The following is a 116,489-nucleotide window of genomic DNA, read 5'->3' on the forward strand; positions in this document are numbered from 1 at the left end:
TCGGTCGAGGATCGGACCGGACTGCGTCTGAACCGGGAACTGGATGGACCGGTTGAGAGTGGAAGAAGATGAAGCTGAAGCGAAGCCATGTCAGCTATCCGTTTCTCCTTCGCTGACACATGTAAAACAGAGATAGAGCCGTTTTGTGAGACTCAATGATCGGACCAGAGAGTCGCAATCTAGTACATGATGGGCCATCGTTTCTACTGTAAGCCCAATACAGTGAACAATCTGCGCTAGCCCAATAGTGATGCTTGGACTCAAATTTATGTTCGCAACTTGATGAAGTAACGTATTATATCAAGTTCCGGTCGGATTTTTTACCCAACTCTTATCAAAACTACTATGGTGTTCAAATTTGCCCTACTTTATGAAAAATAAATAATAAAGTGATATTCTGAAGGGAAGATCAAAACTCGGGTGCAAAAGGGTGGACACACTTTCTTGGCAACTGGTCTAACCCACGTATGCAATGCCCTACTCGTTAACTGGCCTATTTTAATTCATCCAATGAAAAAAATGAAATGATGTCACATCAGTTGGAATACAAGCTGGCCCGGCTAGAATGTACCAGCTCTGTTTGCGAGTATGAGTGATAGCAAAGACTATGTAAGCATTTCATTCATTACCAACAGTGGTAAAATTCCATAGTATAAATGGAAGCAAATTACAATAATTTTTACCCTCTATTGATCTTGGAGAGAATGGGGTAGAGTTAATCAACCAATGTCAATGTCAGTAAAGTTTGCATTTTTCCAGATCATGTACATGAAGGCAGAGCATGCGCAGCACAAAGCACAAAACAAATTTTGCAGGAGATGAAGCATTTGGGAGAATGTACATGCAATGCAAGAGCACCTCAGTCATCTGTGAAAAATGGACCAGAAATATTATCCATCACTGCAAATTGCATATTCTCAGATGGTCTCCAATGGCGCTTGCGCTGATTGATAAACCAGTTGTTGATTTGCCTCTGATCTAGCCCCGTCGATTCAGCCAGCGCAATCTTGTCAGCCTCCTGGATGAGAGATTCATGCAAAAGGGTTAGCATATATTTTGATTTGTCGAAAATGTATGTTGAGAAAAAAGAGAGATGTATAAATTTTTGCACCGTTGGGTATGGCCATTTATAATGAACACTCCACCAATCAAACAACGTTTGCCTTGCTTCTTTTGGTAGCTTTCCTTTCTTCTTCTTCTTGGAGAATTCAAGCTTCAAGGTGCCAATGTGACTGCCAAACCTACGCATAAGCCGGTCCTTGAGATCTCGATCTTCACCCCTTTGTTGAGCTTCCTGAACTTCTATTTCGCCTCCGCTGAAATCCTCATCCGATGACGCACCACCTTCATCTGATCAACAACATTCCATTGCAAATGTTCTTCAGAAAGATTGGATATAACATATATATATATACCATGATGGATGGGCAAAAATGCTGATTTGATTTTATGAAAATAATTGAAATTGTCCTAACTTCAACATTTTGCGTGATTTCTTGTTCTCATATCAAAATATTCCTGTCTAACTTGGCAAACTTTAGAAAAGCGCATATAAATTCAAGTTTACCCCGCAACACATGCATAAAACTTGGGAACAAGGATTCATACTTAATAGAAAAAAAATAAACTTAAATTAAAAAATTAAAATCCCCAAATTAAGTTAATTGGAAACGGAAAAAAGGGTTGGACCCACACCAAGAACAAAGCTTTCAAAGGCAACTAGGTCAAGACTCTAGACCATAGAGTAGTATAGGGCAGGTGGCTAGAGGAGGAGGGCAGCCATTGTTATCAGACACAGAATGTGTGGTAGTATTTCATTGTCAGCCGGATGGAGACTAGAAGAGAGAGAGAGAGAGGTGTGTGTCAGGAACTGAGAGTGGACAAGACGGGTGGGGACGTCAATCAAATCAAAACTGACATACACAGCATCCCAACCCACCATATTATAACCCTCCCTCCCTCCCTCTCCCTCCTGACGGAGAAACACCCTACCCTAATAAACAGTGGTGGGGGGTTTAACGATCCGTGGGGTCCCAATTACAAAGGACACGTACCCTACAAAATTAGGTTCCTGTACCATCTAGTGTAAAAATACATCCTAAATTCGCATAATGAGTTAAGAAACCGTGCATTGGATAGGATAGTAGGGGCCAATATGCATATACATGCATGACTCAGAGGCTCGGTTCTTTCTTGCTCAAATTAACACACAAATTATTAATAATGAAGAAGAAAAGAAGAGAACAGGATTGAATTGGGGGGACCCAGTGCAAGAGGCAAAGGTCCACAGAGTGAAGAGTGAAGAGTGAAGAGTGAAGAGTGAAGGGCGAAAGAGAGAGAGAGAGAGAGAGACACGTGTGAAGCAATAATGAAAGGCCATAAGACCCCACAGCCCATGGAAATTACACGCACTTAGCACAAGTAGCAGTGGCCACAATGCCCAGAAGAAGCTCATGAGAGAGAGAGAGAGAGAGAGAGAGGGAGTCCATAAAAGCTGCTAACAGCGTAAACTACGGGAGTCCATGTGAATGAATGAATGAATGTGTGGAGGGGAGAGAACTTCGACCACCCGCTTTACCCGGGCTTTTCTTTTCCATTATAGTTTTCTTCCTTCCATACCAGACCAGTAGTATTTAAAACCCTCTACCCATTATGCCCCCATCACCACTTTCACCAAATAAAATATAAAACCTTGGGAAAAGTCTCGGTTGTATGATAATCTCAGTTACCGTTCAACACAAGAATGCGCAGCGTCGCTGTGCACGGAAGATAAAAGCCTAGCTATATCTCAAGAAATGTCACGTCCATAATCGCACTGAAATAACAAGCCTATTCACTTCTCCATGAATTCTGCCTATATAACTTACTAAATTTTATGTTCTACTTGTAAACTCAACACTTGAAATCCATTACAACAGGGATTTTATTATATAAAGAGAAATTAAGAAAACAGATATGAAGAGAAAAAAAAAGAAAAATGAATTAATGCAGATAGTATTGAAAAAGGAGCAAACAAGACTTTACATAATGCAGGCAGGCCAACCAGATAGGCACCTAAACCATCCATCCAAGCACGTGAACATATGCTTAAAGAATGAAGTGATATGCAGCAGTGAGAGCACGAGGCCAAATAAGCACACTGGAAAGGCATTATGTACTTTGATACAATATAAAAAAACAACAAAAGCAAGTAACAGCAGGTTTTCTGTGATTAAGAGATGCCTAAATACACAAATCTTTGCTCAAATAAACAATTACATTATCAACAAATCCGATTTGAACTTCTACATCTTGTTTTTGGGTATCTATTAAAATAGATAGGTGCTTAGAAAGAGAAGAAAGTTCACAAGACACAGTGCATGATATGGACTCACGTGATTACTAAGATTCCTATGTACTAATTCACTTTTGTTCCTAATGATCATGGCCTAGGGAGGGCCAGACTTGAAGTACACATAGCTTTGATTCTATTCTACTTTCTTATTTCCAAGATAAGTTTGGCTGCGATGCCAAGAACCAGCCAGATAGCTACTAATAGGACAATTTCCGATGTGCACATATCACCACTCATGTTGTGTTGGAACTTGAGAATCAATAATTTATACAAGCAGCAAATATACCGTCTTCTTTAAATATAGAGAACCATTTCCTCCATTTAAGGCTAAAACTAGTTTGCAAAGGCCCCACTAGACCGTGTATTGGTTTGGAGCAATTACTCCTCAAGAAAAGTTCTGGGTTTCAAGTCCTAGCAGCATCCGTATAGTGTGTGTGAGCTTAGTTTGTTACCGCCACTCTCAATAGAAAAGTTCCTTAAAAAAGACTAAAACTAGTTCAAAAACAAACTCTAACCAGAAAGTGCATGGTGGCATTGCATTTCATTTTTCCAGTAAGAATCAATTCGAAAACTTTTTCCTTTGTCATCCTATTTGTCATGGAAACAAAGAAGCTACGACTCTTATCAGCTAGAAGACCAACAAATTTAAGGGAATGAATGCATATAATGATGCCAAGTTCCACACAACTTCTCATGAACAATACTTTGTTACATTCCCCAAAACAATTATGCTACGAGTCTCCCGACCCACACTGATACATGCATCTGAAAATGTTGGTCTAAATGCACTCATTTTAATGTCAAAATCAGAAATTGCAACATCCATTTATACATTGATGTCGGCACATCAAAAAAGACATATTTTACTCAAAAAAGAGGAACTTGAATGTCATCTATATCATAAATTCTTGTGACAGAAATAACCGCAAACGAAGGACGGTGTATAAAAATGTAAAGGAAGCCTTCAAACTTTATTAACATGCAGACACTAGGACAAATAAACTCCTAGTGTGAAGTTGATAATTAGCCTAGATCATTTTATACTTGGAAGTACATGAACATGTGTGGAGAAAGGAAAGGAAAGGAAAGGAAAAGGAAACTTTTTTCACTCGATGAATAGGGAGTGATACAGATAATGAGCATCCGAAGAGTACTAGCAAGCTAGCTCAGGAGAGCCAATTAATGGCCGCTGTATGAAACAATCAAACAACTATTTGAGATGTCATCACTGCAGATCTTTGAAACGTCAAAATCAGAATCTCTGAAACAAAAAAGCGAAGCTTTTACTTTGCAAGCCGGTTCTTCTATGGCGCATTTGGGGAGAAAATGAAAAAGATAAAAAGGAGAAAGAGGAAACAAACACAACAAACAAAGAGGTTGGACTTTGATAACACACAGACAAACACATAAAAAAACACATAGAGAGAGGGAGAGAGAGAGAGAGAGAAGGCAGGCATTTGATAAGAGATAACATATAAAGCATTTGCCGATTACAGTTCCGAGGAAGAGCTAGCACTAATAAAGTTTGGAAAATATATGTGGGTTTTTATAATTGAAGAAGGAAGAGTCTCTTTCAGTTGTGGATAGAGATACTAGGGTTTTTTTTTTCGGGTGGGTATTTGTTTGTGTCATTATTGGCATACGATCAGAAACTTTCGTTTGTTTCGTGCTTCTCAATTTGTGGGCCGTTCGAATGAGAGAGAGAGAGAGAGAGAGAGAGAGAGAGAGAGAGAGAGAGAGAGAGAGAAGTATCAAGTATTATCACCGAAGGTAGGTAAGTAAGGGTAAGACTAGGAAACCAGTGGCTGCAATATTTCGTGCGTTTTATGTTCATCATGCTAACACGAGCCAAATCAAGCTACAACTATCGTGAGAGAGAGAGAGAGACTAACCGGAGAGGGTTCTAATGGAGGAGGCGTGAGCAGATGAAGTGCAGAGATTGCTAAGTTGCAGTTCAATCTTGTTCAAGAAAGTGGTGGCTTCATCAAAAGGTCTTGAGAGATCTGATTTGTATTTCACCAACATCTCGCAGTAGGTTTCCTAAATATATATAAACAAACCCAAATTAATTAAAGGACAAAACTTAGCCAAACTTAGCCAGAAAAATAGATCAGTAGCAATCTAACACCAATTAAATTATAAAGTAAAAGAGAGAGAGAGAGAGAGAGAGAGAGAGAGAGAGAGAGAGTGAGGGGGGGACCAATAATACCATGAACTCGTCGAGCTCGGGATCGGCTCCTAAATACGTGGAGGGCATAGAAGAATTAGAATTACAAGAGCCTCGCTGCTGCTGCTGCTGCTGCTGCTTATAGTTACAAAAGTCGTTCTCTCGGCGGATTTCGTCTAAGAAACTCGCGATTTCCGGAGGCGCCCCTACCTACATAAAAAAACATTTACAAAAGTTAAATTCATTTGCACCTCCTGACTGTCATCGAAGAAGCTAAGAAGAACACTGTCCGAGGCTGACACTAAAATTTCTTTATTTTGAAACAAACAAAGAAAACTGAAACAGAAAACTCAGACTACATATTATTTGTAGAAATTTAATGATGTTATTTTTTGGTGGGCGTAGGTTTTGAAAAGTTCACCTTCTGGCACTCAATATAAGCGTGAATGAGCCTAGGGTAAGTGGGGTGCGAAGCAATTTTGGCTTTGATGGCGCCAAACACGTCTTCCTCGCGTTGAAATTCCGGCGTGATTGTTGGTGAAGCTGCCTCCGACATGGCCGAGTACAGTACCACGTCGTCCGATCCGAACATCGGGAGCCGATGATGATGATGCTCCCCACGGAAGGCTCCGGATGAGACGAGCAGGCTCTGGTAATCCAACGGTAGGATCAGATTTTCCGGCGTCATCAGCGCCCTGTCTTCGTACTCCGCCGTTGATTGAAAACCCTTGTCCGCGTACTCCGCCGTTGATTGCAATCCGTACATTTCCTCCATCCAATTCAAATGGCACACAACAAAAGTTTTTCTTCTTCTTCTTCTTTCTTTCTTTCTATATGTCTTCTTCTAGTTCTAGCTACAGCTATAGGGGAAAAATAAAATAAAATAAAATAAAAGGCAGTATATTTGTTTATTTCTATTCATCTTGAAATTTTAACCACAAATTTTTTAACTGAGAGAACATTTGCTGGAAGTGGAGTAGGAGAGGGTAACTGGGAGTGTTCTTGGGGAGTGTGCTTGTCGCCCAACTAACAAAGAGAAGAGGTGATATGTGATATATGATTTGATATGATAATAGCTCCTTCCTTTTTCATCTTTTTCCTTTTACACTGTGTTGTTATTTTAAAAATATATATTATTTAGCGTGTGTGTTACTTTCAAGGTGTAAATAATGTTTAGGGCTTGTTTACAATTACTTCCTTACGAGTCATTTCTGTTCATAAGCGCTTTTAATGATCATAAGTGCTTTTAGGCCATGTTTGGTTCACGGAACATATTTGAGGGGAAATCACTTTCTATGTCATTTCCCAATAGATGAGAAATGGAAGAATCATTTCCCACATTTGGTAATACTAGGAAAATAACTGGGAGATTTCACTTTATTTCCTTTACCTTGTTTGTTATGAGTATAAATGGAAAACAAAATTTGTATAATTTTCCAATTATACCCATATAAAATCAAATAAAAAAAGAATGCATTTAATGATATATTGTAATTCTAAATTGTTAATGGGGACAAAATGGTCATGAAAAATGTGCATTGAATGTTTGCTCATTTTCCCAAACTTTCCCATAATGAGGGAAAATAAAACTCAAGTTGAGATGGAGACTTCACTTTCCCCCTTACTTTCCTATGTGCCAGGCAACTATTTCTCATGCCTGGACTTACCAAATATGGGAAAGCAATTGATTTCCAATCCTCAAGCCTCCTTTCCCTTGAACCAAACGGGGCTTTATTATAAATTTTCATAAGAAAAAGCACTTAGGAGTACTTTTTGAAGAAGCACACTTCAGAAAGTGCTTTTATGACCTAGAAGCATTTCTAGATTTTAGAATTTAGAATTTACGATTGTCATAAATATTTGTTGTTATAAGAAAGTACTTTTAACCCTTTTATAAACACTCTCAAATAGACAGCTAAGATACACCAAAACAAAATTAGAAAGATGCAATGCCTAAATAGACCAAAAAAAGGAAAAAATAAAGAGGCAGCCTTCACGTACGACCAAAGCAGGTTTTAAAATTCCAGCAGAAAAAACATAAAATATAAAAAGCAGCCTTTGTATTTGTGAATGGCAAGGTGGGACTTTTGCTCTTCCATATATATATATATATTCTATAACTTGTGTATATAACTATCGATACCTATGCTTCTTCTTATGCTGACGACATTACTAATAAATGAAGCTTCGATTCTGCCCAATTATAGCAATTGATAATTCACGTTGTATAACCCTATTATTGAAGTTTACTGTTTACTTTTCTATATATACTGTTTTACCTTTTATATTTTTACTGGGAGTTAATAATAACTTGCCTTACAGTTGTAGGTAGATAATGTTGATAATTGATGCATTCGACAAAGGAAAAATTATTCGATAGAAAGTATGATCTATGTTAGTCAAGACGAATTCTAGTGGTGGGCCATGCATACCTACAGGCGGCCACTACACGTGGGACACACTAGCACGTGGAGGGCACGCATTCCTCCCCAATGAGCTCGAGATGCATATGGAACTGGAACCCACCATCATCTGCTTCTGCATTAATTAATTTATGAGCATGCATGAATATATATATATATATATATATATATATCTCGGTGTGTGTGTATGTGTGTAGTTGACATTTTGTGAGCAAATTCAATTGGTTGCTTTATTATGATGGAAATCGAACTTGAAAAGGAAACAAATATGATCAATAGAAAACATGGACGTCGGTGGTGGTAGAACAATTCATTATGCGGTGCGTTTAGGGTAAACGTCTTCACTACTTTTTGAAACCCTACCTTTATATTATGGGACGGTGGGGGGTTGGAAGAAGATAACAAGTACGGTATGGGAGATTTACATGGCAAGGGTTGTGCGTTGTAACGGTTGGTGGGGGGTCTGATAATATGGTTTTGATTATGCAGACAAGACAACCTTAAGCTAATACGCTTAACTGATATGCAAACTGTTTGATATACTCAAAAAAAGATTGGGACCCGACAGCTTTGACTAGTCAGACAGTAGGCCACACGATTTTTGGTAGCTTTTTGAGTTCATGTTATCGACTGATGTGATAAATTCGTGTTGTGAAAACCAATCCGCTAGTTTTAGATTAAAAATTTACTAGTCGGCAAATATAAATGTTATATGTGGGGGATGATGTAACACCACTTTCGGAATTAGTAGTAAAGCTGCCCAAGCAGACAGGGGAGAAAATTTTAATTATACACGGTAGTTGCGTTATTCCGAGCCAATCACATATTGTTATGTGTTTTAATTTTCTGACATGACAATACAACTCTCTAACATGGCAATGTGTGATAGGCTTGGGATACCGCCATAGTAACATCCCCATTACATATAATTTCTTCTTATCATTGGCGGAGCCGTGTTGGGACCATAGTTGTCCCAGGCCCCCTCAATCTTTATACCCCTTGTATTTATATATTATATTATTTTTGGGATATTTACTCTAAAATAAATAATATATTAAGTTCTTTTTGTCTACAAATTAATCATAAAACTTCTTAATCACTTTTCTACTTTCTCTTAAATTTATTATATTTGCACTAAAAACTCCTTCTTTTTTCTCTTTCTCCTCCTCTTTTGTTTAACTTAAGCTTTGTGAATTTTTTACCCTCCCTTTTTACATGTCATGTCTGAGTAGGATACCTTAATATTGAGATTTATGAAATTTTTTGTATTTCTTCTCTATGTTGGAATATAAATTATTAATTTTTGAGTTTTTAATAGTGTAAATGATGAGATTAAAATATGAAATTAAAAGTAATTATGATTATAATGAATGAATAAATTATTAATCAATATGAAATGATATTATGAAGTTGGCTAAACCGAGTAGTTAGTATCGTATTAAAAAATTTGTGAAGGTTAGTAATCGGTTAGTACTTAAGTGCTTCTATTCAAATTATTTTTCAAAGTTTTGTGAAAGATCCCTTCTAATGTGAAATCCTAACTCTGCCACTACTTTTCATGATAGGGAAAATATTGATGTCCCATAATAAGCAAGTTGGTCAGCTGCAGCTTTTGACAAAAGCATAAGTTGAAAACTGAGTGTTGTCTTGCGTTTTAACTTTCGATAAATAAAAATCCCATATCAACATTTGCAAATCTATTAAACGGAAATGTTTCTTTTTAACATTCAATTATTTATTGATGTTGCAGGATGCTCCATGCATTTTCTAGTCATCACCAACAACAAAAAATACAAATAAAAAAGAAATAAAAAGAAAATTAAAGCCTAATACGTACCATTAAGACCAAAATGGTGCAAATTTTGCAGATGAGGGTGAACCAGCAAACCAGCAGTTGGCTTTCTTTCTTTTATATATTTCTGATTTCTGATTTGATGGATTGATTGATCGTCTCGGGAAAAAGTTGACAAGATACCGTCCTCTCCCTGTAAAAAAGTTAAAACATGTTTCACAGAGAATCCAAATAGTTTGCAGTTGTCACCGTTGGATCGTTCTCGGATTAAACAAACACCGACTTCCAAGGCCAATCGGACGGTTGATATCTTAAGGTAAAACCTACAGTTTTGTGAGCAGGTAACGCATCTTTTCTTTACCTCTTTTTATTATTATTGGTAGGTCGAATTATTTACAAAAAAAATGGGAAATGCATAAAAACTGGGCGTACCTCTTCAGCATTTTAAAGGCATTTGGTGCAGCAGCAGCAACCACATGACCTAGTCGGGTCGGAGTTTTATCCATCCACCTTGTTATTCTTGTATTTTTGTAGCCTGGCAAGTGTGCACGTGTGTTTTCTTCTCTGAGCTATATAAATATAGATATATATAGCTTTCTCAACCTGAGTTTTCACAAAAGGTTTGGTCGCATAGGTAATGTGGAGGTGGTCCAAGAATTGCTTTCTTATATAGAATCAATCAGGTGCCTTGTATTGTGGCGGACGTAAATTAAAGCATTTGGAATATTAATTAATTATAATTCGTGATTAAGCAATTGAATCTTGAAAAAAAGTGATAATCTTGTTTGCTCAACTATCAACGTCAAAAGTAATTTTCTTGCTACGTATTCACATGAACGACACGTGTTACTAACAAAGCCGTATTTAGTGAATGGAGTTCAGCATTTATCATCTGATCACATGCTTAAACAAATATTAAGTTTGCCGTCTCCAAACTTAAAGGGTGCTGCATCTGCGGAAAGTTGACCAACCATCTTCAAGTCAAATAAAATTCGTGTCGCTTATTCATAGATTCACAAAGACTTTTACTCATTGACTTCTCTTTCGACACACCGCATGGCCAATTACCAAGTCCCACGTTCAAAAAGAGCTACATCTGAGGAAGCTGTAATTGGGGGACAATAATCGAAGATCAATGATGCTTAAATCCGACCAAATCTTCGTGCTTACTACGTTAAAAGTGCTTCTTATATTTGATCATTATCATGATCAATCTTCCTTTTACTTTTTTGTACATGTGATATATGTGATAGACTGAGAATATTTATAAAGATATTTAAACAATCAAAACTTAGCTCATCGGGAGGCTGTAAGAGCAGCCATGCAGTTGTTTTGTTTGTAGCCAGGCATGTGTCATTGTCAAAATTATATGATAATGAGGCTCATCATAATGAAATATCGAACTCATTATAAATATATATCATTAATCACGCATGTTCAGCTCTAATTTCGAAGTCCAAACACAACAATATGACTCAACTGGAAAAGACCATTGTTATTAATATTAAATGAAATCTCTTTAAGCTCTTTATTTTTTTTCCCACTTTGAGAATTGTTTAATCGTAATGGATTGAAACTTTTGCGTTGTTTTTTGTTTTGGCCAGTCAAAGAGGAATTAGTGGCTGTTGGTGGTTGAGGCGAAGGCTGACCTAGGTTGACAAGGATTTCGATTTCTGATTAGTCAAAGATACAGAGGGTTGTTATCAATAGTTGTTAGGTGTTATGCAGTTCAGGCATATCTAAAGCTTTGGTTCCTTGACATTTACTTTTGAGTGCTGTTATTGTCACTCTTTTATTCTATTTCTCCGGTGTTCTTCTTATTTTCTCTCCTACAATGTAAGTTTGAAAATACACAATCATATCTTTTCATTCACAATTATTTTTTAAATACGCTTTAATTTGTCTTCACAATTTTGAATAAAAGGTGGGTGAAATAACAAGAGATCAGTCAAATCTCAAAGGAAACAAATGCTAACAAGGTAGAGAAAAATTAAAGAAAATTCTACGAAACATAGGGATGAAGTTAAAAGTCCAAATAATGAACTGCATGCGATGCAGGAGAAACATTTGCATGCCAAGTTATTTAGCTTGCTTGTATAATTCTAAGACTTTTTAAACGTTAAAGGATTTCCTTGCATTAATATATATTAGATATTTAGGTGGGTGGCATCATGATACTTCTAATATACATATGCTCGCACCTGTATCATGTTTGATCATTGTTTTATGTTTTCTATTTTTGTTTTGTTGTTTACCAGACAAGACATTAAAATAAAAAGATGCATTGAATTTTGTGTTTACTTTTATCTTCTTTTTCGGTTTGCATAAACAAAAACATGAAAATCTAAACTGAAAAATTGACGAAATAGAAAAGCAACTACGTGAATTGAAGGATGACAGATATGAAAATGAGAGCGATTATTTCAGGTTGTCACAGTCAGTCGAGACTCTCAAACACACGTTTTATGGTATCAAAGAGTTAGGTAAGTAAGTTGAAGCTTCAAGTTGTTAGAAGTTATTTTACAAAAAGTTAAATTTATTTTTAAGTTTTTGAAAATAAAATGAGTAAGAAAATAAGACAAACAGAAGATGGACATATCAGTACTCATACTTTTTCATTCTGCATTATTATATCCAAAAAAATCCGCTTCGTTGAGACAGTTTGGACTTTGGGGTGTTAATTATATGCCAAAATTCTGGGTGCTGAAGCCAAAATGTATTAATTAGTATTACACTAATATAAGAAGCATGATTATTGAAAATAAAATTTAAAAAAATGGAGTTAAGTGGAGAGCATTTTTTTGACAGCTTATAAAGGTACTATTTCTGGTCAAAAAGAAGGCAAGATTCTCTTTAACTATTTTGGGCTAAAGTATTCTATCTCTAAAGGCAATTTGGGAGACAAAAATGGAAGTGCAACAACTTGGAAGATGTCTGATGGTTGATGCTATCCTAATCATATTAATGGGGAGCAAAAATTCCCATTATCTTTTCGATAACCCCAAGATATATTTAAATAATTTGTAGGGAGTATAATCGCTTATTATATGTATATACATGCTCCTTTGTGATCATCTGTAATGCATGATCATATGATTATATCATTGCTTACAAGAAAATAAAACTACATTATTATGGTTAAACAAATCAGATTTATTTATTTATTTTTAAAAAACAAGACTATGGAAGTGGCACTTATGCTCAATTATTCAACTGTGGCAACTCGAAAACGACATTTAACACCTTAAACGGCTCTCAACAACCCCATGATAATTTGGTCAACTATTTCACACCCAAAAATAAGGAAGAAAACTTTGTACCCAGAATACCTTTTAATTTCCTTCTAACTTTCATCTGTTTTCCCAAAAAAAAAAAAGAAGTTTCACAAAGTTGACAGATTTTAAAAGTTAGAACTTAAATAATCCGTAGCTTTTTTTAGAAAACCTAATCGTTGCTTTATGAGGAAATCCTAAACAAAAATGCCTAGCCGAGATCGGCCGCCACCCTTCTTACTTCATACCCTTTCTTCTCCTCTCATTCCCTTTCTTTTCCCTATGGATTCTTTGTTTCTTGTTTATTTTGTTTTGTGATGTAGAAGTTGTTGTTGTGAAATATTGTCGTCGCCATGATATAATTGCCGTCTTTTAAACCATGCATGCAAGGATTTGGCACAAGTTGTCAGCCTTCAATGTAGATTTGGAGCTACAAAGTGGGGATGATGTCAGGTTGCATCGGGTTCAAATTTAGCCGGTGGGGCACACAATGGGTTTAGCCGATATGGCTCTCTTCGGGTTGCCCGAGAGGATGTGGAACAATGGTCTTGTTTCTTAGTTTGTTTTAGTCTAATAATTCCCATGAATCTTTAGGAGTTTGATGTGGTTTGTTTTTTGTTTAGAATATTTTATTGAGTTTTTCTATTTAAACCTCACACTTTTCTTTGTTCACCCTAGTACTTAAATCATTAAGTTCTTAAGTTTTATTATTGAATAAAAAGATAATAAAAGTCATCCAACTTAATACTTAACCCTAGTACACACACCCCATCACTCTTTATATTAAGTTTGTTCTCCCATCATTGCTGTCAGTGTCATTATCGCTATCAGCATCAGCATCAGCTTTTGCCTTGGTAGCAGATTCTAGTTTATGCTCCCATTTCAAAGGGGCTTCTTTCTTCTCCAAGGCTCTTTTCTTCTTCTCCTCAAGCTTTATTTCCCATGATTTCTTCTCCAAAGCTCTTTTATTTCACACATTTGAGAACAGAGTTTTTATCTCTTTAAGTAATGTGAGGTTGAGGTGAATTTAGAGTGTGGAGGGGCAAGATACTGAGGTGTATGAGTTTTTTTAATTTTTTTTTTCCTATTGGGTGTGTATTTAGGGGTAGTTTGGGAAGATAGTGGGGTTTTCTTAGAAATTGTGAAAATTTGAATTGGAAGTTGGGGTGCACAAAGAGAAGTGCGAGGTTTAAATAGAAAAACTCTATGTTATTTCCACTTGGCTTTTGGCATTATTTTTGTATTAAATAATCATTTCTAAAGTTTAGTTCTCTTAAGCAAGACATTCCGTCAATTTGATACTGAATTAAAGTTGTAATTGTCTCTCTCTCTCTTGAGAGTAATTGGGCTTTCAAAAAGGGCTTGTTGCCCTCAGTTCAGTTTGGGCTCTTCATTTTAGCGAACAGAACTAAAAGGGGCTGAGCCGATACCTTCTCAGAAGGCCATAACTTCACTGGATAAGGCCTCCAAGAGCAGCAGATAACCCACCTACCAAACGATAAAAAACAAAACTCTCATGCTTTTTCATGGTTTAATGATCTGCTAACAACGACTCTTTTGAAGCTACTTTTTTTGGTAGTTTTTGGAATCAGAGAATATCTTGTACAGGAAGTTAATTGAAAATAGGCCCCCGAACTTGTTTTGCACAGTTGAAATTTAATGCGAAGACAAACTAAGCATCTACTAATCACAGTACTTCTGTCATTTCACGTGACTAATTAAGTTGAATTATCTTTTCATCTACCTTGTCAGCTACAAACAACTTGCCTAAGTTGACTTGTTCTTGCACAACATTGGTTGGCCATATGAAATCTGCAATCTGTTTCTGTATAAGAAATGAAAGTTGACATAAACAGATAAGTAAAGTGAGATTCTTTAAGTACTGATAGTTGTTTTATCTGTTTGCATAAAGAGAAAGGCAATAAGATAAAGCCTCATCAGTGGAGGATCTAAGTACTGTTGTAATTGAGTGCACTTCTGAGGAGGAGACCACTTCTTTTTGGGTAAAATTCATAAGAGTCATCAAGGAAGGGAAGACAAGTAATGCATAGAATCAAATAGAAAAGGCAAAAATGGCAGTCAATTGTTGAGTTGAAGCCTCCACACAGGTAATGACACGCTTCATTGCTTTGTCAATAATGGCCACAGTGTCCAATCCCTACAGACCAGTAGATTTTTCTATACTTCCAACAGATATCAAGTTCCAACAGTGACAAATTATCAATCAGATGATGTATTAGACTTTCGAAATTGTGTTATATAAGCTAAACGTATCACTCAATGGACCATGATGACTTAATGAGTGCGGTATTTTCAAGTGTTTGTAATGAGCATTAGATTGTAAATGATTCTTTGAGGGAGACAGTTAGTTGGCTAAGCAGCTAGGTTGAATCCATTTGGCTTCAACCAAGAATCAGCTTGAGCTGAAATTTCCCTTATGGGTTCATATCACATTAGTTCAATTATTGGTCTGGCTCACCAAGCCATCAATAGTATGCAAAAGGAAATTCGGCTTAGGGTTAGTGGGTAATTAGGGGGATTGGAGTTGGAAAAAGGAGTAGATGAGCATGAGTGATGAGTTAGTGGTACCACTGATGCAACATAATAAAGGTATAAAACTCCAGTTATTAAAAGTAATGCACACCAACACATATCATAGGAATCTTTTAAAGTTTTCATTACATTGACACTAATATCCTTCTATGATTTCACAATTTTAAAGGCCCCTTGTTATGAATTTTCCCAGATGCAGATGAGTAACCAGAAAAATGATAATTTTGCAGAAATTAATATATAGTTGATCAAGATTCAAGCTGAATGTTCTTGAGCATGGAAATGAATCCATGTCTGCAATTAACCAAGTTCCTAAACACAGTTGCAGAGTGATCATAAGATACTCAGAAGAATCAGAACTGTATGGGAATTAGGTGAAAGGGTAACATAGTCATCTGATGGGAGCTTTTTCTGTTTACTTTTGAAGGTGCAATTTTTAAAAGAAAAGCATGGGGCCATTATTTTTAGATAGTGGAGTAGATGGCTTGTCAAGGTTTAAATTCAAGTAAAGATCCTGATCAAACATCAGCTATTTAAAGCCAATAGCCAGAGAGTTATGTCTCCACTGTCTGTTTTAAGTGCCCATTGGATTGGAAATCATATCATTAGAGCAACCTATCAGTTTAGTTTCTCCAAATCTTGATGGGTGTGGAAACAGATTGGCAAGAAGAGCCAATCCATGGGACTTAAAAGCATGGACATGGAGTGAGGTTTGTCTCAAACCTCCTCCAAAACTCAACAGTTCGTCTGAGCTCAGTCAATGGCTGCTAACTACAGCAAGGCAATGATCAAGAGGTAGCAGAGGTTTGGCTAGTGCTTGGCGAACCGGCAAGTCACAAATCGGCAACCGGCTCAGTCATGAGTCTTTTTATTTAAGGATATCTTTCTATTCTGTAATGTTATTTTGAGTTCTTGCATGAGAATGTAATAATACAAGTGTTTGTGGTTTTAATCTCATGATTCTCTTCTCTTTATCAGTTCAGTTGCTGCAAAACGTGTTGAGTAAAAAAACTTTTGAGGTAGAATTTGAATCGTTTCCTTAAAGAGTTATTTGCCCCTAGTTAATTGAGTTTGCTAATGGGTTCTTGGCAAACCACTTCTAGGATACAACAAAGTCTGGAATCGGTGAGTAGCAAAAACACTAAGAATTCCCTTAGAAATTGCTATAAGGAAATTGTATGATTGTAGAAGTGAAGAGAGAATAGGAAACTATTTAGGATTGGTTTCTGATATCTTGCTCTGTTAACAATTAGAAGCATATATAGAAGGCATCCATTTAATTTATCTGGAAGTGTGCAACGCCACTTTCTCAAAGGACACTACCAAATATCATGTAAACGAAAAGACATATTAGTTGGTATGTACCATTTAGCCAAAACATATATTGATTTAACCAAAAGACATATTGATTAATCAAAACTCTTTGCCATAGAAATTGAATTTGACTAACTCTCTCTATATATTATTGAAATCTTCAACAATCCTTCCCAATTTCAATAATTTTCTAATAATATATAGTAATTCACACTTCTCTCAAATATAAGTAAACACAATCACACCAATATTATCATGCATACAAGAAGGTATCTTTCGAATTAAACCTTCAATTAATGCAAGTAAATCAAAGATTTAACAAAGCCTATGGTGGCCTTAGCTTGAACCTAATCTTCGTATGTAAAACCGGAATTACCACACACACGATTATATCATATTTCCTTAAAGAAATTTCTGTACTAATTAAGCACTATTATGGTCTTTTGCTTCATCCGGGTTTCATGAGCATTTACAACAGAAAACCCAACTCTTGGTAGAATTCTTATGTTCATATAGGTGAGGTTCCTTCCCATGTCCCTACTACTGTAGACATAATATTATTTAATCTCATTAAGAGATAAAGTCTCATCTTCCTAAACGTAGCAGTCTTGCACTGATCATCTTACATTTAATCTCATTAATAACAATAACTTGTTATCACCCATTAACTTTGAACTAATGATGTTTTAAACAAAGTTGGGTTACCATTATTGGTGATTTCCAGTACAAGGTTTTAGCCCCCATTCCACTAGATGTACTAACTACCAAATTTCTCGAGAGTGCTTTTGTAAACGGATCCGCTAAGTTATTGCTCGACTTAACGTAAATAATATTAATAACTCCATCTGTTATTAATTGTTTGACATATTCATATCTCAAGCTAATATGTCTAGATTTTCCGTTATACACCTTACTATAAGCTCTAGACAAAGTAGCCTCGCTATCACAGTATAAAGAAATGGATGACATTGGTTGTGGCCACAACTCTATTTCTAATAACAGATTTCTAAGCCATTCCGCTTCTTTACATGCTGCTGCCAATGCTATAAATTCATATTCCATAGTTGAATGTGCTATACATGTTTGTTTCTTTGAAGCCCAAGAAATTGCTCATTCAGCAATTGTAAAGATCCGCCTTGATGTAGAATTATTATCACTAGCACTCGTTATCCAACTTGCATCTAAATATCCCTCAAGTACTGCTGGAAATATAGAGTAAGATAAACTCAAATTAATGGTTCTTTAAAGATAACCAAATACTCTCCTAATTGCTTTCCAATGAGCAGTACCTGTGTCAAACAATATGGGGTAGAATATTTTCTCATATATTTTCATTCTCCAAAAGGAGGTATTTATAATACAAGTGTGTAAACCCTAGTAGGGTTATACAAGGAAACAAATAAACTCCTAATTACACAAGATTTGTACAAAAAAGAAAGAAATAAAATCCTAATAGAATTGGAAATAAATCTCCTAATCAAACTAGGATCTTGCCAACACTCCCCCTCAAGTTGGAGCAAAGATGTCACGCATGCCCAACTTGTCAAGCGAGTTGAGAAAAACAACAGTAGACACAGCTTTCATAAGAACATCTGCTAGCTAATACTCGGATGATATGAACGGAAAAGAAATAATTTTAGCATCCAACTTCTCTTTAATAAAATGTCGATCAACCTCCATGTGCTTTGTACGATCATGTTGCACAGGATTATGAGCAATCGCAATTGCAGCTTTATTATCACAATACACATCCATGGGTTTCTGGGGCTCAAACCCAAGATCTCCCAACAATCTCTTCAACCAGAATAACTCGCACACACCTTGAGCCATCCCTCGATACTCGGCCTCTGCACTAGACCGAGACACCACTTTTTGCTTTTTACTCTTCCAAGTAATAAGATTACCACCAACAAATGTGAAATACTCAGATGTAGAACGTCTATCAGTGACTAAACCAGACCAATTAGCATCCATATACCCTTCCACATCTGTATGACCATACTTGGAAAACATTAACCCCTTGCCAGGAGTTACTTTCAGATACCTCAAAATACGCATCACACACCCATATGATCTTCATTAGGAGAACGCATAAACTGACTCACTATACTCACTGCATATGCAAATGAGCTAAATAAATCAACTTCCCTACAAGTCATTGATAACGCTCTATATCAGTATGGACTTGATCAGGATACAATCCTAACTTATAATTCTGTTCACTATGGGTATCAATTGGTTTACAATCCAACATTCTAGTCTCTACAAGTATATCCAAAACATACTTCATTTGGGACAGAAAGATACCATGTTTAGATTTGGCAACTTCAATCCCAAGAAAATACTTCAAATCACCCAATGACTTCATCTCAAACTCGAAAGCCAGATACTTATGAAGATTTTGCAATTCTGCCTGATCATCTCCAGTCACAATCATATCATCAACATAAATAATTAAAGCTGTCAATTTACCTTTATGACGCTTTATAAACAAAGTATGGTCTGAGTTACTCTGTACATACCCAAACTTCTTCATAGATGCTGCAAACCTCCCAAACCATGCTCTTGAAAACTGATTTAATCCATATAGGGATTTTCGTAGCTTACACATAATACCCTCTTTTGAGGTCATAGGAATACCATGAGGAAGATCCATGTATATTTCTTCCTTGAGGTCACCATGTAGGAACGCATTTTTGACATCAAACTGCAACAAGGGCCAGTCACGATTAGCAGCCACAAGCAAAAGTACACGCACAGTATTGAGCTTTGCTACTGGAGCAAAGGTCGTCAAGTAATCTACTCTATAGGTCTGAGTATAACCTTTTGCTGCCAATCTAGCCTTGTAACTGTGAATGGAACCATCTGCCTTCTGCTTCAAAGTAAACACCCATCTACACCCAACAACTACTAAATCTCAGGTTTCATTCTTGTTCAAAGCTTCCATTTCAACATTCATGGCATCCACCCATTTAGGGTTAGAAAGAGCATCCTACAGCTTAGTTGGCACACATACATTAGATAATTGACACAAATATGATGCATATGACTTAGATAAATGATGAGTTGACAAATAATGGCTAATGGAATATATAGACTTGGCACGTATATTAGGAGAATATTGTACTTTAGGTTTCCCATGAGTAGTTCTTGGGGATAACTGATAAGTTGACACAGATAGATCATCAAAAATTACCTCACGTGATTCACTATCACGAGTAGATTGGGGCACTAGCAGGGTAGAGAGGGTTATTGCATCGAACTCATCCATACAAGAATCACTATCACTATTTTTCAAATATAGGCGACCGGTCACTTTTTGAATGTCGACCGGTCGTTTCGACACCGAGAACACCTGCTTCATATCCAGATATGGGTGATCGGTAGAGTTCCAAATGTCGATCGGTCGTTTCCTTCCCAATAGCAATATCTTCAAACACATCATTCTCCAATTCAAGTCCAAGATTCTCCAATCCAAGACTCTCTAATTCACTCCCCCTCTCCTCCTAAATGGGAGAAGATGGAGAAACATAATAGGGCACTTCTTCATAAAAAAGTTATGTCCAAAGTAACATGCACCTTCTAGGTAGGAGGATGATAACACCTATAACCTTTCTGAGTATAAGAGTAGCCAATAAAGACATAGCGCAAAGCACAAGGATCAAGTTTACTCGGTTAATGAGAGTAGACATGAACATAGGCAACACACCCAAAACATTCAGGGGGCAACTTGGAGACGGAGACAGGGAAACATGGTCACCAAACACATCATGCGGAGTCTTGAAATTAAGAACCTGGCTAGGAGTACGATTGATCACATAGGTAGCAGACAGAACAACATGCCCCCAAAGATGATGGGGAACATACATATCCAATATGAATGAGCGGACAACTTCATGCAATTATCGGTTCTTCCTTTCAGACACACCATTTTGTTGAGGGGTAAAATAGGTTGTCATTTGGTGAATAATACCTTGAGTTCGGAAGAAACATGCCAAAGTATTATTCATATATTCTCCTTCGTTATTAGTCCGAAATACTTTGACCTGAGCCTGAAAATGAGTAGACACTATAATACAAAACTTTGGAAGGATGGAAGCAACATCATGTTTATTTTTCAGCAATAAAACCCAAGTGAGTCGAGTACAATCATCAATAAAGGTGAAGAACCAATGAAATCCGTTCGAAGTAACGCGAGCCGGACCCCACACATCAGAATGCATTAAAGCAAAAGGCTTTGCAACTTTACTGTCACTTAAAGGAAACATAGTGCAATGGATCTTAGCCAAAATACATGTCTCACACTTAAAACTGGACTCATCGCAACAATGGAATAAATATGGAAACAGACCCTTAAGGTAGCCAAATAAGGGGAGTCCCAAGCGACGATGCTATGGCCAAATTTGTTGTTTGTCTTTGACATTGCAACTTTGAACAGTATTAATAACATGATCACGAACTAGTTTGACAGGCAATGTCAAATAATGTAACCCCCTAAACGTTTACCATGCCCAATCATCTCGTGAGTCTTGAGATCCTGAAAATAGTAATGTGTAGGATAGAAAGTAGCAGAAGCATTAAGTGCATCAAGTAGTTGACCAACAGATAACAAGTTACAATGGATATTGGGAACTAGTAACGCACGAGACAAGGACATAATAGGAGTGAGAGAGATTGTGCCGTCGCCAGTAATTGGAGAGGGCAACCTATTAGCACTAGTTACGTATGGGTCATGGCTGTTACTAGACAACTTATCAAAAAAATTAGCATCATAAGTCATATGATCAATAGCACCAGTGTCAATTATCCAAGTATTGGAGCCAATACCTTAAATAGAGTCAGAAACACCCAAATTTGCAGCAGCAGCAGCAACATCAGCAACAATGGAGTTATCACCCATGATTGCAACGGAAACTCAACAGATCACGACAGAGTACACAATGGAACACAACAGAGGCACAAACACGGCAGATGCACGAAGACAGGAACGACACACACTACAACACAACACACAAACCCGGGAGGTCATACACGGCATAGGTAGAAAAAATTATGGGGCTATAACACGGGTGGGCACAACACACATGTCACCAGAAAGTCACCAAACACCTCCTTCTCAATTGTAAAGGTCATAATCTTCTCCTGAGGCTTTAGTGTCGTTTCCACATAACGACAAAGAGATTGTAAAGAAGATGGCAACTCCAGCTTTGAATAATCTGGTACTTTAGTATTCTGTTTTAAGAAATAAAGCAACATAAAGTGACGTGGTAAATCAATAAACACGAAAGTTTAAATAAACAAACGTCGTCTGAAAATAATTTACACGACGGGAAAAAAATACCGTTGTAATGAAGAAGTTATTACGTCGTATAAAAAAACCAACGTCTAATTCAAATGCAAAATTCATAGATAATTAATTTACCTTTTCAATTTGCTCTTCTCCAACACTGAATTTCTGTTTTAATAAATAAAGAGATATATAAGAAAGCTTGTACAACAATTTAAACATTCAATTAAAACAAAAACTGCCCTGGAAATCCACGTCTGAAAATTGAAAAACAAATGAAAAAGGCAAAGTTATGAGAATTTACCTGTTCATCTCTCTTTTCTTCTATCTTTTCTACTATGTTTTCTACATCCCCGGATTTCTGTTTTAAGAAATAAAGAAATATATATATGACATTGTACAAAAGTAAAAAAAATTAAAAAGTAAAAAAATTAAAAAGTAAAAAAATTAAATAAACCGTCGTGGTAAAGCATAACAGAAGACGGTATGTAAGAATTATAGACGTCTAAATATCATTAAACGACGGTAAATAATTGTAATACCCCGAAAAATTTAAGGTGGATTTTCATATTTTAATGAAAAATAATATAATGGTGGAGAATGATTATGGGTATTTTATCAAGAGATTTTGGATTTAGATTATTAAATTAAGTGGGGTTTAATTTCAAGTTGGACAAACATGACCAAAACATCCCTATGTGTGATAGATTACCAAAATACCCTTGTAGAGAGAAAGTAGGAGGCAACGTGTAAGCCAAGCATTTCTTCCCTCCTTCATTCTTCCCCCCTTCCCACTTACTTTGTCATCAAAAAAATCTGATTTTGGGATGAGTTGTAAACCTATAGTGGTGAGTCACCTAGCCTAATTAAGATTCTTAAATCTTGAAATTATTCTCTTCCTCCCCATTCATTGAATCATCACTCTTTCTTAACTTGATGACTCACCTAGCCTAAGGCTTTTCAATCATAAATTCCCTCTTATCCTCATCATTCATTGTATCATCCTTTCTTCCTCATTCACTTATCTTCATCCTCATTTTTCTTTTGTTCCTCTTCAAAATCCAAAATTCGGCACTTTCTTGAAGCTGCTGAGAACTCATATTTCGGAAGCTCAAATGAGGAAACTTCATAAAAGTTGTTCATTTCCATGATTCCTATAACATACTCAAATTTCAGCTCAATCCGACTAGTATAGGCTCTAAAACATTGGTAGTATCACAATAAGTTTACCATTTCCTGATTTCACAGCAGTATGCTCGGTTTCAGTTTGTTTATGTGACTTCATGTACTCAAATGACTTTGGTTCCTTCATCCAAGTTGTTTGAAATGCTGTCTATTATAACATATCAAAATTTCAGATTGATCGGGCTTCTATAGCCACCTTGGGAATGTTTAGAGTGGAACTTGTTTATAGTCTTCAACCTTAGGTCCTTCCCTCGTTTTCAGTCCAAAACACTCATTTCAAAAGCTCAAAACACTATGGTTTCTTCATGATAGTTACTCCAAATTCTCCCCTTTATAACATATCCAAAGATCATCCAAACGTAACCAGTATAACTCTCAAAAAATTGGTATGAACAAAACTTGTTCAATTGATTATGTTGAATCTCTTGTTATGGATATGTGTACTTTCTCTCCAATGGCTTGTTTCTTATCATTCAATTGCTCAAATTAGTCACTATCATCTCAAGTAAATGGTTCTTTGAAGGCTTGAAGCTCATCTTTTTATTGTCTCTTTAAGTACTAGTTTTAAACCAAGTGTTGGTTAGAATGACTCAAGTATATATCTTTCAAAGTGTGTTTTTGTGAAGTTCTAGATTATTTCGTTGTGATTTTGTTCCAATTTCATTTTGGGATTTTGGTACATCAAAATGAATATCTCAAGGGTTATTTCAAAGTTGGTTTTGTGCTATTTGAATTTAAATTGATTTTTTGTGAAATTTCAAAGTAGAGACTATCCTGCTGGAATTGTTTTAATTCTGCTGCATACCCTGTTCTGAAGTAAGTGTTTGAAAACTTCCTAAACTTGGATTTTCATGAAATTTTAGTATGTTTTACTTTCTCGTATTTTCTTCAGATCTGGAAAGTTTTATCCAGTTTGCTTGTAAATTGTAATTTTGGTGATTTTTCAAAATAAAGTGTACAAACCTGAAAAAAAAAAAAAAAAAACGTTACGCAGCTCTGTTTTGGTTTCTATTTTGACATGCTTCCTTAACCCTAATTTTTATCAAATTTTGACATCTTTAATGTTTCTATGTCTAGTTGTGATCTGGAAAGTTTTACATTATTTTGATTTAAACTCAATATTTAGTGAATTTTCAAAGTTAACGTGTTCCAACCCAAATGTTTAGCAAAACTGAAATTTTAGTTTTAAATTGATGTTTTAAATTTTCTTTATGAGTCTTAAGCCGAACCATCTGATTTTAAACATCCAAAAGAGTAGAACTATTATAAGAGGGGAATAGATTAGTTTTTCCTTAAACGCTTAGTTCTATGCTTGCTTGGATGTGAGGTTAAGAGAGTAACAATCGGGTCAAACAACTTGTCAAGTGTTTTGTGGGGTTTTAGGTCTACGTGCGCTAGTAGGACACTCAAATTTGTTTCCTTATTTTCAATAAATTTTAATCAGTAAATTATCTTAACTAGGTGTTCTACTCTGCGTACTTTCGAGGACGAAACCGCACAAGGTTAAGCTAGCTGGACTTGAGGTAGGGTTTCCTGATTTCCCGATGATTAGGCTATGTCACTTTTAATCTTGGTGATTATATATAGTACTATAAATATTATTGTTGTGTTGCTCGGTGAATACTATTTGATGTTATGTGAATATTATTGTTGATGTTTCTCCGTGGATATTATTTGACGTTGAATGAATGTTATTATGCATGTGATTAAGCATGGAATATTATTGTTATTATCTATATTATTATTCTGCAGAGATAAATGATGTTTGTGCTGCATTACATATGCATCATAAAGACAGTGGTGTTTGGAGTGTGTGTGTGTGTCGTTTGAGATATATCTAAGGGGTGGGAGAAGGGTTTAGATATATCTGAATAAAATGTGGAGTATATTCAAGTGACGGGAGCAGAGGTTGAATATATTGGGGTGATGGGAGCAGGGCCTCTAATGATAAGTGAAAGTTGAGAAATTCGTAAACAAAAGAAAAATGGGTTAAGGGACGGATGGGCGCTAGTTCATATTTTAGGGTATTCGGAGCCACAGTGGTAAAACGCATGGTATGGGACATGCATGCTTGTTGCCCTAGGATATGAATTAGTGGGATTAGAAGGGAGTGAGTTCATGGCATCACCGCATATGCAAATTTATCTATCTGGTATGATTGCATAATTTGTATATCTTGTGTTGTTTGATGCATGACACTTTGATTAACTGTGATAACTGACTTTGAGGGGTTTGAAAGTACTCTACTGGGCATTAGAATACTCATACCCTAATAGATTGTGTAGGATTAAAGAAGAAGTTTGAGGAAGCGGGTTCAACTAAGCTGCTGGGCTTTTATTGTTGATTTGTGTAATTAATATTTGTAAGTAGTCAACCGTTTGTTAAAGATCTTAGTGTGTAGTTAACTACAAGCTACTGCGACTATGATTTTGTAATGTTAAGTAAATTTGTATTTTTTGTGTGGCTCTATTTCTCATCATATCATGGTTGTAGGATTTTATTCTTATGACTATGGTATGACTCACGCCAAGATTCGGGAATATTCTTTATTTTCGAATCGGGTTGTGACAATAATAAACCATCATCTAAATCACATAAAAATTTTCAAAAATTCAGATTCCAGAGAGTACCAGCCTTTTTTAACAGAAACACAGATAACAACAATTGCAGAGAAAAAGAGTGAGAGAGAGAGAGATACAGAGATACAGAGAGTGAGATTGTGTGAGTGAAGATAGCTTGTAAAACAAGTAAACTAAATACTACAACAACTCAATCCTTTCCACCATCGTGGTATGAAACACAAACGACGGTTTATTAAAAAAATGCGTCGTGGTATAACTTTTAAAACGGCGATAAATGTAAACCGTCGTTGTTTTTTAATTTGAACGACTGTGATTCACAATAACGACGTCTAATGGATTTTTGAAAAACACAGAATTCAAAGTTCAGAGACATTACCATTTCTTCCTGCTTTTCCCCATTCTTGGCAGTATCCTCCTCAAACTGTAGGGCTCTAACATCAAGAGCCCCAGAGCAGCTTGCTTTGTCCGACATTGAATTTTTGGGACTTTGCCCTTGACCTTGGATTTGACAGGGGTTAGTATTCAGTTTCAGCATGCTTGGATCAAAATTGGGGATGAGTTTGGAAAGCTGACCCAGAAAATTTTCCCTCTCAGCTTCTACCAATTGCTTGGTTCTAGCCTCCATCTTTAAAGTCTCTTCTCTTGATCTAGCCTCCATTTTCAAAGTCTCTTCTTGAAGGACAAGTCTTACACTTTCCTTCAATTGATCGGCAAACCTTACCTTCTGTTGTCTAGGTAAATGGAAGTATTGCTTAGGGGAAATCCCAGCCCCTGCCCCTCTAACTCTTCCTGGATGCTCGGGACCCAAAGCCAATGTCAACACATCATTACTTCCTAATACAGTAAGAGTGCCTTCAGAGACTTGTTTTTGCAATTCATCCTAACACAAAGACATAATAAAAAGTCAGCATAAGAAAACACACGACGGTTACTTATAAAAAAAACGACGTATTATAACATTTCACACGACTCAATAACATAACAATCGACGTAATATAATATTTCACACGACGGTACTTAACTACCGACGTGGTTAATTTATTAAAACGACGTCAATAATCAACCATCGACGTCTTATGATATAATTAAAAAAAAAACAGAGTAGTGATTCCAGATTCAGACCTTTAACGACGTTTTTTAAAACATTTCGACGTAGTAATATTTTTCACACGACTCAAAAATATAACAGAAGACGTAATAAGACTTATCACGGCAATACAGTTTAATAAAAATTTAAAACAGAGTGAGTAGGCTTACAATTAATTTTGCTTTCTCTGCAACCTTTGGATCCGAAATGTTACCATGTTTGTCTTCTCTAGCTTTCTTCCATAAGGTAGATCGATCAATATCTACCTCGGGCATGGTTTCCTCCAACTGATCCTCCAAACCAGCATATCCTTTTCGAGACAATCGATGATTGTACTCAAGTTTCTCCTTCCTCTGCGATTGTTCAAAATGCACAGACACAAATTTTTCAGATAACCTTGAAGCTACAAAGGCATCCCAGTCAGCTTTCTCTATGAATTTGTATATTTCAGGGGGTTGGCTTAATTTCTCCTTCTCCTTGATGAATGGAAGGATATGAAGCCTCGTTAGTGTAGACTTGAAATCCTTCCATTTCTTGGTAGCAGAAGATAACACCATTTTCTTGCCCCCTTGACCAACCACATAAGCCATGTCAACGGCTTCCCAAATCTGCTCTTTTATATCCTTGGATATTTCAGCCCATTTCTTGTCCACAAGTAGGACTCTCGAGCGTGCCAACACACCAATGTAGGATTGCATCTCAGTATGTGCAGGGCCACATGCTTTCCCCCTTTTATTGTACTCAACAACAGGCTTGATTTTCTGAAATTTTCTCTTCACAACATGGGGCATTGTGCTTATACCTCGACTTGACTTTGGCTCCTCAAAAAACATTGTTGTGCTGCCTGGTTCTGTCTCAGCAGATGAAACAAACTTCATCTTCTTCGAGGACTTGGCTTGAGGATTTACAACTCTAAGCTCCTTACATTCATTTTTTTTCAAGCCAGAGTCCTTACTTTGGGATTGAGAAACCATGGTTACAGACAGATCAAACCTGCAAGTGAAAATATTTTAGTGAAATTAAGAAAAAACACGACGGTTATTTATAAAAAATGACATATTATAAAATTTCAAATGACGTAAGAACAAAAGAATCGACGTAATAATAAATTTTCACGACGGTAATTAACCACCGACGTGATTAAATATTACAACGATGTTAATAATAAACAACTGACGTGTTATGATATAATTACAAAAAAAAACATAGGGTGATTCTAGATTCACACCGTCAGGGGAAAATTTTTTGGATTTTCATTTACTAAAATGACGTTTTTAAAAACATTCGATGTGGTATTGAAATTAAAACGACGTAAATAATAATATACCGTCGTCTCTACAACAGAAAAACAAATTTGGAAAAACGTAAAATATTTTCAACAGAAAAATAATTAAAAGATTTTCAAAACAAAAACCATAGTTCAGAGAAATCAAACATGCGATGAATATATCCTAAAAAATCAAATACAAAAAAAGATGATCATTTTAAAAAACAATGAAGAACAATTTCACACGAAGCTAGGATGACTGACGAACCATCGTGGTCTATAAATCTAACCACGTAAATAACAAGCCACCGTCGTCTTATTTAGTTGAAGTAAAAGAAACAGAGTAATGTTCAAACTTGGAAACTTTCCTTCTTTGTCTGCAAATTTTATCAAACTTGGAAAGAAAAAATGTAAAAAGATTTTAAAAAATGAAAATGATATGCGCATGCAAAACAGGAACAAAAATAGTGAGAAATGCTTACCCTTTGCGTGCAATGAAAGTTTTCTCCTGGAGTTTGGTGTTTCATTTCAGAGACGAAGACGAAGAGGAGAGGAAGACGAAAAGTTTTCTCTCGGAGATAAGCTTGAAAGTTTGAAACAACGCTTTGAGAATGAAAAATGAGAGAAGCTTGAAAATTTTTCTCGGGTTTGGAAACAGTACAAGTGTAGGACAGGTAGGTGAAAAGTTTAAAATATTAACAGACCGTTTCATAAAACGACGCTATTAATAGAATGCGCCCTAGTATGCACCATTATACGGCGCTATAGGTTTACACCGCCCTATTACATTAGTTTCCACGACACCTAGTTTTAAGGAAATGCCGTTTTTATATCAAATTACACGACGCATGTTTCTTCAAAAAGATGTATCCCGTCATTTTCAAATTTACCCAACGACCTTATACTCAATAATAACGACGTGAAAAACAAATAGCACGTCGTTTTAATTACGCATACCGACGTGTAACTTTTTTAATTACACAATAAATTAGTTTTCCAAAAAATGACAACGTCGTTTTTTTTATATAGCGTCGTTATTAATTAATTTATACGACCTTATTTTAGTTTTAAACGACGTTTATGTTTTCATATAAACATCGATAATTTAATATAACCGACATGGTATATAAGATTAGTTTATAAATAAGGGTTTTTCTGTCTTTCTTTCATCTTCATTTTTCAATTAGGGTTTCAACTTCTTCTTGCCCTTGGCTCTGTGTCACCTCTCTGGAGGCACATCACCTCTCTGTCTCACCTCGCTTTCATTTTTCAGTTTGGATGTTGATGTGTGTGCGCGTTTGTGTATATGAAAGACATAAACACGCACACATCATCTAAAAAATTGTCTTTTTGCTGCGGCCGTCATTTTTCTAAAAGCAAATGTTTTGGATGTGGATGTGTGTGTGCCTTTGTGTATCTCAAAGACACAAAGACACACACATCATCCATTTCTAAAATATTGCATTTGTGTGTTGGTTCGATTATGATAAGGAACAGAGTTCATTCTGGTAAGACTTCACTTTAATTTGATGGTAACGATGGTTTCCTATATAAACCGTCGTGGGTTATCACAAATCTTGTCATACTGTTTATCTACCGCTGTAGGAAAAAAAATACAATAAATAAATCTTAAAAAATAATTAAAATTAAGACGACGGTTTATAGATAATGATAGACGTATAATGGTAAAAAATTTGTACGTCGTTAATTTAACAAACCGTTGTGGTTAGTACAATTATGCGAACAGTAGAGTTATGGATACCGTCGTAGTATACTGTAATTAAAAAGTCGATAAATTTATATTTACAGTCGTGGTAACTTAATTTAAATCGGCGAATTGTTTTGTAATTAACCGTTGTAGATTTCTTTGAATTTATGCATCACTGACTAAGAAAATTGGGTCGTTTTTATTTATGAGTTAACACGGCGTCTTATTTTTAAATCATCGTCTTTACTTTCTACGGCGGTGATTTCATAGTTGCAGTCGTTGTTTTTAGGTTCAGATTTTAACTCGGAACAAAACCTTTGTAATAATGGTGCGTCGTGGTTTAAAAATATCTATGCGTATACCCGTTTTTTAGGTGTTTAAGTTATGTTTCTACGACGGGTTTCTATTACCGTCGTCTTTTAAAAAACGACGGTTTTTTGATCTACCGTCGTTGTTTCCTGGTCGTCTTTTGCCCTTTTTGTAGTAGTGATCATTACAAGTTATCAAACCATATGTATGCATGTATTTCAAAGATCTAAAATTTATATGTGCTAAACGTAAATGCCATAAATGAGAAGAAGATTCAACAATATAAGCAGAAGAATTCACTTTATTATTAATACTTAGTTTGAACATCCCATCATAAGGTTAGCCCTACCCAACAAACAACCTATTTTTCGACATTATTAACTTGTTGAACTCTAGTACGGTCTTTATTCCATTCTTACATAATATATTTCCAGACACAAGATTTTTTCTTATTTCTGTAACATGTAAGAGCATCTCCAAGGGAGATGTCAAATACCAAACATCAAATTTAAATTTGATGGCTGATGTGGCAATTTGACATCTTACACAGCTTTACACTCCACCCGATATGTCAAATTAAATTATTATTTTATTACATTTTAGTGTTGATTTATTTTTAATTAAAAAGAATAGAAAAGAAAAAATAATAAAATATTCATTTGACATCTTGCTTTTGGGATGTCAAAAATAACATCTCAATCTTCAGCCTTCATTCCACATCAGCTTTGACACATTGGTTGGAGTGTGTGAGATGTTATTTCTAGCTGTTAAATATCTATGTGGCACTTTTGACATATTGGTTGGAGATGCTCTAACACATTAAACAAAGTCAATTTCTTCCCAAAAGTAAAGTGAAGTTCAATGGTTCCATTTCTTAGAACTTTAGTGGAACTATTATTCCCCATTAAAACCTCTTGATTGTTCATTGATGCTTCATATGTCTTGAATTGAGCTTTGTCATTGCACACATGGATAGTAGCCCCAGAATCAAGCCACCAATCAGAGGATTTCTTCACTGTTGCCATATTTAGTTCAGTAATCATGCCAATATGCAACATTGATACCAATGCAACAATATCAACTCTAGATTCTGCCACCATATTTGCTTCATTTGTCTTATTGGCATATTTTTCACTAACTTTCTTATGTTAGATTTTCTATATAAGTGTCCATGATCTTTCACACAACCTGAAATACATAGAAAACATACCTGGTATCATCTTCCTTGAGTACATTGTGAGAACCAAATTAAATCAAAACCCTAGGTCAAATATTTCCTTCCATTTGGGGATTATTTGACCTAATTGGGAGTTACTCAATTTAATTAGGAGTTACCCAATTAAATTGGGAGTTACCTAATTTAAATTGGGATTGATTTGATTCCTACCATAATTAGGGATTTGATTTAAGTCAAATCCCTAATTAGTCCAATCTCGCCAAATTGGGGAGGAATAATTCCTTTCCATCTACAGAACTATTCCTCTAAAACCCTAGCCTCCGAGGCCCCTATAAATAGATGGCTACACACAAGGGTTGAGGTACGTCTAAATTCCTACTGAAACTCTGCAGAAATTATCCCTCACAAACCCTAGCTGCCATACTCTCTCTCCCTTTTACAGAAGGCTCCGGCCACCCGGTATACACCTTACCTATATATTTATGTACCCTATTTAGCTATTGTATTCCCTGCGAATCAATTGAATTAACTTAGGCATCAAAGGGCCTTTGGCCAACACCCCCCGGGTGTGGTCCTTTTATTTCGATATATTTTGCAGGGAGAAAGAGGCGGCGAAGAAGAGAGGGGGAATCTTTCAATCGAATATTCTCGTGGGAAGAAATCGCTCCCACAACGATCTCAGAACTCATTCAATCGCAGCAGCAGCAACTCTGGCAAAAGACACGAATGGCTCAAGACTTCTGCTCTCTCTCAGAAACTGTTTCATCTCTCTCTTTATGATGAGATTAGGGTTAGAGAACATATATGACGGGAGCAGGGTCTTAAGCTTATATAGGGCTAGGTCAAGTCGTCTCTACTCATCACCGAGGGCCGACTTGACTAACACTCTAAGCCCATCAAGCAACGGTTCACGCAAAAGGAAATAAATAGGACCCCTTTAATTAGCTTCAAAACTTTCCTTATTTCACAAAGTTTTGGGCCTCAAGGTATAACCTAATTTAAACTTTAATCAAACCTGAAATAACTTAGTATCTAGTGCATCGATCTAAATAGGAATATAACATTCTCCCACTAGATCAAGCACTAGAGCACTAAGCTTCTGTATTGCAAAAGTTTAATAATCTTTATTGGCCATGAATTTAAAACAGTTAAGTCATTCCATTCAAGATACAGTGAAAAGCGATTAGACAAAATGAACTATAGACAAGCACTGCTCTCTTTTATTAAAAACAGGTCATCTATAATCACATAATGCAATCTCAAAACATGAAGCACCTACAAACGCGAATCTTAACATGTACTGATCTGTAATGTGAATCTTTATGCTTTTCATACACATACCCCTTTATGACTTAGCAAAAGTCAATCCGCAATGTTATTAAAACATTAGTATCTCAAAGAGACCATAAACTCACATGCATACACAAAATGCATAATAAGTTTAAATAGTTAAATAGTCAAAATGGTAGAAATTATCTAATGATAAAAACTGTCAACCAAATTAACATCCTTAAATGCAAATCCCTTAATACATAAAACATCAAAATTTAAACATACTAGAAATCTATTAGAATGGGAAAAAGACTCCCACTAGATTGCAACATCAAAGCTAGGAAATAATCCCATGCTCTCAACATGTCTCATAAAAGCTTCTAAAGACAAACTTTGTGAACGGATTTGCAATCATATCTTGAATTTTGATATGATCAAACCTTACTAGTTTGTCTACTACCTTCTCCCTCATTATTAAACCCTATAATGAGTGAGATCATAATCGATCTCATTCATTCTGATAATATCTTTAAAATCAAACTTTCATCTTTTGAAGTTTGATCTAGTGAATGTTTCAATTTGCGAGAAATTGATTGAGGAAGAATTCGATGCTGTAAGGATTTGCAAAGGAAAGTATAAGTACTTCCTAAGAAATTGAGTCTCAATTTATTAAGAGAAAACAATTTTTTCAGTTTAACTTTAATTCACAAAGCTAACAAATAACATATGCAAGCTTCCTTAATTAAGTATAACACCTTTATGGAAAGAGATTACTTATAGCTTACAAACATATTACGTGTTATTTTGTGCCATCAGAAACAGATTACAAGATAGATTCTATTTGTTGAAAAAACTTATCAAGTAATTTAGGTATGATGCAATTTAGGTTATTTATTTAGGGTTTGAGTATTTAGGTTTGGTTTTGTTATGAAAAATTTGTTGATTCTTAGAACAAAAGCAAGTTCCTATTTAGCACAAAAATAACCAAACAAAAACACAATCTGAGAAAAAACCCTAAAATTGCAGTGAACAGTATTTCTTCCGTGAACAGTGCTTTAGGGGTTTTCGGTGTCCATTTTTAACCCAAAATACCTTTCCATATAGGGAATGACGCAACTAACAGAACACAATGCTTTGTAGTGATTTAAGGCCATTTTTAGGATTTTAAGGTCATCTAGCAGGTCAAAAACGGGTTTAAAGTTTTGAAGATATGAAAAATCAATTAAAACATGCTTTTTCCAGATTCTTTAATATTCATAGTATTTAGAAAATATGTTGAATCTATCATCAAAATTTTAAACATAACCAAAATAGTCATGGCATCAACGAATAAAGAAATCGCAAAAGGCATGCTTGAAAACGATCTCAATGTGTGTGAGTAACCTGGCTCTAATACCAACTGTTAGATTTTCTATATAAGTGTCCATGATCTTTCACACAACCTGAAATATATAAAAGACATACCTGGTACCATCTTCCTCGAGTACACGATCTCAGAACTCATTCAGTCGCAGTAGCAGCAACTCTGGCAAAAGACATAAACGGATCAAGACTTCTGCTCTCTCAGAAACTGTTTTAGCTCTCTCCTTATGATGAGATTAGGGTTAGAGAACATATCTGACGAGAGCAGGGTCTTAAGCTTATATAGGGCTAGGTCAAGTCGTCTCTACTCATCACCGAGGGCCGACTTGACTAACACTGTAAGCCCATCAAGCAATGGTTCACGCAAAATGAAATAAATAGGACCCCTTTAATTGGCTTCAAAACTTTCCTTATTTCACAAAGTTTTGGGCCTCAAGGTATAACCTAATTTAAACTCTTATCAAACCTAATATAACTTAGTATCTAGTTGTCACGCCCTGGACCCGGGGGTCGGTGGAAACCCCGCGCCCGGTGCGTGAGTAAAATAAAATAAAAAGAAATACAAAGAATGATTTAAAATAAACTTCTTTTATAAAAATAGCTCAAATTTCTTACAACTTTACAATTAATAAATAAAGCTCTATCACTCTCATCTAATTCATCCTCAACTGGTTTAGTCCTTGTCTTGCCCACTAATTCATCTGAAAAATTAAACAGAGTGAGGGATGAGCAACCACCACTTAGTAGGGACATGAGACCTTACCACAGTAGATTGATATAACTAAATTAAGTGATATACAATCACACAGCCAGATATCACATTATTAATCATAATGCATGAATGCTCTTCATCTACTCCCGTTAATTCATATAACTGGACAACCAGACCTGCACGTCCCATACTATGCTTATACCACTTGGTCCCGAATGCCCATTTATATGAACTAACACTCATTTCAACCATCCCATAATTCCCCTTTTGTTAGTCATCTTGTCTAACTCTCTATCGCCAGTCGTGAATCACCCAATAAAAACCATGTGCACTGTGCGATCCCTGAGAACTGGTACCTGCCGAGAGTTAGACTCAACTACACAAAAGATCCTTCCCATTACTCTCTTTTCCATACTTTATCAACCCAAGAATTCCAGCCATCACCGATAACATATGATCATGTCAATATTAATAAAATAATATAGATAATTAACAACACTTCATCACCCAATATCAATAATAATCAAATAATAATATCATGCATAATATAGTGCTCACGAAATTTAATTAAATCAATCCCCGTAAAGGTCCCCCAAGAAATCTCTACCTCATTTCCAAAGCTAGCTCCAAGTTAAGAAAACACAAGCTTGGACCTCTTAACTCCTCCAAGAATATTATTACCACTCTCTCTTTCTTTTTCTTTCTACCACTATTTTTCCTTCGTTTCTCATGCAAACTATGCATGCCTTCTCTAGATGTAGTAAACCATTTGTAAACATAGACTCCTATTTATAATAGTAGAAGTAGGCAACAAGAATCCTTCATTGGTTAATACTCTTGGCAGTAACAATATAGGATAACAACAACTTGAGTTTATCTTCAATCTTTGCATGTCCCGCCACCTAGCAAGAATGGTGGCACCATCTCTAGCTTCAATACTCTTGATCCAACACCTCATGCTAATACCAAATATATCTTTTAAGTCTTAACTCCTAAGTTTTCAATAAAATACAATATAATTTATGATAAGAAGGTTTGTCCAAATCTATCACTCAACTTAATTATCAAAATATATTAAGATTGACCTCAACGTATACCATGCAAATAATATATATATATATATATATATATATATATATAAATATAATTTATAAATAGAAAAATTAGGTATTAGACATAAGTAACTTTACTAATTAGTATTTGAGATATTGAGTATTTTTGTTTGGGTTTTAATACCTAGGAAATAATTGTTATTTTGGATTAGGCCGAAGAGGAGACCCAGATTCGTTGGGCCTGTCTAAATTACAAAGTTAAAATACAATTTTACCCTTTTTGTTTAAAAGCCTGACCAAAATTAGATCTCTCTCATCAATCTCTATCTAGTGGAAGTTGAGGTTAACCTCACGGGAGTTTAGGTCCTCGACCTCGCCGACTCCACAACCTCCTCATCTCTCTTCGACCTCTCTTTGTGGGAGATCAAGATAAAGGAGATGGCTGCAGGCAGAGTTTTTGTTCCTAACAAGATGTTGGTCTCCTCTCCCAAGTTTCCAATAGGTTGTTTTCCTCTCCTAAGTTCCCAACAAACAAGAAGGCGTGCTCTCCTGTCCCAGGTAACCAAGTTTCAACATTCCTTTTCCCAAATTGATTATTCTTTTCTTTGCCCAAATTGATTATTCTTTTTCTTTGCCCAAATTGTTTCTTCACTCTTTACAACTTATTCTTTCCTTTGCCAAGGCCAAAATGTGTGCTCTCTCTGATCCTCTCCACTCCACGCCACACCGTCTCTCTCATATTACAAATTACTTGGAATTTGAAGCCATGAAATGATTGCAAGAAGAAACAAAGAAAATCAGAAGGTGAATCCCTAATTTGTCAATGCTTTCCATATATTATTTGTTTTTAGTAGACATTTTCATATATTGTTTTTGTATAGGATGCTTGGGTATTTCAAGGAGATCGACTCTCCTCCACCTGTGAGAGCCTCTTTCTCTTTCAATCGCTTTTAATGCATTTGCTTGTATTTGGAGTTGGGGGTTTGAAAATAATGTTAATCCTTACGATTTTATAGGTTTTTCTTTTTCTTTTTTGTTTGTTTGTTTGATCCATTTTGTTTGTTTGTTTGAAAAGATGGCCTGGTATTGTTGGATCCATTTTGCTGTATAATTGCCTCTCTTTTTTTCTTTTTGATACAAGTGATTATGTTTTTGGTCAATTTTGTGAAAATCAAAATACTTGAGAAAAAAGAAGCTGCTTTGAAGAATCAAATTCAATTTCATCTAGTTGATCTGGAAGGAACTTCTGTTACCTTGATATGTTTCCATTGCATGTTACAGTGTCTTTTCAATTAGCATGCTTAGTGTTACTAGTAATCTAGCTGGGCAGGCAAGTGATAAAGAACGTAGTTAGAATTCTTTTTTATTAAATCAATTTGATACAGCTCTAATACAAGGATTGCCACTTGCCCTTTGCTTGTTTCAAATATATTTTTTCCTTTTATTTAGGGCCTCTACTCATCACTCAAGTCTGTATTGCACAAAAACAGAAATTGCATTGCAGAAAACGGAATGTGCAATGCAGAAAAGAGAAACATGAATAACCTATTTTACATTCTAGGTGGCTTTCAGTCTGATTCCCTCTCTCCCAACATGTCTTGAATAAAAAATATATATATTGTTTTCTTTTGTTTAACTCTAGAGCTGAGCATTTTTGCACAGACTCAGCATTTCAGTTCCCAAAAAATGCTCAGACTCAGCATTTCAGTTCCCATTTTTGTATTGCAGTTTCTATTTCTGCATCGCAGTTTCCGTTTCTGCATTGCAGTTTCCGTTTCTGCATTGCAGTTTCCATTTTAGTACTTTCATCTTGGTTCCTCCATTTTGCTTCTATAAAATTATTATTATTATTTTTGTATATAATTGATATCTACATTGTATTTTTGTTGCAGTTTCTGCTTTTGTTTTCAGTTTTTGTGTGAATATGTGGTGAAATGAATTTTTTTTTAATTAAAAAAAACCGTTTATCGTTTATATAATTATTGTATAACTGAATAAATATTACAAAATCAAGTTTGGTGTAGTGGTTTGTGAGTGAGCCTTCCTCCTTTGAGGATCAAGGTTCGAGTCCATTCAATGACACAAAATCTTTTTTTTTTAAAGGTGAATAAAGGGCAACGGAGTTGATCCCCTGCAGACGGTGGCAGGCCGGGGACGGGCGGCGGCAGGAGTTTGGCGGCGAGATTCTGTCGGTGGTGGTCGGCGGCGGGATTCCGGCGGTGGTGGCCGGCGGCAGGATTCCGGCGGTGGTGGCCGGCGGCGAGATTCCAGCGATGGTGGTTGGATAGATATGGACATGTGACATAGTATGCTTGCCTTAGAAGGAGTGGCATTGTGTGTAATTTTGATATTTTTTAATGATATTTTTGTAAATTAGGTACCACATTTTGGTCTTTGGCCTTATGCTAATTAGATGAAATTGTATTTCTATCTTCCAAATTAGTAAACTATATTGTGGTTTAAAACTAAAGCTCCCTTTATAAATTAAATGGCAAAATATTACATCTTCAAACTATATAATTTTATAAATATGGGATTTCCACCGACCCCCGGGTCCAGGGCGTGACACTAGTGCACCGATCTAAATAGGAATATAACATCTTATGCCTGCAATCATGAATGTAATAGCGTTTTTGTCCACAATGATAACATCCCTCATTAGCATTCTTTGATTTGTTGTTGGAACTTGCCTTTTTGAATTTACCTTTATCATTTTTCATTTTGAAGTTCTTCTTGTATTTGCTTCCTTCCACATTGTGAACTTTGGAGGAATCTTGAGAGGCAAAACTCTTATCACGATTTCAAGTTTCTTCTTCAATTTGAATCTCTTTTTGCAAGCTCTCCAAACAAATATCTTCAACCATATGTAGAAGTTTCTTTCTATAGTTATTCCATGCTTGGGGTAATTTAGCCATAATAGTCCAGTATCTTCTGGAATAACTATTTTAAGACTAAGACCAGTAATTCATGAACTTGGTCCAGGATGGGTTTATTGTCTAACATAGTGAATTCATAATATTTAAACATTAAAAATTTATACGTACCTGTTTTCTCCTTTTTGTACTTGCGTTCGAGTGCCTCCCAAATTTTCTTTAGAGATTGAATATGTGTGTACATATCATACAAACGATCAGCTTTTTTTTTTTGTTTTTGGGAAAAATGGAATTCATTCATCTAATCAAAGTAGCATACATAGAACAACACGAAACAGTGGCCTCGTTAAAACCTTCATGAGGGACAAACCTCAGGGTAAGAAAGAGTACCACACATGTCATAAACTAACAAGAGAGTCTGAAACAGTCATGCAGGACCAATGCTAGAGTAAGATAAAATAAAACAGCAAACTGACACATAGACCTTTGACGCAAAGACCTCCAACGAGAACACTACAACACAATCCAACTGTCAAAAGAGTCCTGCTATGAAATCATAGTCCTTTGCATAGCCACAAGAGAGTGAGAACATCCAACAAAGAACACAATACGCCAAGAAGAAAGAAAACAGACACTAAGCACACCATATCCAGCCACCTCCAATAGCAATTGGGGATGAAAGAAAAGAAATTTGCAAGGAGACACACAAAGAAGAGTCTAACTGAAAATAGGCCAGGAAAGAAAATAAATATATAAAAAAAGCCCCCAAGCACGCCATATCATCTGAACACTGACAAAGAAACCTCATATGAAAACATAGTCCTTGAGACAGGCGGAGAATCAAAGGTCGATTAAGGGGAGAACGAAGAAAACACCACGCAACAATAACAAAACTGGCCTAGCCACTTAACCTGAACACGGGGATCAGGCATAAGAGCATTCGTTGGAGATGGGTCCTCTGCAAACCAATTCATCTTCTTCAGGTTTTCTCCGGTTTGCAATTATATTCTCAGTATCTTTGTCACTTGGTTCAGGTATGAGCAACAATTTTGGGTCCAGGACATATAAGACATTAAGAACAGTAAGTAAGAAACGCATTTTGTCCTTCCATCGGGTGAAATTTGTTCATCGAATTTGTCTAACTTGTAGACATCTTGATTGATAACCTTCATAGTCATGCTATCAGATTTGATCTCAATGACGAATGACACTTTAAAATTGTTGAGTAAAAACTGAAAAATGGAGAAAGACTTTGAGGTACGATTTGAACCGTTTCCTTAAAATGTTATTTGCCCTCACTCAATTGAGTTTGCTAATGGATTCTTGGCAAACCACTTCCATGATATAACAAAGTCTGGAATCTGCGAATAGAAAAAACTCGAAGAAATCTCTTAGAAATTGCTATAAGGAAATTGTATGATTGTAAAAGAGAAGAGAGAATAGGAAACTATTTAGGATTCGTTTCTGATATCTTGCTCTGTTAACAATAGGAAGTATATATAGAGTATAGAAGGCACCCATTCAATTTATCTGAAAGTGCGCAACGCCACTTTCTCAAGGGACACTACCAAATATCATGTATGTTGGTATGTACCATTTCAACCAAAAGACATATTAATTAGTTGGTATGTACCATTTATCCAAAAGATATATTGATTTAACCAAAAGACATATTGATTAACCAAAACTCTTTGCCGTAGAAATTGAATCTGACTAACCAAAACTTCTTGTCAACATGGGTCAATCCCTAAAATCAATTGAAAATATTTCAAGTAAATGACTGAAATTGTATTATGGATGATATCTTTTGAACGTAAAAAAAAAAACAGTTGTCCACTCACTCTGCATAAGTAACACCCTAAAGAAAATACATATGCACAAAGGCGGAGACAATGAAGGCCCACAAGGGTAATCTGTCCCTTCTGAAGTTCCCTAATTAACCATACATTTGTTTATATTTACCCTTCGTTTATAATTTATTCTTAAAATCTGAACCTTCTAATTGAAGTTTCGCAAGCTGTTATAACTTCTTTTTTTCTTTACTTTTTTTCAATAACTTAAGAATTACTAACCTAAAACCACTTTTTTATGATTTATTTATTATCTCAAATTAAAAACAATAATGTTTATGTAATTTCTTTGTTATTTGAATTCTGAAATTGGATATTATTGATAATGAAGTGATTATGAAAATATTTCAAGAGATGAAAACTCTTTGAGGATGATTGTGAATGTATTGGAATGACATATGTGAGTTATTACTAAAGACTTTGTATTATTAGATAAATTTATCTTGTTTTGCAATGATTTTATTATTTGAGGTTGAGATGATTTTATTATTTATCTTGTTTTACATTGTAAACTTAAGTAAATGGAGTAATATAAAAATAAATAAAAGTAAAATGACAAAGACATTTACTTAAATGTTGAAAGTAGAAATAAGGTAATATGTACACTGTTACCATTGGTTCAGAAAGTGGAAATAAGGTAATATGTACACTGTTACCATTGGGTCAGAAGGGTCAATAAGATAATCTGTACACTGTTACCATTGGTTCAGAAGGGTCATATGACCCTCCTAGGCCTTAATTGGCTCCGCCCCTGTTTGGGGGCATTATTGAACTGGCCACGGATTTTCAATTTTATCAATTTGCATTCCAACGTTTTAATAATCGATCAATTTGATCATTTAGTCATTTGTTAAATTGACTGTTTAGTCCTCTGTTAAATTGATAATGTGAGAAGTAAGGGACCCACTTTTATGCTTATATTAAATTGATAGGAAAAAGCCACCACTTCTTTTTGGGTGAAATTCATAAGAGTCGTCAAGGGAAGACAAGTAATGTGTACTATAGAATCAACTATAAAAAAGCAAAATGGCAGTCAATTGTTGAGTTGAAGCCTCCACACAGGTAAAGGTAATGACACGCTTCATTGCTTTGTCAATAATAGTATGAGAATGTAATAATACAAGTGTTTGTGGTTTTAATCTGATGATCATTAGTAGTCTTCTCGTTATCAGTTCAGTTGCTGCAAAACGAGTAACATCTTGCTCTCTCTCCCTTTCTGTGAATGTGTGTAAGCAGCATACTGTGTGTCTTCTGTGTGTTTCATTTCTTAGTTTATGCTGGAATTGGAAATGATTGATGGAGTTTTGTTCTTTAAATCTTAAAAATAGAACAACTTTGGTTTATGGAAAGTGTCTCCAATTCTGCTCCTGCTAGCTAAGTTGATCCTCTGAAAACCTTATTCCTCTTGTCAACACGGATCAATCCATAACATCAATTAAAAAAAAAAATTTCAAGTATCAATGAAATGGTATTGTGGATATCTTTTGAACGTAAAAACAGCTGCCCACCCACTCTGCATACATGCATCATCTGAATCAGCATGTAAGGCTACTTGAGAAACTTACACTACACAAAAGTTAAGCCGAGACAGTTAAAGAATAACAAATGATTAGGTGGACTCAGCTTCCCACCGATGCCCTTCCGGCCTTCAAAAGAGAAACATATAGCAATTCATTCCAAGTATCTGGAACCCCAGGCAAACACCAATGGCTGCAATCCTGAGATTGCTCTGCAGTAATCCGTTCTTCTACTGTCTTGTATTTCATTCTGTAAATGGAAGGGTGTCCGTCTTTTCTGTAATCTGTAAGCTTGCTTATGTTTAGATATGTCACTGGAGTTTTCATTTCTTGAAGTACATGCTCTAGGGCTCTCATCTTTGAAGGGTAATTCCCTAAATAAGTCTCATTAAAGATTGGCTCTGCTTCTTTGTGGCACTGCCCACCTGAGTTCCATTGCCCTCCGCTACAACCAGATCAAACTGTTTCAGAATTGGTCTTTGTGGCATAGTACATGGGCAGAAACTGAAGAAGGATCTCCCTTATAAAATGCTACATAAATTTCTGTGATGCTATTATGATAAGAGGAAAATCTAAACAAACTTAAACTTCCTAAAAGGTTTACTCTAGATACCTCCAACAATTTGAGAGCATAAATAGAGGTGGAGGCAACTAAACGAGAAAACATTGTCCTATACCTGAAATGGGTAACTGAATATCCTCTGAAGAAAACCTGAGTCCGCTTGACCTCAATGTTCTTGTCAACCCATCTAGCCCAAGTGGTGAGAGCCCTCTTGTATGCTTCAAGAACCTTCAGTCTGGGATGCACATAGTTGCCTTCTTGGTAATAGTCTTCCCTGTCAAACCACCAAATGCAAAAATGAGAGAGTTTACAGTCAAGTGACTTCATTTTTACATTGGTCGAACATTGTCTTTACATGTTTTACAGTTTTAATTCACAGTATCAGCAACCCAAGGTTTGTAGGACCGTTCAATACCAGAGAGCTAAGTTCGCACAGCAAGGAGGAAAGCAATTTAACAAAGCAAATACACACCCTTTTGATGTTTTCTCATGAGTCCACCAATGGCCAGTGTTAAAAACAATCACATCAGCATCATGATACATAGAAGTTGTCCGGTCCATCAAATCCAATCTTAATGTCTCAAATGAACCATTTCGACCAGTGAACGATGATTCCCTAACAAGGAATGGAGAAGCAACAAAATCCACTGAACAATTATAATCCTGCCAGTGCAGCAATAGCATGGACGATCAGAGATTTTCAACCAAAAAAATGATGTTGTGACAACATATGGAGAATATAGTCATGGACACTTGCCTCAAATCTGAATGCATAAAAGCCCTTCTTTTTAAATTCACTCTTTCCCGAAATCTCATGAACTCTTCTCTTGTATCGAAGGCTGTTGCGAAGAATACACACCAGAGACTCCCACATGTTCCTATTCAGTGAATCCCCCACAAACACCAACCTCTTTCCCCTCAACCTCTCCAGAAAATCGGTTGCATTCAGGCTGAGGATTACATAAGTAATAAACAAGGGTATGAAAAAAGAGGACTTCAAAGATTACTACATAAAATGTGAGAGCACTTTAAACGTGGTCCACACTCCAATCACACTCAACCAATATCACATGATTAAATTATGCCCATTGCATTTGCATACACACACACACACACAATATATATAATACATATTTAAACACATGATAAAAGAAATTCTTCCACGCAGAGACAGAGAGGAAATACATTTTTATAAGTTCTGACGACAGAACAAACTTTTCATTCGATGATTTTATATGAGAATTAAAGCTCAAAAACACCTTAAAAAAACATCAAGAAATGAAGATGGATTTTACCTTGGGATGTCACACTCATTTGGCTGCCATTTCCATTTTATAAAAGCATTATCTGGCCTCCCATTTAGGTGACAATTAAAATCCCTATCAATGTATGGGCAAGAACCTCCAGGATAATATGGCTTTGAATCATCTCTTACCCACTTACCCAAAAAAATATCACATTTCTGATAAGAATCAGTCTGCATTTTCCTAAGTTGAGAATCATAGTCAATGATCTTGTTTTTCTCCTTCGAATTTCCTAGATGAGCTGTCTCCTGAACGCTTTTCTTCCTCTTATTTTCTGTGACCTTATCATCCTCATTACTAGAATTCTTTGACAAACCGCCTTCAATTGTTTTCTCTGCATGCACATCTTCTATGCCAGAAAGGCTAAAATTCCCAATCACCCTCCCCTCTTCACCATGCAAGCTTCCATTTCTCAAAAGCTCGGAGGAGTTTCCCAAATGGGCAATCTCTACTTCATCAGTTCCTCCCCCATTTGAACTCAAAACTTTACCCTTTTCAGCAATTAATGACCCATTATCATTGTTTTTCTGTTGATTCTTTTCGTCTTCAATCACAAAGCTTCGATCTTTAACCTCCTCTGTAAAATTTTGAAAATGGGTATTCTCCAAAACCGTCCCTTTCCCATTGGCCTCTACAAAATTTGGATTTCCAGCAACTACAGAGTAATTTGCTTCACGGGTTCTGTTCAGAACCCTTCCTTCTTCAACCTTATGCTCCAAATCAATAGATTCCTGCGTTTCTGAAGTAGTAGCACCATGAGAGAAAGGACCAGAACTACTTGAAAATGAGAAAGGCCATGAAACAGAACCAGAATTCAGACCAACACTATAGAATCCTTGCATCGAAGGTTCCACTGTAGGACTTTTTAAGGAGTTGCTGAACAATAGTACACCAAGTACAACAATAGAAACTCCAATCCCCAAACCAAACCCAGAAATCACCTTTCTTCTTGGTGAAAAAAACTGCTCTGGAAATGCAAGCTTCTTCCAAACCATGGCTGAAGACAATGCATACCCAGCTTGGGGACAAAGCGCGAGAGAGCAGAGGGTGTTAATGAAAATGTGAGGGAAATGTGAATTCCGTTTGCATGATCAGGAAGGAGATAAGTAGATGTGCATCGACAGATCAACAAGGTGAAGCGTGGAGTGGCATCCTTTCATTTATGAAAAACAAAAGAAAATAAATAATAAATACAAAAAGAAAGTTACGGAGAGCGGTGAGCGGTGAGCGTGACGCAGAGAAGCAGAGTGCTGGATAAAAAAAAGGCTTCTTCTGCTCTTTGGCGTGGAGAGAGACTGAATGTACAATGATGCCCGTCACCTTCAAGTGTCTTTTACATTACTACCCTTTCTTTTGTTCTCATTTTCATTTACAACAACACAATCCCAAGCATAAATCATATAAGTCCGGGACAGATGAGTCATTTGGGAAAGGGCATCGGCGTAAGTAAAGCTCGTCATAAATGGTGCAAAGTGGAGGGGTAGCTTTGTCTAGAGCGTTCAAAATTTTGACTGTTTTCGTTTAACTGCTGTCATGACGACACAAATATGAGTTGGCTTCCCGCCGACGCATACGAGGATACGTGGCCAGGCCTTAAGGCCCATAACATGCGGACATTTATAAGTGATGGCCGATAACTTCGTCCATTAGGATGTTGACGCGTAGTGGAATCGGATCAAAGTTATACATTGGCGATTGTGATGACTTCCAGGTGGCAGGAGCACGCTGCACGCGAAACACAGAAACAACCTCTGTCTGTAATTGCATGGGTTGCTAGCCTCCAAGTGTGAATCAATCCAATAAAAAACAAAGAGCCGTTTCATGAGCGCAGTTCTTTGAATCAAACGTTAAATGAAATTGATTCTTTTTTAGATCGTGAAGCAAACAAACAAATTATGAAAAAAAATAAAACCAAAAATTGAATTAATATATGTTTAATATTTAGTTAAATATATTTTTCCCCTCTCTTTCTTCATTTGAAACAAAGAACCAACATAACATAAAGGAAATTGAGATTAAAAAATAGACAAAGGAAATGAAGATGATCATGTTAAAAAAGAACGTGTTGTTATGAATTCACTCCATATATGTGGTAAATGAAAGCCCTCAATTTGAGTGTCTTGAGTACAACTTTTACGTCCCAATAGGCTACATGTATTTTTCTTTTTTCGGGCCATATATGTATAAATAGTATATATTTAGGTGGCAAAATGAAAAAGGAGCTACTAAAAAAGTAAGATTTTGGTTGAGTCTTCTGATTCTTTGTTCTTTCTTTTGCAAAATAGATTATAACTTGTAGACAGGAAACTTTCACAAAAAAAAGTTTGACCATTGTAGGAGAAGTGATGCTGATCACCTATGCAAATATCAAATATGGGTAGGGTTCATCTTGGGCCTCAAAAATATGCATGAGGTACGTATTATGCCATGGCTTGGGTTATTCATATTGGTTTTGGAAGCCTAAATTTCATTCCTGCATTGGACCCAACACAAGTAAAAATTAGAAAGCTATTTAACATCCAAGTACTGAAAAGCCTGTCATGGTTTTCTGTTCTACGAATCTCCAGATGTTAAAATAATCTAGTCATAGTCGTCTAAAACAAAACCTTAGCTTAGCTAAAAAAGGCAAAAGTTAAGGTAAGGTTTTGTTTCAGATGAATATGACAAGATTATTTTAACATCTGGAGATTCATAGAACATAAAACCATGACAGGCTTTTTAGTGCTTGGATGTTAAACAACTTTCTAATTCTTGCTTGTGTTGGGTCCAATGCAGGAATGAAATTCAGGCTTCCAAAAACAATATGAATAACCCAAGCAATGGCATAATACGTACCTCATGCATATTTTTGAGATATTCACTTCACACTTAAATCCATCAAGTGTATGACCGGAAAACCTCTTCTTATTATTCCGCTCAAAGTTTTCTCCGGTGCGATAAACAAGAATTTGATTATCCACACACTATGTTGCAAGCCAATTTGAATTGGTGTGCAGGAGAATTTGATTTGTATCGAATGAGGCTCCCTAATATACTTTACTACCACCACTGGTAACCCGAACTCCCATACTCTAACAGTCCATTAAATCCAATCTTAATGTCTAAAAGGAACCATTTTTAAATTTGACTCTTTCCCGAAATCTCATGAACTCTTCTATTGTATAGAAGGCTGTGGCGAAGAATACACAGCAAAGACTACCACATGTTCCTATTCAATGAATCCTCCCACAAAAACTATCCTCTTTCCCCTCAACCTCTCCAGAAAATCGGTTGCATTCAGGCTGAGGATCACGTAAGTAATAAACAAAGGTTTGAGAGAGAAGAGAGAAATTCAAAGATAACTACATAAAATGTGAGAGCACTTTAAACATGATTAAATTATGCCCATTGCATTTTCATACGAGAACACGTGGCCTGGCCTTAAAGCCCCAGAACATGCGAACATTGATAGTGATGGCCGATAACATCGTCCATTAGGATCTTGACGCGTGGTAGAGTTTGATCAAAGTTATACATTGGCGACTGGGATGACTTCCAGGTGGCAGGAGCACGCTGCACGCGAAACACAGAAACCACCTCTGTCTGCAATTGCTGCATGGGTTGCTTTGCTGCAAGTCTCAGAATCAATCCAACGTTAATCTAACGTGAAGCAAAGAAACAAACGATGAAAATGAATTAAACCAAAAATTGAATAAATATATGTTTAATTTTTAGTTAAATATATTTTATTCCTCCCTAATCAGCTAATCTCCCCTTTCTTTCTTCAATTGAAACAAAGAAACAACAAACAACATAACGTGAAGGAAATTGAGATTAAAAATAGAAGAAGTAAATGAAGATGACCATGTGAAAAAAGAATGTGTTGTTACCAATTCACTCCATACAAGTTGTAAAAGAAAACCCTCAACCGGAGTGTCTTGATTACGACTTTTACGTCCCGATGCGCTATATGTGTTTTTCTTTTTTCGAGCCATATATGCATAAGTGATATATTTCGGTGGTAAAATGATAAAAGGAGCTATTTAAAAAGTACGATTTTGGTTGAGTCTTCTGATTCTTTGTTCTTTCTCTTGCAAAAACCAGGAAACTTTCACAAGAAAAGTTTAACCATTGTAGGAGAAGTGATGCTGATCGCCTATGGAAATATGATTAGGGTTCATCTTGGGCCTCAAAAATATGGGTGGGTTAGGCCATGGCACAATTATCCCTTCGGTCATTCTTATGCATATTAGATTTGGAAGCCTGGATTTCATTCCTGCACTGGACCCAACACCCAAAAACAAAGGCACTAAAAAGCCTGCCATGGTTTTCTGTTCTATGAATCTCAGATGTTAAAATAATCTAGTCGTGGTCGTCTGCAACAAGACCTTTGCTTAGCAAAAAAGGCAAAACAGACCTTTGCTCCGCTGAAAAAGCCTGAACGAAATCCTTCTTTTAACACTGTCAAGGTATGGTTATGGAGGACCAACACATAATCCATTCATGAACTAGAACCAACTAGAGATTAGATACAAAGCAACTACATACAAATTTCTAACACAAGTCCAAAACTTTCTCTGAAAGAAGCTCAATCAACTCAATTGATTTTCCCACAGAGAAAAAGAAGCAACTTGTACATGACTTTCCTTTCTCTTTTTCTTTTTTACAGATGAATACATGCATTCAACAGCTATCAACAATCACAGATTTCTGATTTCAAACTTAAGCAACTTAATAAGAGGGAGGTATATAGCTAAAAAGAAAAATAGTTGTCACCTAGGGCCAGAAAGCTCCATAGCTTCTAACACAAGTGAAGATTCTTCTATAAAATCTGAATATCTTTGCCGCGGATGTTCACATGACCGGAACCTTGGTGTCTCAACCTTCTGTGAGGCCTCCCATTTCTCGGCTAAACCATCACCTTCCAACATCTTTAATACTTCAGACATTTTTGGTCGGTGCAAAGGATTAAATTGAGTACATAAAAGGGCAACCTGAACCATTTCTTCCAACTCAACCCTGTCGAAATTTCCCTTTAGATCCTTATCCACCATGAGATTCACCTTTCCCTCCTGATGGAGCTTCTTCACCTGCAATGTATTACACAACCATGTATGTTGAAGAACTTTTTTGATTTGTAGTACCAAGATATTATCTCACAAATCCACCAGTAGTTAAAAATACTACTAGGAATGGTATTCATATTTCATGTATGTACCATTGGGACAAGAAACAGGAACAGAATGCCAGCAACCATGTGTTTAATTGGTGGTTAAAAGGTTCCCGGCCACTCTGCTGGCAAAATTCCCATTTGCTTGCATAATTCAATTTAGGCGTTTTCAACTTTTTTATCTTACATTGAGATCATAATCAGTTCATAAATGCAATTAGGTACATGCTTAAATGTGCGCTTGCATGTGTGTGTGTGTGTGTGTGTGTGTGTGTGTGTGTGTGTGTGTGTGAGAGAGAGAGAGAGAGAGAGAGAGAGAGAGAGAGAGAGAGAGAGAGAGGGAGAGGGAGAGTGTACCCAATCAAGCATTACACCCTTCTGGTTTGCAACTCGTCCAAAGTCCAAAGCCTTTTGACCTGTGATTAGCTCCAGGAGCAAGATCCCAAACCCAAACACATCTGTCTTGTCTGATGACTGACCTGTTGACAAATACTCTGGAGCAATGTGGCCAACAGTGCCGCGCACAGCTGTGGTCACATGAGATTCTCTGTGATCCAAAAGCTTGGCCAACCCAAAATCTCCAACGACTGCCTCGAAGTCTTCATCTAGCAAAATGTTGGCTGCTTTAACATCACGATGGATAATTCTGGGGTCACACTGCTCATGCAAATAAACCAACCCCCTGGCCGTCCCTAAGGCTATTCTCTTTCTCCTTGCCCAGTCTAGAGCTGGTCGGCCGTGTATATGATCTGATACAAAAGCCCAGAATGAAAATAATAATAATAATAATTAACTCGTAGGCAGATGCCAGATCCTCTCAAGTTACCAGGCATTGGTAACAGTCAGGGTTAGAGCATCTATTTCATAGGAATGGACTGTTGAATAACTCAGAGCTCTACTATTGCCAATTTAGCTACAATAATACTTCAGCTTACGGATAACAAGGACAACATATGGTTGCGGTCAGTGAAGTGTGGGAATAGTTATAAACGGATTTATTTTTAGTTGAATCATAATCACAAATATTTGGATGAATAATTTTTTTTGGGTCAAAGTGCATGGTACTGGGTGCTGGGCAAGAGGAGATTATTGGATGCTAGGCAACATTTTTGGTGTCCTGGCTAGAGGGGGATTGTAACAGCAAATAAAATTAATGCAGCAGTAAAGGTGGTAATGTGACATCTATGGCTTTGATGGAGAGTGCTGTTGTGCAGGATAGAATGGTGTAACAAATTTGGATCCTAAGTCAGATGTTGCCAAACAATGAGTAGCCAATTTTAAGGTGTGAAATTATGTAAAACAAAAGGCTAACCTCTTAATCGAGAGGCTACACTTCCATTAGGCATAAAAGGGTAAACAAGAAGTCTTTCATTCTCAGTTGAGCAAAACCCGCAAAGCCTCAGAAGATTTCGATGTACAGCCAAACTAATCATCTCTACTTCTGTCTGAAACTGGATTTCACCACCAGCAGTATTGTAGTCCTTTAGCCTTTTAACTGCCACCAGAGTCCCATCGTTCAAGCTTCCCTTGTATACAATCCCAAAACCACCCCTCCCTAGAATGTTCTTTGAGTTGAAATGGTCCGTTGCTGCCCGGAGCTCCTTAAATGTATACCTCTTCAAATGCCCCAAGCACACTTCTGGGTCATATTGATCTGCTACACAACCCAGAAAATTAAGGATGCATGGATAATAATAGGTCAGGAAAAAGAATACCAATGCTTAAAACATATCCATATATCTGTGTGTGTGTGAGCGCGCTCATAGGATCATCAATACAGAAACACTCAAACTTGCACCATTAATTGTGGTGTTTCATCTATGAAGTGACAGTAGTGACTAAGATCAGGTCCAATCAGAATTATAACTTCTAAAACACAAGCACCCCTGACAAGCTGTTAAACTATCTGAGATACTAATATTGAAGGATAGAAAAGCAGGAAGAAATATGAGAAAACTTACCATTGACATCAAAGAATATCTGCTGGTTGTGTCTGTATCGCCACCAAACAAGTAACCCAATAATTATTATGACACCAAGAGCAGCTCCAAAGCTTGTACCAAAGACTATAGTCATGTGGCGGCGTTTCATCCTAGAGTCTGATTGAGCTAAGTAAGCCAAAATTCATCAATGTAGACTGTCATCAAAGTGTCACGACGAAGACTGTAGAAAATAGAAAAACAATTTGCATATATATACCTTTTAGAGCATCAGGTGGGAGAGATAGGGGCTCTGGAAGGACAGCAGAACAGTTCTCAGCCTTTACACCACAAATCAAAGGGTTTCCTACAATTCTGAAATGAAAAGAAAAACAAAATAAGATTAAGAAAGGTACCAAATTATATGGGGAACTTATCATTACTGGATCAAAAGAAAATATAGCTCACTTGAAAGTTCTCGCGGATATTTTTGGCAAGGTTCCGCTCAGATTGTTGAAAGAAAGGTCCCTACACAAATGTTCATTGAAAAAATAAAGCTCTGCTCATAGATTTTCCCATATAGCAAAGGAACAGTAGAACACATAATACAAGGGACAAAGACATACACAAGAGTGCGACCTTCAACCGTGGACAGAGACTCAGGGCAGGGTCCTGTAAGGCTGTTGTTGTTTAACCGCCTGTCTTGCTCAAATAATAACAACAGGAAAGGTGTAAGCAATAGCTACAATTTCGAGTGCAAGAGTTGCATGTGTTTTCAATCTCAGAAAGTTTGGAAGAAGTGATATGGTGATTTTGGAAACTTACAAATAATTCAGGTTCTTCAGGTTGCCCAAAGAATCTGGTATCTCACCAGTGAAAGAATTATTGGAGAGATCAAGTGTCTGAAGCTTCTCCAAATTCCCAATTGTAGCGGGAATTGGACCTGAGATGGCATTATTTTGAAGCAACCTGCAAAAGTAAAACAGTCATATTTGTTCAACACTTTTGCGCTGCAAGATCAAATCACATTCAAATTTCAGAAGAACAATGTAAAAGGCAAAAACAAAATGAAAAGGCACCCAAAAAGATTCGGATGCTCAGACAACAATGTAAAGGAGGTGTAAACTTACACAGATTGCAAGTTACTGAGGTTTCCAATTGCAGGAGATAAGATTCCATACAAGCTCTGGCTAGGCAATCCCCTAAACAAAACAAAAAACCATTCACTGAGAAATGAATTCATTAAATTGACAAATACTAATAACTACTCTGCTTTTTTGTTTTCTGACCACAATCTGTCTAGAAGAACTTACAGAGCAGATACATAGCCATCGGCGGTACAAGTAACCATCCTCCAGCTACAGGGATCTACAGAGTTACTATCCCAGTTCTCCAAAACATTATGTGGGTCATTTAGATCGCTTTTAATGGCCACCAAAGCTTCAACTGTGAGTATTTCCCAAAAAAGAAGATAGGTTAGTTTCATCCTGATTTTTCTTTTCTATTTACTCGTTAAGGAGAAAAAACTAGCAGAAGAAATAGAGGAGTTCTAAACCTCAGCTGTACCTAATTAAGATAATGCAATAACGTGGGTAGTTCCGAAATTCATACGGAACGTAAGAGCATTAACTGACCAATTTTAGTGGGAAAAAATATATTTCCTCAGAACCGAACCCAAAAAAAAAAAAAAAAAAAACAGAAATGTATCGCATGAACCATGAAGAAGGATAAACTTTACTGTTTCAAAAAACATTCCTTCATCTGGGCATATTTTTTTAATGAATAAAAAATAAAAATAAAATCTTTATGTTGCAATTCTAATGAACAGTTCATTATCTTCTCTCAAGCTTAATTTGAAGATAAGCCAAAAAGAAAATGACAGTATTCCAGGAGAAATTAACCTTCATAATTTACACCAGTAGGAGAAAGTGTTGCAGAAGAAGCCTCTACCAATGCCAAAAGAAGTAAACCCACTTTCCACGACATGAAACTAGTTGTTCCCATATACTCTTTTTCTCTGTTCATTAAACTTTCCTTATGCAACCAGAGCAGAGAGCAGCCTCTATTCAAAACCACCATAGCCAACAAACACATTTAGCCATTCTCATATGAAGTATTGCCTTATCCAAACTGAGTTGCAGTCTCAGAATCAGAATCCAAACCCAATATCACACATGACAGGAACTGCTCACTTAGGCTTTTCACTGCAAACAAAGTAAGAGACTTGTTGATGAAAATTGAAGGAAACAAAGACCCGGATGCTAAAATCACTGTCCTGCCGAATCCTCAGCTCGGATACAGAGAATTTGAATCAAACTGAGTACAATGGGCACCGTATGAGCTGAGACAAACAACAAAAAGAAGAGAATTTTCTCGAGAAACAAGCATCTATCAAGGCTGAATTGCTGAGATCCTAGAGATCTGAGACTAGTGGGTTTGATCTGTATATGTTTTGGGTGATCCCCACAAATTCCATGTGGGTTATGTTGTTGGTTTGTAGCCAAGCTCAGCTCGTCCCCTGTGATTCCACTAAACCATTATCTTCTTTTTCAGGGAGCGAAGTTCATTCAAATAGTAAAAAGGTGAGTGAAACTCACTCACACCAGAAAGAACCAAACACGCAAAGGCCAATGCAAAAGGCCAAAGGCGGACACAGATACAGATGCGAACAGAGCAGACCCAGTAACGAAAAAATTGCGTCTTTTTTAGAGGGAAAAAAATAGGGTTTTTATTATTTCAGAAGGTTAAAAAAATAAAAAGAATAAACTTTGGGGTCATATAAAAAAAAAAGTTAGGTGATTGGACTGAAGGGATGTGTGGAATTGATCAGAGAGAACAATGGGATGTCTATGCAAAAGGGAGAAAATTTGCAGGAAAGTTTTTGGCAGGTCACGTGGTTGGATTGGATTGTCTTGGCCTTTGGCCTGGAACTTTTTTTCAATTTTTTTTTAAACGACATAAAATAATCACTTTCTGTTAAAGTGTTTTCTTTTTTTTTGCAGGGCATGGCCCATCTCCCGCTAAAATAAGCCGGATATTTCAAGCCATCATGTTCATTGTTCTGTACTCCTCAGTTGCTGTAGCCTAGCAGTAGCCAGCCATGTTCAAAAATCCAACCAAAGATAAAAACCTTTTATCACATTCGGGACACTTTTCCAGCAGGATTAAAGTTCATGAGGTGAACATTTTATGTTGTGCTGCTTGGCAAAAGAAGTTTATGTTAAAAATAAATATGCAGATCAGGAATAAAAATATGTTAGTGCAGTAGTATTGGAATATTTTTAGAACGCATCCGACTCCTTGCATTCAATTTCGAACACTCATTCCCGTACATTAGAATAATCTAAAATATCGTTCGTGTAAAAAGGATTTTGTCACATCTTATAGCGACGGTGGGAGTATTGGCAGCGAAAAGCCTATAGGAGCGAGCATGTGAGGTTCAGTACACGCCGGTTGTGGTGGGTTTGCGAACCGCGAGGTGCGGTTTGTAGTATGTTTACACTCCTTATATTCCTCATCGGGTGTCGTGAGAGAATCTCTAAAACCCGCCTTTGCCCCGCCCACGTGGACAATTCAATTGTTACGCCCGTGTTATAATTTGTCCCTCTTGTCCTTTTTCTAATTACTTTTCAAAACATTTAGTGAGGTATTTATTGGATAAAAATGAAAATTATGAGAGAAAACTGAATTTTTAAAACAAACTTAAAGTTGATGGAATATATAATTAAAATGGTGTAGGATCTTCCTAGTTGTAAATATTTTCACTAATGGCATGTTTACTAATTCGTAATTGAATTATGAGAAATTGAATTGAGGAGGAGTTGGATTGAGGAGTATTAGATTCCATATTCTTATTGAAGTTGTTTCCTAAATCATATAGATTGAAAAGAGTTAGATTCTGAATTCCTATAGAAGTTGTTTACTAAATCACATGAAATTCAAGTAGAAATGATACTAATTATCAAAATATCATCGTTATTGAATCGGGTAGAAATAAATTCCGTCAACTTGATAGTATAAAAAGAAGAGAATGTGTGTTTGTAGTGTGGTAGTTAGTTGGTACCACCACACCTGGAAGTGATGTTTAGGGGTAGATCTAGATAATAATTTTCCTAGACTATCCCTCTCTTTTTGTTTGTTTTTTAATTTATAATATCATAAAATTAATTACTTTATATCTATATCATAATATTCAATTATTTTTTTGAAAAAAACATTGATATCATAATAAGGTATTGGTATCCTCGTATGCAACAAAATCACGACTGATGAGTGTTATGTTGGTAAATTCTTGGGAATCAAAGGATATAACTGCAATACAATACAAGGTTTTATTAGTTTAATCAATTAATTAATTAATTAATTGTATGATAATAAAAATAATGAATATTATTAGCATGAGGGCCTGAGCAGTCTTTAAATAATGATAAAAAAAAATTGCAGATGATGCCGGGAGGTGGTGTTCTCTATGATGAGTTTATGCAACCCAAACTCCAAAGCCCAAGAGCATTTTTGTCGCATTGGGAAAACTGAATATTCCCTTAACCCATTATTAGTAATGCAATGCAGCTAATTCAGCTTATTATGCTCATTGTAATTTGTTCATTCATAATAATTTATGTTAATTCTCAAGGTCTTTTGGGTATAATAATTGATGCTCCGGAGACCACACTTCTTCCCACTAATTCAAGGGTATTTTGGTCGTTTTCGGGAAGATGAACTCTCCTCACTTTACCCGCTACTCCTAGCTCCCCGACTGTTTTTTTCAATTAAAAAAATTATAAATTATTTAAAATCTATGCAGTCCCATTGGCTGACCTAATAGCGGTGGCAATTTGACGCGACCCGATGCTTGACTTGAAATTCACACAATTAAATTTGCCGGTCAAATTTGGGTTAACTTGCAATAACATGTTTAATAAATAGATGGGTTTAGGGCCAACCCGCGAAATGACCTATTTGAGAAGTTTACTATTTAACTTTTAATTTTCATTAATAATAATAAATATGTTGCATGCATTGTATAGGCATGTTCTATTCTATTTCATCGTAAATCCTAGGGTTTGTGGATTTCAACCCATCCAAATGAAAACCCTTAGCCTAAGTCGATCACCTCATTCTTATTCTCATCTCAATTTTGAATTCAACCTCCTCTTAAACATATGACATGTTTAAAAATTTGTTAAACAATACAACCGGAACCGGGCACAACGTGTTTATTAAATGAGTCGAACATGGGTTGAGTATGATTAAGACGTTTATTATACTCACACGACACGACCATGACCAACTCTACCTCAAAACAAATGTCCCATACAAATCCAATTCCACCCTGTCTAACATATAAACAAATGCACTATTTACAAAACACAACAAATTAAAAATACTTATAAAAAAATATGCATGTTGAACTGTGATTGGCATAGAAGTATAAGTTTTTACGGAAGGAAAATTAGAACTTATAGTTTTAGTTGCTTATTATTGTTTTCAGTAATAACTTTGAGGTATTTTATTGGATATGTAGGTATTTCTCCCAAGTTCCCAACTCACGCCAACCCTTTGTGCTTGTTGTTTTCTTTTGGGTGAGAAGATAGAATTTGAAGCGATTGACACAAATGGATAAGGGCAATTGGAGCCAAGAGAGTAGCAAGCATGATTAGGTAAATGCTTTTTTGGAACTTTTTCCCCTTTCAAAAGAGAAACAAAAGCAGACTTTGAATTATTACGACCAACCTCACAAAAGAATACTAGAAAGTGCGACTTTCAATAATGAAGTTAGCCCCAGTGGTTGATCATATCATTTCTGCTTCATTTTTTAAGTTATAAAGTTTAGTTGCTTGGTAATCCGTTTTTTTCCAGTCAAAGTCTCCAAGCAGGCAGGTAATGGTAGCAATACCTTTTTTCCAAACCTAACATTCACTCAATAATGATAATAATACATAATAATACAAATTACAATCACATAGCAGATTTTATTTTATTTTATTTTATTTTTAAAAAATATATATATAATATTGGGTGAGTGAGAATTAATATTGTCTTCAACTACCAACCCTATCTGGGAAAATAAACAAACAAAGGAAGGAGAAATCATTCGTTTTGGGCCTATAATTTACATGTTGGGCTAAGTGGGTCCCCTATGAGGTGATGTGCCTGTCTTGGTGGACCACTGGCTGAACCCTATAATAACTCACATTCTTCATTCTTTTATTTCTTATTTGTCATATTTTTATTTGATTTTTCCAACTAATCTGTGGATGGTGTGACGCAGCACTGATCAAAAAGATTGACAGCGATTAACCAAGGTGGTTAGTGTGAGTGGTTCGACACTCTCATTCCTTAAGAGAGGTTAGGGGTTCGATCCCTGCTCTCATACGGAGTCACCACTTTGGCCAACACTTTATTCCTTACGGGCCGACCCGGTGTGAGTGGGGATTAGTCTGAATTGTGGTTAAGGTTTAAAGGTACTATCTATAATTGGGGCCCATCCAGGACCACCTCATAGTTCAGACAAAAAAAAAAAAAAAAGATTGACAGCGATTTCAGCGGGGTATATCAACAGCCGTAACATTTTGTATTCTTACCCAAAACAAATATTAAAAACGATGGTTGCGCTGTCAATCCCAACCATCCCAATTGCATCAGCTTGAGTACACAAAGCCCACGCAAGGAAGCTTTCTGGTCTTCATATTGAAAGTAACGTTTTGGTTGTGAAGTGGGCTTCCTCAATCAAACTCAACTTTTGTTGTTGTTTTTTTTTGGGTTGGAGCAGATGCTTTGTAAAACAGAAACACCGTTAAATTATATAGAGGATTGCATAATTATTCGAAACCCAATTGTGAGAGGCAGAGACAATAGAGTAATCTTTAAAAAATGATTAGCGGCCTGAACCAAACAAGGACAATGACTTACTTAACAATCGCTTAATCTAATAGTACTTTTCTTCTCAATGTTAGAAGAATGTTGGAAGAATTCGAAAGTTCGATGTCCGAATGAAATAAAATTACACAGCTAAACATAATAATATATAATATAAAAAAAAAGAGAGGATAATACATATAGGTTTGAAGTCGAAAGGAAGAAGATATGTGAAGGTGATGGGCTTAAATTTGCTTGCCCTGGGTGCATCGTTTATAACATCATGATAATTGGGGCCAGACAAGGGTTACATCAAAGAATAACGTTATATATAATTATATATAAAAATCTTATTTAGGCCCATCTGTCGTGACAACTACTCATGGTTCGATTTGAAGCACACAATAAAATATCAAGAAACTCATTGGCATTGGTCCAATTGAAAACTACAAGTCGATAATTTTCAATCATTGGTTATGAATTTTCGTAAATATATAGGTGTTGATTTTTCTGTCTAATTTTGATCATATATGACTGGTTTTGTTTTTCGACCACACAACCGCAATGTTCAATGTTCAAATCTTCGATTCTTGAGGTTAAGACTAGCAATGGAAAGTATTGAAAGTTGAAAGGTACACGACTAAAATTCAGTAAGTGAATAATCACATTACGAGACACATAAATGTATACAACTCGTTAACATACAAGTTAGTTCCGTAATAATATATACATTATATTACAAAATTTAGTTATATTGTTAATAAAAACGGTGGACAACGATATTAGGAGAGTTGATCAGCCGGTATTAATAATCCAATGATTACCATTGCGGAAATTAAACGGTACATTATTAAAGTAGGATTAATTTTGCGACAATACATAGTTTAATGGGGACAAATTTTCATAAAATAAAATTAAAGTAGGATTCATTTCTCCACCAATTAGACAAAGATGAGTGATGCCGCCACTTTTCACACGATTCTCAGTGCTCCAACTTGTACGGCTTTAAGCAAATCCGGCAAACCCACATTCGAACACGTCACCACCAACCTCTGCATTCGGCTCCCGTCGTTCACGACGTCGTTATGTACGCTCCTCCACCTGCACCCTACGCCCTCGAGCTCGCAGAGGATCATCTCCGCCGGTTCCGCCGGGTTATGCAAGCACACCGAATTTCCCATGCAACTCATCCCGATCGACGTCACCCAACCGCTCTCCCCCTTCAGCTTCTCCGCCATCTCCGCTGGCATCTCCCCGATCATCTCCTTGCGCTCAAGCGACGCTCCCTTCACTTCCCACACTTTCACGCCCATCAAATTCTCCGCATTTCCCACCGCGCCCACCAAAATCAAACGGCCGTTTCCGAATCCGATCACCGAGCTAAATACGCTTCCGTCGGGGCGCAGATCGTACGGTCCAAACCATGCCTTGGGATTCGGATCAAACGAGTAGGTTACGCCGGAGATTTTCTCCGTCACGTACATTTTGCTGTCGTCGACGGCGACCGAGAGCCACGTGGAGGCCGCGGAGTCTTTGAGAATAGCGGGCATGGAGTTGCACGTGTCCCACGTGCGGGTCGTCACGTCGTACATTTCCACCGCGAGGGGGTCGTCCTCGTAATCGCACGTGCCGCCAGCGACGATGATCCGGTGGCCCACCAGCGCAACAATCGGGTCGGTTCGCCAGACTAGCGGGGCGGCCGCGTTGTGCCACGTGTGGTGGAGGGGGTCGGTTGAGAAAGCAAACTTGGAGGGGGAGAGCATGTATATTAGCGTGGAGTGCGAGGATCGGAGGATGGGGATGGACGGGATATCGGACGGCTGCGGATGAATGTCGATCCACACGTGCGAGGCGGGGTCGTAGGCGCGTGCGGAGGTGACGTAGGGGTACCTGGTGGTCTGAGTGAGGACAATGAGCCAGGGCTTGATGTTTCTGTGGAAGTGGCGGAGGGAGGAAGAGACGGCGTGGCTCCAGGACTTCGACACGTGGCAGGCGGGGACGAGGTGGAGGAGAGGGACGTGAGAGAGGATGGATTCTAGGATGTCTCCGTAGAGTGGAGCTTCTTGTTGATCTTCTTTGACCTTGGACTTGGTGGTCTGAGTCTGAACCTCGGCCATCTCTAATTCCAGAGAGAGAAAGAAGAGAGAGATGAGTTTGAGTGGCAAATGTTTGCGGGAGAGGGGGCTGCATTATATAGGAGAGGCGGGCCCAACAGATATGGAATGTGGAGGCTGCACTACTGGATAGACTTTGGATCCGCTCATGCTATTTTTAATTTTTAATTTTATTTAATATTTTGTATTTCTAAGTAGTTTTTATATTTGTGCATGACATCGTAATAAGATACTTGTTATGAATAAATGAAGTTTTGAATGCATTGAAAAAGAAATTTAATGGGATGTTAGTCGGATTGGTTCAGAATTTTAGTGCATTTTCATTTCAAGTATTTTTGAATATTTTGTATAATTCATAGCTATTGAATAAAATAACGTGAATGTAAAGCAGTGTATTTATGCATTGTAATTTGTATGTACACATACACGTGTATATATAAATACAATGCATTTTCCAAACAAAGAAAAGAAGGTCAATACAATGAATTTTACGCAGTATTTGTTTGACAATGACATGGCAACGAAATAAACATAAACGTATATATATACTAAGTATGCAATATAATTATGAATTTGATTTTATAATAAATAAAAGAATGAATTGGCGTGGGGTGGCCGGTGAGATGGGGTGGGGTGGGGTGTTGTAGGTGGACCTGACCACGATCTGATGTTGGTGAAGAAATTATAACAAAAGAAAAAAGAGAAATCCATGCCGTCCGTTTTGGGGCTCGACCATCAACCAAGAAGAATATGTAATGATCTAAGCCCAGGCCACCATGGAAATGACATCTGTCTACTTTCAAACAAAGACTTGAGGGGGTGCCACTGCTTTAAATATTTATTTGGATTGGAATTTGGATGAGAGAGAGAGAGAGAGAGAGAGAGGGGAATTCAATTCAGTGCTGCGGCTAAAGCAAGGCAACCCATAACGACCAGTAACCTAAGTCTAACGAACTTTGAGAAAATGCAATCTGGATGAGATCCACTGTAGACTTTATTCTTTATTTTATTTATTTAACTACCAGATTAAATGTTATAACAACAACGTGTCAACGTGGCACATACATGATATTTTATTGGCCGTGATATAAATGTTTCCCATACTTTTCAACAAGAAGAAAAGCCTAGACTTTAAAATAGAGAATCAGTGTTGACTGTTGGTAGGCAATTCTGGCTAGCATTTTTCTTGATTTAAATATATCAAACATGGATACGGAAATATTTACATAAGTATTTATGATCGCTAATTGATGAAGCATATTAAATTGTCGTTTAGTAGGGTACTTTAATATTAAATATTAAATTGTTGAAGCATATTAAATATTTACATATTGGAATTTGTGATTTTTGTTCCTTCACATTTTACATGTTTGAGTAGGGTACTTTAATACAGTACGAACCAACCTAGCTGTCCAAACAGCAATGGATGATATATATGGCAGGGCTGAAACCTGAAACAGAGAGAAATAGTACATGATTTGATATTATCTAGATTGTCGGTCAAATTATGAGTTATTTGCATTAACACATTCCCTTCACATTTTTGACTTTTTAACAAAATTTCTTGAGGTTTCATAAATTATACAAACATTCCAGAGGTTTTAAATTGTTTTCACAAAATTCATTTTCAATGATTGTTCCTTCAAAATTTGATAATTTTATTTAAAAAAATATGTGCAAATGACAAAAGCAACCTCAATGAATGTATGTGCAATCTAATTTCAAAGGTTAACTTTGTATTTTGGATAATTCTGTATATATAAAATCATCAATCTTTAGATGGAAAATCAATAAAAATGGGTTTTATGAAAACAATTTAAAACCTTAAATAGTGTTCGTGTAATTTCCAAAACCTCAGGGGGTTTTATTAAAAAGCTAAAAACCTTAGAGAATGTTAGTGTAAATAACTCGTCGAATTATATATTGCACTGCTGTGGTATTTATGATTTATGACAGAACACAAAAGACGTGCAATTATATCTGATTTAAATCCACAAAAGTATTTATTATTATTATTGTATACATCTATATCTGGATATTACACGTCCGCACATGCATCATAACATGGTCACATGTGGTCACATGTTCTAATTCTTTTTTTTTTTTTTTTTAATAGGGTCAAGCGTAACATGTTGTGATATTCATTCTCAATTCTATGATATATCCCAGTATATTTAGAAAATAAAAAGAAAAGGATGACATAATAATAATAAGTTGTTGTTGCTCCATCTTTATCACTTTTTAGAATCAGGTTTGGTGGATGTAATGAAACCATATTTAGACTACATGATATCCAACTTTAAAAAAGCAATGTTTTTTTTTGGTGAAAAAAAAAAGGCAATGTTTTGGTCGGCAGTCGAAAGAACTTGGAAGATCCAAGAAATAATTTTAACTCAATTGATTTTTAATATATATATATATATATATATATATATATATATACAAGTGGTGTGAGTTTTATATATGTGTTTTGTTTCTTTTTCTAATTCTTATAATTTTGTTAAATCGAGAAAGAAAATAAACCTAATAAAAAAAATTAAAAGAAATAAATGAAGGAGGGACAATATTTTTATAAAAGAAATGTGAAGGGGGAGTTTTCTAAGAATATTTTAAGAAGTTTTGAAGATTTCACCAAACGTCATTCTTCAGATATAGGTGGGGTAAAGGACCCACTAGTGTAGTGGTTTGGAGCAATTGCTTTTCCAGGAAAGGTTCTGAGTTTTTTTTTTTTTTTTTCCCCTAAGAATCAAATACTTTTATTAAAGGCGAACACAAACATTAGCATCTCCAACTAAGGTATTAAACAACCAATCTGGAGGTACAAAATCCCAATAATAACTACCATCTACCTCAAAGGACCCACTAGTGTAGTGGTTTGGAGTATTTGCTCCCTCAGGTAAGGTCATGGGTTCGAGTCCTAGCATCCGTGTAGTGTGTGTGAGTTTAGTATGCTATCGCCCCTCTCAATAGGAAAGGTCCTGAAAAAAAAAAAAAAAAAAAAAAAAAAAAAAAAAAAAAAAAAAAAAAAAAACTACCATCTACCCTCCACGCCAAAGTTGCAACCTCATGAATTATGGGTTCGAGTCCTAGCATCCTTGTAGTTAAGCACGAATCCAAGATTTGAAAATGTGGAATAGAAAATTCGAGTTAGGGCTATTAAAACCTTCTAGTCCTACAATATAATGAGTTCCAAAATGTGTTTTCCTACCCCAAAATAAACCTAGAAACAACACCCAGATGTAGGATCATGAAAAAAACCATTAAGTATTAGAGGCATAAAGTATAATGTCAACCATTAATTTCATATTCTCTATAACGTGACATCAATTTCAGAATTAGATGATGTAATAAACCATATAGAAAGAGACAAATTTACAATACTTGTTATAGAGAAAAGGAACTAAAGAATAGATCAATAAAATTTTGTCTGAAACAAACGAGTAAGAAGAAACTACAATTTACATCAGTATTGAAAATTATAAAAACTTTTGTATGGGCTATATAATGTGAGTTCGTCCTACATGTAGTATGTGTAAGTAAGTTGAATATATTATCACCCATCTCAATATGTAAAGTCCTGAAAAAATAGAGATCGATTCACATGGATTATATTTTACGTTACAATTTCAATGGCCGGTTACTTACGGCTTCAAAGTTGGTAAAGGTGAAGCCGCATTATGGCAACCTAGAAATTAAGCTCACCAACCAACCACCAACAAGCCAAACAAGTCTATATAAATGTAATGTTACTGGTATTTAATCAAACAAATATGGAGGTTGTATTTTAAAATATTTTGTTTTGTTGCTTGCTACGTCTTTTCATTATCTAATTTGTCCAAAGCGTCACTGCATGAAAAGTGCATATACACCCACCCCGCCCTACTTCTCATATTAGGAAAAGAAAACCAATAAAAGAATCTACATGGGTCTTGTGTCAGCATTAATATCAATATTTCTTAGGTATGATGTATACACAAATAATATATATTTTTAAATAGGACAGGATATGAATTTTGTATAGAAAGCTACAGATATAACAACATGATTAATTAGTTTGATCCAACGGTTAAAAGATACAGGCCCATAATGGGTTTGAATCAAGCTTTTGTGTTTGTTCTAGTCAAGTTACTCTTGGTCAACTGTAGTTTTGAACCCAAACTTATAACGGAATATGAACTTAGAACAAGCCCAAGCTCGTTCCCCCATTGTTTTTCATTTGCGGCCCATTAGCATTTTTATACACATTTCGACTTTGGTTGAGGGTTTTGGTACTGACAAGACAACAAGGATCTCAAAATGCAGAGAAATGAGTACACCAATGTAAACTTTTTATTGCAATAACAAGGTCACACAGTACAATCACGCTACCATTACCCATTAGCACGTACAAACTACATTAACTTCGCTGAGGTTTTTGATAGAACGAAATTGGTACAAGGATTTAACGGAGACATGGAAACTTGCCACAAAAGAAAAGAAAAGAAAAGAAAAGAAAGGAGAAGAGCGAGCAATCTGAAGAATGACTTATGCAGCAACACTGATGCACTGAATTGCCTGTTTGCAAATACCGGTCATTGTTGCTTCGGGTCCATAGACCTACAAGAAGAGAACACAGAAACAGAAGAATAAATTTCAGTGAAGTTCTTCCGAAAGGCATTTCAAGTATTTGCATGTCTGCTAAAACAATAGAGATTTCAAAAACATTGGTACCTCAATTGGGATGCCGATTTCCTCTCCAAGTGCCCGCATTTTTGCGAGGCCCCTCTGGTAGTTGGGACCTCCTCTCCTGACATAGAGATGCATCCTTGCGGCTTTAAGCTTTGATTCCTGAGTAATCAAATATGTCATCGTCAATTTTCAAACTTGGAAAGGACATTAACATTAACAAAGTTAGGATTCTTAGCCCAGTAGATTAAGCTCACCTTCTCCTTCAAGGCTCGAATGATACCATTGAATGTTGCAGCTACATCGGTAAAGTTAGCTATTCCTCCTCCAATTACAAGGGCTCTCTTACGGCCATCAGGGTCTGACGTTGCACACTGTAGAAGGAATACGATTATTATACACAAAACCAAAGTCTGAGGTGCGTAGGCATGTGTTGCCGGATGTTAGCATTTAATGAAGAAAAAATATGCACAGGTCAAATATGAAAGCACCATTTTAATCTACAATGGACTTAGTAATACAATGCTAAGAGTGAAATGAAGAGTTCTTACATCAATCACAACTCTGGCATACTGCAATACCTCCTCTTCATTAGGTGCTCCACTGTATTCGGCATAGTTTCCAAGTTCATCAGCAAAGCCAAGATCTCCAACCTGACCAAGGAATATCATTTTGGGTATGAGCAATTAATGCCAATGAAAAACAACTTTCAAAAAGCAACAAGGTTCAAATATTCCAAATCTTAGGTAACCGCACCGTGTCTGCATAGATGACACTTGCACCTCCTCCAGCTACCATAGTCCAAATTCGTCCCTTTGGGTTGAGAACTGTGAATTTCAAAGATGCACTAGTCTGCAAGCAAATGACAAATGAACCTGATAAATAAACAATGACAAGGCTACTAAGTGGATGTTACTTAATGAAATGTGATGAGAGTTACCAATATAAAATTACAATTGAGAGACATTAGGGATCATTTATCCAAATTCAGACTAAAGACATGCATACCAGTTGACTGAAAAAATAGGGCTTTATTTCTCAAAGATTAGAAGACTCTGAACTTTACAATGCATTTCAATTGACATTCATTTAGACAAACAGCAATGGAAGGAATCCCAGCTTTCATGCTAGATAATGGTTTAAAAAAATCATTTGAAAAACTAGGGATCAGCTGACTTGTAAAAATTTTAATGGAGGGATTTGGTAGTGCCAGGACCAAGCCATTTCCTTTCCTACTTAACAAACCATGGATTTGGACAAGAAACAAGAAGGGTATTATTTAAGAGTATTAAAAGAAAGTATAAATACATGACTCAAATCTTCCATGGAAAAGTTCATTGACGAGATGTAAAGATTTCATCTCAAATTTGAAGGCATATGTGTGTACCTTTTCATCTAGGCCATGAATAAATTTTTCTGTAGAACTCATAACCCTTCCAAATGGCATTGGAAATTCAATACCGCCCCACCTGAAACAATTAAATAATGTAAAGTGTTATAGAAAGTGGTAAGCTAAAACACCAGTAAAGAGTTTGGCATATGCATAACGAAACGGAGAAGGTAATAATAACTAAAGGAAATGAAAGGTACTTTTTGAAGTTCTTGAAAGCAGCAGTGTCATCCAGCTCGCCTCTCATATCCAAAGGATATGGCTTTCCATCAACCAGTGCGAAAGGATTCATCTCCAGAAAAGTGAAGTCCAGATCTGAAACATACTAATAATTAATAATGTTGTTCTTACGTCTTGCAGCTCTAGTACAAAATGGAATGGTCAAAGAATTGTTAACACACCTTGAAATAGAGTAAAAACGACTTTGATAAAGTCCTCAAGTTCTCCTTTGATCTAGATTCAAGAACAATATTTGTCAATGACTTTCAATTTAAGCCAAAAGGAACATGAACATGAACTCAATTGACATATAGCATATCATTGCACCAAACCAGTAATAAATTAAGCAAAATCAAGTAACATATTTGTTTCTTCCTGGTCAGAAGTGAACTGAGTATTGAAGTCAAGAAAATAGAAACCTAACGCTAGAAAAAAGCTGAACATTGAATTCCTACAAAACAATAAAGAATAATGAATATACGATATCAATGACTGCCAAGGAATTACCTCCAAGGGAAGGGTTGCAACAAGTGGTGCAGATACTTCTGATGTGAAAGGAGTTCCTGTAGGGACAAATATGGTCTTGACCTGCATCAAGTACAATTCTTTTATAAACATGAAGTGCTAAGACAATTTAATACAAGAGACATATAACAAACAAAACGCTAAAAGTGCATCTTGTATTAGGAAGAAATATTGGGAAACAAATTGACATCCTAAAGTACCTTATCCCAGTTCTCCTCAATATCAATTCCTCCACACTCGGAGAAGCTTATGCTGTTCCCAAGTCGGTCTGAGACAATATTAAGGTAAAACTCCTCATTGTGGGGAATGAAGGGTTCAACAATGAATGTTGTTATGGGTCCCTTGCAACCGCCCATCTCCACCTGTAAATCCAAAAATGAAACATGTAATCAAAATTCTCAATTCTTAAAAGGAAATGACAGTATGAACTACAAAACACAAGAAACTTATGTGTATGAAACAATGGGAAGATTAAATACCTCTTTGCCAAGGCGCTCCTTCACAAAGGTGGCAACTTGAGCGAAGTCAAGGTTCAAAGCAACCAAACCACTCTTCCCACGCTTTCCAAACAACATGTCAGGTTTCACAACCAGTTTGGAAGACGAAAGCCAAGATTCCTTCTCAACTAGCTCATTGAGATCGGTTGATTCAGTAATCTGAGGAGCGAGCCAACAAAAAACCCATCATTGAATTACAGTTTACAACATAATGTTTGGCAGGATCAAATTTACTTCGACTGGCATCATACAATTAGATTGGTTGAATCTTAAACAACCCAGTTAAGGCTATTCAAACTCAAAGGGGGCAAAACAAGATTTAAAATCAAAACCCTCTTAATGAATAAATCTATTGAGCTCGGACTAGATCTATGAATCAAACCACATACTCCATAAGTGGCATTTAAACAACACTTTTATCCACATGATCTCTTTTGTTTTAATTACTTATATATAAATGACAACGAAGAATCTTTCAAATCTTTCAAATCTTTCAAAATGGGCCGCAAAAGTTTGAAACTTGAAGATCTAAATGCATAACAAACAGACAAGCACTAAGCAGAGAGCTGAGAAACAGAGAGTAAATCATGAATCTGAATCAAAGAAAAAAAGACTCACTTGGGCTGATTTAAGGGGCAATTCACGGCCACCGAGCCTCTTGAAGTGTTCCTTCAACAACCTCTTGGAGTCGTACTCTCTGATCTTCTTGCGTGCCATATCTGATTTTTTTTTCCCACACAAATCATAAGCCAAATATCCAAATTTTATTTGATCAAATTGGAAGGGAAGCTTTGGGTTTCTGAGAAATGCAAAAACTTACCGTTGAAAAACAGAGAAGGAGAGAGGAGTGCGTGTTGGTTCTACGAACAAGAGTTAGGTAGGCAGATGCAGAGCAACTCACAACTGAAATCCTTTTGCCAATGGACTCGTCTATTTATAGCTACCAAAAACAAACGCAAATCTTTTTGGCCTTTTTCTAATTTTTTTTTCTTTATTTTTGGTGTGGGTTTAATTTGAAAGGGTAGGTTGGCGTGTGGGCTTAAATTTAATTTTAGCGGCAACGTATTATTCTTAGATGTACCACTCACTCACACACTTAACAAACACATGCGGCACCTACCGATTTGGACCAGGGATTCAACCCCACCCTACCTGTTTTTGTAATTTTCTACTGGACTTTGATCCCCTGCTTCGCGAGTTACCATAAGTTGATGACTTTGGTGGTGTGCATCACCGTTGATCTTTTATACTTTTTAAGCATCAATGTCAAATGCCACTCGCTCTAGTCCACAAATGGGAACTTCACAAAGGTTCGGACTTTTATCGTTTTTCTATAGATTATATGTCTAATATAAAAATAGAGTGCGACAATTTTTTGTTTCTACTTTCTTGTATAAGAAATATAAATTTTACAAAAAACACCAAGCATGTAATAAACTCTGATTTTTTCATCATACTATTAATTTATTAGTCAACTAGTCGAACAATGCGGAGTTGAAATACAATAGACGGTTTGGATTAGTGAAATATAATGCGGAGTGTGCCTTATAAGGATATCCCTCAAATAAACTTATTTAAGAGATCCCTCAAAAGAAGCTCGCTCGTGACTAGACTATACCAAAAACAAATAACTTTAATAGCTTACCTTCTGTTATTTCTAAGTTCTTACTTTTAAAAAAATAATGTTAATAATTTCTCATTACATCCCCATAATCCACAAAAATTATTTTCTACAGGTCACATGTAACATATTTTAGTATTCTAATTTGGACACCACATAGTCAACGTCGTAGTGCTGCAAAGTGGCGGTCATGACAAATTTTCTGCTTATGTTTTTTCATATGGTTGTTTTTCTTTTTAATTAAGATATATAACGAGCGCTTACGACAGAAAAAAAAAATTTTAAATTAACAAAGATATAATGAGTGGGTATTTTGGTGAATACCTCTGTATTAAATGCTTGGCTGCTTTGTGTGGTGGGTTCCTTTATTTGATGCATTCATGTTTTTCAAAACTAGTGTGCTGCTAGGCGATATGACTTATGTAATTTGTTCATTTGCTACTTTTTGTTGTTATAACATCATCATCATCTACATAGATTTTTTTAGTGATTGAGAATTATTTTTTTATTTTTTTGGGGTCAAATGATAAAACCTTTTTATTAAAAGCGATTAAATATGGTTAGATTATGTGTTAATGCATCAATAAGTTAATTGGATTGGACTCAATTTGAAGTAGGATAACTTTCATACCGAGGAGAGATTAATAGGTAACTAAATGTGCGGCTCCATTAAAAACTCAAGAAAATAAAGTAAAATCTGGTAAATTGTATTGTGTGGCCTAAACATTCAATTATTTAATGAATCCTACCAACCCTAGTCAAAGGTGAGCCCTTGGTCAACACTGCACAGCTGCTCTCTCTAGTTGACTCAGTTTAGCAACTAGTTTTTTTAGTAGTGAATCACAATTGTAGTGTTTATCTATAAAAATTATACCAAAATTATATATAATAAGAGCATGTCCGGTAAGGGCTGCCACTATTCACATGAATAGTGTCAGCCTTGCCTTAGTTGGTTCCACCCTTGGAAGGCTAGGGCAAGGGCAAGAAAAAAAAAAGATTATGCAACAAAATATAAACAATTTAGAAAGTGAATAAAATTGTTATGTATTTATAGGGAAAATATCTATAATTTTTTGGTATTTTAAAAAAAAAATGAAAATTTTTTGGATTTTTTTGAATTTTTTTTACTCGCTAACGTTAGCGTAACATCAGCGCTGACGTCAGAGCCTTCAGGCTGCAGCCCAGGCAAGATCTGCCCGTGGGCTTGCCCAGTTTGATGGGACCCACCATTTGCCCTGGCCATTTCTCTCCCGCTGGAGCTCTCTTGGGCTGCCTTGGGGGGCCTTTTGCCCAATCTTGGCTCAAGGCTGGACATGCTCTAAGGGGAACTGATCTTCCCACTCCCTTTTTATCCACTTACACTCTATTTCTTTGGGATTTAGGATTTAGGATTTGGGATAAAACACCGTATTAGCACCAACACAAGACTTGAAACACCATATTGGCATTGTATTTAATAAAACTTGATTCCGAACATAAACAGTATGATAATTGGGAGAGAATTCGAAATAAAATAAAAATAATTGATGAAGATGAAAGCTAATTGTAATTGCGTAAAACGTGAGACTTTTTCAGTATTTTTTGTTTTCATTTTACAAAGTCATTGTCTTGGTGGTGTGCACATTTGAATATTGGGTTTTTATTATTCATGGGCAGACACTGGTGAACATTGACTTGGTGGCTGAATGCTGCTCATCATGCTGCATTATTATGCTTCTGCATCACATATATAATTTCATTAGCGTTTAGGCTTTATCAATTCAAGGAGAAGCCATAAATCCAATTTGAGTCAGTCATCATCCAACAACGCTGTCAAGTCATGACCTTATCAATGCGTGTGTGTGTGTGTGTGAGAGAGAGAGAGAGAGAGAGAGAGAGGGGAAGCGAGTGTGAATGGAAAATCTACGTTCTTATACTCATTTTGTTCATGCTTTGCTTGCTTTCATGAAGTGAATACAAAGTCAATCCTGCACTCTGTTGACATTTGGGTTGCAACTTGCAATTCTTGGTGGGTTTTTTGGTGCTGTTTTGCTAGACTCTTTGCGGGCTATGCTGCTAATGGGTCCATATGCTCTAGACCACAACAGGGTGGCTTGAAAGGCCAATGCTGGTTGGAAATCAGCTGAAAGCAGAAAGCCTGAAACCCTGTGTTGTGAACGAGTCATTCTATAGTCAGGACCTTAGGGCATTATCTAAGGTCTTTAGATGAGGTCTTATCTCTTAACCGTTGAATTAAACTAACAAATTTGATCTAACGGCTAAGAGATAGGCCTCACCTAAGGTCTTTAGATAAGTTCCTCACTATAGAATTCTACCTTGTGGATGCATGCACATAAAATATCCTAGATACGTGACAGATTTTCTGCACTTTTAAAATTTGATTCCACCTAAAACTTGATGCACCAGATCATAGAATATTGATTTGTGTGTAAGTCTGGATGATGCCATGGCTGCCTCTGTTTGAGGAATAATGACCATGTGGAGGCAGGCAGGCTGCAGCTGATTATAGTAGGAGGCCTCGACCAATGATCTTTCTGACTCTCCCTTCCCCTAATCTTTATCCTGGCCCAAAAATAAATATTATTATTCTTTCAATTGAAATGGCTCTGCAAGCTAGGTTGGTGCTAACCCTGAGTGGCTTCAACTAATTATTAAAGCAATCAAAGACACCATGGTGGTGGTGGTGATATGGTGACAGAGATGAATGAGATTCTTGCAACTAGTTTGTAATATTAATCTTTTATTGCCAATATTAACATAGTAGCAAATGCAGCAAGAAACTTTAACATGTTTTGTTTAGATATTTTGATGCACCACTAGCACTAAAAAGTCTTAATGTTTCTTGAAAAGTTTTGTCAGTCCAGTTTCTGCAAATAAAAAAAGGAGGAGGCCAACACAAGCTGTAACAAAGTTGTCATTATGAAGAAAAGTTGAATTGATTTTATCTAAAAAGAAAAACTCAAACAAAAGCCTATACTCATTTTATGAAGACAACTAGATCCTCTACACACAAATTTTGATCTCAATGAAACAAAATCACATACATCATATATCAACAGTGCACATGATTTTCCCTTTTTTAAGTTTACTAGCTTTCATAAGTTAGGACAAGTACACTTGGAAACTGGCAGTTTTCATTGACTCGCATACAGGGCACACACTCACAAAACCATCACAGTCCTTACATAAACACAGGTGCCTACAAGGCATCAACAAGATGGAGACCTCCTTAGCTTTGCATGCCTTGCATGCTCTGGAAGCCATTTGCTCCTTCAAGCCTAGGTAATTCTTGGATACAGATTTCACAGGCCCGACTGGAACGCTCAGGTAGTTATTTGGATCAATGTATGAGGCCGCATCATCAACTTCACTGTCACCAAATCCCTCCTTCCCTTGGTCAGCACCCTGTGAAATTGCTTGCTGGAGGTTGCTCTTCAGGACATTAACAACTGACTCATTGTACTTTGCTCTGTAGTGCCAATTTTGCGCTTCCACAGCTACCTGTTTAATTCTATCAACCAGTTCTCGGTTCTTACGGTTCATGTTCTCAATTTCCAAGTCTTTCTCACGTATCTTTTTGCTGACACCTTTCTCTATAGCAGCAAGGAAAGAAGCCATATGTCTCTGCTTCATGTCCCTTACCCCCTTTGCCAAGTGTTCCTCCTGTTGAATAAGAATCCAAGATTAAATTTACCTGAGCAAATAAACCCTTGAAAGTTATAGCATGATGTCCACACACAAAAAAGAGGAAAAAAGGTTACACACCACGACCTGTTCGAAATTTTAAGCCTTATTCAGATGGGATTCAACATTTCTTAGTTCAAATGATTATCTAGGTTTAGTGAATGGATGATTTGTTATATCATAAGTAGCAGAAATCTTTGAAATTCAATATCTGTATGAAGTAGGATGATTGAATGCCACATAAGGAAGAAAATAGAGTAAATTTGTACTTGAAGATCATAAATACCTGAATTTTGATGTACTGATCAAACTCTTCCTTCTGCCGATCCAGCTCAGTTCTGATATTGTCACCTAAGGATAGGATCATTGAAGGTGCTGCTGTCATACTTCCACTTGCAGAAGTAACTGTTGAGTTGCGCTCATCGTCATCATATGATAGCCTTAACCCAGTTGATACAGGGTTTGGGTTTGGAATGCTAGCCGAGCGATCAGCTTCATCTTGACAGACATTATAGTTCAAAGAAATCTGAAGCTTCTGCTGTCTTGAGATATCTTCTATTTCCCTGCTTCGTTTATTAGGCCGAAGCATGGGAGTGATGTGCTCAGTTCCAAAATAATTTACTGGATCAACATTACATCCAGCTGGTACTGCAACATAAATTAAACGTTCAATTTTCTTAGAAGGGAAATTTTGATGCTGAACAAAGATTGAGTTACATGGTCTACATCTGAAGGTGTAGAGATGATTAAAATCAGAGAATCTCAATTATCTGTAAGTTCTAACTGGAACGAAGAATGTAGACACAAAGGCTGGCAAAGGCTAAAGATAACTCACCATTTCCAAACAACTGCAGCTGACTTGAAGCATTTGTCGGATATGGGAAGCGATTTTCATCCAGGAAAACAGGAAGCATGGCGTTACCATTGTTGCCTCCTAACATCTTATAAGACAAACTATTCTACCTCAAATTGTTTTCCTTGGCCAAAAAGCTGGTAAAATAAACAGCAAGAATCCACCTGGATAGAGGACAATTAAATCTTAAATTAACAGGCTGGCAGTGGAAAAAAAACTGAGTGCTTTTAAAGGAGGCCTATGCAGCAGCCGATGCACAACAACAAATAATTCAACCAAGAAAATTTTACCCAATTCAAGAACTAATTATCTAAAAGACATGTAAGGCTCGCCCTTACCTTTTTAAAATGAAGTACATTGAGAGACTGAGTTACAAAGAGAAGTGTCAGTTCATGTCTTACTCCGCACACTTCTCTTTGGAACTCAGTCTCTCAATTAGGATATTGTCTTGAAAAATATTTACGTACAAGAATGCTTTATCATAAATATGGTATAGGAGATGAAAACAATAAATGTGAAAATAGAATATGCAAGAAAAATATGAAGCAAGAAAATACTTAGACAAAGCTGGCAACCCACAATTTTACTTCATTCAATTGAATACATTCCTTCTAAGGCAGGTCTACAACTTAAGCATAACTTCAATAGGTCTTTTGTGTTCATGTCGGAAACCCATATATATTCTCAATGCGAGAATCTAGGAAACAAAAAAGATAGGATCAACTCAAGGAATGAGAGTAGTCCATTAATTATAAACAACAGCCACCAAATGCAATGTTGATCTTGAATTAACATAAACAATATGATGCAGGTAAACAATAGAAAATAACCCTCAGCATATTCAGACAAAAATACATAATGATAAAGTTAGCGTCTAAATTTAATAAGTTTGTCCTAATACAATGTTGTTGCCCCCGAGTTGGCTCAAGTTATAATGAGTTTGTTGGTGTCGAATTAGGTATGAAGAGTTCAGATGTACAGTTTAAAAAGGAAAGGAACTATGGTGCTTCATTCTGTTTTCTATATAAATACTTGAGAGGATGCACATGTATGTATGCAAATGCATGCGAGAGGATAATCATCCACAACATAAAACTCTACATCAGCTACATCCAGAAATTCAAAAACTTTGATGATCAAAACAAATCGTTTGAATGTATTACAAATTAACAATCCAAGCAAGTTTTAATATTTTAGATCAGCTGTAAATTTAAAATCTGTAACTTCAAACATCATCGTGACCAATATATTTAAGGAGACAATGAATTCAAGCTCGTCGTCTCCTGCACTGGTGTTGGAAACAAGAAAAACTGAACATTACTCTAGACATGATCAGGAGGGGAAAAAAACAAAAAACAGCCAAAGAAGTGATATTTTTCTTAGAAATCAACGACGTCCACCAACAAGAACTGCAATCATAGATACACTACATACCACATACGGTGAATCAAGCAAGGGCAGACACAAATGGGAGCTCGATAGATAAATCAATAGTTGCATAAAATGGATAAGATGGGAAAGATATGGGATTGATATGCCAAGTGGTGTTTTCATTTTTTCTTTTTCAAATAGAAAATCCTTTCCAAGCTAAGAGGCTTGGGAATCCTAAAAATCAGGTAAGTCAACAAGATACCCATCTCAACAAGGAAAAAATGCAAGCTTTCGATCTTTTAAGCTATGAATTCAATGTCAATCTCATCTCATACTGAAAAAAAGATTCCTTTCCTACATAATATTACTTCAAATCAACAATAATCAATAACCAAAAACACCAAAAGTGCAGCAGCATCGCAGATAGAACAAGTTACCTAAATATCCAAAACCGCTTTGATTCAGTCTGAAGAAAAAACCAGTGCTGACCCAGATCCTGCAATCCCATGCCAACTCCAATCAGACCCAGAAACCAAAAGAAAAGCTTTGAAAAAGAGTTCCCAATAACCAGAAAACAACAAGAATACATACCTCCTCAGGAAATGCACCTGCTTTTTGGGAAAGAGAAGGGCACCGATCGTTTAGGATCTTCTGGGATATGATTTTTCAGCGCCACTAAGCAAACCCAGCAGCAGTGAAATGCAAAAACCAGAAGGGGATGAAAAGAAGTGATCTTTAGAAGAGAGAGAGAGAGAGAGAGAGAGGGATCTGGAAATGGTAACGGAAGAAATAAAGAGAGTGAGTTAATGGGATTCAGAAGGAGATGGAGATGAAAATGGAGAGAATAATAATGGGAAAAGAAGGAAATGGTAGGAGGGTGGATGAGAGTGGGAGGGAGTGCCCAAGCCCAAAAAATATTATTCATCCAATCAAACGCATTGATACCTACATACATATCTCCCGTGTGCTTGTGGTTACGCAAACGGATTGCCGTTCTCTGCTTATTTTCCAAATTTTCTTTTATTTTCCATAAATAAATAAATAAACAATATTTACATAAAATAGAAAAGCAAAAATGAAACGTCCAAAGATAACAAGGAAGAGCGGACCCCACAAAGTTTAGAGTAGAAAAATAACTATTCTTCATGTGAGGATAAGAATTAAAAATAAAATGTTGGTTTTTTAAAATTTTTATTTTTAAAAAGTTGATATTATTATTCCAATTGTAATCGTTCATTTGTGTAACCTAAAAAACCAAAAAACCAAAAAACCAAAAAAGAAAAAGAAAATGTTGTTCACTTGAACAGTTCTCTGCCCACTACTCACTTTACCGCCCTCCCTTGTTTTTCTTTTCCCACCACCACCAATTATTACCTCATTTATTGGCAGTTCCTTATTTACTCAACAGTAATTGCGTTTTTTTATATTACTGTTGGAGCTTCAGCTTCGGCTGTTGAGTCCGAGTCCTAAATACAATTAAAAAAACACCCCCCCCCCCCCCTAATAAAATCCACTAAAACAGCCATTCCCAATTTTAAGTTTTATGGGAAATAACGACGGCACACTAACAGGCCAAAAAAGGGTCGTTTTCGAGAGTCAAGGGCAACGCTTAGTTGGTAACAAAGTCAGGGGTAGTTTGGTAATAACCAGAAAGCATTTCCATTTTGACGTTCAACGAATTTTTTTGAATTATATATGTGGGTTCTGTCAGTCGGTCAAGACAGTATAATTGTCCTCTTACATTCGAGTTTGATCTCCCTCTTGAAGCATTAGAGTAGTTTATCATTTGAAGACATGAGTTATGCCAGTTGATCGAGAAAGTGTGCCTATCCCTTTGCCCTTGAGTCCGTTCGATCTCCATTACGTAATTTGTTGGAGTATCGACTTGTTAAAATTAAATAATAATAAAAATAAATTTGGGTGTTTTCAATGATTTAAAGGTGAATTATTATGAGGGAGGCATGAGAGGGTACGCATTACAAGTCGTGGTGGCGTAGTGTGGGTGTGGTGGGTAGAAGGAGAAAAGAGGAGGCCCATGAGTCAGAGGAAATTAAATATAAAAGCGGGAAATAGGGGGGGTGAGTTTTTAATAGCTAGCTGCCTGCCCTGCCCTGCCCTGCCTCATAGCTCATGGCTGACTGAATCGCACGGGTCCCACCACCGGGGCCCCACGCACCCGCTTTGTTGTTGGCGGGTAATTTTGGCGGGTGAGCGGACAGACGAGCCATCATCATTCCTCAGCAATCCACCCCATCATTCACGGAATTGGACATAACGGACCAACCACATCCACTTCAACCATTACCATTATATATTTAGTCTATTTCAAAATATAACTTTTTTTAAATAGAGTATTAAATTTCAAAGGTGATGAAATTATAATTTTGGTTTTTAGAAGTTGGGATGACATCTCATGCCACCTCTAAAGACTAATCTAATGCAATTCTATATTGACCATTAACCAAATTTTATTTCAAGGTTGAAGAACAAACCCATACAATCATCAAACAAAACAAAATCAAACCAAACCATATAGTTGAAAATGTGTGCATTGAACAAGTACTTTATAAAAATCAAATCTTCAAGTTATTTAGACCATATACTTAATACATTTATAATGGAGTGACAACTACAATGTAATGCAGTAAATTAAAACGAAACAAAATCATGTGACTCTTACCTACCAATAAAAGACGTGTGTGAATGACTTATACTTGCAATAAAAAAAGGATTTACTAAAAATGTGTATACTTAGTTTTTTTTAGACATGCATTTATGTCATAGTGTTTTTGGTTCTGTGTGGCTTTGAATGAAGGTATGAGTTGTAACCCCTTTGTAAATAGTTGTAGTGGCACTTGTAGCCCGTGTTGCCCTCGTGACGTAGTTTATGAATGCAATTTCCCAGTTGATAAAAAAAAAAAAGGGTTTTAGAAAAAATTTGTTGTATTATTTAAACTAAAATTGTGCTCCACAAATAAAAATCTGGCTCTTAAGACTAAAACACATTGACCATTGAATTCACCTTTATTAATGTGAATCTATCTTCCCTCCACCTATAATATAGTAAGAAATAATAAATTGGAAGGTGGACAGAACCCAAAAGCACGGCAAATTAAAAGCTGTGGTTGGTTCTTGCTTGCTTGGTTGGATGAAAAGTAAATATCATTTGGCAGCATATTGATTTGGCATGCCATAATCTGAATTGTTTCTTTCTTCTTTTTATCTCCTCCTTCAAGTCCAAGTCCAAAGTCCAAGTTCAAATTCGAAGTGCCATGCCAATGCGATGATGTTGATTATGGAAGTAAACCCTAATTCAACTCTCTCTCTCTCTCTCTCTCTGCGCATATACCATATAGTACAAAAATGAAATGATATATATTGGGTTTCGTCAAAAAGGCGTGTGTGTGTGTGTGGATGGAGCCTCACATGCTTTGAAGTTTGAACACGTCATTGAATGGAGGCTTGGCCTGCAATGCATTACGATTTTAGGCATATTTTACCTTTTGATTTTTCTTCTTAAACAATAATGGAGGGGTCGGTGGCTTTCATTCATCTTCCCCCAACATCACAACAACACACGATATTTCATACACTTACTTTCTCCTTTTTTATTTTTTTTTCCTTCTTCTTATTTTTTAATATATATATATATATATATATATATATATATATACACTATCATTTTTATATAATCTTGTGGTAGATTTGTGAAAAGACGAGAAGGGTTTATTTATTTATTTTTGTGATGGAGATGGAGAGCGAGAAGGATTTATATTTCAACGTGATCCTTTTATCTTTTTGCTATGTTAACGTGAATTTTGGGTGGCGGATAAACATTATATAAGATCATTTATTATTAAAGGAAATACATTTCAAAGTAGATGCATGCATATAGATTCCTTCATGAACAAAAAAGATTAAGGTTTCTAGATGTTAGTGGAAGAAAATCGATCTTATACAAGGATGGATGACTCCCTTTTCTTTCTTGTTCCGTAATCATGACTAGTATCATTCATATTTTAGGTCACTTTTGAAGGATTATTATTCGCATAAAAATCAACCCAATTAGAAATACTTTGATAATATAAACATTTTGGTATTTAATTAAATTCATCTGTATATTTGACAATACTTAGATTTTTAAACAATTTTTTTTTTCTTATTTGGTTAATTTAGATAATGTGTGCATAGTAACCTACAAAACAAACGGTTCGAATCACAATATCAAGTTATAGGATGAAAATAAGAACCGAAAAAGTTGCTAACATTCCTCAATATAATAAGCATTTAGAGTCCCTTATTCACTGGTTGATCAATCACTATAAGAACATAATATATGCAATGTCCACAGAAAAAAATAATAAAAAAAAAATAATAATAAAAATATATATATATATATATATATATATATATATATAAATCCCAAATTCTTCAACTTCATATAATTTTATCTTAAAAATATAAAATATAAATACAAATAGATTCTCAATGTCAGAAAATGAATATATACATGATTTTTATTTTTCTTTATTTTTTTTTGTTCGGAAGGGCAAATTACAAGATTGCCCATAGATCCAACCATGTCACGGCACAAAACTTAAAACCCGGCCCAAGTCTCGGTCCGTATATGAAGTATAAACCTCGTAAAAACCCTCCGATTCTACAAACACAGAGACACGTGAGAGCGGGAGAGCTGAAGAACGAAGGAGACTCCACAATCCAGAGACTTAGGGCAAAACAAGATGATCATCCCAGTTCGCTGTTTCACCTGCGGAAAGGTACCCCCATTCGCCCCTTAAACCAACCTTAGGGCTAGGGATTTCAACCCCTTTCGTTTCGTTAGACGTTTCGATATATCTGAAGTTGCTGCCTTTTGGGGGCTGATCTGAGTGCATCTAATTGTAAATTGGTATTTTAAATGTTCAATTTTAGGTGATTGGAAACAAATGGGATACGTATCTTGACCTTCTGCAAGCAGATTACACCGAAGGGTGAGTTGCTCAAATTTGAAGTGTTTTGCCCTAATTTTTGAAATTCAATAAGGTCATTGATTATTGCATTGTTTTCCTTAGCGGTTGAGAATGAGCATATAGGGCTGTTTCGTGTTGTAAATTGCACAATATAACGCTAAAAATAATTTAGTTTTTCATAAATAGCCCAATATTTTTTCTGAGTTGATTCCCGAGGGGCTTATAATGATATGCATTTAGGACGATTTGGGAAAAACCCACATGATTAAATGAGCTTTATAATGACATGAAATACAAGGTTTGTAGATGGGCAATGCTCAATTTTCAATTTTGACATAGTAATTAGTTGGGTGAAGTTTATAGTCTTCACTGGTAGTAGACAGCCAGTCTTATGAAAATTAGGGTTGGAATAAAGATATGAAAATTAGGCCCTGAAAGAGAACTTAGTTAATGGTTTTAATTTATTTGAATGCAGAGATGCACTTGATGCATTGGGTTTGGTCCGTTATTGCTGTCGGCGAATGCTTATGACTCACGTCGACCTCATCGAGAAGCTTCTGAACTACAATAGTAACTTCTCTCTCTGTCTCTCTCTCTCTCTCACACACACACACACACACACACACACACACAAATTCTAGTACAAGTTTGGCTGATGAGTATATTTGTACTGACACTGCGCTTTGTTACAGCTTTGGAGAAGTCTGAAAACAGCTGAGGAAGCATATGGTGTAACAATCGACCCGATTTCTGGTTTTATTTGAATTTTTGTCTAAGTGCCCGAGTGTGTGGTACATGTTCCATGTCTGTTTGTCTGTTTCAGTGTTTGGTCCTTATTACCCTAGTTGGAAAGTTGGAAAGTTGGAATATGTCTAATAGGATTATGCAGATGTGGGGAGATGCTTATGGATGCGCTTAAGGCATGTATGTTAGTGCGCACTAGTTTATGTTTAGGTTGTAATGTGTATGAACTTGTTAAATAGAATGAATGACTGAATGCTCGCGAGGCATTGTGTTATTTTAAATATTTGTAGCTTGCTCGGCATATATGATAATTGCTATTTGCTTTGCATATAATGTTGGCATGCGTATATGTCACAATGATGGCTTTCTTTAAAGTTGAGTTTGTTGCCCATGTTATCATAGATGCAGGATTTGCTTGGCCAGTTTGTAAAAACAGAGCGTTTTTGTTTTTTAGCAAAAATGGTGGGAATAATGGTGGTGGGAAGGAACAGGTAAAGGAATAAGATGTGAGTTCATTTTAAAACTAATTTGCACAGTCCAGCTTTCCATCTGTTATCATTTTCTTTTCGTTTTCCCCCACCTGCTCAGAAGTAAATTCCTTCAACTCATTACCTGTTTCTTGTTGTAAAAGTTCACTAGGCCCATCGGCATTGACACCTAATTCTAACTGCACAACATGATGCATATATATTTGTTTAAGTAAAACACACAATTTCGCGCTTAATTTGGAAGAAATGTCGTATGTATGTTGGAAAACACGTCATTCTCATAAGCAAACAAGTTTTTCATCAATGTTTTCTTCTTGGCTGAATTTCAAAGTCATAAGCAAACAACGCCTAATACAGACCCACCAAAACAGATTTGAGTTTTAAACCAAGAAGTTCAATCCTCGAGAATATAAATCATTGTGTTTGTTTTTATGCGTTTTTTCTTCTTCTTTTATGCAATGGTTGTTGGCACTTGGTTGATTAAAGTTGAACTGGAAACCTCTCCATGTTTTAGGGGAATAAGTTCCCATTTGGTTGCAGCTTACAATGTTGGTCTCAGTGGTTGGTTGTGCTAACTTTTTCAAATAAACGTGGGTTACAAAGAGAACAGTTGGCAATACAATAATCTATTCATTTGATGGTGTGTAGCATAATCAATTATAAAAATGCTTGTTTGTTTGATAATCCGGTGGATTGGCTTTATGTCCATCCGTATCTCATCATCGATAGTGGAATTTGGAACTTGGAAATGCATTTCCATGACATGTTTGCTTGTAATGAAGGCAATGAGGCTGGGGCCAAAGTCTTGAGGAATAAACGCACCCATAAAGGAAACAAAAGAAAAAACCAACCATTATCTCGCAATGGCAACATATTATTCGATGCACCGTGTTGGACAAGGTTCATGTTTTCTAGGCCAGCAATTATTTATTCCTACAAGCGAAGAACTTATGCCCTTCCAGGTGTCAACTCGGTGATGATTATTGTTATCACTAATGTGAATTATGATTTCTAGTTGAAGTGATTAAGAGCAGTTGCCTTTGCAATTCATGTATTCAAATATCTGTTATCTTAATATCGCTAGTGAAAAAAAAAATATTCAGCATGTTGCTTAGAATTAGGACCGCTAGCTACACACATCATTAAGTCATGGAAATGGGCATATAGAGTTAAGAATGTAGGACCCGGAAACAGAAAAACAGGTAGCAAATGGGTTTGATAGGGCCTAGCTTAGCCAAGGGTGGTGGTGGGTTTCAAGTCCTGATCAAGTGGCTAGAGGCCTAGCCACGCGCACTTGCCATCATCATAAACGCAATTGTTTTGTTATCTCTTTGGAGATGAGGTGTGAATCTATCGTTTGGATTTCTTGTGCTCTTTTGGCCCCTCGCTTGGATTTCTGTGGATAACATAGCAATGTTCCATTTTGGTATCCCGGCTCTTCTTTTTTGTATATGGTCCTCCAAATATCTTTCCCATCATCCTTGCACTTTTTGGGCTTTCTTTGTTTTCTTGCTACCTCTCTCTCCCTCTCTCTCTTCTCTATTCTATTATATCCTTCTTTTCAGTCATTCATGCCTTTTGGTTTTGTCTAAACCCTACTCAAGACTCAGGAGAAAATGTATCACAACCATCACCTCGGTCCATGTTTGCTTTGCAACCCTCGCAGCTACATAAGAATGGTATACTCTCTCTCTCTCTCTCTCGCTCTCTCTCTCTCTCTCTCTCTCATTGGACTTATGCATGGTCTTACTTTTGCATGGAAATACTGATACATGTAAAAACAGGTCCAACATCTTATAGAGAGATGCTTGCTACTTCACATGAGTTGTGACCAGTGCATAAAGGCGCTAGCAGAGCATGCAAGCATTAGGCCAATTGTCACACTTACAGGTCACTCTCTCTCTCTCTCTCTCTCTTCTCTCCAACATTATATGTATATATGTATGGATTCATTATTTATTAGTTAGTTGATTTACACACACAACACATGTATGTTTGAATTGCAGTGTGGAGAGAGCTACAAAAGGAGAATAGGCACTTCTTTCAAGCTTATTTCCATTCTATCTCTCCCAGGCCTTTAATGGGTAAGATCCCAGCTCATCTATACTTTTCTTATTTTTTTTCTTTCAGAAGTTGCATTCAATACCCTCATAAATTAATCCCACAAAATTAAATATAGGTATATCTAACCACAACCATAGCAATATCATAACTATGTATCCATTCAATGTCCAAGATTTCATACATATATGTTGCTGTATTTTGTTTTTTTTCAGGTAGTTATATTCAAAGGGGGCCAAGATTTGCAAGAAGGAAACAGTACTGAAGTGAATTGAAACATACATATATATGTTAAAGCTACTTAATTAGAACTCAAAAACTAGGTATGATTTTGAATATCCTAGATTGTAATTACAGCCGCTAAAATAAGGTTCCATGGTTAAAGCGGATAAAATCCCACTAAGGTAGGAAATATTTTTGATATTTTTGTTCACCACTTTAACTCAAGGTGTGTCCTCACTACTCTTCTTCTTAACACTTGACATGTGTTCATGGACATAATCATAGTTAACTCTTTACTTTGTATTTGTGGAACCATGGTTATTCCCATGGACACTTGTCAAGTGTTGAGAAAGGTGGTGATGATACACCTTGGATTAAAGTGGTGATAAAAAATGCTCCCACTCACTTGTGTCTCAAGAACATGATTGAAGTTTATTATCTACCTATCTTATGATTCATGAGTATTTGCTGCAAAACACATTGGAAAATTAAACTTAAGCAAAACCATGAGAAATAATTATTAAAACACATCCTGAATCTGAAATGTCTCATTAATTAATGTCTGTTTATAAGAGTTTCTGCTAGCAGGTAACCAATTTTCATGCACACCTTGTTGAGGAAATCTAGCTGTCTGTCACAACAACAACCATGGAATTGCATGCAGTCCATAACCATAAAGAAATTTGATTTACTTGGAAACAGAGTAGAACTAGAAAATTAAGTCTGCTTTGAACTAAATGGATCAATATTCCATCATAATCAGTAAGCTCATTTGAAAGCAAGACTACTTCTTTCTGTCAGTGAAGACTTGTTCAATCTGAAACGAAAACCACATTCCCTAGAGAATCTAACCCTAAAATAGCAAGTGACTTCAACCCAAATCGTGGGCCTGAGAGAGAAACAGCTTTCTTGTTATAGAGGTTTAGGTCAAGCCTCATTCACTCGAAGGGTGTCCTTGCCCACATGGAATGCCTTGGGGCCTTTCTCTCACGGAAAACTTTGCCATCTTCATGGGCCTGTAAAAAATTTCACAACAGAAAGTCATGCATGTATACATGAGTGGCATAAATTTTTAAATAATTACAAACACATAATATCTAGCAAGCTAGGGATCAAAAGGAGCCTTGAGTCTTTTGACACTGCTTTCAAATAATAAATTTGGCATTTACTAGTTGAACCACAAAGAAAGTGACAACCTTACGGATATTCAATATTCTGGTGCGGTGTGGTATGTGATGTGTCATGGCTAATTCTGATCATGAGCTACATTAATTTATCAGATAAATATGATGTTTAATTGGGTTTTGTAGGCCATGGTCTCCAGTTGGATATCTATTCTGGTCATCATGATCAATGTCCTCCACTAATCATTTCAATCATATATATGCATGGTGATGGTGAATAACTAAATATTTACCTCAGGAACATCAGAATCCCATGTCATATTTTCCTCTCTCTGGCTAGTGCAGCTCTCGCCATCTGGACCATCTCCTTTGAACTGAATTGGAGGGAACTGGGCCCACTACATACAATCAAACATGCATATCCAGTATTGAACTGTCACTTAATGAAAAGATTTAACTTCATTATTACTGATCTTGGCTCTAACTAAAGCTTTACATTTTTTGCAGCTGTGCTGAAAGCTTCCTTGTGAGTCATGCTTGGATTCTCAGCTTTAAGCCTCCTGATCTCTTCTCTGATTTACACATGAAAGAGTCACAAAATTATTAAAACTCCCAAATGCATCACATTCACATCTTCTAACATATTATAAGTTGCAAATCTTACTTGATAAAACGGTTGTAGGCCGACGGAGCTCGTTGTCTCTTCTCTGGTGCTGCATAAATTTAATAACAAGAAACTAAAAAAAGTTAATACAATCCAGCCAGTTTAGTTGCACCAGATTTTATATGACTTATGAACGTACGTACGCTTGTTAACAATGGGATTCATAGAGATTGTGTCCTCCTCTTCATTGTCAGAATTGGAAACCACCATGGATGGGCTGCGCATGTCCAAGGGGCGGTTGTTCTGTTTGTCCACTTCTTCTAAGCAGAGTTCTTCTCTTTGCTGTAAGAGATTAAGATTAATTATTAGGACTTGATAAATACTGAGAGAACAGTACTGTAATATCGATTATGATCACATAAAAGCGACTAGGACTTGATATTCAAGATTTGATGAGATTGATGTATGAAACAGTTACCTCATCTTGGGTAAGGGAAGCTAACAGATGGAGGGGAACAAAGGAGGCCTTCATCATGTTGACAGATAGGAGGCAACTGCAGTGACCACATCTGACCGTGACGGCCAACATTGACAAGCTGCTGCATGGGACGCTTACCTACATTTTTACACAGAAACAATCGGTCAAACTTGGCCAAAAAAGAAAAAAAGAAAGTAAGAAAGAGATCAAAACCCAAGAATTAATGCAGTCATGCTATATGACTCTTGTTCAATGTATTAGTATAAAGTTAGAGCAAATGTTGAGCAACCAGTAATATGGTGGCGCAGAAACCACATTGGACATAGCAAATCTGATCGGGTAGATCGAAGAGATGGTTCAGTGCAGACATGTTTGTTACGTTTGAGCTTGTGGTTGTGTGTGTTTCACAGAGAGAGAGAGAGAGAGAGAGAGAGAGAGAGAGCAAAACACAGGGAAGTGTTTGGTTATAGAAGGGAGAGGATTTATAGAAGTTGAAGGACACAAATCATTAAGAATTAATAATCACTAACTCTCTTTGATGATTATTTAGTTGCGGTCAAGACGTGTGCTAGGTTTCACATGACATGAGTTAAAAAATGTTGAAGCATTTCAGAATGTTTCAAGTCTTGGGGTTACTTAATCACTCCTTGGAAAAATTACAGTCACACCCCTGACCCCTGAATACAGAACTGGTAACAATTGTTGATGTAAAATGATTAGGAAAGGAAGAGAGCTCCTTTGTTTTTCATGTGTTGTTTTCTCTCCATAATTGACTCTCTCTCTCTCTCTCTCTCTCTCTCTCTCTCTCACATGAAAATGAAAGTGAAAGTGCTGTGTTCTAGAAGAATGCATGGAGAAGGAAAAGTGGCATCTTAGAGTTTGTCTGTTTCCTGAAAGAGAGGAAGTGTTTTTGACATGAGAAGCTCTCTCTCTCTGCTTTTTGTGCTATGCATTTTTGGTAACTTTCCAATTGCTTATATTTTTCTGCTGTTTCTCATAATGACCGCATCTACTGCCCCAGTTACCGTTTTAACTCTTTCACATTGATCAAGCTTTCCCCTTCCCCATGTGATCTGTAAGTGAGAGTTGAATTGAAGCTCTAAGGTCCCCACTTTCCTCACAGTGATTGAAAATTGAAAACTCATATGCATTGCATTGCATTGTTTGAAAACATTTGCTGTCGCGCAGTCATTAAATTCAACTTCAAGTAGAGTAACTCTGACTCAGACAGACAGACCAAAATAATTTTGGACATGTAACCAATCAGTTTTTCCCACGTCAGCAGCACAAATCTGGACTGCTGGAGAGTGATCCTCTCATGGCATTGGCAAGATGAAGAGGCCTTCTTTTTTTCTTTTTTTCTTTTTTTCTTTTTTTCTTTTTCAAATAAATTGGAAAGGATTATAAAAGGTGGAGAACCACAAGCTAAAGAGAAACCGAACACTAGCAAAACAATCAAACAAACAAAGGGCCAAACAGTAAAGTACATAACAGACAAAGTGAAGGCCCAAAAACAAAAGCCCAAACTGAAAAAAGGAAAACCCTAGATCTGAGCATTAAGATTGGTGATTGAGGATAGAATTGCCAAAGCGTCTACGTAATAAAAAAAGGCTTATTATCACAAAAGGTCCCTAAGGTTTACGAAACTATCAGATTTCATCCTTAATGTTTTTTTGTGTCATTAGTGGTCCTCAAGGTTAGTATGTATGATCACAAATGGTCCATGCCGTTAGATTCCGTCAAAAACTCCGTTAGTTTGCTGATGTGGCATATATATATATATATCACAAAACATCCCTGAGGTTTACATATCACAAATGGTCCCTGCAATTTTTTTTAATTTTTTTAAATTTAAAATTCATAAAATTTTGGTTTTATTTTTTAAATTATTTTAAAATATATATTGTATTTTAAATACACATGACACTATATTATTTTAGATGTGGGCTCCACATAGATGCCACATCAACAAACTAATGGAGTTTTTAAAAAATAATTTAAATTCATAAAATTTAAAAATGAAAAAAACCAAGGGTTTAGGGATTATAAATGGTCCTTAAGGTTAAAATCCTTATATAAATGGTTTTTTCATTTTTAAATTTTATGAATTTTAAATTATTTAAAAAAAAAACTTCATTAGTTTGTTGGTGTGGCATATATGTGGAGCCCACATCTTCAAAAATATAGTGTCATATGTATTTAAAATACAATATATATTTTTAAATAATATAAAAAAGAAAACCAAAATTTTATGAATTTTAAATTAAAAAATTAAAAAAATTCGCAAGGACCATTTGTGATAGATGTGTAAACCTTAGGGATGTTTTGTGATATGTATATATGCCACGTCAGCAAACTAACAGAGTTTTTGACGGAACCTAACGGCAGGGACCATTTGTGATTATACATACTAACCTTGAGGACCACGAGTGACACAAAAAAACATTAAGGATGCAATCTGATAGTTTCGTAAACCTTAGGGACCTTTTGTGATAATAAGCCTAAAAAAAACACTGGAATGCATGGGCTACTCCTGCTATCATTCTTCATCCGGTTTGTTCTGCACACTGTTGAGATCAATATTGTCAGGCCCATTTCAGTCTATGGGCCGGTTCAGATTATGGGCCAGTTTGATAAGAATGAAGGGCCCTTTTGAACCCTTTTTCTGGGGTTCTTTCGTTGGATCTCTCAGATAGGATCAACATAATTTGGGCACCGCTCCAATCCAAAAGGGCTCCCGTAAATTCTTGGGCCACAGACAAATGTCCATCGATTTCAAACTTTTCGGCCTGTTTGGTACTGTTACTCTAGGACATATTTCAGCTCATAAGAGCTTCTAGCGAAATCACTTTATTATAAAAAAGTTGAAGTTTTCATTAGCGCGCTACTTTATTATAAAAAAGTTTTCATTAGCCATCCAAGTGCCAGAAAAGCACTTGGGAGCACTTCTCCAGAAAGTGCTTCTATAAATTAGAAGTAATTGTGCTTCTATAAATTAGAAGTAATTCTGAATTTTTCTATAGCGCGTGGAATCTCAACTCTTTCTAAACCTTATCACATGTCGCGAATTTCATTGGTGAAATCAGTGAAATGAAAGTAGTATTGCAGATTGTTGGTACAAAGACATTACCACTTTCAATGGAGCTTTGTAAATTTTTTTAGTTCCTTTCCATTCTTGTTCTTTTGGGCATGGATGATTACAACACGAAGATTGTATCTCGTTATAATTTCTGATAAGTTAAGTAATGCAGTGTAATTCTAGGTTCAGTTGAAACACCATTGTTGATTACAACTAAAATGACAATCCTAAGATTATGCAGAATAATCAACATGGTACCACATTGCCAACTTAAGATCCCACAACATGGTATCAACTGGGGCAGCAATTTAGCATGTAATGTTCTATTTGGAGATTTTATTGCCCAACTCAAGTTTTGGGTTGAGCCCAGCTTGATTGAGTCAAAGGGATTATTAACCCATCCCCTACAAACGCAGTAGTCGAGATATCATGACTGACAAACTTCTTGTCTTGACCAATTCACCTTCTTAAGAAACCCAGATAGATTCTAATCATCGGCAACATAACAAGCATTTAGATAACAGGGAGCTATATGTGCGAAGATGGTCCTCTGCCTCAGCGTAAAAGATGTAAAAACTACACTACAACTACATGCTCCCCGTTTGGTCACACTCAGCCATGGCAATCCACTTATATATATATATAAGAACATCCCTCTCAGAAAACTAAACCAAAATCAATAACACAAGACCAGCAAGATTCTTTGATATCAACCCGACAAGCAAATGAAACCATACCCATTGCAAATTAAATCCAACGCAATTCCATTACCAAAACCTGTGTGTGACTTAACTTTCTCAAAACAAAAACAATCATCATTTCACAATTATCAATCAGCCAATGAACAATAGAACACGAATCATAACAATATTAGGATAATCATTCCATCTGGCATATGCAATTGAAACAACGACAATACCTAAAATTTCAGAGGTTTTTCAAGCATGAAATTGAAACCGAAAATACCATCATAAAAAAAAAGCAGCAAAATTTAAATCCAAAATGATATATTTGAAATTTAAAACTCTAAATCTCTAATCACCGCCAGCCTTCTGGTAAACATAGGTCAACCCACACTTGCCGCAGTAGTGCCTGTCGAAGTGGTTCGCCATGAAAGTCCCGGCTCCGCACTCAGCATTAGGGCACTCTTTCCTCAGCCTCTGGACCTTTCCAGAATCATCAACCTTGTAGAACTGGAGCACCGCGAGCTTAACCTTCTTCTTCTTGTGCTTGATCTTCTTTGGCTTGGTGTAGGTCTTCTTCTTACGCTTCTTGGCGCCACCACGGAGGCGAAGCACAAGGTGGAGGGTCGATTCCTTCTGGATGTTGTAATCGGCTAGGGTTCGGCCGTCCTCGAGCTGCTTGCCGGCGAAGATGAGGCGCTGCTGGTCTGGGGGAATGCCCTCCTTGTCTTGGATCTTGGCCTTCACATTGTCGATGGTGTCAGAGGACTCGACCTCTAGGGTAATGGTCTTACCCGTTAGGGTTTTCACGAAGATCTGCATGTTTGCGGCCTCAGAATCGCAGAGTAGGAGAAGGAGGCGCAGGGGATATGAATGGGACTTGGCAAAATGGAGGCTTTATGCTTATATATTGGTTAGAGTCTAGGGTTCGGGGGAGAGGCGTACGCTCATGATTCGCTGCTGTGCGGGCACATGAGGGTTGATGTGGTCGCGGAAGTTCATAAAAATAAAACGACGCAAAAATAGATGTCGTGCGAGAAATGAAAAATCCCCCACTCAAAATATCATCCGTCTCTTTTCAGTGGAGGCAAAAGCAACAGAAAAACCAGAAAACTCCATGGAAGCTTATCCTATCTTCTTCTCCATTTTGCCTGGCGTGCCTACATGAAAAGGTAAAATAAGAGGATTTGGCTTATTGGGTTTTGAATTTCCATGGCCATAGTTGCATCACTACCAGGCTTCAACCTCTTCTCTTCGCTCCCTTCAAACCCACCCCCAAACGACCCAAATTCCAGCACCACCTCTGCTTCTCCTTCCCCACCAATCCCAATTCCCAAATACCCTCCTCCCCTCAAAAAGTCCCAGAATGCCCCTCCCAACCCGGCCCTCAAAACCGTCCACCGCCGCACCAAGTACTACAAGCCCGTACGAGACGGCGTCATCTCCTCCGACGGCGACCGAGCCGTCGTCATTGGCGAAAACGGCGTGTCGTATCTCCTCCCCGGCGCACCCTTCGAGTTCCAGTACAGCTATTCCGAGACCCCAAAGGTCAAGCCTTTGGCCATTCGCGAACCGGCCTTCTTGCCCTTCGCGCCGCCCACAATGCCGAGACCGTGGACCGGCAAAGCTCCATTGAAGAGCGCCAAGGAGAAGAAGCTGAAGCGCAAAGTTCCGCTCTTGGACTCGTTCGGTCCAATGACGCCTGGAACCAGTCGAGTGAAGGAGGTGGTAATGGCGAGGCCCGTTGAGCTGGGCAAGTACCCTAAGCAAGAAAAGACGAGGGAGGAGATTTTAGGAGAGCCCTTGAAGAAATGGGAGATCAAAATGCTAATTCAGCCCCAATTATCAGATAATCGCCAAGTCAATCTCGGTCAGTTGTTTACTGTTTTGTTTCTTTTTGGTGTTTTTTTTTAGTCACTTCATTTTCATATTCGGCGTTGAATTGAAAGAATGACTTTGTTTTTGTTGGTTTAGGAAGAGATGGGTTGACTCATAACATGCTGGATTTGATACATTCGCATTGGAAGCGCCGACCAGTCTGTAAAGTAAAATGCAAAGGTGTTCCAACTGTGGATATGGATAATGTTTGCCGTCATATTGAGGTATTGGGTATTCCTCTTCAGCTTATCAGCATCATACCCAATTGTGGTTGCTCTGCTTTTCACTTACACCGTTACATATACATGTGAAATTTCAACAATGCAGTTAAAGCTGATGACGAGTCTATGGAGAAACTAGATGAAACTGAGGTTTTGTTTATGGTTACAGGAAAGAACTAAGGGGAAGATCATTCATCGAGTTGGTGGTGTAGTTTATCTTTTCCATGGAAGAAACTATAGCTATAAAGATCGTCCTCAGTACCCATTGATGCTGTGGAAACCAGCTGCTCCAGTCTACCCCAAACTTATCCAAGAGGCTCCAGAAGGGTTGACAAAGGATCAAGCTGAAGAGTTTCGGAAGAAAGGGAAAAAACTTTTGCCAATATGTAAATTAGGTAATGCCCCTACTAAATTGCACTGCTCATTCTTATACGTGAACTTCTTTTCATAGAAGGGTGGTTTGCTGACTTAGTCTGCCGTTTTTATATTGGTCCAATCCAAGTAACTGGAGCCATAAGATGTGAAGCAAGGCTTTTGGAATAACATGACATGGACACTTTATATGGTTTAATATTCCAAAAGGGTGCAAACTTCATCCTTCAGTGACACTGTTCATTGCATTCCAAAATTGTTGTGGCTTTATGGCGTTGCAACCATTTTCTGTATCACATGGTTTGACTGAATTAAGATTAATAGACAGAGAACCAAGGCTCTTTTTTATAATTTAGATGTTTATTTCAAACTATTTATAATGTTTTGTGCAAATTGCAGCCAAAAATGGAGTATACATCACCTTGGTGAGAGATGTTAGGCATGCTTTCGAAGGAAGTCCTTTGGTAAAAATTGACTGCAGAGGGATGCATGCAAGTGATTACAAAAAATTGGGTGCTAAGCTTAAGGTTTGTACGCCTCTTCTGTTCCTGCAATCTTCCTCCTGTATCTTTTAGCCTGATCCTGTAATAAGACATGTAACAAAGAGTTGCCTTTTTAAGGTTTTACATAAGCATATGGTTTTCTCTTTAATTTCTTCGTTTCTTGCTTTCAAAACCTTTCGGAGGTACTTATGTCTGTTTGACACCCAATGAACAATAAGTGGATGTGGATGGGAACTACTGTACAAGTGCCAGATAGCATTTTTAAAATATTGCTTGGTTGTGTGTATATTATGCAAAGAGTTACCTCAATCATTCTGTCTACCAATCTCTTGGTTTCCTAACCCTTTTCATCTACACTCGTGTACAGGAATTGGTTCCTTGTGTTCTACTTTCTTTTGATGATGAACATATATTGATGTGGAGGGGTCCAAATTGGATATCAATGCACCAAGCAGCACCTTCACCTTCAGATACTGCTGATTTTGATATTCTATCATCAACAGGGAGGGGTACGAGTTAAAATCCATACGCATGAATATTTTTAGACCAATTAGAAATTACTGACCGAAGAATTAATAGATAATAAAACCATGTTTCAGGAAACTATCTCTGTCATAAGCTGATATTATCCTAACATCGTATCTAGATAAGAGTGGGATGATTCTATTGCAGGGGAACAGTGAGGCACTTGATTCTTTATCAGTTTATAATCTCCTATATTGATCATGTTGGTTTTTAACTGGAAAAATTCACAAATAGATTTTAATTAAGGGCTTTAAGATGATTTCACAAAGTCATGCAACATCATTGGGGGCCTTCTGTTATCAGCATCATGGATGGTAAATCTCATGATTAGAATAGACATGGTGGGATATTTTAGGACTTCTCATCCAAGTTGAAGGAAGCTTCTGTTTTTCGTTTTGAATATTAGTTAAATTTAGTGGATATTACCCTTGTAGCTACCAGAGTTCAGTATACATCAGTCGATAAGACCAGCATTACAATGTGGTTGGCACCCACCACTTTCAAGTAATCTTGGAAAAGGCAGTTATAATTGCAATCTGTTTGTTGGGAAAAGTACATATCAGTTGCTGACAAGAGAAGTAGTATCCTAGAAATTGCATTCTTGGGAACTAAATTCTTTTGAACTGACCTTAAACAAGAGACGCAGCATCCTAGAAATTGCATTATTGAGAACTAAGTTTTATTGAACTAATTGTAAGAAAGTTGCTTTCTCTAGTTACCAATTCGGATAGGGATTGATGTGGACAGTCTTTATGGTGTCTATAGCGTGATACATTGTTTTATTTTCTTTCTCAGTAATAACACAATAGCAACTCAATTTAATTCTTGAAACACTAAATTTCTCTTGTAATACTAATGCAGTCATTCTCGATTGATTTTACAAGGCTCTGGCTTTGACTTCCATTTACGTTTTGACCCTGCTTTTTCAGGCAAGGATTATGATAAACCTTGTAAGCCTGATACCAAAACAGTGATGACAAGCCCCAAAATGATGTCGCTTTGGAAACGCTCAATTGATTCAAACAAAGCCCTGTTGCTGGATGAACTTGACCTTGATCCTGATGCGCTTTTGAAGAAAGTCGAGGAATTTGAGGGTGTTTCACAGGCGACAGAGCACTCGTATCCAGCATTGATCGTGTCAAGTGAAGATGGCACGAGCAGGTCAGTTCAAGTGTTTGAAGAGGTTCCTCAAAGTGACCCTTACAGTGAATATGACGATTACAGCGACAATTATGATTATGAGAGTGATGATGATGATGCATTTTATGATAGTGATTCTATCCCTTTGGGGTCATTACCTGTTGATGTAATAATAGAGGAACTGGATCATGATTAATTTCAATAAAATCTACAAGGCAGCCTCTTCTGGTTTATAGTGTCACCTTGTTATTTCTTTTAGTCTCTTGTTGGCATTTACCCCCTGCTCCTATAAATTGTTATCCCCTCTGTAATTTCATAAATATTGTTAGGTTGGCAGTTGATAATAACATCCCTGGATTTTTCTTTAGCTTATTTTCAAAATACAATTTTCTAGGTTTAATTGATATTATTTGGTCCTCAAATATTAACTAGAACCAACAAGGAACTATAGGAGGAAGAAGCAAACACCAACAAAAGGGTCAAATTTTGTTTGTGTTTATTTGGTAAATTTGATCAGATGTGGGTTGGCGGTAAATAGCAATCAACACAGTGTGCTCATCATTTTTCATGAGTTCCACGTGGAATTGTTTGAATGGCTTGCTCGTTCTGGAAATAGAAACGTGCATCACCTAATCCCACACAATTTTGAATAAAAAATGAAAATTTATTCATGACTTAAAAAGAGGAAAAGCTTGTTCTGTCTTCTCTACGATCTTCTCCAATCCCACAACTGCAAACATCAGACAACGAAACCTCCCGCGAACCCAACAAAAAAGGAAAAACAGAAACAAAAGGCAAACTCTTCCAGACGCTCCATTTACCCTCCATTTACTCTTTCTCTCTCTCTCTCTCTCTCTCTCTCTCTCTGAGAGAAAGAAAGAAGCAAAGCATCTGTCTTTTACCTTTGAATTTCATTAGCGAACACACCTTTCCTTTTCAGAGGAATCAACCTTACTATTCTCGTTTGGATGTGATCGTGAATTCGTGACATTCTTTGGGTAAAACCCACTTTAAAGTAAGGAATCTCTCTTTTCTTCTTTTCTTAATAAATTCATGAGAAACCATAACAGTCCTTAGCTCTGGTATCTGGGTTTTGCCTGCATTTGTATATGGAATAGTTCAGCTAAAAAATTATACTCCATTCATTCTCTGTGTGTACATATTCAAATCCAAAAAGTTTTGGGTTCTTCAACCTCTAATTTTTATGTACTTTGCTTGTAGATTTTGTATTTGAAGATATTTTTCTTTATATTTGATTTGTACTTTCAAATACTTATCAGTCCGTATTTGATAAAATGTTTATGTTTTGTTCCAGCGGACTAACAGTCAAGCTTACCTTAATACTGGGTCTAAGTTTCCAACTGAGTTCAATTTATTTATTTATAATCCTTTTAACATTTGGAACTGCTTTTGGCCAACATTTCACATTTCAACTGTTGTAACATTTGAATTGTTTTGATTTTCATGCTTTCTGATTCCACCTTCTTTGAAAAAAATTTGGCATAGACTTGTTCATGATCATTTAAACACATAGCCCTTATAACCAAATTGACCAACATAATTAGTGGAGCAAGTACAAGTGAAGTGAGTAACTTATGAGTTATGAGTTTCTTAACAGGATCTTCGAACCATACTTGGCAGCCCGTCATGACTGCGGATACTACTGTTCCAAGTTACTGGTTGAACTGGAGGTTCCTCATCTGTGCAATATGGATCTCATCTACTATGGTTGTAGCCTCAATTCTTATATGGAAATATGAAGGTTTCAACAAACCTAGAACGAACAGGAGGGCAGCTCAGCGAGAAACAGTAGGGTCTTTGTATGAGGATGAAGCCTGGAAGACATGCCTTAAAGGAATACATCCCAATTGGTTACTTGCTTATAGAATAATTGCTTTCATTGTGATGTTGGGCTTGATAGTTGCCAATGTTGCTCTTGATGGATTCGGCATCTTTTACTTTTATACTCAGTAAGCTATCTATCTGTATCTGCGAGTTTCATCTTCATAATCACAAAAATATCTCTTCGAGGAGCCGATGCCAACAAATTTGAAGCTCGTTGCTCTAATTGTATTTGCACAATGTATATGCTGATGTGGTATGTTCCCTTTTTGTGCTTAACAGGTGGACATTTACTTTGGTCACCTTTTATTTTGGGGTATGTTTTTCAACACTTGAAGGTCTTGAACATACCTGCATTTACATTGTAGTAAAGTATGATAAATATGAAACTAGAATAGTAGTTTTCTTTGGAACCTTGGAATGCTCAGGCCAATCTTACCACTCAAAGATGCTCAATAGGATAAGTCGGCAGCTTTTCAGTTCAAAACACATAAAACCCTTCTATCTGTTAATGTCTCAGTACCTTTAATCGATTAATGAAGTATGGAAACCATTGTGCTTAGTTTACTTGAATGTCCCTGTCCCTAATTTACTTATTCTCTGAACTTCATTTTGTAGCTGGCATCTTCACTCTCTCTTCGTGGAATTTGCAAGTATCGCAATAGAGTTGGTGAGGATGAAGAGCGAGGTACTTATGTTGCTCCAACACTTGGGGAGAATAGTAATCCATCCAATGCATCTAAAAGTTTAACTGACGAGGAATATCACAGCCATGAAGGCGCAGGTGCATGCGTTTATATCTTTCAGATTATTTATCAGGTAGGTTTCCTCCTATAAGGGGCTGCAGTTCTGGTTTAGAAATGAGGACTTGGATTCTTTATAAGTTGGGTAATTTCTGAGTTCTGTTATCTCAACCTGGTCATTTCCTTCCCTCTTTTTCTGTGTTAGATGTGTGGAGGTGCCGTTGCGCTCACTGATTGCATATTTTGGCTAGTTCTGTATCCATTTCTAACGGCCGCAGATTACAAACTGAATTTTGTAAGTATACAAGCCTGGTAATTTCATTGACAGTTTATCTGTTTTTGTCTTCTTGCAATGAGTTTTTTCTCCATTCAACTGCAGATGATTGTCAGTATGCATTCAATCAATGCTGTTTTCCTCCTTGGCGAGGCATTGTTGAATTGCATGGTAAGTTTGGTTCCTTATTCATTATAATGGCATTTCTGCTTATTATTTCACGATTAATGATTTACAAAAATTCAATTGTCTCCTTCTTCCAGCGGTTTCCATTTTTTCCAATCGCTTACTTTGTGCTATGGACGGGAATATTCGTGATATTTCAGTGGATATTACATGTTTGCAAATCTATGTGGTAAAACTACACTCGAAATTGTCACATTTCCTTGAGTTGTTACATTTCTTTTAGAAATTGAAGAAATTTATCTATTGTTCATAATATTTTAATTTTACTGCAGGTGGCCCTATCCATTTCTTGACTTGTCATCCTCATATGCTCCTTTATGGTGTGCTGTTTACCTCCTTATTGTTAATTGTAGCAAAGTAAATTCGATATGAAATTTACCAAAGTATATAAAAACTGCTTGCTAGAAACTGTTTCAGCTCTATCATCGTTTACCTTACGATCACTCACCTTGCAGGTATCTTGGGGTCGGATTGATGCATCTCCCATGCTACGGTGTCTTTGCTTTAATAATTAGGATGAAGCAGCTTTTGTTGTCAAGAGCATTCCCGGATTCTTATCAGAATTGAGAGATGAGGAAAGATTGGTGCCACAAATTGCAGAACCATTTCATATAAAACGATTAGTGATGTTAATTTTTTGGCCTGGATAAAGAGGAAAGATTGGTGCTTCAGGCTTCCAGTTGTAGTTAGCTGCACTGCACATGATGATTATCTTCAAAAGCAGCCATTGAATGCAGATTTGCACATACAATATTATGATTAATTATTCCATCATTTGGTATATAAAATTTTAATTACAAGCTTGAATTTTTATTTTTAATTTTTAAATTGTATGAACAGAGTGTTGTATACTTTGAGTTTCTGCTGTGTATATTTTTGACAAGGTTTAAAACTGTTCTCAAATTGTAATAAGTTTGCCTGTGATTATTATTAAAAATAAAAAGTCTGCAACAGAGCCACACTCAGGTTGGCTAGCTTTAGAACAAACCGTGGGATTTTAAATAATGATTGGTCGTTCCCTATAATGATAAACCAACTCATCACAGTCCTTACACAAACACAAGCTTCATCGAACAAATTAACCTGCAGATCATATGTCCAAACCAACTAGAGCTTTACAGGCACCACCACATTACTGTGCAGGCAGCACCCCATTACCTAAGTTGAAACCTGGATAGTTATGATCCATGGTATCAATTTTCGCTTTGATGTCCGAAGAACCTTGCCATAATGCAGGTTCTTCATTCATGGCCTCATGCTCTCATTAAGAGGTTAGCATCTACCAGCAGAGGACCAAACACCTTGCATCAAACCTGCATCTAAACCCTACGAAGATTTTGCTTATCGATAACAAACAGCATGCACTCATTATCTACTACACATTTAAACGCAGATGAATGAAACAGAGCCTGCACTCTCAATTTATTATGCAGTTTGAATTTGTATATCAACTTCAAGAATCTGACAAACAAATTACAAACTTGTTTACAGAAGAATAAAACTCAAACCCTTCTGCAATTCACTGCAAATGTCATCTCATTTTAATACAAAACAACCAAATTACAACCAGTGTAGTTTCAATAAGAGACGAGAGTCTATCAGTCATTGCACACAGAGTTGCAGCTAAAAAGAAAATTTCCAATATTTGTTCGCTCAAACTAAGGCCCCCATCTTCAGTACCTGTGTTCCAACTTCTCCTTCTCTTGGTATTGCTGCACATACCTGCAAACCCACCAAAATAAACACTCACATGATCTACTAATTCAGCTGATCTTAAAGTCTTAAAAAATCCCCAATTCATCAGCTATATCCATAGATAATCAAATCAGTCCAAAATGCAACATTTTGACCATAAATTTCAACAGTTCACCGCAAATACTTATGACCTGCTCCTAATTCCCAGTACCAATTGAACATTAATACTATTAATTAACTATTTAAGCAACATAATTGAAAAAGAAAACCCCAATTTTTCAATCTGTCAAAAACGATAGAGTTAGATCGAAGAATTACGTGTAGGTGGCGACGAGAGGAGCGAGAAGGAGAGTGGCGCTGAGCCAGTTCTCGGAGACCTTGTGGTGGATCTTGCCGGTGAAGTCCTTCCACAGCCCAGGCATCACCTTCTGCTGGAACGGCGACAGCGAGTACACCACTGCTCTCATCTGCACCGGATGCTTCCCCATTTTCTCAATCAAGACCTGTCGTCTGCTCACTCCACGCTCTATAAACTACTCAAATCAAACGACGAGACAGTCAACGTCGTTTCCATCTCATGAATGACGGCTCGAATCTGATTGACGCTATCCATCCAACCACAAGATGCCACGTCGTCAGCTACTTAATAAACCCAAAACTTATTGTATGATATTGGAATAAGGTGACGTGATGAGTACTCCACGTGATATGCCAAAAGACTCACCAGTGTAGTGATTTGAAATAATTGTTCCCCGAGACAAAGTCTTAGGTTAGAGTCCTAGGACCTTGGCATGTGATAAAATCTATAATTTGGTTGGACAATGTAGTTAATTTATCACTTTTAAAATATAATATATATATATATATATATATATATATATATAAAGCAAAAGGCAGAGAATGGTAAAACATTCAAAATACTGAAAAATACTCTTGGTTAATACAAATATTAAGAATTGAAATAATTAATTAAATAAAAATAATATAGTAAATTCACACTTTTTCATATTAAAATTAAAAGAAAAATCAAATAATGAATTCTATTTTTATAGAACACAACTACCCATTATTTTAAAGAAAACCTCTTAGAGCATCTCCAACCGATATGTCAAAAGTGCCATATAGACATTTAACAGCTAGAAATAACATCTTACACACTCCAACCGATGTGTCAAAGCTGATGTGGAATGAAGGCTGAAAATTGAGTTGTTATTTTTGACATCCCAAAAGCAAGATGTCAAATGAATATTTTATTATTTTTTCTTTTCTATTCTTTTTAATTAAAAATAAATCAATACTAAAATGTAATAAAATAATAATTTAATTTGACATATCGGGTGGAGTGTAAAGCTGTGTAAGATGTCAAATTGCCACATCAGCCATCAAATTTAAATTTGATATTTGGTATTTGACATCTCCCTTGGAGATGCTCTTATAGGCGTGGATGCTCTTGCGCAAAGGCTAATATATTATAACACGCGGATGAGTTATCCCGTGCAATCATACTAGACTCAGGGCCCGTCTGGTAACGTTTTCGGAGAGTGTTTTCAGAGAATATTTTCAGAGAATAAAAACAAGAAAACGAATTTGCATTTTCAGGAAATGAAAATGCGTCTGGTAGATTAATTAGAAAACATCTTCAGAAAACAAAAACAATGAAAACGTGTCTGGTAGTACAATTGTTTTTCAGGTGTATTTTTTATAATTTCATTTCTAATTTTTTTTCATTATGATATTTTAGAGGAATTATTATATGTGAGTTATTTTCAAGAGTATTTTTGCTAATTTCAGTTTTTTTTAATTTTTAAATTCTGCTATTTTTCAAAGACAAAAATTTATAAACAATAAAAAAATGTATAATTTAACAAATAAAAAATTCTAATGTTTTTTTTAAAGACAAACATTATCTTTATCTCATTTCTTTTTTCTCTTTCTTTTCTTTATCCCTTTCCTTCCTTCCTAGGCCCGTGCCCTTCTTTTTTCTTTTTTTCTTTCTCTTTTCCTATTTTCTTCTTCTTTTCTTTCCCAGACAGTTTCTTTTTTCTTTCTTCCTTCCTTTTTCACTCTTTTCTCTTTTCTTCTTCTTCCTCTCTTAATTTTTTCTTTTCTTCTTCTTCCTCTCTTATTTTTTCTTTTCTTCTTCCTCTCTCTGATTCTTCCTCTTCATACCCATCCTCTTTCTGTTTTCATTTGTTAATGGTTGGTGGTGGTTCGATTGGGTGGTGATAGTAGTTCAACTGGGTTTGTGGCAGTTATGGTTCGACTGCTTTGGTGGTGATCGTGCTTTGGAGGTGCCGGTGCGGCAAACTAGACGATGGGTCTGGATCGGTGGAGATGGGTTTCCACAGTGGTGCTCCTCAGTTGAATTTTTTTTTCTTGGTTTGGTGTGCTTGATAAGTAAATCAAGATCTCAGATATTTTAGAAGAAGAATAGCTATGGAGAATTTCAAAGACAAGAATCGATGTTGATTGGTGAAAGAGAGATGGAAAAAATGAATTATCGTATGGACTGAAAACGAAAACGTTGAAAACGAAAACAACATATTTTCGTTTTCAAATTTTGTTCATGAATTGGATTTGTTTTTGGAAAACATTTTTAGGGAAAACAAAAACGTTCCACCGAACAGATATTTTCCAGAAAACAGGAAATGAAAACAGAAAACAGGCAGTGAAAACGATACCGAACGCCACCTAATTAGTCCAAATAACCGGCGACTTTTAATTGAGGGAGGATGACGTATCCCACCGCCCTATATGGCAGTACTATAGTGTGGATCAGACACACCATCGTGGCATTTTCGTAAAAGATTGACGACCAAATGGCTATTTAATTGAGGCTCGTTTCCAACGAGCAAAGTAAAGAGTAGGCTGAAGAGACGACCAAAACTAGCTTTGCTTTCTCCAACTTGAGGACGGCATTTTCGTTCCTTAAACTCTACACGGAGTTGAGAGTTCCGTCCTGAATTTCAAAGGTCTGCTCCATTCCAACTCTGCAAGTACATTTTTTAATCCATTACCTTATAGATTTTCAGTTTTTTTTCCTCTGTTTTCATTGTTTTTGTGAAGAAATGCTGATCGGTCAACTGACAATTCCTAAGCTAATTTCCATTTTTGGCTGTCAAAGCATACAAATTTACTTAGATTTTAACTAATTAATCGGCCTCGTTGAAGGGTTGATATGATGCTTGATGCTTAGTGAACCAGCCTGATTACTTCAAAATCTTTGCTGGGTTTTTTTCTTTGACAAAAAAGTTTGAAACTTTTTCAAAAAGAAAAGTCGGGTTATTGTCTAATGGCATTGAAAATTTGAACTTGTTGTGTTGGTAGCAGAATTATCGAAGATTGGGAACTGTATTCAAGTGCAGGACGAGGAAATGGGATCAGAAGGACCGAAGAGTGTTGTTATTCATGTGAGTGGATTCAAGAAGTTCCAAGGCGTTGCTGAGAATCCCACAGAGACTATAGTTAAGAATCTAAAATGCTTTGTTGAGAAGAAAGGGTTGCCTGCTGGTCTTACTCTTGGCAGCTGCACTGTTCTTGAGACCGCCGGAGATGGCGCACTTCCTGCTCTTTACAAGACCATGGATTCCGGCGTTTCAACAATTGATTCTACCACCAATGAACAAGTCGTATGGGTCAGTGTCTCAAATATGATTGCAAAATTGACTTTCCCTTTGGAGGTTTGAATGGTCAAAAATTAAAAGTTAAAAATTCCAAACCATTTTGAAAAGTTAAATGCTATTCTCTGACTGTGTTTCGACGGGGTCTAGCCTAGGAATTGGACATGTTTGGGATATTGGGGACTCATTGGTTTCAAAAGAATTCAGAAATATTCTCAGGAGTTAGGCTGGCCTTGAATGGTGTTCTCCAGGATGCCCTTAAAGTAAATTATAGGACGGGACCTCAGTGATTTGAACACTACTAGGGAAGTTACTAACTCTTATGAAGTCCTAAGAGTCATTCTATAGTGAGGGCCTTATATATGGCCCTTAGGTGAAGCCTTATCTCGTAACCGTTGGATCAAATTGATTAGCCGTTGGATCAAATTGGTTAGCCGTTGCATCAAATTGGTTAGCATGATCCAACAGTTAAGAGATAGGGCCTCACCTAAGGGCCATATATAAGGCCCTCACTATAGATTTCTTGGAAGTCCTAAACCAGTATTTTTTTTTTCTTTTTCCCATCAATGCGGGTGGGGAGATTCGAACTTGGGACCTCTTCCAACATTTGGAAGAGAAATACCACTAGATCAAGAGCTAGTTGGTTCCTAAAACACAATCTGTTAGTGATTCCAAACACATATCTTAGATTTAGTAATTAATTCATTGCTTGTTCCTTATCATCTTTATTATTATGTCCAGAAAAGTTATTGTCTTTGGGAATAGATGGACTCTGTCACCAGTCACAAAATTAGTTCCTTTTAGCTTACAGTATAAATTTTATGCATCTATTGAACTCCCCTTATGATTGGCTTGTTTGGCCTATGAGAATGTCTGCTTTGTGAGGACTTAGAGGACATTTTGTTCTCTCATTGTTTAGCTGCTTTTGTTAAACGCTGAATCTAATAGACCTTTCAGTTCCGATCATCATTATACTACAATGATCTAGCCACTCCCTTGCCATGAATCAATCATATGTAGCCAAAGTTTAAGGCTAAAACATTGATATCTAACTTGCCTTAAAGTTAATGTGCCTCACCAAAGTCTTCTCGTCAGGTTTTGTTGCTTTGCAGATAAATCTTTTGAACAATGATCTTATGGCTAATTTTATGAAATTGTGTGAACAGTTTGCAATAGAAATTTTAAAAGGATGATTATGCAGAAGCAGTATGCTAGTTTCAGTCCCCAGTATTTTGTTAAAATACTTAACCTTCATTGCTTTTTCAGCTTCACTTGGGGGTGAATAGTGGGGCTCTGAAATTTGCTATTGAGCGGCAAGCGATAAATGAAGCCACTTTCCGTTGTCCAGATGAGTTTGGATGGCAACCTCAGGTGGGTGTGGCTATTTGTGTTTTAATGGTGTATTGTTTATTTTATTTACCACTGTTTATATTATCTTCACTTTTTCTTGAACTTAATTTTTTTTTCCTTTTCCAGCAACTGCCAATAATCACCGAGGATGGAGGAACTTCTAGAGCAAGAGAGGTACTTGTATAATCTGTTTGCAATGTTATTCATAAAAAGTAAAAAAGTTTTTCATTCTTTAGTGAGCAGTTCATTGACCATTATGATGGGAAAAAAAAAAGTTCCCTGTGAGAATTTTGATATGTTGTGAGTTCATCACTACTTAGGGAGGGACTTCAACGTATAGTTTGAGATGGTGCTGAATTTGCATTTTGCGGAAATGAGGGAAAGGCCTCAATTGTGCAGGTTTTAACATTGATTTGTGTAATAAGTAATGTTATTGTCACATACTACTGTGCTTAATTAATCCAACAAATAAATTGTTAGATGAGTTGTGGCTGAAGTAGTCTTGCCAGTTATTCTACTAGTTCTAATTAGAACTGAAAGGGGAACTGCTGCTTACCCTAGAAAGTTTTGCTGTAAAATTATCATATTAACAAATTAGTAGTCCATACTGTTTCTCGCCCTCAACGTGTCCATGTCTGCTAACATTTCCACCATTTGGTTCTTGAAGACTTCTTGCTCGATGGAGGCAATCCATAAGATCTTGAAGAAGAAAGGATATGATGTGGCAATATCAGATGATGCAGGGCGTTTCGTGTGCAATTATGTCTACTATCATTCCCTTCATTTCGCTGAAGAAAAGGGTCACAAATCTCTTTTTGTCCATGTTCCTCTCTTTTCAAGAATTGACGAAGAAACTCAGATGCGCTTTGTGGCCTCCCTTTTGGAGGCTATTGCAGCAACATGTTAATGTTAATGATCTGAATGCTTCTATTTGCGTTTTCTTGCCATCTGCTGCTAAATGTAAATCAAGGGTGTTAATATCATTACAATAGTAAAATAATCTATATGAAAGTCTATTGCTGTTTGCTTTTTCGGTGAGGGAAATTGCTGTCCTCTTGTCCAGGAATGTCATTATATATGTAAAAATTTCAGCTCTATCGTGTGATGGTGTACTAGTGTTTGCTACCACTTTGTCTGATCATTCCTTTTCCAAGTACATCATGTGTTTTTCAATCTGCGTATGTCTGGCTTTAATTTCTAAAATGAATCGAGTGTCTGCAAGTGGATCGAAGATAAGAAAGTTGTATTAGCATGACGTGCAGATTTTCCATGATTTTGATTCTTTTTCTTTACAGTTTGGTTTGGACTGGAAGACAAGTTGGTGACATTACTGTATCTTGTGGGAATTGTACTGATTAGAAGCAATTTGCAAGCTAAGCAAAGCCCTTAACTTTGTTGTTTGGGGATATTACCAAGTTTTGTTAGGTCAAAGAAAGAAGGTGTCTTTGCAGATAGTCAAAATTCCTTTCACGACAGCGAGGGTAATTAAAATGGTCAATGATTAATACGAACCATAATTTAGATTCTCGAATGTCGTCAATTTCACTTCGGAAAGGCGCATGGGCAATGCGAATTGCTAGGTTGCTATCTTCTGTACGTTTCAAAACGACGTTTGCACCAAACTTCAACGTAGCCATAACCTCATCCACCTCATCTCCGCATTTAGACTCGTACTACGAACCCAGTGCTCAAGACCATGTTTACTTCAACAACCGGAAAATAGACAGCTTTATCAAATACGGGGACTTGAACTCTGCCCTCAACTGGTTCGATGAAATGCTTGTATACGACGTCGTTACCTTTAACTTGTTAATTTCTGGGCACGGCCGATATGGGTTTCCAGAACAGGCTTTTCACCTCTATACTGAAATGGTTTCACAAGAAATTAGAGAGAGTGCTTCGACGTTTTCTTCTGTTTTGGGTATTTGTGTTGACGCAGGGTTTTGTAGAGAAGGAATTCAAGCTCATTGCAGGGTGGTCTCATTTGGGTTCAGCTTGAATTTGTATGTGGGGAGCTCCCTTGTTGACCTTTATTTGCATATGGGACTAGATAATGTAGCTTTGAAGTTGTTCGATGAGTTGCCTGACCGAAACTTAGCCATATGGAATTTGTTGTTACGTGGGTTTTGTGAATTGGGTAGGGTGGATGAGCTATATGGTAGGTATTCTAGGATGAAATTGGATGGTGTCGAACCAAATGGTCTAACTTACTGTTATTTGATTCGCGCATGCAGTAATGGGAGGCTCTTAGATGAAGGAAAGCAGCTACATTGCTATGTTGTTAAGGACGGATGGGTAGAGTCGAATGTATTTGTTGCCAATGCTCTGGTGGATTTATACTCTTCTTGTGGGAGTTTGATTGATGCAACAGAAGCATTTAAAGCTATTCCAACGGAGGATGTGATTTCATGGAATTCAATTGTCTGTGTCTACACCGAAAATGGTTTACTGCTTGATGCTCTTGAATTATTTGCTAAGATGCAGTGCTGGGAGAAGAGGCCATCAGTCCGTTCCTTTGTTGGGTTTTTGAATTTAGCTAGTAGGACTGGGAATATTGAACTTGGAAAGCAGATGCACTCTTATGTTGTGAAATCAGGTTTTGATCGTGGTGGGAGTGTTCATATTCAATCTGCTCTGATTGATATGTACGGGAAATGCAGTGAGATTGAGAGTTCTGTGTCCATATATGAAAGTGTTCATGAGAAAACTTTGGAGTGTTGTAATTCATTAATGTCCTCTTTGTTGCACTGTGGTGTTATTGAGGATGTGGTGGAGATGTTTGGTTTGATGGTTGATGAGGGAATTGGGCTTGATGAGGTTACTCTATCTACGACCCTGAAAGCTTTATCGGCATCTGCCATGGCAAGTTTGGGCAGCTGCAAATTGGTACACTGTTGTGCAATAAAATCAGGTTTTGAATCTGACATCGTGGTTTCATGTTCACTCATCGATGCATATGCGAGATGTGGCCATGTCAAGCTTTCTCGCCAGGTCTTTGAAGAACTTCCTTCACCTAATGCAGTTTGTTTTACATCGATAATACACGGATATGCCCGAAATGGAATGGGAAGTGAAGGTCTTCATTTGCTCCAAGCAATGATCAGAAAGGGCCTGAAACCTGATAAAGTGACAATTTTGGGTGTGTTAAGCGGGTGCAACCATTCAGGGCTGGTGGAAGAAGCAAGAGTTCTGTTTGATTCAATGAAAAATCTATATGGGATTTCTCCCGACAGAAAGCACTTTTCATGTATGGTTGATCTTTTAGGCCGGGCAGGTTTGCTAGATGAAGCTGAAGAGTTGCTGCAACAGGCACCAGGAAATGGCGACTGTGTTATGTGGAGCTCATTGCTGCGAAGTTGTAGGGTACACAAGAATGAACTAGTGGGAAGGCGAACAGTTAAAACTTTGTTGGAGCTTGACGTTGAAGATCCTGATATTTGGTTGCAAGCTTCAAACTTCTACTCTGAAATTGGAGAGTTTGACATTGCAATGCAAATGAGGGAAATTGCAACAGCACGGAAAGTGAAATGGGAGATGGGTCACAGTTTGGTCGAGCTAAACACTCACCGTACGATTGAGATCTTGAAATGATGGAACCACCTGACCAGATTCTTCATTGACCCCCAGATTCTTCAGCAACAATTTCAAGAAGCTGCCCCCTGCTTGTAAGGTGTAGTCTCCGTCAATAGAATTATTATTACCGTAGTGTTTTATACTTCTTTTTATATCTTTTTCTGGGTGAAGCGTTTGGTGCGCATGCAGTGAATAAAATAATATGCATCTGTGACCTTGTGTTTGGTATAACTAACTCGTTGACCTTTTCTTTTACATTTTTCTTCCTAGTAAGAAATTCATTTAATTTTGTTGTAACTGTACATTATTGTTATTATTATTTCAAATCCATCAAATTCTCATTTCCCTGAAAGTATTGCACTTTGCAGATTTCAGTTTTTCTTTCCTTTTTGCTGAAAGAGATGCCACAGGCTGAATCCATGAACACTATTACTAGTGCATTTTTGTGCACTGATTTAAGAGTAAAGCAAAGAACAAATTTTCCCTTGCTTTAAGTGTGGGCTTGTAGAAAATGTAACATCTTCATCTACTTCCAAGGCAAGCCATGTAAGCCAGAAAACCCTTAAACTAATCTATACATATAAATTATAACCCATTGTTCATTGAAATTATACAAATCAATCAATCTGCAAAACAACAGAAAAGACAAACATGGATAAATTATTCATGGTTTCCTTTCTTGGTATGCTGATGGCAGTTTATGGAGTTTCAGGAAACATGGTATATGCCAACATTGGCGTACTTAATGAGCTTGAAAGCTTTGACATTGAGGAAGACAATGAGGTGAACGTTTTCGACATCCCGTCATGGACAAGTGAACGTGGTTGCAAGGTTCTTGTTAATGTGGATAGCTTTGGTGCAGTTGGAGATGGAATTTCTGATGATACTCAGGTGAGTATACACAGTTGTATATTTGCACATTTTTTGTCATTCAAGTGCACATCATTTATTAATTTATTGCAAAAAGGACATGACGCTTCACAGCTTTAGTGTCTGAACTTGCCAATTTTTAACCGCGAAAAAATCATTTACCAGAACTTGTTTCTTTTACCATAATTGTTGACATTTATTCTTCTACAATGCCATTATTTTTAGGCTTTCCAAAAAGCCTGGGACATTGCCTGCTCTACAACACAATCGGTTTTCTTGGTACCCCAGGGACGCCAGTATCTAGTAAATGCAACAAAATTTCAAGGGCCGTGCAAAGATAACCTAGTCATCCAGGTAATCTGTAATACAATGTTCACGTCTAAACGAACATCTACCTTTCTTAGATTTGTTTCGCTTTCTCATCATCAATGATAACTCTTCATATTCCATCTCTTTATAACTCTTTACAATGTAAGACAATGTTCATGTTTATAAATGGTACGATTGATTAACAGATTGATGGAACTATAGTAGCACCAGATGAGCCTAATGACTGGGATCCAAAATTCTCACGAGCATGGCTTGATTTTTCTAAATTGAATGGAGTCCTTTTCCAAGGGCATGGAGTTATTGATGGCTCAGGCAGTAAATGGTGGGCCTCATCCTGCAAAAAGAACAAGACAAATGTATGTTTTTGGATTTTTATAGTTTCTACCGTATCCAAGTACTTCAATTCAGGAAATGATCATTAACAATTTGACATTAATTTATCTACCTGTCTCTTCCCTTTTCTACAGCCTTGCAGAGGGGCACCAACAGTATGTACCTTTCCCTTATTTACAACCGTAGTTCGAAAAAAGAAATCATTCAAATTATATGGGACCATGATCACTGGATAGAATTGAAGTTGAGGTTTTTATTGCAGGCATTGACTATTGATAAGAGCTCAGCTGTAAAGGTAAAAGGCCTCAAGATCAGGAACGGCCAACAAATGAACTTTGTCATCTCACAGTGTGACTCAGTGCGAGTTAATGCAGTACAAGTCTCGGCTCCAGGAGACAGCCCCAACACTGATGGAATCCATATCACTTCCTCTACCAATGTGGTTCTCCAAGACTGCAAAATTGGAACAGGTTCTTAAGCTTTCGTCAACATCATTTCGCATCTCACTTTTCATAGCTCAAAAGGCAGGAACTGGAATAAAAATGAAACCAAAATGGTTATATGGGAAATGAATATCATCCTGTAACATAGTAGTTGAGAAAAAAATAATCTTTGAGTAGATAACCCGAGCAGTAAGCGATGGGAAACAAGTGAGTACACTTAACTTGAAATAAATCTCACGCATGCATGACCAAGTTCCTCCAAGTGAAAGGTGCACAGCCACAGCGCATTCATATTTCAACAAAAGGTACTGATGCATTGTGTTTCTTCAGGGGATGATTGCATCTCAATTGTCAATGGTACCTCCAATATTAAGATGAAGAGAATCTTTTGCGGACCTGGACATGGAATCAGGTACCATCTACTTTTGTTGTAGGCTAACCATACAGTTTGTGCCCCATGACCTCCCAAAGAGATATATTTCAGGCTCAAAATAATCATTCATCCTTTAATCTTTAAGTAAATGGAACTGAAATTTTTATGCTTATTATCTTCGTTGGTACAAAACTATGTTACTTAGCATCGGAAGTCTTGGGAAGGACAACTCCACTGCCATAGTCACAAAAGTGGTCGTGGATACAGCAATCCTCAGGGAGACTGCCAATGGCCTCAGGATTAAGACTTGGCAGGTTTTTAAGCTATTCATTGGAGACATTTTTCTTTATTTTTCATTTTTGACACATCTCTCTTATGGTTACATTGTCAATGCCTTTTCGCATATAACCCGAACACATTGTCTCCTATAATGACGGACTAATTTTCCTTCTTTTTTTTTTTTTTTTTTTTCTTCTTCTCTTTTTCCATTTGGGGTGTCCTTGTATAGGGTGGTTCTGGTTATGTTCGTGGAGTCCGTTTTCAAAATGTGAGGATGGAAAATGTATCAAACCCCATAATCATAGATCAGTTTTACTGTGATTCCCCCAAATCTTGTCAAAATCTGGTAATGCTTCAAGTTTCTTTCCTTCATCTCTAATCTCTGTCATTTGATTTTGATCATATCATAAACTATTAACTCTTCACCTAGATCAATCATAGCCAAAATATTTCAGGCAATGTGTTATTACCGTCAAATTTCATTAACTTGTGACCGTGCAAGTTACTTATCTTATTCATGGCATTTCAGACATCAGCTGTGGAAATAAACCAAGTCATGTACCGGAACATTTCCGGGACTACAAAGAGTGCCAAGGCCATGAAATTCGCCTGCAGTGACACAGTTCCATGCAGCAACATAGTCCTAACTAACGTCAACTTGGAGAAGAAGGACGGCACGGTGGAGACATATTGCAACTCTGCCCAGGGCTTCGGGTATGGAATTGTGCATCCTTCAGCAGAGTGTCTGAATTCCCATGACAAGGACTGTATGGTCATCACTGATCCGGCATCCAAAGTTGAGCTTGCAGATCCCAGCAGGGAGGAGATTGTGCACACTGAACTCTGATTTGGTTCCTTATATGCGCATAATTAAATAACTGTTTGATAGTATACTGAACAGGGTTAATGAGCTTGTAGAGTGGTCTCTAGTAATATTAAGGATTGTTGGAGGGAGGTTTGAGTTGCTCTTGTCAAATTTTAAGGGAAGTTGCGGACAATGTGATCATTTATATAGTTATAGATATAACCAAACTGAAAGTACCAATGATTATCTTATAGTTATATAAAGAATGATTTCCTACTATATCTTGTCCAGTTTTTGAAGAAGTCCAAATTTGTGATTTGACCCTGGGCCCAAAAAAGAAAAAGAAAAAGAAAAAGTATATGACCATTCAAAAATGGTATGAACTATGAGCTGTTGGGTTTCTTTCTTTTGGAATAGGGACCACTGGGATATTCAAATCCAGTCTGACCGAAACTCTGATTTGTCTGCATTTATGCACTCTGCAAAATAGAACCTGTGCATCATAAAAAATAAAAATAAAAATAAAAATAAATCACCGACTGATTGGTGAAGTTTCTGCTTGCTAATTGACAAATGATTCTATTTTTGTTAATCAGCCTACATATTTAGTGTTAACACAGTGGTCCTGGCAAACAAATTTATAGATGGATTGAGTATAGATGTCGCCTGCTGATTGCTTGAAGAAAAACCAGCAATTCTGAACTGTTCTTTCTGTCGCCTCCTTTTTATTTTAGAAAAAATTCGATTGGGATATATGTGGAGAAGATGAAAATACAAAAGCATGAATCAGTCATGTCTTTTTCTTCTCTCTGCTTTTGTTTCTTGCAATTATCATAAAAAGAAAAGCAACAAGGCAAGAACAAGAAGAAATGGTGCCACTCCAAACAAGAGTTGGGCAAATAGGCATCTTAAGCATAGATGAGATTGGACCCAAACTTCTGTTCAGAAACACACACACAAAAAAACAAAATTCCAAATGTGGATGAAAAGGGGCCACCAAGATGACTAATTTGTCTAGAGCCTATAATTTGAATTGGGTCCAGTCTAATAATGTTAGGCCTAGTAGCTAGGGTGCAACAAACCTCATACAAGTATAGCTTATGGTTTTAAAGAATGTAATGGATTTAGTTATATACCCATTCTTAGCACTAGTGATATAGATAAACCCTATACTATTTAATTTTTATTAATGAACAAAAAAAAAACACTAAAAAAAAAAGGCAATTTGCCCTATTGAATTTAATTTTGATTATTAAATTACTTTGATACCCTATCGAGTGTTTTGGGTTTATTTTTTATGAGGTTTTGAAGTTGGGTTTGTTTTAAGAAATCGATGACAGTTTTGTAATTTATAGGAAGTTCGAAGTCTCTTTATTTTGGGTGTGTTTCTAAAGCCCATTTCATATAGGTTTTTTTTAATAATAATTTAAGCCCCTATATTTGGTATAATAATGAATCTCTCCGTACAAACATAATCCTTTTAGTTGCGGAGGGCCGGTCAATTGGCAAGCATAAGATACAATTCAAGTATGCGAGTAAGGTTTAGCTAATCAAGACAATGTGTCTATTTCCTCATACCCGACTCTCGAGTTCGATCTCCCTCAACGTCCATCAGAATAATTTTAATATCGCATCGTAAAAAATAATAATGAACCCCACCCCCCTTTGAGGTTGTTTTGTCCTTGAATCTTGAATCCTGATTGTTTGATTACTACATATATATATATATATATGTGTGTGTGCACCACTCGAATGTACCAAATGGATCAAGAAACAATAGACGCACGAATTTTTTAAATTCTTTTTACTCGCATTTATTAATGCAATATTGACCTCTTTGGAAGCATTGAAAAGCAGCAAAACTATACCATGCTGATTTGACCGCACAGTAAAGTCAATGCAGACAATCACGTTCTTGAGCATCGTGGATCAAGGAAACAGACTCGGTATTCAAATTTTTTACCATGGACCTTTTTTTATTTTCTTCTCTGGTGTGTTTTAAATTTACCATATTTTATGTTGCAATTTTCATATTTTAACAGCCATATTCTGGAAGGTTAATTAGTAGGTCGTAGTACTGATGGTACTTGCATCATGCCTGATACATTCCAGACTGCTCAATAGGGATGCACATGTATGCGTGCGTAGTTACCGTGCACCATCATCATAACCCAATTCCCAATTACGGTGAATTTAGTATTTATGAGGGAGGTAGACCGTAAATTCAAACTTGAGTGAAGAGAACGTGCTCATTGTCCTGATCAATTGACCTAATTCACATTCGCTTTGAAAGTGTGGTTTAAATTCACATTATTGTGTACATATTATATAAATGTGCCTTTGATTATGAGCAAATGTGTGGCTTGGCATGCATGCTTTATATGTTTGGTCAGAGGGAGAGAAGAGGAGCAAGCAAAGTCTCAGGATCTTGTCCCCAAGGAAACAATTTAAATGGTGCAAGGGAACTTCATCAGGGGCTCAAAGCGATCCGTGATTGTAGCTAGAAACTGAGGTTCAAGGTTAACTTGATACAAAACAAAGAGGTGGGGACAAAAGCGCTTTTGTCTTTATGAAATATTTTAAGAATATGTTGAAATCATGGACACAAGCAAATTAATGGGTGTTTTTCAAACTGAAAAATTCACATGCACAACAATGTCACGACCCATGCCGTGAGGAGGGCCATAACCCTAACATCAGCACTACGTCTTAGCAGCAACAACAACGAGAAACCCCTAATGGGGAAGCTTTAGCTCTGATGCTTTGTGCTTTGTGAATAATAATAATATATTTGATAATAGCTAGCTTACTAGCTTAGCTTAGCTAGCTCCAAAACTTTAGAAAGATCCGTGACCCTTTGCTTACAAGCTAATTTCAATCGGGGTCATCGCTATTTGTAGGACCTATTTGACATGTAATTTGGATGGTGATATGTACTGATGTTATCGAAATTTGTACATGGTCATTGTAGGTTTTATCAATTTTTGTTTTTAATTATCTTTAAGATCCACATTGGGACTAAGTAATTAGACCCCACTTTGATTAATTAGTGGAAAATACATCTCTCATTCCTTTTTTTAATAGGAACTCTTACATTCTTACCAATAACAGTTTGATATATGCGTGTATAAAATTATATATATTTTTTTTTTATGAAATATTTTGGTACATGTATCAAACTGTAATTTGCATAAACGAGCAGAATCTCTTTTCGGGAAAGGAGTAGCAGTATCCTACCAGTTGCAACATATAGATTAATCACAGCATGAAGCCTCCGAGTTTTCCAAGGCATAATGTTTTTTAGGTGATGGGAAAGAGTGCTTTTTCATCTCGTAATTATTTGTATTAAAGTTCCAAAGCGAAACAATTATTGCATTCAAAGATTGAAAAAGTAATTGGATTAGATGCAGGGATGTAAAAATTAACTTTTGTTGTTGCTTTTGTTCCCAAGATTTAATTTAAACTATTCGCTTTGTGTAAATCTCCTTTTGAACATGACAACACGACATATAATCCAACCGAGAGATCAGAAGCTTTCTGATCCATATCCATACAAAGTGTACGTATTGCCAAATTGACATGCAACCAAACTTAATTATATTGGATGGGACTTCTTGATCGCTTAATTAGTAAAATTAATACGATTAGTGGCGTTAATAGATGTTGCATGAAAAGTTTGATGCCTTGGCGAGTGACCAAAACATTGTCTCAAAAAAATAATGGAAGAGAAGAAACGCTAATCATCTATGGGTACGCATGGAGGGGATGGGGGAGAGATCACGAGAGGGCACAAAAGTTCACGAGCATGAAATTTAATGTAAGCACAAAAAGACGGCTAAGAAGGTCGTACAGTAGCAATCGCATCCCCTCTCACTCCAAGTGTCCATATCCTATTCGCTAAAATTGGCGCTCAAAAAGTTATTAATTAAAAATAAAATGCCATGCAAAACAAACAAACAAGCCAACTTGGGATTAAAAAAATAATGAAGAAACGTTACATATGTATATTATGTGTACGTTTGTTGTTTCTGATAGTGTAAGAAACATTTAATATAATTAATTAAAATTAGTTTGCTGAGTTCATGGGGATTCATTTGACGTCACGTACGTATTCTATTTGTTTGATTTATGATTGGGGATTTATGTTTATTAATTAAATAATTAAAAACATGCAGTGGTGCATAGACCTGCAGACCAACAGATTTAAGAATATGTCAGGGATTTACAGCAAATACCCAATTTTAACGGTTTTCAGTCCAAATTTTAATGCTGCAGATTAAGAAGAGTTGTCATATGCTAAGCAATTTTAATTTTCCTTTTGCGAAATAGACATCAAAATTCTAAGAAACATAATGTATGAGAGAGAAGAGAGAAGAGAGAAGAGAGAAGAGAGAAGAGAGGGCTTTTTTTGTTTTTTTTGTTTTGGGTTGGAAATTAATATAAGGGAAAAGGGACGGGAAGGAAGAGGTCAAGGGGAAGCTTGGGTTGAGTCGTGGGTGATGAAATTGAGGTGTGCATGCCATAGCTTCGCAGCTCTGGCATTTCTGTAAATTCATAGCCACGGAAATATAAAGTAATAGCGATGGGGACGTTCATGGCCTAATGTTTTCTTCAAGCTTTAGCTACCTAGCTCTATCTGATGAATCATATGAGACACATACAACTTAATTCAACGGAAACTAACACTAAATATTCCAATTGCATTCCCGCCGTTTTCTTAGAATTCTAAGAGGCCTAAATAGGGGTAAAACGGACCGGACAGACACGAGCACAATAAGAAAATAACGTAACATATGTAACATGAAACATATCAAGTAAGAATTTGAAAAAAGAAACAAAGGGAAGAAGAAAATAGGGGAAGGCCTAGTTTTGGTTGTTTGCACATGACAATAAATATTCTAGAGATTTCCATCATGCACAAAGAATCTGATCAAATATCGAAGATGATCGATGCTGTTTCTGCACTATTGATTAGTTTTTATAAATTGAAGTAACGCCAAATTTTCCGCTGGCTGTAAGCCAATCTTTCTTGCTATTTTAAGTGAAGTAATCTATTATTATCTGCCGTCCAAAAGCCATCGAAAATCGCAAAATATTGAACATGTGACTTGAAAGAAAGAAATGTTTTTTGTGACAAATAATTAAATCATATTATTAACAGTTGTTGTACTCTCCTTTGGATGCTTTGTACTATTTTTGTTATGCCTTCAGAATTCCGTATAAGCAGGAAAGGCAAAACCATGTGCGCATGGGGTTTTCTTTTTAGACATTATCTTATTTAAACCCTGATTAATACATTTAATTTCAGTTTTTACATCATCATAATTTGTTTTGGAGTCACTCATACAATAACAGATTTTCTCCTATGCTGACGTCTATTTTCTACAGCTTTTCTCTGCTTTCATACCTGTTTGCAATAGTATCCGTACAGTAATAATGTTCGGATGAGAGAAGAAGAACTGATAGCATGCATAAGTTTAACATGGTTTAATATTATATAAACCCACATACAAATTACAATATTCATAGAAAAGAGTGATAATAGAAAGATATCGTAAAAGTATGGCAAAAGAGCAGTGCAAACACCCAATCCAACACTTTTAACTTTGAACTATAAGACAAATCTCATCTTCTTAGTATATAATTTGTTTAAACCGAATGTTTGATGAGAAAAGCAAGATTTAATTTCTTTATTTCCGCCAGCAAGCAAGCTCAAAGAAGCCATAATTAAATGAAAGAAAAAAGAAAAAAAATTGAGAGGAAATTGCAGCGAGTTCATTTGCAGCCATGGGTGCGGGTCAAGAAGACAAAGTACAAAGAAAGAGTAGCCCGTGAACGTTGCATGTGACCATAAA

General features: G+C 36.6%; 17 protein-coding genes and 1 long non-coding RNA gene across 22 annotated transcripts in view; 8 read left to right on the plus strand and 10 right to left on the minus strand.

Annotated features, from left to right (window-relative positions):
* MENG (S-adenosyl-L-methionine-dependent methyltransferases superfamily protein) overlaps positions 1–150 on the minus strand; it is a 1,771-nt gene extending 1,621 nt beyond the window's left edge. Inside the window, exon 1 of one of the 2 annotated variants that reach the window (XM_088255654.1) lies at positions 1–148. This exon is cut by the window's left edge and continues 43 nt beyond it. In XM_088255654.1, the coding sequence (XP_088111780.1) occupies positions 1–89 (89 nt within the window). In that variant the 5' untranslated portion in view covers positions 90–148. The other variant, XM_088255657.1, reaches the window with a different exon arrangement.
* Positions 151–593: 443 nt separating this feature from the next.
* KNAT6 (homeobox protein knotted-1-like 6) lies at positions 594–6,505 on the minus strand. The gene is made up of 5 exons (XM_021954014.2): positions 5,923–6,505; positions 5,544–5,711; positions 5,227–5,374; positions 1,112–1,350; positions 594–1,018 (listed from the first exon to the last, which is right to left on the minus strand). Exons 1-5 carry the CDS (start codon positions 6,274–6,276, stop codon positions 860–862), a joined length of 1,068 nt encoding a protein of 355 aa, XP_021809706.2. The 5' UTR covers positions 6,277–6,505; the 3' UTR covers positions 594–859.
* Positions 6,506–36,161: 29,656 nt separating this feature from the next.
* On the plus strand, positions 36,162–38,325 carry LOC110753189 (uncharacterized). 2 transcript variants are annotated; one of them, XR_002526112.2, is made up of 4 exons: positions 36,162–36,413; positions 36,538–36,659; positions 36,737–36,776; positions 37,959–38,325. It is a non-coding gene; the product is annotated as an uncharacterized LOC110753189 (long non-coding RNA). The 2 variants fall into 2 exon arrangements; XR_015836363.1 differs by lacking the exon at positions 36,737–36,776 and having other exon boundaries at positions 36,164–36,413.
* Positions 38,326–41,953: 3,628 nt separating this feature from the next.
* On the minus strand, positions 41,954–45,220 carry TBL2 (trichome birefringence-like protein (DUF828)). The gene is made up of 5 exons (XM_021954114.2): positions 43,953–45,220; positions 43,415–43,607; positions 43,130–43,320; positions 42,773–42,931; positions 41,954–42,540 (listed from the first exon to the last, which is right to left on the minus strand). The coding sequence occupies exons 1-5, from the start codon at positions 44,954–44,956 to the stop codon at positions 42,198–42,200; spliced, it is 1,890 nt and encodes a 629-aa protein (XP_021809806.2). The 5' UTR covers positions 44,957–45,220; the 3' UTR covers positions 41,954–42,197.
* Positions 45,221–48,412: 3,192 nt separating this feature from the next.
* Positions 48,413–53,896, minus strand: NIK3 (NSP-interacting kinase 3). Of its 2 annotated transcripts, none has more exons than XM_021954083.2 (11): positions 52,931–53,896; positions 52,343–52,475; positions 52,160–52,231; positions 51,855–51,998; positions 51,656–51,727; positions 51,498–51,557; positions 51,310–51,404; positions 51,072–51,218; positions 50,423–50,767; positions 49,468–49,859; positions 48,413–49,030 (listed from the first exon to the last, which is right to left on the minus strand). In XM_021954083.2, exons 1-11 carry the CDS (start codon positions 53,121–53,123, stop codon positions 48,713–48,715), a joined length of 1,971 nt encoding a protein of 656 aa, XP_021809775.2. In that variant the 5' UTR covers positions 53,124–53,896; the 3' UTR covers positions 48,413–48,712. The 2 variants fall into 2 exon arrangements, with proteins under 2 accessions (XP_021809775.2, XP_021809776.2); XM_021954084.2 differs by having other exon boundaries at positions 50,423–50,764; positions 52,931–53,894.
* Positions 53,897–58,684: 4,788 nt separating this feature from the next.
* Positions 58,685–60,064, minus strand: LOC110753184 (Kelch repeat-containing F-box family protein). Its single transcript, XM_021954017.2, has one exon. It carries the CDS (start codon positions 60,002–60,004, stop codon positions 58,859–58,861), a length of 1,146 nt encoding a protein of 381 aa, XP_021809709.1. The 5' UTR covers positions 60,005–60,064; the 3' UTR covers positions 58,685–58,858.
* Positions 60,065–64,308: 4,244 nt separating this feature from the next.
* LOC110753199 (ATP-citrate synthase alpha chain protein 2) lies at positions 64,309–68,276 on the minus strand. Its single transcript, XM_021954037.2, has 13 exons — positions 68,118–68,276; positions 67,916–68,016; positions 67,280–67,456; positions 67,001–67,162; positions 66,783–66,863; positions 66,458–66,509; positions 66,257–66,371; positions 66,054–66,135; positions 65,423–65,518; positions 65,218–65,319; positions 64,924–65,040; positions 64,712–64,828; positions 64,309–64,597 (listed from the first exon to the last, which is right to left on the minus strand). The coding sequence occupies exons 2-13, from the start codon at positions 68,012–68,014 to the stop codon at positions 64,526–64,528; spliced, it is 1,272 nt and encodes a 423-aa protein (XP_021809729.1). The 5' UTR covers positions 68,015–68,016; positions 68,118–68,276; the 3' UTR covers positions 64,309–64,525.
* A 3,646-nt stretch (positions 68,277–71,922) lies between these two features.
* Positions 71,923–75,765, minus strand: LOC110753246 (SBP (S-ribonuclease binding protein) family protein). Its single transcript, XM_021954109.2, has 5 exons — positions 75,418–75,765; positions 75,264–75,322; positions 73,438–73,619; positions 72,889–73,250; positions 71,923–72,581 (listed from the first exon to the last, which is right to left on the minus strand). The coding sequence occupies exons 3-5, from the start codon at positions 73,541–73,543 to the stop codon at positions 72,021–72,023; spliced, it is 1,029 nt and encodes a 342-aa protein (XP_021809801.1). The 5' UTR covers positions 73,544–73,619; positions 75,264–75,322; positions 75,418–75,765; the 3' UTR covers positions 71,923–72,020.
* A 3,681-nt stretch (positions 75,766–79,446) lies between these two features.
* LOC110753209 (DNA-directed RNA polymerases I, II, and III subunit RPABC5) lies at positions 79,447–80,821 on the plus strand. Its single transcript, XM_021954053.2, has 4 exons — positions 79,447–79,604; positions 79,759–79,817; positions 80,272–80,366; positions 80,489–80,821. Exons 1-4 carry the CDS (start codon positions 79,569–79,571, stop codon positions 80,512–80,514), a joined length of 216 nt encoding a protein of 71 aa, XP_021809745.1. The 5' UTR covers positions 79,447–79,568; the 3' UTR covers positions 80,515–80,821.
* A 1,637-nt stretch (positions 80,822–82,458) lies between these two features.
* On the plus strand, positions 82,459–83,769 carry LOC110753207 (uncharacterized). Its single transcript, XM_021954051.2, has 4 exons — positions 82,459–82,707; positions 82,813–82,918; positions 83,035–83,112; positions 83,305–83,769. The coding sequence occupies exons 1-4, from the start codon at positions 82,645–82,647 to the stop codon at positions 83,352–83,354; spliced, it is 297 nt and encodes a 98-aa protein (XP_021809743.1). The 5' UTR covers positions 82,459–82,644; the 3' UTR covers positions 83,355–83,769.
* Positions 83,770–84,186: 417 nt separating this feature from the next.
* On the minus strand, positions 84,187–85,910 carry INO (Plant-specific transcription factor YABBY family protein). Its single transcript, XM_021954052.2, has 7 exons — positions 85,807–85,910; positions 85,518–85,655; positions 85,243–85,381; positions 85,100–85,148; positions 84,932–85,007; positions 84,729–84,833; positions 84,187–84,327 (listed from the first exon to the last, which is right to left on the minus strand). Exons 1-7 carry the CDS (start codon positions 85,885–85,887, stop codon positions 84,250–84,252), a joined length of 666 nt encoding a protein of 221 aa, XP_021809744.1. The 5' UTR covers positions 85,888–85,910; the 3' UTR covers positions 84,187–84,249.
* A 3,545-nt stretch (positions 85,911–89,455) lies between these two features.
* On the minus strand, positions 89,456–90,168 carry LOC110753206 (Ribosomal protein S27a / Ubiquitin family protein). The gene has a single exon (XM_021954050.2). The coding sequence runs from the start codon at positions 90,099–90,101 to the stop codon at positions 89,631–89,633; it is 471 nt and encodes a 156-aa protein (XP_021809742.1). The 5' UTR covers positions 90,102–90,168; the 3' UTR covers positions 89,456–89,630.
* A 142-nt stretch (positions 90,169–90,310) lies between these two features.
* Positions 90,311–94,151, plus strand: CAF2 (RNA-binding CRS1 / YhbY (CRM) domain-containing protein). Its single transcript, XM_021953993.2, has 6 exons — positions 90,311–91,149; positions 91,254–91,381; positions 91,548–91,773; positions 92,150–92,277; positions 92,621–92,762; positions 93,708–94,151. The coding sequence occupies exons 1-6, from the start codon at positions 90,492–90,494 to the stop codon at positions 94,112–94,114; spliced, it is 1,689 nt and encodes a 562-aa protein (XP_021809685.1). The 5' UTR covers positions 90,311–90,491; the 3' UTR covers positions 94,115–94,151.
* Positions 94,152–94,983: 832 nt separating this feature from the next.
* Positions 94,984–97,866, plus strand: LOC110753172 (uncharacterized). Its single transcript, XM_021953996.2, has 8 exons — positions 94,984–95,888; positions 96,043–96,076; positions 96,379–96,579; positions 96,709–96,798; positions 96,883–96,948; positions 97,041–97,132; positions 97,236–97,283; positions 97,419–97,866. Exons 1-8 carry the CDS (start codon positions 95,521–95,523, stop codon positions 97,528–97,530), a joined length of 1,011 nt encoding a protein of 336 aa, XP_021809688.2. The 5' UTR covers positions 94,984–95,520; the 3' UTR covers positions 97,531–97,866.
* Positions 97,867–98,357: 491 nt separating this feature from the next.
* Positions 98,358–99,172, minus strand: LOC110753171 (cytochrome b-c1 complex subunit 8). The gene is made up of 2 exons (XM_021953995.2): positions 98,977–99,172; positions 98,358–98,685 (listed from the first exon to the last, which is right to left on the minus strand). Exons 1-2 carry the CDS (start codon positions 99,144–99,146, stop codon positions 98,637–98,639), a joined length of 219 nt encoding a protein of 72 aa, XP_021809687.1. The 5' UTR covers positions 99,147–99,172; the 3' UTR covers positions 98,358–98,636.
* A 1,482-nt stretch (positions 99,173–100,654) lies between these two features.
* On the plus strand, positions 100,655–104,801 carry LOC110753219 (Peptidase C15, pyroglutamyl peptidase I-like protein). 2 transcript variants are annotated; one of them, XM_021954068.2, is made up of 5 exons: positions 100,655–101,654; positions 101,989–102,293; positions 103,545–103,649; positions 103,755–103,802; positions 104,296–104,801. In XM_021954068.2, exons 2-5 carry the CDS (start codon positions 102,033–102,035, stop codon positions 104,533–104,535), a joined length of 654 nt encoding a protein of 217 aa, XP_021809760.1. In that variant the 5' UTR covers positions 100,655–101,654; positions 101,989–102,032; the 3' UTR covers positions 104,536–104,801. The 2 variants fall into 2 exon arrangements, with proteins under 2 accessions (XP_021809760.1, XP_021809759.1); XM_021954067.2 differs by having other exon boundaries at positions 100,658–101,630.
* Positions 104,802–104,955: 154 nt separating this feature from the next.
* LOC110753217 (PPR superfamily protein) lies at positions 104,956–107,219 on the plus strand. Its single transcript, XM_021954062.2, has one exon. It carries the CDS (start codon positions 105,126–105,128, stop codon positions 107,217–107,219), a length of 2,094 nt encoding a protein of 697 aa, XP_021809754.1. The 5' UTR covers positions 104,956–105,125.
* A 587-nt stretch (positions 107,220–107,806) lies between these two features.
* Positions 107,807–110,874, plus strand: LOC110753218 (Pectin lyase-like superfamily protein). Its single transcript, XM_021954063.2, has 9 exons — positions 107,807–108,092; positions 108,297–108,425; positions 108,587–108,757; positions 108,869–108,889; positions 108,997–109,204; positions 109,508–109,589; positions 109,756–109,864; positions 110,059–110,175; positions 110,359–110,874. The coding sequence occupies exons 1-9, from the start codon at positions 107,853–107,855 to the stop codon at positions 110,674–110,676; spliced, it is 1,395 nt and encodes a 464-aa protein (XP_021809755.1). The 5' UTR covers positions 107,807–107,852; the 3' UTR covers positions 110,677–110,874.
* Positions 110,875–116,489: the final 5,615 nt, after the last annotated feature.

The sequence above is a fragment of the Prunus avium genome, chromosome 1, assembly GCF_965620075.1.
Source record: "Prunus avium chromosome 1, drPruAviu1.hap1.1, whole genome shotgun sequence".
NCBI lineage: Eukaryota > Viridiplantae > Streptophyta > Magnoliopsida > Rosales > Rosaceae > Prunus > Prunus avium.

Coding starts and splice junctions, on each gene's coding strand:
- KNAT6 (XM_021954014.2), bottom strand. CDS start 6,276: ATGGAGGAAATGTACGGATTGCAATCAACGGCGGAGTACGCGGACAAG. Junction 1,351..5,226: donor CTCCATTAGAACCCTCTCCG/GTTAGTCTCTCT, acceptor GTTGTTGATCAG/ATGAAGGTGGTGCGTCATCG. Junction 1,019..1,111: donor ATAAATGGCCATACCCAACG/GTGCAAAAATTT, acceptor TCTCTCATCCAG/GAGGCTGACAAGATTGCGCT.
- TBL2 (XM_021954114.2), bottom strand. CDS start 44,956: ATGGTTTGGAAGAAGCTTGCATTTCCAGAGCAGTTTTTTTCACCAAGA. Junction 43,608..43,952: donor AATGAGTGTGACATCCCAAG/GTAAAATCCATC, acceptor TGTAATCCTCAG/CCTGAATGCAACCGATTTTC. Junction 42,541..42,772: donor TATTCAGTTACCCATTTCAG/GTATAGGACAAT, acceptor ATCTGGTTGTAG/CGGAGGGCAATGGAACTCAG.
- NIK3 (XM_021954083.2), bottom strand. CDS start 53,123: ATGTGTTTGTTGGCTATGGTGGTTTTGAATAGAGGCTGCTCTCTGCTC. Junction 51,728..51,854: donor CTGAAGAACCTGAATTATTT/GTAAGTTTCCAA, acceptor TGAGCAAGACAG/GCGGTTAAACAACAACAGCC. Junction 49,031..49,467: donor AGGGTGTAATGCTTGATTGG/GTACACTCTCCC, acceptor AATACATTGCAG/GTGAAGAAGCTCCATCAGGA.
- LOC110753184 (XM_021954017.2), bottom strand. CDS start 60,004: ATGGCCGAGGTTCAGACTCAGACCACCAAGTCCAAGGTCAAAGAAGAT.
- LOC110753199 (XM_021954037.2), bottom strand. CDS start 68,014: ATGGCACGCAAGAAGATCAGAGAGTACGACTCCAAGAGGTTGTTGAAG. Junction 67,457..67,915: donor TGCCCCTTAAATCAGCCCAA/GTGAGTCTTTTT, acceptor CTCGCTCCTCAG/ATTACTGAATCAACCGATCT. Junction 66,864..67,000: donor TTGAGGAGAACTGGGATAAG/GTACTTTAGGAT, acceptor TACTTGATGCAG/GTCAAGACCATATTTGTCCC.
- LOC110753246 (XM_021954109.2), bottom strand. CDS start 73,543: ATGTTAGGAGGCAACAATGGTAACGCCATGCTTCCTGTTTTCCTGGAT. Junction 73,251..73,437: donor GCTGCAGTTGTTTGGAAATG/GTGAGTTATCTT, acceptor TTTATGTTGCAG/TACCAGCTGGATGTAATGTT. Junction 72,582..72,888: donor ATCAGTACATCAAAATTCAG/GTATTTATGATC, acceptor CTTATTCAACAG/GAGGAACACTTGGCAAAGGG.
- LOC110753209 (XM_021954053.2), top strand. CDS start 79,569: ATGATCATCCCAGTTCGCTGTTTCACCTGCGGAAAG. Junction 79,605..79,758: donor GCTGTTTCACCTGCGGAAAG/GTACCCCCATTC, acceptor GTTCAATTTTAG/GTGATTGGAAACAAATGGGA. Junction 79,818..80,271: donor CAAGCAGATTACACCGAAGG/GTGAGTTGCTCA, acceptor ATTTGAATGCAG/AGATGCACTTGATGCATTGG.
- LOC110753207 (XM_021954051.2), top strand. CDS start 82,645: ATGTATCACAACCATCACCTCGGTCCATGTTTGCTTTGCAACCCTCGC. Junction 82,919..83,034: donor GCCAATTGTCACACTTACAG/GTCACTCTCTCT, acceptor TTTGAATTGCAG/TGTGGAGAGAGCTACAAAAG. Junction 83,113..83,304: donor CTCTCCCAGGCCTTTAATGG/GTAAGATCCCAG, acceptor GTTTTTTTTCAG/GTAGTTATATTCAAAGGGGG.
- INO (XM_021954052.2), bottom strand. CDS start 85,887: ATGTCTGCACTGAACCATCTCTTCGATCTACCCGATCAGATTTGCTAT. Junction 85,656..85,806: donor TCTGCGCCACCATATTACTG/GTTGCTCAACAT, acceptor GTAAAAATGTAG/GTAAGCGTCCCATGCAGCAG. Junction 84,328..84,728: donor GGGATTCTGATGTTCCTGAG/GTAAATATTTAG, acceptor AATTTTTTACAG/GCCCATGAAGATGGCAAAGT.
- LOC110753206 (XM_021954050.2), bottom strand. CDS start 90,101: ATGCAGATCTTCGTGAAAACCCTAACGGGTAAGACCATTACCCTAGAG.
- CAF2 (XM_021953993.2), top strand. CDS start 90,492: ATGGCCATAGTTGCATCACTACCAGGCTTCAACCTCTTCTCTTCGCTC. Junction 91,150..91,253: donor TAATCGCCAAGTCAATCTCG/GTCAGTTGTTTA, acceptor TTGTTGGTTTAG/GAAGAGATGGGTTGACTCAT. Junction 91,774..92,149: donor TTTGCCAATATGTAAATTAG/GTAATGCCCCTA, acceptor TGCAAATTGCAG/CCAAAAATGGAGTATACATC.
- LOC110753172 (XM_021953996.2), top strand. CDS start 95,521: ATGAGTTTCTTAACAGGATCTTCGAACCATACTTGGCAGCCCGTCATG. Junction 96,077..96,378: donor TGGTCACCTTTTATTTTGGG/GTATGTTTTTCA, acceptor TTCATTTTGTAG/CTGGCATCTTCACTCTCTCT. Junction 96,799..96,882: donor CAGATTACAAACTGAATTTT/GTAAGTATACAA, acceptor ATTCAACTGCAG/ATGATTGTCAGTATGCATTC.
- LOC110753171 (XM_021953995.2), bottom strand. CDS start 99,146: ATGGGGAAGCATCCGGTGCAGATGAGAGCAGTGGTGTACTCGCTGTCG. Junction 98,686..98,976: donor CCTCTCGTCGCCACCTACAC/GTAATTCTTCGA, acceptor GTGGGTTTGCAG/GTATGTGCAGCAATACCAAG.
- LOC110753219 (XM_021954068.2), top strand. CDS start 102,033: ATGGGATCAGAAGGACCGAAGAGTGTTGTTATTCATGTGAGTGGATTC. Junction 102,294..103,544: donor CCAATGAACAAGTCGTATGG/GTCAGTGTCTCA, acceptor TTGCTTTTTCAG/CTTCACTTGGGGGTGAATAG. Junction 103,650..103,754: donor AGTTTGGATGGCAACCTCAG/GTGGGTGTGGCT, acceptor TTCCTTTTCCAG/CAACTGCCAATAATCACCGA.
- LOC110753217 (XM_021954062.2), top strand. CDS start 105,126: ATGATTAATACGAACCATAATTTAGATTCTCGAATGTCGTCAATTTCA.
- LOC110753218 (XM_021954063.2), top strand. CDS start 107,853: ATGGATAAATTATTCATGGTTTCCTTTCTTGGTATGCTGATGGCAGTT. Junction 108,426..108,586: donor AAGATAACCTAGTCATCCAG/GTAATCTGTAAT, acceptor ATTGATTAACAG/ATTGATGGAACTATAGTAGC. Junction 110,176..110,358: donor CCAAATCTTGTCAAAATCTG/GTAATGCTTCAA, acceptor ATGGCATTTCAG/ACATCAGCTGTGGAAATAAA.